Source organism: Hydractinia symbiolongicarpus, chromosome 2 (assembly GCF_029227915.1).
Source record: "Hydractinia symbiolongicarpus strain clone_291-10 chromosome 2, HSymV2.1, whole genome shotgun sequence".
NCBI classification, from domain to species: Eukaryota; Metazoa; Cnidaria; class Hydrozoa; order Anthoathecata; family Hydractiniidae; genus Hydractinia; species Hydractinia symbiolongicarpus.
Window position 1 is genome coordinate 25,460,831 of NC_079876.1, and position 127,654 is coordinate 25,588,484.

At 32.8% G+C, this 127,654-nt stretch overlaps 7 protein-coding genes across 9 annotated transcripts; 3 read left to right on the forward strand and 4 right to left on the reverse strand.

Moving 5' to 3' along the window:
* Nucleotides 1-2,480: 2,480 nt before the first annotated feature.
* On the reverse strand, nt 2,481-10,647 carry LOC130630343 (uncharacterized). Its single transcript, XM_057443810.1, has 4 exons — nt 6,595-10,647; nt 4,587-5,267; nt 4,125-4,387; nt 2,481-3,685 (listed from the first exon to the last, which is right to left on the reverse strand). The coding sequence occupies exons 2-4, from the start codon at nt 4,678-4,680 to the stop codon at nt 2,696-2,698; spliced, it is 1,347 nt and encodes a 448-aa protein (XP_057299793.1). The 5' UTR covers nt 4,681-5,267; nt 6,595-10,647; the 3' UTR covers nt 2,481-2,695.
* A 7,066-nt stretch (nt 10,648-17,713) lies between these two features.
* On the reverse strand, nt 17,714-21,584 carry LOC130630344 (demethylmenaquinone methyltransferase-like). The gene is made up of 2 exons (XM_057443811.1): nt 21,213-21,584; nt 17,714-18,659 (listed from the first exon to the last, which is right to left on the reverse strand). Exon 2 carries the CDS (start codon nt 18,638-18,640, stop codon nt 17,873-17,875), a length of 768 nt encoding a protein of 255 aa, XP_057299794.1. The 5' UTR covers nt 18,641-18,659; nt 21,213-21,584; the 3' UTR covers nt 17,714-17,872.
* Nucleotides 21,585-33,788: 12,204 nt separating this feature from the next.
* LOC130630345 (ubiquitin carboxyl-terminal hydrolase 24-like) lies at nt 33,789-66,056 on the forward strand. Of its 3 annotated transcripts, none has more exons than XM_057443812.1 (41): nt 33,789-34,175; nt 35,786-35,941; nt 36,062-36,723; nt 38,041-38,286; nt 38,565-38,835; nt 39,237-39,448; nt 39,630-39,725; nt 41,204-41,449; nt 41,551-41,832; nt 42,265-42,376; nt 42,811-43,028; nt 43,411-43,571; nt 44,330-44,606; nt 45,233-45,361; nt 46,304-46,516; nt 46,623-46,748; nt 47,110-47,300; nt 47,530-47,926; nt 48,327-48,518; nt 48,876-49,016; nt 49,913-50,542; nt 50,802-50,921; nt 51,352-51,918; nt 52,380-52,588; nt 52,932-53,062; nt 53,551-53,701; nt 56,263-56,416; nt 56,828-56,920; nt 57,651-57,772; nt 58,776-58,889; nt 58,967-59,063; nt 59,913-60,032; nt 60,408-60,494; nt 61,228-61,339; nt 61,502-61,623; nt 62,024-62,137; nt 62,429-62,494; nt 62,705-62,786; nt 62,946-63,100; nt 63,784-63,867; nt 64,856-66,056. In XM_057443812.1, exons 2-41 carry the CDS (start codon nt 35,791-35,793, stop codon nt 65,006-65,008), a joined length of 7,806 nt encoding a protein of 2,601 aa, XP_057299795.1. In that variant the 5' UTR covers nt 33,789-34,175; nt 35,786-35,790; the 3' UTR covers nt 65,009-66,056. The 3 variants fall into 3 exon arrangements, with proteins under 3 accessions (XP_057299795.1, XP_057299796.1, XP_057299797.1); XM_057443813.1 differs by having other exon boundaries at nt 35,789-35,941; XM_057443814.1 differs by having other exon boundaries at nt 33,791-34,175; nt 53,551-53,692.
* A 2,658-nt stretch (nt 66,057-68,714) lies between these two features.
* On the forward strand, nt 68,715-70,857 carry LOC130630019 (uncharacterized). The gene is made up of 3 exons (XM_057443416.1): nt 68,715-68,763; nt 68,887-69,600; nt 69,764-70,857. Exons 1-3 carry the CDS (start codon nt 68,715-68,717, stop codon nt 70,855-70,857), a joined length of 1,857 nt encoding a protein of 618 aa, XP_057299399.1.
* Nucleotides 70,858-78,800: 7,943 nt separating this feature from the next.
* On the forward strand, nt 78,801-100,995 carry LOC130630346 (protein sidekick-2-like). Its single transcript, XM_057443815.1, has 24 exons — nt 78,801-78,997; nt 79,262-79,343; nt 80,260-80,529; nt 84,098-84,367; nt 84,848-85,102; nt 86,198-86,461; nt 87,804-88,085; nt 89,225-89,434; nt 89,536-89,631; nt 90,074-90,286; nt 90,384-90,479; nt 90,718-90,821; nt 93,448-93,628; nt 93,896-94,108; nt 94,206-94,301; nt 94,543-94,646; nt 96,444-96,624; nt 96,706-97,026; nt 97,327-97,353; nt 97,448-97,578; nt 98,201-98,262; nt 98,740-98,909; nt 99,381-99,530; nt 99,688-100,995. Exons 2-24 carry the CDS (start codon nt 79,301-79,303, stop codon nt 99,954-99,956), a joined length of 4,008 nt encoding a protein of 1,335 aa, XP_057299798.1. The 5' UTR covers nt 78,801-78,997; nt 79,262-79,300; the 3' UTR covers nt 99,957-100,995.
* Nucleotides 100,996-103,578: 2,583 nt separating this feature from the next.
* On the reverse strand, nt 103,579-111,967 carry LOC130630347 (uncharacterized). Its single transcript, XM_057443816.1, has 9 exons — nt 110,526-111,967; nt 108,352-108,642; nt 106,628-106,948; nt 106,277-106,303; nt 106,072-106,202; nt 105,817-105,878; nt 105,352-105,521; nt 104,503-104,652; nt 103,579-104,418 (listed from the first exon to the last, which is right to left on the reverse strand). The coding sequence occupies exons 1-9, from the start codon at nt 110,734-110,736 to the stop codon at nt 104,147-104,149; spliced, it is 1,635 nt and encodes a 544-aa protein (XP_057299799.1). The 5' UTR covers nt 110,737-111,967; the 3' UTR covers nt 103,579-104,146.
* A 2,244-nt stretch (nt 111,968-114,211) lies between these two features.
* LOC130630348 (platelet endothelial cell adhesion molecule-like) lies at nt 114,212-123,955 on the reverse strand. Its single transcript, XM_057443817.1, has 5 exons — nt 123,765-123,955; nt 120,282-120,551; nt 117,322-117,591; nt 116,694-116,950; nt 114,212-114,532 (listed from the first exon to the last, which is right to left on the reverse strand). The coding sequence occupies exons 1-4, from the start codon at nt 123,805-123,807 to the stop codon at nt 116,721-116,723; spliced, it is 813 nt and encodes a 270-aa protein (XP_057299800.1). The 5' UTR covers nt 123,808-123,955; the 3' UTR covers nt 114,212-114,532; nt 116,694-116,720.
* Between the last annotated feature and the right edge of the window lie 3,699 nt (nt 123,956-127,654).

Sequence of the window (127,654 nt, forward strand, 5' to 3'; positions counted from 1 at the left end):
TTTTAAGTGCACTGCAACGGCTTCATTAATTTAATATAGGATATTGACGTTAAAGTGGTGTTATTGACGTCGCGCCGTACCGTCAGAAAATTTAGCATATTAGACATGCATTTTTCGGTTACTTCAAAGAAAGAGGCAAGAGAAGACAAATGCTTAAAAAGGACAGCCATCTTTTTTGCAAACACAATTTCCGTTACTTTGTGCTAGAACTTCATTTAACAAACCACACAAAACTCGCGGTTTTTCACGACAAAGAAGACATATTTTTTTCGGCAACATCACTGATTTTTTTCGGCAACATCAAGGAAAAATGAAGACATCCACTTTGCCTGTCACAGACACACAGACACACCTAGCGTATTATTATATAGATTCAAAGAGTATATATATTCAGCATGACATGAAAAATTTAACAAATCACTGTAGAAATGCATTTGATACAGGATGCCCTGTTCCTTGAAACAGCACTACTTAATAATCAATCAATCTCTAAATCTAGCATCACTTTGCATGTATGCTTTAGGTATTTAGCTGTCAATTTTTTTGAAACTAACAACCGATGCATAGGATTTAAAATTTTTTTGCACTGCTTTAAACCTTATGCAAGCATGTCTCACATGTTGGTCGAAACATTTTATTAATTACTGGTAATTCCAACAAATAATCATGTTTATGAGTAAGATTGTTTTCTATGTCTAATTCTTTGAAATCTTGCAGATGCATCACAATTAGTTCTTAAAGTACATTGCACGAAGCTGTAATCAGTATATGAATGTTCAAGTAGAAATCGATAGAACACATCATCATTATCAACAATTTTTTCTATAATGGAGGACAATCCTTTCAAAAATATACAACATGACAAAAACGCTAGGCTTTAACGGGTCTGGTCACCTTTGACATCAATATATGTATAATTAAATATATTTAGTAAATGGTTAAATTCATGAAATGTTATTGAACCCTATTGAACCCTGGTCAAATAATGCACTCAAAGCAAGTTTGCATTCATATGGTGCAACTTGTTTAAACAATTTGCATATGTCATGGGTCAGTTGTTTCGTGATATTAAAGTAATTAAGGTTCAATAAGCATGACTTCGAGACAATACCATATGTAGTTTGCAGTTGCTGATGTAGCATCTAACTAGATGCATTGTCAATATGATAGCAGTGTTGGATATATGAGATTGAAATAGTCTTGGAGTATTTGACATCAAAATTACATCTTACCTATTCCTGAGTGACTAAGCAATTCCAACATTTACGAAGTGCCAAGCCAACTCTAACTTTAAATCCTTCAACTTGATGTTGGCCTTCAGTATCTCCTAATCATGACACAAGTTTCCCAAAGCATGTTTTTCAGCTATCCAAAAAATCAGTACCCTAATTTAACATTTCCATTTCCTTGAAAAAAGATAAAAGGTTCTTACATTGCCTTGAATCCTTATATATCGAGAAATACTTTTTTAACTCTTGCAAACAGTGTCACTAAAGTGAGTCTAAAGCAATAATGTTCAAACCTAGCTAACTGCAATCCCATAACATTTTCTTTCTTCTGCGTTAAACTTCCGGATTTATCAGGCTTTTTCCGATCCCACTTTTGCATAGCATCCTGGCTCTGCCTTTTAATACATCATGCGATGAGTTAAACTCCCTGGCTTTTAAAATTGACAAATGATAGCCTTTCGCTTTCAAGTACCTCTCTCTAGCAGTCTGTATCACTGCCAAGGAAGATGGTTCGTATTCAGAACCATTCTGCTTTTTTATCTTTGTAAATAAATGTTGGAGGAACTCTTTTGATGGTACATTTTCAATATCTTTATCTCTTCTACCTGTGGTTAACCAAGGTTTAGCTCCCAGTAGCGTTGATTGTGTTGTTAATTCTTTCGTTTTTAATAAAGGAATCGATTTTGTTACATGATACCGATGCAAGTCGTGCCATATCGTTTAATTTTGACCCTTCCTTTCATTTGTATACGTTTTCGATTTTATACAATTTGAAAAGGCGTTTGATGCTATTCTACCATTTCGTTTATTTACAGTGGTTTTGTTTCTTTTATTACACTGTTTTTCGAAAAAAAGGAAATGTTAGCCAATCAGATTTCGCAAATATTTAAAAGTAAAGACAAGGATATTTAAATATGAAACAGTAATTTCTGTCCTGATATAGTAGTTATTTTAATAGATTTTGAGATTTAAAAGTTACCAAAAAAAGTTTTGTTCGCCTCTTCTTTAACTCCCTTCGCCATTTTCACAATCTGTTGTAATTGATCACGTAACAAATTTGAGCTAAAATACGCATTTTTATTTTATCAGCTTCCCAGAAATTTTTGCGGAGGCTCAATTTTACTTTCGTGTTGATTTCGAACAATTTATTTCGGAAGACCAAATTCCACTTGTACTAGTGGTGAACATTTGCAGGTGGGGCATCCAGGCTAGAGATGCATTCAAACGAATGCAATCAATACAAAGTTTTAATAAAGAGTGTTCTCTAACTATATGAAATATAAAAATATACAAATTTATACATTTCCGCTTGACTTTACAGAAAACTTAGGTAAAAAATGTTATTTATAAATACACTTTCGGTATACGAATGCTTATATATACAATTTCTAGACATATGTTTTTTTATACATACATTTAATATAAAAACCCTTTGATCTTTGCAATTACATAATATACTTATGTATTTACGAATTAAAATTGGTGGGAACACCAACTCGGGCATTTAATAACAGTTCATCTTGTTTTTGTTTTAATTCTAGAAATCTCTTGTTAATCTCATTGTTAATACTTTCTATGTCGTCAAGTGAATCATAATATGGGATTTCTTCAATACATTTGTTGTCCTGTACCAGACAAAAATCACTTGAACTTCCTGAGACTGTTTCAGAAACTGGACTGGCATAGAATTTGCTTTGAGGAACAAAATTGCTGTAAATTAATTCCTCAGTAGGCGTCATACAAGTAAAATCAGGTAAGCTCTGGTCTTCCTCCATGCTTTGACTAGCAAATTTGTCTCCTTGTGATAGGGAATTGTTCTGCGTATTGTACTGCGGTTGTAGGTTATCATGCAAGATCATCGACTCATTCTGAAGTTGTAACACATCACCACATTGATATATCAAGTCATTTGCATCCATATATGGAATGTCAACAGGAATATTAACAAACATGTCACGCTCACAACTCAGATCGTTTTCCATTTCTGTGACTTGATTATAACTTGCTAAAAATGACAAATCGCTGCATGACGATTGACTGCTTGCATTGTCTAAAAGTACCTCACTACGTTTTTCTGCATTGGTAGGTGTATCAAGCAAGTTATTTACATAGGCAGCAAGATTTTCATTTTTATTTTTGGAGAAATTGCCATCATTTCCTTTGCAATGCGGCGGATTTACAAGTTTATGAAAATAACTTAAATTGTCTTTAACTTGTGCAGTTGTTGGGAAGTCCATGGTATCTGCCTTGTTGGTTAATGCTTGTACGAAATTAGATGTCGTATTTCCAAAACAGTTAAGCTTATCATTCCAATTAAACAACTTGTTTTTATTACTAGCCGTGCAACTTTCACCGCTATTAATTGGATCATTAGCATCTGACTTCAGTACTTTGGCCATTGCGAATTTCGTCTTTACTGATTTTATGAATCTGTAGCAGAATCTACGATTTGGAATCTAAAGTAGAAGAAAAAATTATCAAAAATATATCCAAAAAATTTAATATATAATAAACGGCATAAATCTTTTCTAGACAAGTTAGAAAAGGTCAAAAATTGCACTGTAGACGGCACCTTGTCCTGTGTTAAAATTCCTTCGTCATCAAAGTAAGAAAATTGTTATCATTAGAATACGCTTCTTCACGGTGTTTAAAAGTAAAACTTCAGTAAGTGCAGTTGTCATATACGGAATTTTATTCCATTATAGCTATTATGACGTCTTTATTACCACGCTTTTGATTTCAATTAAGTTAATTACGTTGCCCACATCCGCAGCTCATAGGCATATTGACATTATGACGTTAAGGAAAAGTTATGTCTTTGCTTACGTATTAGCTGTAAACGTAGCACAATGCTAAAACATCGTGATATCAAGAAACTAAGCTTAAAATTTTTACCTTCTCAATAACACCTTTGCCATAATAATATCGAATAGCCCTGGAAAACTTTGCGTAGGTCATATTCTCTTTTCCATTTAAATGACCCCACAAGTATGAAACATCGTGAGCGTTCACAAGTCGAAACTCTAACTTTTCCCGGTCTGTCCATGTAATCATATGCTCCGTGTCCTTCATGCCAAGCAAGTCCAGCAAAAAATACCACAATAATAAACGAGAAGACTTTTGTGCTTTCTTCTCGAGATTCTTTACTAAAGTTTCACCTAAGAAATAAACATGGGAAGATTAAGCAAACACAAAAATAATGTAGGACCGTAATTAGCGTTCGTGTCAGGGCAATAGGCGATCACAGAGTCCAGCAGGTAAATCAAATCAAAATAGAGGTTGAAATACTGTTTCATATTTTAATATCCTTATCTTTACTTTAAAATATTTGCGAGTGTAATAAATAAGTTATCTTACCTGCTTCAGTAGAATTTAAAAAGGGGCGAATTCTTTTCTCTCGATTGGTATCAAATGATGATTGATGACTTGATTTGTTATAAAAGGTACTCATCTTTACAGTTGATGTTGCTTTCTTAAATGTTGGCTGTAATATGAACTAAAGTTACATGTCATTTGGTCTTATAAACAAATCTCTGCCAATTAGTTACTTAATTGATTTTCCCTGAACTGATTGATGTGAAATTAAAATTATATAATAAAGATGGCTCTCCATCGTAAATGTTTTTTAATTATATCAACACCGGTCGATGCGTGATATCTGTAGTAAGAATCATAGGAGATTTTTGCAGCCAATGGTAACTATTATATGTATTGAAAACGGAACTTAAAGTTTACTTTCAGATCCCACGGTGCATATACACATTATCGTGAACACATTTAATTAATTGAACTTACCATTACAGACGACTTACTTTCGCGCCAAGAGAAAATAAAAATATAAGGATAGCACAGGGTGTAAACGCTTTGTATTTTTTAAAGATCTTCATTTTGCCAGGATGACAAAAAAAATGATTAATCGCGTAGGTATCAGCACTTTTTACCCAGAAATCTTACTGGAACGTCGCCTGGTTTTGCAGGAAAATTCCGCACGCGTAGAAAGAATATACAATATGCATGCTTTGTTTGTCTTCGTATTTTCTGAAAAAAAAACTGTGAAGCTTTTTCATGTAAATACTATTTATGAGAAATTAAAGGGTTTTTTTATTCGCTAAAAGCTTTATTAATTTGTATATGGAGCTAGTCAACACATCTTGGCAAGCCTTTTCCTGCGTCCTTACAAATTTCAGGCTTACATATTGTTTACCTTTCAAAGAACTTAAGGCAATCAAACGAGCTTCCATCGCATTACATTTGAGACATAACCTGCTACATAGGTGGGTCAGGAAGGTTTGGTGACTTAACGGTGAGTTATTCGGAACAGTATCATGTAAAATCTTATATTACCTATTGGAAATAAAGACTAGATCTGTGCATGTTTAAACGTTTATAATTTGAATTCTTGGTTTAAGGCAACACCCGATTTATACTACCTCTAATTACAAGGTTTTAAACTGTAACACGACGGTGACATTTGAAACCGCTAAATATCAAATGTCATGTAGCATAAAATTGGATAAGTTTGCGTCTTTAAAATCAATACTTACAAGACGTATCAGCATTATTTCTTATTGATTCTCAGTTTAAAGATTGGCTAGAAAGATTCTGCGTGATGACTTTTAGTTAAATTTGATGGTTTTGAAGACTAGTCGTGGAAAGTCCGTGAAAACCCACGGTTATTATTATCATTCCAAATATTTACACAGAATAGCAACTTCAGTGTTGGAAACACTGCTATCAATGTGGGTCCAGTGTTCTAAATGCATACATTAGGTTTACACCAGCATTGTGCAATTTCCCTCGCATGACATAGATTAACCCGTAGCTGTGTAGAAGACACTTGCAAAGCATACAAGCGCTGTGGACCAAACCACGGATCTTGTGATTATGAAACGAACTCTACAACCACAAGACCACACGCTACGGGAATTTGCTTGCTACTACTCGCAGCAACAATGTCTGGCTCACAGACGGAAAGTTAGGTTTTATATAATAGGCCGTACTTTATATACCGCATTTTATGTTTTCATAGCACTACCTTTTCCTCGCGGGCAGGTACACAGAATACGATTGTTATTCTTATGCAGATATTAAAAACCTCTTGATCGGAAAATAGATTTCTTTAGTGTGTGCACAATACCGAGTGTACAATCTACATTTTGGTAACGAACTGGATAGAGTTTTTGACGTTAGTTTCAATGAATGATGAAGCGAAGATAAGAAAAACCCCAAATAAGGCTTGGACACTTGACTATTTGATCCGTGTATAAACAACAGCACTTTCTTTATGCCTTAAATTTTTACGCAGCTAATATCATTGTAGCGTTAAGACAAAAAACGTTTTTTTTTTCTGATTTTTATGTCTCACCTGGAATTTTTCTTCTTCTGAGCGTTTCCATTTTCCTCTTTTCGAATGATAGAATGAGTATTGTTCACAAAAGTTTTCTAATTCAGTTTGTTTCACTTCAATGGAATTTTTTTGCCAACAACAGGCTTGGAGAGCACAACAGGAATAAGAAACTATCAGATTTAGTTGTTGATTCCAATTGATTAACTTAATTGCACCAATTCAATTCAAACAAGAACGCAATGTCATTCTGTTTTTTTAAATATGAGATTTAAACCTTAAGAAAATAATTCTTTAAACTCCTCTTTTATTCAAAAAAGAAAAAAAAAAAAGAAATCCCTGGCAAGTAGATTCGAACTTAATAAACGTAGTGAATGAAAAACTGCAGAATATGGTTTTCTTTTTTCTCACAACAACAAACTAGTTTTGTGACGCCATTAATTACTACACGAACAAGACCACATCATAAAACATCGTCGGCTGTGACAAGAGTATAGGGCATATTACTAGGAATGCAATTATTGTTCGCGGGGTGAGAAGGTCGTTAGAATCCATTCCCATTATTGCGACATATATAATATATGCCTCGAAAATTCTTTCTAACCTTTTGGCCTGATCAACGTTCAAAGTCGTCTAAAGTTAAATATAGCCTCGTTTCCGGAAACACGTACATTTTTAAATAGTATATTATCAACTGCATCAAGTATGCTAGTGTCGAGCCATAAATAGCGCGTTAGTTTTTTGTCTCTTCTTGCTAAAGCGCTAAAAGGACACGATTCTTTTTTGTAAGCGCATGCCCACTTTAAAGAAATTAGAGCTTTTAACTAAATGCGCGCGTGCTAATGAGAAATTTCGTGAGCTTTCTGTGCTATAGCAAAAAATGCCGTCCAACAAAACCGACGCTTAAGGTTCCATTTGACTTCTATATTCTGTACAAAAAAGTAGTGCTTATATGAGCGAAGAAAACTGCAAATTTCCACGTTTTTAATATGCAGCCTACCTATTTTGATTAAACTGGTCTTTAGAAAGCATGGGAAAAGCATGGGAAACTCGCTAGTTTTTTTTCCTACTAAATGCAGCGGTTTCTGTAGTTATTGATCTCGACAAGAATGAAACTGTGACAACGCAAACCACACAATTACCTATTACTTCTATTAAATACTATCCATAACTTGTTATTACTAAAACATTACTGTATGGTCAGGCTAGTTACATTTACTAAGGCTAGCCAGTAGACGTAACGTTGGTAGAAAGGAACAACATTCGAAAAAAGGCTTTAATTTTTACTCATCTTGCAATGCTAAGCAATCTTCAGTTAAATCCACCCTGAAAGCTCGCCTTCCCTTGATCCAAATTCACTGCATTGTCGTACTGCAAAACGAAAGTGGACCACATTATTCGTCTGCCTTATAAGGTCCTTTTTTCATGGTGAATTTCGCATTATGCGTCATATATTATGAGAGAACTTTGCGTTGTTAATGTCTTTGATAAAAAAAAGTTTTCGTTCCTTTGAAATTAACAACATGGTTAACGTTAATATGTAGATAAAAACGCCTATGCAAATTTCAGTATGCATATTGCCATGGATACAAAACATAATAAGATGACCCGCCAGCGTAATCTGTTAACATGTCTAATCTGATAATACTGACTACTACTTTTTCATAGCTCCTTGACGATGGATTACGAAGACATAATTTAATTTTTTAAGACATTATTGATCACAAAGGAGCTACGTAAGATAGATCGTGTAGTGCAAACGTTTAGAAACATGAATCAGCTTGTTCCGGACACTCACCAGTAAAGCAGTTTTTTGTCGGGCATCTTTTGTGCAAAGGTTCATGACGGTGATCCTAAAATAACCGACGTTATACTTCCCTATCTGTAGAACTAGAAAATTTGGTTATAAACTGAGGTGTTTGCCAGTACGAAATCAGTTTTACTCTTTAGGTAAGCATTGTTATTGAACAGTTTGTTTATTTATGTCAAAGTGAATAGTCCACTGGTCATGAAAATTGCAATGATCTTTTGTTTGTTGTTGTATTTTTCCAGAAAAGAGAAAAAACACAGCAAAATTTCATGCTTGCCGATGTTTCTATGCTGTTCCTATTTATTAGCTATTTAAATCCCTTTTTTTAATATCTTTCTTTAAGAATGTACGATAGCAAAGTTGCATTTAATGTGCGGTGAATCTTGAACCTGCATACAAAAAAACGAAAACCTGACATAACGTGGCATTTCTGCAACCTTGCTGACGAAAAAATGCCTAATCCCAGTTAACTCTTTTATTATTCCTCGTTAAAACCGACATACGAGATTCTCCTTATAAGGTTATGCTACTGCCGGAGATGAAACGTCATTGCATAATTAATTTATTGCGAGGATTGATAACTTAATTAATTAGAGATTATAATTAATAGGAAGAAAGTTTCGGTTTTGGTATATAAGCAATTAACAGCTTGTTAATAGGTCGAAAGTAAAAGCAAATAAAAGCGTAATTAAATATCCGCCATGTTGGTGACATTTTACCATTGACTAACATGGCGCATACTGCTGCGACCATACGTTGCGCACGCTTCAGAATGCGCTGAATAGCATATCAATTTATGTCAAATCTTTCTGAATGCAGAAAGAAAAAGAAAATTTCATCATAAAGTTAATCATTTTTTAAGTTTTTTTTAACAAACTTTCTTGTAACTTTCTGTTGCAGACTACAACCCAGGAAAATATTAAGCTACAATCCAGGAGAATATTAGGCTACAACACTGGAAAATATTAGGCTACAACCCCAAGAAACATTAGGCTACAGCCCTGGACAATTTTAGGCTACAACCTGAAACAATATTAGGCTACAACCCTGGACAATATTAGGCTACAATCCAGGAGAATATTAGGCTACAACCCTGGTCAATATTAGGCTACAACCCTGGACAATATTAGGCTACAGCCCTGGACAATTTTAGGCTACAACACTGAACATAATGTTTTTGCAAAAGGTTGTATTCTATTTCAAGAAATTGTAAAACGATATTACTTGAATAATACTCTGATGCTGATAGGCCGTTTGTGGTAAGAATTACTTATGCTTATAAAAAGCACTTTTAACAAAAAGTGGAAATTATATGTAACAAATTGTAATCGCATCGCCGACGTCATAAAATATGGCCGTTGTCCAAAATAATTGTAATCAAGTTTAATAACTTAATGACATAATACGGATAATTAAACGCTTAACGAGCTATCGTCTTTGGTTAGTGACATGTTGGTTATAAAAGTCGTTGTAATGACATTATACGGATGTTGAGTTGACGTATGATATTGACGACAGATTGTTAAAAGTTGGCGCAGTTTTTTCGGCACGATCTTACTTACGAAAATACGATGAGCACGTGCTGAAAGAAAGTAACATCGTTTTTTTAATCATACGTTTTGTTTGCATTATTTTGCTTTTATAGATTGTAATCTTTACTAGCTATTTTTGAACAACTCCCCCCTTTTTATGTATCTTTGCGGTGGCGCATTTGGCTGGTAACCACAAAGTCTCAGGTTTGAGTCTCCACTGCGATACATTTTCAATGTCAGCCGATTTGGTGCCGTCTACTCCCAGCGAATCGACTTGTGTGGCAGCCAAGAAAGTGAGAATAATGCTATACGTATCTCTGGTGGAAGATAACACGGTTTAATGGTCTCACAACCAAGGCCTTTTATTAATTTGCGACTTATTTCTAGCAGAAGTCAATATGACACTTTGAAAGAAATCATTCTGACGTGTCTTTTTTAATAGTATTCTTAAAAAAATAAGTATTAAAAAAAACAAATCTTGGATTGCGTGTCCTTCCTCTCCGGTGGAGTATTCAGAGTATCGGGTATAGGATAGGATGTTGTGTGGGCAAAAGAATGACCTAGAGACAAGGGCTTCATCAGACGCACAGGCCTTGTTTTTTGTGAAACTACTTGACCTGGTTTTAGCAGTAGGTCATTGGACCTAGAAAAAATAAATCATCTTCAGACCTTGTTTTTTGTGAAACTACTTGACCTGACTTTAGCGGTAGGTCATGGGACCTAGAAAAAATACATCATCTTTAAAAAATTATCTCTCAAACTAAGAGTAGGCGATTTTTAACAGATAAGTTAATTAAGGAAGGAAAAGCACGGATGCACCTAGAAGCACACACGTACGTAGAAGCACACACGTACCTTGAAGCACACACGTACCTAGAAGCACACACGCACCTAGAAGACATTTGGGATGAACCTAAACTACAGTATCCTTTCTCTAGCTACATATGGTACTCGCCCCCAATCTAAAAATATAAAAAATATTCGCCAAGGATCTAGCAGACTGTGTTTTTATTATAATGTCATGAAAGCAAATAATAGAAATGATGAAGATCCATCCATTTATATGTCCACCCAAGGTGCTTTAAGAAGGCTTTGTCATATTTTCAAGATTATTTGTTGTCTTTTTAACACAATTTGGTATATTGCATTGCAGTAACTATTATTATTACCGCAAGCTTTGTACTTGGAGGTAATAGAGTTCGTCCGAAGCTATAAAAGAAATAACCCGAAAAATTTAATACATAAATTTTTGCAGTGCACCTAGTACAGCTGAATGTCGTCCCCGAACGTTTTTTCCTTTGTAGCATCACTTGTTACTTTACAGTTTCTGTTCCCTCTTAACAATTTACACCGCCAATATGTCTACTGATTATATTTGGAGTTTTACGGATTAGCAGCCTTTAGACTTTGTCTGTGTCTTTTTAGTATTAACCCTTGGACACAAAAGACAGTTTAATAAATAAATTTGTAAAATATTCATTTAATTTGTGTCCTTGCTTTCTACTACTTTTTTAATTTTTTTTATAATCTCAACAGATAACAAAAATCCTTGCTGTTGATTTAAAAGATTACATAGAGTATAATCACACCGTTTTTACTTTGAAGGAATAGGCGATTTCAACATCGTGCAAAAGTAGAAAATTAATTAGATGACAACAAATTATTTATTACTAATTGTACTATTATTCGACACTTATTCGCCCAAAGCAAATTGTTTTAAAAGCACCAAGTAAATGTTTGTAATAATTTAAAAGTTTATTCTTTTTTCTTTTATGATTTTATCCATATTTCTAACTTATCTATTAAATTTTTCCACAGGGTTTTTATTCTTTCACCAGATGCTTATACATCCTTGCAGCAATGCAAGGCGACATACTACGAAGTATGTCGCCTCTTATACTACATGTTCTAGGAAGATAGCATGGGATTGTTAGGGAGATAGCATGGGAGCGATAGCCCAGTCGGTAGAACAATCGTCTAGCAAGTGAGAGGTCGCGGAATTAGGTCCCACACTCGATCGACCATATTTGCAGCACTTGGGAAGATGATATCTAGGCTTAGTGGTTGAGATATCAATAAATTAATAAGATATGAAACGTAGGAGACAAATTTAACTATATCCAAACTTTTTATGATGCGTATATTAAGTTACATTCCAAAAGATTTTCCTCTTTTTCTAATCTCAAGTACTAACAAAAATTCCTGCTGTTGATTTAAAAGATAACATAGATATTAAGGCTACATTTTACTCTAATGGATTAGGGGATGACGACACTATGCGAAAGTATAAAATTCTTTTTGATAAGCCACAAAGAAAAAAAGATGAAACACGATAAAAAATTCTATTTTAAAACATCTATTTGTTGCGCAATAAATTTGTGCGTAGAAAGATAGAAAGTAGAAAGACAAAAAAAGAATGGTTACGTTAAAGGTATGTCTTTCCATACATTCCGAATAAAGCATTCTATTTCTCCAGTAATTCTTTTAAGTCTACTTGTGTATAGAAATCATTATTAATATTAACCATATAATCAATTTGGATATACCTATGGATTGATTGGAATCAGAAAACAGGAAAATCCTAGAGGTAATCCTTGCATTTGGTTTAAAGGATAACATATGATGACAAGTTTTTACTTAAAAGTATTATGATTGCGACATCTATCGTGCCAAAGTAGAAAATTACCGCAGCTCGAAAGGAAGTATAACGGAAAACCTAAATATTTATAGAGCCTAACTAGAGCCTAGTCTTAATTAAGGGGAATTAAATACTAAATAAATAATTTTTATTTTTGATACTCAGTTACTACAACCATATAAGTAATTAAATTTATGTGGTCTTACTGTTTTGTACGACTCCAAGTGCGTACGCCTAAAAATATGGCTAGAAATCTCGACCCATTCCACTAAGTTCGTAAAAAGACTGAAATAAACGCGGTCTATGTTGATGCATAGTGCAAAAAAATGCAAGTGTGTGTAGCAACTAACCAAATTCAGCTACCAATCATCGTCAGTGTTGATCATTTTGATTTAATTTATATATTTAGTTAATAAATTTATACATTAAAATATGTTATCACTTTCGGTTGCACAACTCGTGATTTATGTGATTGACTTCTTGCTGCTTACTTGTTGCATGATAGCATGCACGTAATGCTCTCTTCAAGCTGTTCTTGTCACAGATCATGTGGCATTTTTTAAGGGGCTGTTCACATAAAGGCAAGCTGGACCGGTTTAACGGGCTTCCTCGCTTAGCCGAGTTTTCGCCATGGTTTAAAAAATCTTCTGAAAAAACTTTAAATTCATTCTCCTAAATGTATATGTGAGGTGAACCAAAATGAATTTAAATTGCAAAAATCCTTCCACAAATTGGAATCCACAAAAATGCTAAGAAATAATACTTATATTTTGCACAACAACGCCAAAAACAATGTTATTTATCCTTGCCGATATCTCAGCGGAATGGAACTTTTTTATGTATAAGCACACCAGTCCAGATAACCAGGCTGGATTATTTTTTTAAAAAAATTTGTTTTTGCAAACAAATATTTTCCTAAGGAATAACTTGTTTTGCCAATAAAATTATGTAACTTTATAAACTAGATGGACATCATATTATATCCACGAAAAACAAATTAATTTGTGAAAACCTTCCAGATGAATAACATTGTTTTCAGATGAATAACGTTGTTTTTAGCGCTGTAGTCTAAAATAAAATCATTATTTGGAAGCATTTTTGTGGATTCCATTTTGTTAAAGAGTCTTTGTAACTTAAATTCATTTTGGAGCGCGCTGTAAAATATATAAACAAACTTGCGTGACTTTTCTCAGCCCGCCTAACCGAGCCAACTTATCTCATATGTACAGCTAAGTTAACAATGCTACCAGGAGTTGACCAAAATAATAAAGGAAAATAGTATTTTTAAGAAGATTTCAGGATCAATGTTGAACTTAAATATGGAACCTCTTATACCACGGGTGAAAATGTTTTACAATGACTTTTAAACAATTTTTTTTTTTGCAAGCTCATAAGATTTTGAAGAACATGATGCGAAGGAAGCATAGAATTCTCGCCCAACCTGCTTTAGCGTTTTCATTCACATATCAGAAAGATTCACTTTTCTCTTGGGAGATATTCTCTTGTTGAACCCTTGAACCTTCATTCAACATTATGCTCTTTATTTGTGCTGTCAAAATGAAACCAACCTCGTTCCCAGGGCATTTTGCCTTGTTGATGAAGCTGTCCGTTATAACGGCTCAGGGGCCACAAGACCATGAGGACGAGGTTGAAAATGTAACAAATCTTGTAGGCCCTAAATAATTTTAGAATTGGTGGAGGTAAATAATTTAGTATCTGGTAAGGCCCAACTATGGTTGGAGCCGACCTGTCAGATTTTTCTTTTCAAATTTGAGCTGTCTAGAATTCACTCTAATTTCTATACTTTCGGTTTCAGGTTTTCCACAAAAAATAACTCTAATATTAAAGGGAAAAAACGTTGGTGATGTGTAACAGCTGTGTTACGCTTTAAACTCAAGAAAGGATGATGAACTATCACACAAAGTACAAAATGGTTGACTGCAACCAACACGGAACATTATTATGTGCGCTTTGTCCGTCGGTCGTGTTAAGGTGACAATCTGTCTCCAAATTGCTCCCTAGCAGACCTCTTGCTGTGAATTTTTGTTACCAGGACTAGTCTTATTGATTTTACACAGCCAGTTACAAACAACATTCTGCTTACAGAATATTGCTGTTAGTCAGGTAAGAGATATAGTTAAGACGCATTTCTTCAATTTTTTAAATATCCCACCCATTTTTGACAACATATTAAAAATATTTTTTTCCTAGGCCATCTTTGTAGGGACTATGGTTGTTAGGCTTTTGTTTGAACACTCTGGCAAATATATATAACGATATTTCAGTTAAAGACTCAAGATATGATATTTTCTTAATGACAAGAACATTAGCTATTGTCAGAGAATACTATTCCCCTTTTTACCCCATCCCTCAGCATCAACTGCATCTGCTTTATTGAAGCATGCAACCTCCCAGCAAAAAATTATGCCTAATTTTTAGTTCCTGCCACATTTTCCAAAATATCTTTTCCAGGTTTGTAGCTAGCTTGCTGTACAGTTCAGTTAAAGGATCACATAGATAATTTATCTCGGTTAGTTTGAACTGTATCGAGGTTTGTAATGCATGATTTTTTATGGCTAGTTGGATAAGTCCATATTTTCTTACCGTTTTTACTGTTAACTACAGAAGCGTTTCTATAGGCGTAGCGCAATGTTATGATTTTGAATTCTGCACTGAAATCAATGGACATGCGCGAGCATACACAGGGGTAAATATTATAAATAACGAAGGATAAGGAAAAGTAATAAAAAAATCCTACAATGAAATTCTCGCAACTTGTTCTTGAAAAGAGAAGAGGCAATGAAATTATTATCAGTGCCTGTTTGTATTTCATGAAAAAGATAAAAGCTAATTAACTAATGTTGTCCTTTGTGACCGTAATTTTCATCCTTATGCACACTCAATTCTTTATAGTTCTGCTTGTTTTGCCTCATGTGCGTATCTTGCGGAAATTTGTAAATACCTGAAAGGCATTAATTTTCCTCCTAACATTCCACGAGAATTAAATTTCGCAAATTTCGCGAGCAAAGAATTTGATGACATTTCGTTTCCAAATTATATCGTTTTTCTAGTTCTTTTATGTAGGAGACATAACAAAATAACTGCTAGAGTTGATATTCATGTAATATATGATATGCAGTAGCGAATCAGACGAAAAGGATTAGTGTCAATCATTTTTTACTTATGATTTTCGCGGAAACTATTTTTTTACCAAATAGGCAATAACTAGCAGGTATTTGAAATCTCGACTTTAGGATTTTAAAATACTTACCCATCTTTTTTTTCTTTTAGTTCCAAATTTTTATTAAGCTTTTATTCGCCCAATCATTTTTGTCCAAAATCCTTTGCTTCAAACGCTGCAAACATCCGCTTTTCCATTATTTCTGTGCCTCTCAGATAAAATGCTCAACACTCGAACTTGCTTTGATTCTTCCTCTTTTCCTTCTTCTTTGATCACCTTCAACGCAGTACTATAAAATAAAGAGTCTCATTTCAATAATACAAATTGAAATTTAATTTCCAGTAAAGATTTAGTGAATTGATATGTTTTTTATAAAAGTCTCGTCCCCAGGGTCTTGTGGTCCCTGAGCCGTTATTACCGAGTGGCCAAGTGGCCGGTATCAACTTCAACAAGGCAAAATATCGTGGAAAGGAGGTTGGCAGCATAACATATTCGCTCAGGCTTTAAGTTTCGTACTTTTCAGACTTAACTGTTGATCAATCGTGGCTTGTTGACTATCTGGTTTGAAAAAGAAGACCAAATTGAGTGTTTGATTTTTTGTATGAACATGACGTTTTGTACCTTGAAACTAAGGGAACTTCTAACTCCCTCACTATTGGCAAAATGAGAAAGCTATCAAGTGATAGATTGAAGAGGATCTTGCTGAAAAAAGGTTTAAGGGTCTAGCTTTACATATTTTAAGAAAACTCCTTTAAAATTAACCTTGGAAATGTTGTTATAATCTGTTTTCACACTTTTTTATTTATTTATCCACTTCACGCTGGACTGAAGTTCTTTTGTTCTTTGCTTATAAAAACATGTATTTTGACGTATTTTCGAATCGTGTTGTTGGAAGTAATTTGCTCAAGGGAGTCTAAAAATGCACCAATCTTGTATAGTTGGTACGCGCAAAAGAAACATACGCTAAAACTGATATGAGAATGGAGGTTATTATAAATGACGAAAATTAAGGGAAGGCTACATCGCATCGGCTTGAGTTTTTTTTAATTGCTAAAATAAGGAGAAAAATAATTCCTGCAAAGTAACCCCTCCAATATTTTAGTGATAAAAAAGTCGGTATGAAGTTTTTTTGTTAAACTTTTTCAATTTTTTTGCAGGGGTTTTTACCACCTTGGTTCTTTCGCATATCTTTCCTATTCTACTGCATTAAAAAGTTGGATATTTTTAAATTTAAATTTTCAGTTAAATTTTTTAACAAAATTTTGCTAAATACCTTTGCATGTATTTTTTGTTAAAAAAGTGTGGCTAAAACAAAGAGCAATAAACATTATCAGCAGGCGCTTAGTCACTGACTGCTGGCTAAATTATACCAACACAGTCACTTTTACAGACTATATTTTATCAACTGTCACTTTTTGCTTACAAAATTTTACCAATATATTTTTAATAAATATATCTAACCAATTTTACAGACTAAATTTTATCAACTGTCACTTTTTGCTTACAAAATTTTGCCAACATAGCCACTTTTACGGACAAACTTTTTTAAGTAATAATGGGAACAAACTTTTCTTTTAAAGCAAGCAATATTTGAAATAAAAAATAGATAAACAATGCAAACGAAATTTACAAATTCTCATTTTATAATAATTAATCATGTTGCTGCCGAAAAAGGTCAAGGGAGAAGAATTTACTAAAACAAGCAGTTTAAATAATGGGAGGCATGAATTACAAATTAATTTTTCAGGAAGTGTGCTAATTCAAGGTTAGCCTGTAATCAATATTAAGTTTAGGTGGAACCATTTTGGATAGCTTTTCATAAAATTGCAGAAGAGCGTGTGGTGTACTGAACATAGAACTGCTCAAAGAAAAGCTGCTTTGACATTAAGTCTATATCATGTCATGTGCTTGTATCACTTTATACTTTCCGAAATATCTTAGCTAAAGATAGAACCTCTACACCAGAAACGATTACCATATTACAAAGCAACTGGCTATGACGCTAAAAAACGACTGCCGTGAAAATTTATTTGAATTGCTGTAGAAATATTTGTTTGTAAATAACATGTGCTAGTCGGTTTCAAAATTGTGTATAAATACAGGTTATCTGTATTAAAAAAATTCTCTCAAATATAATATTAGTCTAATTTGTTAGGCTTTTTCACCAAAGCATACACACGAGTGTATGTTAGCAAATATTCCCCATTTTTGTTTCTTTCAAACTCCAATTTACCTTCATTTTCACGACACAGCTCAATAATGTCAATTTCAGAATATACTGTGGCACTCAACCATATCAAAAACTGGTTTAGTGCCGAAAAAACAAATGTATGTTCTGTAGTGTATATTTTCACAATCTCAAAACCGCATTCTTTCAATCTTTCTTCATATATTTCATCGGTTGGCATTTCTGTTTTTCGCACACAAGGAGCGCCACCTTTCTCCTCTACAAGTCTATATATCTCTTTAATAACATCAGGTATTTTTACCATGCAACCAAATCTGAACATCCCATCAGGTTTAAGTAAAGCAAAAACGTTTTGAAAGGTTTTCCATTTCTCTTCATCTACCATCCAATGCAGAACCGCACTTGAACAGACCACATCAAAATTCGGAAGATCAGTTGGCATATCACCAGCATTCACACACAAAAATTCCATATTTGAAATACGAGAATATGTTTCTCTTGCAATGTCAATCCTGTCTTTATCAGGATCAATACCAAGAACATATCCATCCTTTCCTACAAGATCAGTTAAAAGTGAAGTAAAATTTCCAGTTCCACATCCAATGTCTAGACATCTAAAACCTGTTTTTATATCCAATTCTGATATTAAATTAATAAACAATTCTTTTTGGACAAGATGGTTTTGGTTCTTGTAACTTTCAGCGTTATTTTGCGACATCTTTTTTTAAATCAAAAACCTAAATTATAAAATATAATAATGCATTTTATTCATATATAAATAATCTTATATAAAGTCAGAAATCGCATCTTTCTACAAGTGACAAAATTCGTAAACTGATGCTTAAATCCTAAAGCTAATCAGGTAAAAATACAACTTTATTAGCCCAAACAAACCATTTCCCCTATTATAAACACCTTCTTAAGGATACGGTAACCCCCCTTAGACACATACTCAGTATATTTAAAATATCCCCTCTGCTCGCTATATTAACCCTAGCAAATATATATTCTGAAAGCCAAATAAATTATCTCTAGAATGATGATAAAATATTTTCATAAAAAAAAAATACAAAAAGTAGAAAAAAAATTATATACAAAAATTCCCCCTTCCAGTTCATTTTGTCAAACACTCCCTTCAGTAAAATTTTTGTTCGTTGAAAAAAATATCTTGCAAAGCTCTTATTCAACTCTAAAAAACTTTGCTTTTTTTACTTAAAACAACACGTGGTTCCAAAAACATAGCATATTTTGTGTTACAATAGCTGTTTTATGACAGATTTATCTATTTTTAAGCATGATAGATCAATAACTCGATATTTCCTCATTTTCTGCGTTAGAAAAAGCAAAGTTTTGTAGCCAAAGATATAATTGTCGCAACAAACTTGTTTTCGTACAATTTCGAAAGATGGAGGGGAGTGTTCGACAAAAATATATACCGTTACGAATGAAAATTTTATTTCGAGAAAAAGCAAATCAAAGACCTCTGTGTTTTACCTGCAACAATCATGGTTACACCCACTTAAACGTTATGAATAATTAACTCATGAATATTTTATTTAAAAGTGTTTTCACAGAACTTTGGGTCTAGTTATTGTTAAACAGACAACATGATAACATAACATAATAGGATAAAAACGAAAAAAATAAAGAAATAAATTAAAAAAGGTATAGATGATAAATATAATATATGTTTGTATAGATTATTAAAGCGTAAATGTTTCCTATCTTATATGTAGTGATGCAATTTTTTATTTGTTCTACATAACTCTCTTTAATTATTATACAGATTAAATATATTTGAGGAATTTTAAACTTTGAGCACACTATTGAAAACACTAAAAGCCCCCTTAACAATAAATATTTGGCCTTGTGGCCTTGTGGAGTTTGCAGGAAAGGGGTTGGTAGTAACTCTTGCAGACTTGCAAGCATTGGGTTTATATGCAAGCGTTGCAAAGGTGAGATTATAGAGAATGAAGTACTTCCAGCTTTAATGATGTACAATAATGGCTCGTTAGAGATAGGTGAGAACTTCTGTTACTTAGGTGATATGTTGGGCAGTGAAGGGGGTGTTGGAAGAAGTGTTACTTGCAGGATAGGTTCTGCTTAGAAAAAGTTCAGAGAGTTACTTCCTTTGTTGACTAGCAGAGTCTTGTCAATTGAGGTAAAAGGTAGGTTGTATGAGGCCTGTGTAAGAAGTGTTATGTTGCACAGTAGTGAGACATGGGCAGTGAAGCAGGAAGATCTTAACCGTTTAGAAAGGAATGATATGAGAAATTATGCCAAACCAAGCCGGCACAAAGAGCTCTAAAAGACGTCTTTTAGACATCTTCCGCAATCTATAAGACTTCTTTTTTAGCGCTAATTTGTCTGTCTATAATGCATCTTTTTAAGTGTCTAAAAGATGCCCTTTTAAAGATGCATTTCAAAAGATCTCTTTTAGACATCTTTTAAAAGACGTTTTTCCAAAGACGTCTTTTAGACGTTTTTAAGAAATTTTTTACGACGCGTCTTTTTAAAGACGGCTTTTAGACTTTTTACAGATGTAGCAGCGACTAAAATGCATCTTTAATGCAACTTTTTAAATGCATGTTTAGAAAGACATCTTTTATATATCTATAAGACGTCTTCCTTGGTTTTTATTGTGTTTATTTTTTTTTTCTTAACTTTTTAGAAAAAATAGGCAATTTATAAAATAAATTTAAGACGTTTTAGTACGTTAACGTTGTTGGAACGCACATTTTTAATAAATTGCAGAAATAACGATATCAAAGACGATAAATATTTTGCAATAAAAATATTTTGAACTTTTTATATCAAATTCGTATTGACACTTTAAAAAATAAATATATTTTAGAATTACAGTAAGCAAATATAACCGGTAGTAAGTAAATAAAATATTATTTATAATAAACACTATACAATTAAATCATTCATATTCATATTTATAAATTCTAATTATTAAAATATTCTGTATTACGAATTCTACCTATGAACTTATCCATGCGTAGAAATGTACACTAATCTCTACGTCAGTTTTTAAATAAAGCATGCTATGTAAAGCATAAATTGGAACTCTAATCGAAAAAATCTTAAGCATATTAAGCTGAGCCCATGGGAAAGAATCACCTTAAAAATTCTGTGAAAATTGCTAGTAGTTGCAAGGCCAAAATAAACAAAATAGATATTTGAATGTCATTCATAAATGAGGAAAGGGCTTTTCCTTTGTTTATACATTTAATTTACCCCTTATACCCCTTAATTTGCCGAGAATCACAAACAAAAGCACTTACTTTTTAAACAACAGGTGTCCTGCAGATGTTTTCATTAAAATACCACCAATTTTCATTGAATGTTCCGATGATCAATTGTCAAAGAATATCCGCCAGGGGGTGCAGGAAAACAAAATTACGACATATTAAAATGAAAACAAATTATGAAGGCTCGCGAAAATACATTAGTATTTAAAAATAATAAAAAGTGACGGTTACCACTTTCAATTTCGTGAAAAATTGATTTTCGAAAAAAATAAACATGCTAACTAAGTTTCGGAACACCCCCGTCTTTTTAAAGCGAATTTTGCATATAAAAAATGAACGTCTTTTGAAAGACGCATTTTAGACCACTTTTAGAAATAGGAGAAGAAGTCTTTTCAAAGACGCGTTTTAGATGCATTATAGCAAGAAGGGAAAGATGTCTTTTAAAAGATATATTTTAGATAACTTTTAAATGTCTTTTAAAAGAACTCTTTTAAAGATCTTCTAAAAGACATCTAAAATGCGTATACTACAAGACTCAAATTTATTTACCTTCAAGAGACATTTAAAAGATGTCTTTTGAAAGACGTTCTTAAGAAGATGCATTAAAGACATCTTAATAGCGCTTTCTAACAGAATATTTAAAAAAGACATCTTAAGACGTCTTAAAGACGTCTTGTGCCGGCTGGGAAGAATCAAAATTAAAAAAATTTTTTTTTTAAAAAAAAATGACCCTGAAATGACCTGTATCCTTAATTCTGCCTCAAGTTAATTTAAACTCTACAGATTTAAAGCTATATTATACACTTAAAGAGAAAGTTCAAGTTTTCACATTATTCAGATTTAGAATAAGCTGGTAAAAACACCTGCATAGGTATTATGCTTTTGAGAATTCTAACAAACACTGTATATACTGCTATAAAATTCCTATTAAACAAATCAGTTTTTTGAACTTTTAAGCTGTTACCACTCCTATATATACATTATTATTTCTGTTTTATAAATTTTGTCTAAGCTTTAGGGGAAAAGTTCCAGCGGTCTTATTGGCCGCCTTTATATGGATCTTTTCATCCAAACTATTAATTTAATACAGAAGTTTAGTTTTACGACGTTTTTTGCCTAAGAAGAAGGCGGAATTAAAAGAGCAGAAATCAAGAAAAGTGGAGATTGGGTGTGGTGTGGGAATTTGGTGACTGAATATATAACTTACCAACCGTCATATATAAGAATAAGTAAAACAACCCTTTCCTGTTATGACATTGTCTCTTACTGGAGGAGACCATAGTCTGATTAATTAGGCTATTCCTGGAAATATCTTCAGCTTAACGATCTTAAAATGAGTTAGTTGGTCAGTCATTTAGTGTTGGACAAGTGGGACATATAGCTAGCTACTTTGGATTTTTACTAATCACAATTTCCCTTAAATAAAAGATGTTGGGGAAAATGTCTCGATATTGGATAGTGGACATTTCTCCAAATTTTTCTTCTCTGTATTTAGTTTAACTCGCAAACAAATTCCTTCATGTCACAATCAGAGACAAACCGAGCTCCAGCGATCTAAAGAAATAACCAACAATCCTCAAAATACTTTCGCAAATCGCTGTCATGTTGTTGATGTAAGCTGCCATTTTGAGTTTAATAAATGCTGACATCAGCAATTATGCCTGCCCAAAACATGTTGCTAATCATCGCTTTGACCCACATTGCGCAACGCATGCGCAATAAATAGAAATTGCGTTTGACTTGGTGTGGACTTTATTCTGCCCTTTCTGGACGCTACACTAACAAAGAACTAAGTTACAAACTTATCATATAAAACAACAGAAAACAAAACTAAGTTTGCAAAAAGGAAGTTTTATGCCGAACACGGCAAGTACATTACACACACAGAAAACAACATACACTAAAAGCACAAGACTACCAACAATACTAACAACATATAGACTAATATCGCACATAGAAAGAAGCTAAGGTACTGTACACACTTAAACAAATGACAAATGAATAAACAAACTGACATTATATCACATGTACGCCAACAAAACATTGGGAAGAATAAAACCTCTACAAAATCCTAAAGGTCGGTTTTCACACAGCGGCGTTTTGCGCGCAGTTGTAACAAACGCCGTGACTTTTGATCTTGACCTCGCGCTTTTGCATGTGCTTAGGCGATTGAAAAATTGGTAAACAGACTCGTAGAAGTCTACTTAAAATATATAACAATTTTCTACTTAGATTTTCATTTCAAGATTGCTAGCAACAACGTAAATGGCTCCGCTTTTATCTTATAACTAGCCGGTGGTTCGTGGAAAACCTACATGTACGTCCATCCTTTTTATACCGCGCATTGCGTGTGTCTCGCTACTTGCGATACTATTTTGCGTGACAGACGCATAAGTGTTTTATGATATAGACTCTACCCAAAATTGAATAAAAGCATAATGCCAAATAAATAAAAATTATGTATTAAGATAAGTATTCATAAGCCACATAATTGTTTCTTCAAGATGATAAATCAAAATATGTGTATCGATCAAGTGATCTGTGTAAGGTACAAAATAAACAGTGTAGGTACAAAGCAATAACCTTTTCTTCCTTTAAGGCATTTAGACAGGACTATGCATCCTCATCCCCAGGGCTCTTCTACGCCTATGCCATTCTCATGTAGGCGAGGTCGAGGACTATGTTGTACGATGCTTTCGCATGTTTATCATATCTCGCATTGCTGTAAATATTGGCAGATTTCAAATTTTGCAGGAATAAATATCTTTAATTTACAGCCTTTTTTGTCAGCAGCAAGTAAACAAAAACATAGCAGCGCTTTCTACGAGACTGGGCGCACAATGCTGCTGTGTAAGGCCGGTTTTAACTCTTGCAGCGTGGTTGATGTTTCTCATCAATGCAAAGCAACTAGACACTTCAATATAATGGTAGATTCTGGAATTTTACAAGAAAAGAATTAGTTTTCCTTTGATTAATTTAAAATAAACTGGAACTTCGTTAAAGTGAACCTCTCTGAAGCGAACAACTCTTTAAGACGGACGAAAATTTTTTCCCATTTCCAGTTTTACCAGGTTCTTAAAATCCAGCTTACTTCCTGCCTAGCAAAATTTTATTGTCTACGCCATATTTTCTTTTCAAATTTTTCTTTGCTTAACTAGGGAGGGAAAAAGAGTAGTATAGGCATGCCTATTGAATTTTAGACTTTGGAGTGGAATTTTTTCTGCGTTTTATGCCCCCCCCCCCCCCCCCAAAAAAAAAAAAAAAAAACTCTCTAAACCGCTTCCACTGTATATATTAGAATAGGCAACATTTCGCAACAACCTAGAGACGTACATACTATGACGTACTACTTTTCTTCTTTTCTAGGTTGATAAAGAAGAGAAAAAATAAAAGTTCAAAACAATTTCATTATCGATTTTCTTTGCGAAAGTATTGTAATCAAATTCCATGTGATCAAAATCGCGTTTGATTTTTAATTTGGCGCAGATTTGACAAAGATTGCATAAATCTTCTTTTATACAACATTCCTTAATCTTTATAATAATTCAATTTTTGATATTCCCGAGTGACAAATTTTATTTTATTAAAATGATTCGTCCTCCCCCTCGTTTATTTAAACAGGAGTGGTAAAATTATCACTCTCTCTCCCCAATAAGATTAAAATCTTTTAGCAAACCTTTTCTATAATTTTCCAAGTTGCACCAATTTTTTGGTTAAGCAACCGTTAAGCCACTTTTTATCTATTTAGGGCAACGATATACAAGTTTGATTGGTTTAGTGGATTCTGATCTCTGTGCTAGTTTTGCAATCTTGCTCCATTGTAGCTCTTTAAGTACGTTGATGGACACTGCTTGGCTGAATTTTATCGACAGGCACACCTTTGCTAAGTTTTTTTCACGAAACACTTCGCTCTTGTCTGTCAGTCCAGGTTAGTTGACGTAAACATTGAATTTGCGGCCTGTGCAACGAAAATAGTTCGCCGCTAAATAGAATAAAACTTTTTTTTTTAAAAAAAAAACAAAACTGCGCATGCTTAGATTAATTTCGCCGTGTGCGTTGGCCGAGTTATATATTTTAGTGGAAATCAAGTAAACCACTTTCCGTCTGACTTAGTTGTTTTCATTTTGCTTTGAGAACACGCTTTTTGGCACTAGATAAGTCAAAAAGAACATTTGCTTAAGAAGTACATCTAGTTAAGAGATCTGAAAATCCTAACTGATGGCCATTTTTTTAAGAAAGTTACATACGATTTCCTCTATTTGTTATCCAGCGAAGTCCCAACCTCGTCCCCAGGGCATCTTGTATCTTTTCTAAGATGTTCGTATCGCCGTCCCGGGGTCAGAAAAGATACAAGATGCCCTGGGGACAAGGTTGGCGAAGTCCCTATCCGGCACAGGACTACGGGGATTCGCGCGGAAATGCCAAAAATGTTACCCAGGGCTTAGCCGCCCCATTGATCAAAACAATAATGGGGCTGCAAGTGTAGAGTAGATATAGTAGGTGGTGTGGCTAGACTGGCAGGATTGAGTTTTCTTTGTTTTGCTCTGAATACCTTATACCTAATAGCTAACAATGTGCTGGTTTGTTCTGGAATTTATATCTTTTTTACAGAGTTAACGATCTTTTTAATTTACTAAGTTTTGCACATTATTTATTTCAATACTTCTGCAGATAGAGGGGCATTCCTAAAAGAGGGTCCACATTTAATGATATGACCAGCATTATATAGCTATGATTTCAGTCTCTTGTTGTAAAAAGATTTCCTTTTTTGCTGTTTTTTTTTCTTTCTATTGTCTATAGTTAGCATTTATGCCATCCTTATAAATCAGGCCTTGCCATCATGGCAAGGCCTGATTTATAAGGATTCATGGCGCCATGAATCATGAGTTTCCTGAGATAAATGTTTGTTGCCTGAGCATTAATTGCTCGGTTAAGTATTTATTGATAAAAAATTGCAACATTTCTTTGGTTCTATGCTAAAAGTACTTTCAATGCTTTGTGGCAGCACACAAAGCTTAGCTATATATTTTAAGGTTTGGGGGGACGTTCACAAAGCAAGCAACATGAGCAGTACACCTATCAATAAGAAAAAAGCACCAAGAATAAATTCTGCCCCAAGATTAAATAGTTATGTTTGTGCAAGCGATTTCGAAGTAAATTATGAGAAATTCAAAAATGCTGTTGTTGATAGGCCTGGAGCAGTGAATCCCAAACATTGCAAATGTTTTAAATCATTATCAAGCATTAACTCGTACCTCGGTTTAATATTCTTCTTTTAGTTTTACTACTTTCTATCTGCTTGTAGCTTTAAAAATTAGGTTTGAATAGACCTTTCCTGAATTTCCTAATTATGCCAAACTCATTTAAAGAGGTCAATACTAAAAATCATTCTTATCCCTAAGTTCCTTAGCAAAATGTGGAACAAATTACATAATTTCGTAAATATTTTTATTTCTTAAGTGCCTCAAATCCGAGCTGAAAGTTACGGCCAATAACCGTGCTTCCTAAAGAATAACCTTGTTTTTAAAATAGTTTTTTTCTTCAAATCTAAAAAAAAGGCAAACCAAAATATTATATTGCTCTAAAAACTTCATTTTTGTCATGATAGTTTAATATTCTATCTGAATATCCTTATTTGAGGAGCACAAAACCAATATAAAATTTTGGTTGACGTCATTATTATAATTTATGAAATTCGGAAAGGTGTATTATATATTTTTTCAGTTTTTACTAATGTTTGAAAATCTTTTTCGTCTATTTATTCAGATAATACACCCTGCCAAGGTGAAAATCAAAACTAAATTCATCCAAAGAAAGTGAAAGTACAATAAAAAATTCACACTCAAAATCTATTTAATATAAATGGTTTTCTATGCAGTTAGTATACTATTTTACAATGTTAAATTGTATTTTCATAACGGTGGAGGGTGTTTCTAAACTTCTATGCTTACTGTAAAGAAGCATAAAATTTAGAATTTAGCAGGAAACAGCAGCCGTATTGAGGAAATATATCAAAGTATGAATTGACTAGCTACCCTAAGTTTTACTCATGTGTTGACACAAGTACATGCAATCGCATGCCTCTTATGGGAAAGCCTGTCTAGTCGTGTAGTTTACTTTTTAATTCTCTGATGTGTTTATTCTAATTTCAGACCTGAAATTATTTCTAAACCCTGTTATGATTAAAATGGTTTATTTTTTGTTCTCAAATTTTTTTTCAGCCTGTGTCGTTTTACAATAGGCTTGTTTTGTATTTGATGAATAATTGTAAAGATGCAATAGATAAAAATTTCATGCTCCAACTTATCGCAAGTTTTCTCATTGGTGACTTACCTCAATGATGCTTAAACTACTCGGTATTGGTAAAATTGGTAGAGAGTTTCTGGCCAGGAGGATTCAGGCTTGTACACATTTTTGTTCTAAAGTATTATGAAATTTGTGGGACAATATCAGGGACCTTGCACAGTCTTCTTATGCATGATAATATATAATAGTCAATTGCTATGTAACTAGTACCAAAATTTAGAACAAGGGTTCTCAGTCTTTTTCAGGAATATTTGAGTAGGTGTGCAATGATTCGATGATCAAGTAACGCATGCTATATAAAACGCATGTGCAAAGAATGTTACGCATGCTATACGCCCCCCTGAGGTTATTTTTGTTGTGCATTCATTTTGCAGTAGAAAAGTGGGGGACGTTTTAAATCTTGAACCTCAAACACGATGATCGAGCGTCTACTGGTATAGCGACTCTCTTAATCTTAACTTCCTTTTCTACATATCCGAAATAGTATGCATGATTATACTGTCATTTTTATATTTATTTTTTTTATTTTTCAGGTCATCAAAAGCAAATAGGCAAAAATATGCTTTGTTTTCAAATTAAAAAATCTTTATCCATGTGGCTTAAATAAAACTTCAAAATTATTTCAGAAAGTTCAGCTACACTTATACAAAATTTTTACAGAAAAAAAATTATACCGCTCATTTCGTTTTTACAGGCATAAAGAAAAAATCCATTAAATTCGGACCTGTTATGGTTTCCAGTTGTTTTGTCAAATAAAGAAATTATGTACAATTAAATCCATGATAAAATGTCTATTCTGCCTGTAGGTGCATATTTACAGACTTCCTTCATCCGTGCTCCGTCGGCGTTCACCTCCGCATTAGTTAAGAACCGCATGGCTGGATTTCTTGGTAAGACCTGGTTACCAACGACGAAGCGTCAGGCAAACGAGATATGTGTCTACATAGTTCTTTTAACTAGGGTCAGGGCTCGATGAATTAGCTAGGATGGTCAGGTTAGCTATGAATAGGCTTGCTCGTGGATTAAAAGGACCAGGACTATTCAATAATTTCTGAGATCTAAAAGTCTCCGACACCAAGACGGAAATCTATCGGACGTTTTCTCTGACGAGGTTCCAAAAATTATTTTAAGGGCTGCCATCACATGCTACAAAATGGATTTTATAAGTTTATTTTGAAAACTCAATATTTAAAAAAGACTGTGTTCTTTAATTTTTTATACCTTGTTGTAGTGAATTATGTTTCTAACCATTTAAGGGTTTCTCAGTATTTTTTTACCATGGTTACCATATCTTTCTAAGTATTCTATTATTGATGGTATAAGTTAAAAAAAATCTTGTGTTAGTTACCCTGCCAATCCTATTTTTTGATCACGTTTTTAGATTTTATGTATGAGTCAGTAAGCTAAAGCTTTTCTGGCACCATAGGTAGTGGTTATAACTCTCGCACTTCGTGTGCGAGAGCAGGGTTCGAATCCCCTTGGCGGTAATTTAATACGGGCGAATGTTTACATAGCCACGCAAGCCATGTGAGAGAAATTGGGGAGATGACACACTGTGTGGGCTGTTGTATGTTGCACAAAGTTGTCTGGTAGAGTGTGACCCTAATTGAGTTTATGTGGCTCAAAATGAGCATTAAATACTCTAGGACTCTCCCATCCAACGCAAGAAATTGAAAAGATCAGGGAAACTTATTTTATAAATAATGATAACCTGCATAATAAAATTTTTTGTAAAAGTTAATTTGCGTCAATAATCGTGATCTTAAAAGACCCGAGAAAAAAAACAAGATACATGTTATTGTTGTAACTCTCTCCTTTGATTATCATAATATATCATATATTATACAATAGTGAAATACGTTTGCTAGCTAAAATGTAATACTTCTGACTATTGCTTGAATAGTCCATTTTATAGCAAAAACTATAAATCCCTCCTCCGTTATGGTATAACATAATTTTTGCCTATACTATATTCCTTAAAAAGTTTTGCACATGTGGGGCAAAGATTTTTTAAGACTGCACGAAAAACATTATAACAACGATAAAATTCTGTATAACTTTTGAAACAGCAAAGAATAATTCTTGTTGCATAATTTGCAAAACAGCACAAGAAGACTTTTCTTGCTGCATATAACTACTTATTTTGCTAATTCAAAAGAATAGAACAAATTTATCCATTTTTGGGGGGGAGGCGAATTAATAAATTTTTTTTGTAAGAAAAAAATATCTAAATATTTAAATACCCTATGGTTTGCTGTTATGTGTTGTTTTATACGTCCTCTGTGTATGTTGTACAGTTGTTGAAATTATATTTAAAAAACTTGTAAGAAGATTGTAACAATTTACGTTGAAAATGTCTTGTAGTAATAAGACGAAATATCCGTTAAAATAAAATAAAAACAATGTCATCATCAATCAAACTTCTCGTACTAATTTTTATTTTGAAGTCATATGCCCGAATTAATTTATTTAAAAAAATATCTGCGTGCATTGTAGAGACTGTGATTGAAGAATTGAGAATTGCACGCCTTTAGATTGGGCATGCAAAGTGTTGCACGCCTAGCTTCTTCATTGATTAGACTGACAAACAGCACTGTCTATCACATTTTTAAGTTGTGGTAGAACGAGATGGAAGAGCGTCAGAGTAAATGGAAAATTATTTTCATGCACAATGCTTGTATTTTAAAGTTACGCTGCTAAAGTTATTCCGAAAGTTTTGTTAAGAAAAGAGGTTGCAATAAAATTTTCAATAAAAAAAAACATTTTTTTTGAAGTCTTTTTTTCACTCAGTGAAATTGCTTTAACTTTCTATTGCTTGCCAGTGATAATATTACGAGCTCTCTCTGAAACACTATTCTGGAGATCTATTTTCTTTTGTGTTGAATATAATTCTAATCTATTTATATTTTTGCAATCACATTGAGCACATTGAAATGATTTGCTTCTGGTAATAGAGCAATATAAGAGGTATCATTTTTAGGTTTAATTGACAGGTAGTGCCCAGCACAACCTAGTGCCCAGGACTAAATTATTAATTCCTGTTAAAAATATTGAAAAATGTTAAAATTAAAGTATAGATAATAATTTTCTTTTTTATCTTCGCTACCTTCGAGCAACAGGTGGCTACTAAAAGCATCAAAAATAAATAAAAAATACAATTAATAAGACACACACAGCTATCTCCTCCTCATTGCCGCCATTCTTGCACACTGTGATTGCTGAGATATGAATCATGCACACTGTGATTGCTGAGATATAAATAGATAACAAAATTCTATAAACATTAGAAAAGAATGTTCCGTACATCGCTGTTACAGACAATCCGTGTAATTATTATGTTTATTTTTATGCCAGAACAACTTAAATATACATAAAACACAGAGATTTTACTTTAGGTTTATAACCTGATAGAATGGTTTTTGTTTGTTTGTTTGTTTAATCGCAGGGACCAAGAGCTATTATTGCCTGAAACTAATGTCTACAAATTAAAAGAAAACAGCGTAGATTTAGTACTGTCGGCATTAGCAGAAGGTCGACTTGTCAAATTAATATTAATTCATTATTATTTTGGCAATCAGAGACAAAGAAGTTACAGAGAGAGTCGCTAGTTCAGACACTCGGTTCTCGTGTTTGGGGTTCACGATTTTAAACGTCCCCCACTTGTCCCCAGCATGAAAAAGTTGAATTTTTTTCTTAACAAGATCCGGGTTATGCAAAGGTGCGGGTAAGTAAAACACATTGATTGAAATTTTATGCGGGTTATACGAAAGTGCAGGGTATCTGATAACGTCTAGTTTATAACTCCCTAAAAAAGCTGAGCTGCAGGTTATACGATGTGCAGGTTATATACCGGAAAATAAGGTATTGATTATTGATGCTTATTTATAGCTGAAAACTTACACAACAAAATGTTAAGAAATATATTTTTTAAAACGGACAAGTTTGAAAGATATAAAAAAACATGCACAATATCATTTTTATAAAAACCATATTTTTTGCACGATTTATTTTAATCTTTCTCATATAGTTAACAAATCATTCAATTTCATTACTTACGCTAATACTTAAAAGGTAATTTTATTTTTAATAGGTTTTAATAATAAAACTCGCAGTTTTGACAAAATAGTTACAGTGCAGGGATAAAATTAACGTGAAATGAATGGTTCGCAAATTTTCTGTGCGCAAGCAAGGAAAAAAATTTGCATTGTTTTTCATCAATTTGCGAATCAATTTTGTTATAAATTGAAGCAAACAGTGAATCAAAATATCCTTTCTTTGAAACCACCTTCGTGTGATTATGACTTCAATCTACCATATTTAAAAGTAAAATTTTTATGTGCTGAATACTTTGCAGAACGACTGAAAAAAAATTTGCATTTACTTATTTGCTTGGCTGTTCGAATAATAATCAAAAACAAACATGGTGCATTAAAGTTGTGGCATGCACACAATGTCTTGACTTCTCACTAATCGTTGCTGTTGTTGTTGTTTTTATTTTTTTAGAAATATATTGAAATTTTGATTCGCATTTTTGATAATAATTATTGGTGTAAATTGGGTCGCAGTATTAAAAAAAACGATTCGCATTTAGCGAACTGCGAACCCTTATTTCAATCGTGGTTATTGTTCTATCGCGAAGCTTTTGTTATATACTCGCAACATTAGCTCTCACAAAGATAATTAAAGTAATTACGATATGTAAAATATACACATTTATCTATCTAAGCCACATACGCTCTAAATAGTAATGCAGGGTGGCACCACAATTTCCAAAGTGGGAGGGCTTAGGCATGGTGGTAGATTTTTGAGATTTTAGTGACAATCAAAGAGCGAATCGAGTTCTAAATCACTTAAAACAGTTATATTTATTAAGATAGCGTGCAGGTTCTCTGGTTGGATAACATCAATTTTCAGGCAGTGGTAGAGACACTTATTGGCAAAAAATAAAATTATTACCTAGCAAAACAGTAGCTCTAGTGGCACGGCCCTTGATATGGTTGGTTGTGGACCAGTTTTGCACTTTGGAAAATTCTCAGCAATTGCGTCAATAAATCCTGAAAAAACACTGGGAATTTTCATGAAACTTTTTTGATGGTTGGGATGACTGTAACTTCCTCGTGATGTCTGCCAAAGCTATAGCGATGAATGATAAAAAAACACAACAGTGACTTTGTGTCATAAAATTATTAAAAATTGACATGTCACTGTAGTTCACAAAATGAATAGATACAGTCTATGTGTTAATGATGACCTTTCTGTAATGACCCCTTGCTTATAATGACCACTTTAAAATACACCCCCTAAGATTTAAGTAGTAGTTGAATCTGCCTATAGCATCTTTTCTAACGGGACCAACGACCACAAAAGTTGGCTCCCTATTTGCATAATGGCCAAAAATAATCTTTCTTGCTGCTGCAGTATTTTATTTTTGCTTTTGTGGTCTTTTGTGGCAAGCTTCGTATAGCCTGCAATGTATAATAACATAAACTTGGTTGCTACTTACATGCTACATGATTTGCATCAAACAATGAAAATGTACACATACAAACAAAATATATAAACAACATACCATAATGATTTGAAAAATCAAGTTAAAAAAGATAATTATAACTAAACTTACTAACTAACTTTGATTTTTAAGAAAATGATATTCACAAAAACCGATTATAGCTCTTATTTAAACTTTTATTCCTTAAGTTCTATAAATCAAAGTTATTAGCTGATTTGCCTTTCGTGGTCCCTTTTTATCTGTCTGTGTGTTTGTATGGAGTTTTAAACATTTGCAACCTATACGATGGAGGAGTGACAGGTAGTTATACGCCATGTTGTTAGAAGATAGGTTTATCAATTAAATGGAGTATTGTAGCTTCTCCAAATTTATCCTTATTCCTTTATTTTATATATCTTGCCTTTAAACATTCTGTTAACTTCACTATGTTGCAACGTTTTTCTTTCAGTAAATTAGCTATTTTCCAATTGGATCCAATTTATCGTAAATTTCACAATTTAGTAGAATAATATAGCTAGCTAACCGGCTCCAGATCATGACAAACCTATTTTTAAAAATTAGTAAAGATTAGATTTAAATAATATATACATTATACCACCATAGTAAGATATTGTATAATATTTTTAAAGACTAATGGAAGCATCACCATCATGGCTATTTCCAAATTAGGACAATAGAGACTAGTTATTAAAATTTCAGTTACGGGGGAGGTAATAAGGGGGAGAGGGGAGACTGCTAATGGTAATGAATATAAATAAAACATGCAAAACTTTCAGACATGGAAATGACTTGCTGTATTCAGTATTACATGAAATTTATTTTAAAGGGGATTTGAACAATGAAATGATATCCTGGGAACGTCCTAAAAGACAAACTTGCTGTATTCAGTATGACATGAAATTTATTTTAAAGGGGATTTGAACAATGAAATGATATCCCGGGAACGTCCTAAAAGACAAACTTCCTAATGAAATTCCTAATTGAGATCTAACTGCTACTTCTGGATTATACATCCTGTGGGACACCTCTATTTTAGGGCAATAATCTTGATCATTCTCACTTGTTTATTGAACAGCTGACTTTTTTTATTTTAGGTTTAAGAGGTAAATTTATCATGTAAATTCATGGATGCCAGAGACAATTTAGAAAATAAATGCCATAATTGCAGAGATAAATCAGAGGTATAATGTTTTTCTTTTTCAAATAAACCAGGAAGGAATAAAATAAAATTTTATTTAAAATAAGATTTTTTGTAATTTAAAACATCCCAGAGGGATTACAATGCAAGTGATTAAAAACTATTAGTTTTTATTACTGAGATTTGAGAATATTAAGTCCCTTAGGATTTTAAATTTTTTGTGCTTATTTATTTTGTGCATGCCTTTAATTTTGTGTGGTATGGTTCATTTGTATAGCATTTTTAACACTTGGGATATTCAGAAAAGTATTTAAGATGCAATTTTTGTATATAATTTAGTGGGGCCTCTATGTCAGAGCTCACCTCAAAATTGAAATTTATGTCTTGTTCCTTCAAAACAAGTTTTATAGTATAGACTTGTCACAGAAATTAATATTGTTAATTAACATTATTTGGTTTTGGTAAGGATTTTTAAGGCTTTGAAGAAGATTTTCCGGCCACCAATTACAAAAGTGTTAGCTAGCTGTAGCTTACACTTATGGAAGAAATTTTATAGAAAAATCACTTTCTTCCATAAGATGTCCTATTAATATCCCTAATGTGAGGTAGCATGTCTAGCATCACCTCTTAGTTTTATAATCATACTGAAAAACAATATGTAGAGGTTTTCCTAGCTAGCTATATGTTTAAGACATGGAAAAAATCTTCAGAATAATTTTTTAATGTAATAAATATGGTTGTTTGGGAGTCAAAATATCATATTTTTGTGCGTTATTTATTATTATATTTAGTATTTAAATAAAGTTTTAGTTAAATTGATATAAATATTTTTTTTAAAAGCCATGTTGTTCGTTTTCTAAACTGTTCCAATAGTGCATTCTAGATTATATTATTTAAAAGTAATAAGAAAATGCTGTTTTTATAATAAAAGCTTTTGTACAGCATTTTATAACCCTTCCAAAATCAGCTTAGTGAACCCTTACCTTTAGATAGAACTCAACATTATCTAAGTTTATGTAGCAGGTGTACAAAATTTTATTTTAAGGCAAAAGTGACTGGCTTTAAGGGACGATTTATCAAAGTATCTTTTTCCAGTCAAAGCCAGTGTTCGAATTAGAAATATAAAGTCAGTTTACATAAATTTGCTGACTGTGGACGACATTATTTAGATTTTTGTATACAAAATTTTATTTTAAGGCAAAATTGACTGGTTTTAAGGGACTATTTATCAAAAGTTTCTTTTGCCAGTCGAAGCCGGTGTTCGAATTAGAAATATAAAGCCAGTTTACATAAATTTGTTGGCTGCAGAGAAGAACACTTCTTTGCAGCCATGGTTTGGGAGCAGTGTAGAGGCGACTTTTCTTTTATCTCTTCTTAATAGTTATTTTGTTTCAACAACAATTATATAGGTGATGCGATGTTGATGAAAAATAGGATTGGCAATTTGATTGTGTTTTTTAAATTGTGACCTGCTTATCCTTAAGCGTATTGGAATCTTCTGCAATTTGTTATGCTAAGATCACAAAGCCATTTTTGTGAGAGTTAATTTTGTATGCTTTTTGCATGCACTTTCCCATTTGTTGTTAGTAAAAAATTAACTTTATCACTGTTAAAGTATGTTAAACATGTTAACCCATAATATGTTGGTTTTAGCAGAGATGTTGGGTGACGTCCAACCATCCGATGAACATATTACTATGTTGCTTAACATGGGCTTCACAGATATTGATCATGTTAGAGAAGCATTAAGCTTAGCTAAAAATGATCTAAATGAAGCTGTTGCCATTCTCACTGGCGAAGTTAACAAAGGTGACTTTTTATATTTGGTCAAAGATAATAAAAAAATTAAAAATTGTTGTTATTGATGCTTTTTATGTTACCTTTATGTTCCTGAGAGAATACCCTTTATTTTATGATATGCCTTTTTAGGGGGATTTGGAACTTCAAACGATGTTGAAATGAAAGAGGCATCACAAAATACAGACACCAACAGTGGAAATAATAACATTATTGCAGCACCCCAATATGGCCCACAAACCCTTGAAGCGTCTAAGGGTGAGGAAGTGATAGATGTCACAGAAGATCCTTTTGAAAGCATAGAGATGTCAGTGGAAGAAATGCCTGAAGATTTTCCAGTCACTAATCTCTATGAGCTAGAAGACCGAATATTTACAGAAAACTGGTCTATTCCATACAAGAAAAGTGAATCTTTAGCAAAATGTTTGTACAGTGCTATTAAACTTGCATATCTAGAGAAAGCAGAAAAGAATGAACACTGTGCACGTTTTATGGACCGTGTTTTACCAGAATGTTTTCACAAGCTACTCTGCTCTGCTGCGGTAAAAAAATGGACTCCAGATGTGCACGAGGGTGTGTTTAATATGATCCAGCTTTTTGTTGATTTGGTAGCTATGCGTTTAAAGTATTCACCAATTCCTTTGAAAATGTTGACCAGTTTATCTCAAGCTTTTGACCCTGATTCCGAGTTTCATTTTAAAAATCGTGGCCACAAGTGGAACCGCAGCCATTATGAAGATTTGTTTGGTTATGGTAAATGTGCAGCAATGAGTCCAGCTTATGATACTTACAAGGTATAATTGGTTAACTTGTGATTTTGTGTGAACTTTTGTTATTTTGGCTAGATCTTGTAAAATAGAGTCTTGTATAAGTAAACACTAAAACAAGGCTGCTAGGGGCATTGCTTTTTTTCACAGAATTTTTTTTTTTCGGATTTCAAAAAAGATTTGATTTACCTGATGTTTACCAAGGTGGAATAAAATGCAGACTGAAATAAATATTGATTGAGCAATATGACGCTATTTTTGAACTCAGTAAATGTATTACAGTATATTGTTTCTTTACCTTTTTAAAGGAGAACAATGAAAAACATTCTCACATATTCACGAAAACAACAAGGCATGAAAAAAATTATTTTTTTATTTTTTTTTGTGTCAAATATTTTCCCCAAAAATCAATCATTCATTAACAGTTGTCACCATTATTAAACAAAAAGCTACTTTGTTCTTACATTTTGTTGATTTGTGCATCACACTACGTGCATAGCAATGGATGAAGTCACTTATTCGTCTCTCAGTGTCATTTATATTTATCGTGAGGTTCTAGCAAAGAAGAAGACAAGCTAAATTATAGTAGAAAAACATTCTCATAGACAAAATAATTACCAACAGTGTGACATGCAAAAACAGGTAAAGAAATAAAAACTTTAAGAAAATTTTTGTTTTGTTTTGATTTGCTTTTACAAAATCACTTCCAAATCACTTCATTGTGCATAGTCATTTGAACTGTTGTTTTCGAAGCTAGCATGTCATGGCAGGAACCATACTACTATACTTTGACCTTAAATATCTTGAGAACCAAAGCTCACAAATATAAAAAAAGATTATATTCACACTATAATCAACATTTTAAGCACAACTTGTTACCAATTGTTATTTCTCCTTTAAATGCAATTTTTTATAGACGTACCAAACTCAATGACATCAGCATTAATATTTTTCGAAAAACAGGTCTTTATAGAAAAAGTGGAATGAGTTTCCCATTACTACTGGAACTATGCAGTGTTGCACCATAATAAAAAAACTTTGGTTTTTACTATAGGGTTAAAAGCCACATAAGGCAAACAAACTTTATTTAAAATAAAGTTCTGTTCTTTTCTTCTTCTGTTGATAAAAACTGTTTTTTTTTCTATTATGCCAAAATATCTATTTTCTGGCGTCATTACAGAAAGAGTATTTTTATTGCACATCTAAAACATTTCTTTTTAAGAATCCTTCCTTATTACATAGCAAATATGGTGTATTTTTTTGTGAATTTATAATGTGAATCTGAATGGATTCACCTATAGGCTTTATATTTTATATTTGAAAATACATTTCTAATGGTTTTAGGAACCTTTTGGATGGCTCGTTGATCTGGTCAATCGTTTTGCTTACAAGGGAGGATTTGATGGCATTATAAACCATATTGATAGTGAACAAAAAGTTACTGCAAGTGTTCTTGCGAGCCTCTTGAAGCCATTCGGTTTATGTGCTGCTTATTTAAACCAAGACGTTGTTGGATATAAATTAGGTGGAGCAGCTGATAAAGTAGTGCATTATATAAAAGATTTAAAGCCAGATGACATGCGAGAGAAGGTTGTTGTTTTTGCTAGGTTGTATAATGATGTGGCAAAATTATATTATATTATATTAATTTTAATTCTAATGAAAAAGCTTGCCTTTAAAGAACAACATAAATGCATGATTGAGCTTCCATGATTCTCAGGCGTTTTTTAATGCATGAGATTTTGAGGCATACCTCATGTATCAAAGTATAACCAAAGTCTTACACAAGCAATAAGGATGGCAAATCCAAGTTTGAAATTTATGTTTTTGCTTTACCACAATGTAGGAAATGTAAAATCATTTTTTAGGAAGTTGACAAGGTTTATGATCTCCTTCGTACTCTACATTTCATCTGCGAATCTCTTTGGCCTGATAAAACTACAGCCATTGATGAATTACATCTGAACACCATATTAAAGATGTTGAACCTTCCACACTTTAATGCCAGAATGAATGCACTTAAAGAGCTAAGCAGATTGATCAAGGAGGCAGAGAAAGAACGGTGGAGTAACATCACACAGCATGATGAGATTTTAAAATGGTTGCTAGAGAATAAAGTAATATCTGTCGCCTTTAGCAGTATGTTGTTTTTTCTCTTTTTCTCTCTCCCTCTCTCTTCCTTTATTTTTTTCATGTCATAATAATAAAATAATGTAATTGTATTGTACTAAAAAGTTTTGAGAAGGGTCGAATTTTAGGCCAAGAAATGTTGACATTCTGGTTATATATTCATGGCTGCCGTTTTCCAAAAAAGAATGCTTTTTTTTGTTCTGAGACCAGGTAACAAAAGTAAAGAGGAAAACGTGGTAAAATTAGATAAGCACTCAAAAGGTAGATGCTTGTGGACACACTAACCAGAAGATTAATTTTCCTTTAGCCATCCCATCCAGTGACAAACCACTGCAATAATGAAATTTTTGTATAGTTTGTTTGTGCAGTGAGTATCCCCTAACATTTTCTTGCTTGTTAATTCCTTTTAGGCAGCTTGCACCATGATCAGTATTGTGAGAAATTAAAGAACGTTGTTGAATTTGCTTGTGCAAAAATCTCGACGGAAGAATTAACAACCATATGGCAGATGCAAACTGGAAAACATGTTACGGTTGTAGATAACATACACACTATAATATCATCTGCATCACAAAACTTCACAACAGAGCAGATGGAACATCTGATTACTTTACTAGAAAAGGTGACACACAAGACACAAGAATCGATTATGTGCAATATACTTTTATTTTTATTTTTTTCAAATGGTTTATGTTAAAGTGATCTTCCTGTTACCTTTTCAGCAAAATTATCATGCACTTTGATAAAACTCTGAACATTTTTGAAAGATATACTTGGTCATTTATAAATTCGTTTAACTTTAGAGTTGGAATGAAGAGGATGATAAATCAAAAGAACGACTGTTACTACTCATTGGAAGAATTGGACGAGAAATTAGGGACAGTAAAATTGTAATCAAGGTATGTTTGCAGGTCCATTGTCTTGCTTGAAATTGTCCATTTTGGTTTTACACAGCTTATATCCTTGTATTAACTTTTAGAGTAAATCAAAAATTGAAAACAAGAATGGAAAAGCTCTGTAAACTATATACAGTAGACTCGTATAATTCAAACTTGCAGGGGGCAAAATTGTTTGAATTGCAGAGCCTTATTATTTAGGGCTTTAATTGAAAAGGGATAATTTTTTAAACAAAACTGCTGTATTAAACTCTAAACATCTTTTCATTTGAAAAAAAGCTTATTACTTATTTAATTGTGATAATTTGATTTATCGATACATCACTGCTTTGTTACATTCGTTGCCATGATTGGCAAAATTTTCACAGAGCCTCCAAAGTAAATAAAGGAAATCTCCGATAAAGTTAAAAAACATTCTACTCGGTGTACACAATTGAATTTTCAACGTTGTTCAAATAATAGAGAGAAAAAATCCTAAGAGACAGAAAAAGTCATTCAAAATATTAAGATGTTGTTCGAATTATGGAGTTTTGAATAATATAGGAAGTGACTAATGACAGTTTGTTACACAATTTTCCCAGAGCCAAAGAAAATGTTCGAATTAGGGAGATGTTTGTATAATAGGATGTCAAATCATAGAGAACTGTAAAGGTGTTTCTCCCAATAACAGAACCCTCTTTAATCCATAAAAAGGTGGGTGGCCCTCTCTATATCTTTTTATATTTGGAAAAGTAAACTTATTGTAAACAAAAAAGAGAATAATTTTAAATGCTTAATTGTACTAAAGGTGAAAGAAAGCATAGCATAACTACTGGAATTGATTCTAAAAAAAGCCTTTGTCCATTTGGATGAAAAATGTTTGTGTTTATTTGTCTTTGTGTGGATCTTCTAAATGAGAAAGTTTGAAGAAAAGTGCATTTTTGGAAAGGACAAAAAATTAAAACAAAACTTTGACAATAAAGTTTGAAGAAATGTGCATTTTTAAAAAGGAAAAAAAAGTCAAAACAAAACATTGACCAGATCGCATATAGTTTAATTATGGATTTAATGAAACTACTGATAATCTTTGCTAAAAATTTAGTTCGTCAAATTTAATTTCACCATAGTAAGAGGCAAGTTCCTCCTTTCCATTTACTTTTCTGGTTGTGCATGGTGATGAAAATTACAATGTCAATTAAATGCAGACACCAATAGGCCAGTAGCAGAAATCGTCAGAAAAAATAAATCCGCAGAAAACTTTTATATTGTAATGAGAAGTAAAAAAAATCTTGTTTGTAAATTATATTGCAAAGTCCTCCATCAATTTTACATCCCCTGATTATTATTCCAAATTTTCAGTCACCCTCCTCCGCCCCCAGTAAGGCCACATTTAGAATCATCCAACTCTATGTTAACACAATTCGCAAAAGTCACTACCAGACACATGTCCCCTCGAGATAGATTTCTCTAATGTTTAATTATGTATTTTTACTTAATTTTAGCTACTCGACATGTTATGGGATGTTTGCCATACGGAATCGCTCCCCCTTTACTTGCTAAATCAAGCCGTCCAATCCCATCTTGACATTCTTACAGAATCTTCAATGATTCGTTCAAGTGTTAAACATGATTATGTTGTGAAGTGTGTTCAAGATATCAAACAAAATGTGTTTGTGGTTCCAGCTATCAGACACATGCTAAACAACTTGCAGTCTTTTAGTAAACAACCATTTGGGAAAAGTTCAAGGGTAGGATGTTTTTTATTGTAAGTGCAAATCTGCACTTATATATAAATTAGCATATAAATTAGCGTATTTCTATGTAAAAATGAACATATGTTTTTCTGCAGACGGGCATACAAGACTTGCAAAATCAGCATGGACTGCTAAAGCTTCTCTGTCATAGTTTAACTGTCTCTCACAAATCAGTAACAGCTAGCATTCCACCTGGCACTCTTTCTGGTGAAACAATTGTAAAGAATATGTACACCTATGCTGAAACAGTCATTACACACTTAAAGCTTGTTGAATTTCTGCTCCAAGAAGGTGGACTGTATTTAGGATGGACTCGCTGTAAAGAAATTTGGGATTGTTTGATGTTGGATGCACAAAATTGTGATGGTGATTACGAGGTACAAAACAATAAAATATTATAAATAATATATAATAAAATATGATAATGATATCTTATCTATATGTCTATATATCTTATCTATATATGATATCTTATATATCTAATTTTTAACACTTTAGCGCAGAATGAATGAGATATCCAAAAGAGTACTGGGCTCATAAGCATTCTCTTCATCCTCTGAACTTTGAATTAGAAATATTGAATTAGGATAAACAAAATGCCACAATTGAATTTTTGCGTATATGTTTTTAACTTAAATACAGGTGTACCATTTTTATTGTAAACCGCCATATGTGTGTCATTATCTTGTAATTGTTACCCTGCAATATCTGTCACTAAGGAATTGTTCTTTATAAGACAAAATTTCTAGCATTTTCTCCTTAACCTTCACCAAAATGGATGCATTCGTAAAAACTTTATAACCGTCTAGACTTGTCTTGAATGGTTTGTTAACTGCATAAACGATCTTCAAGCAGAGACTCAAAAGGAACTTTTTGTATCTAAAATTCTAAAAACTGATGTGAGCAAGATGAAGGAGATAGGTAAATCTTATGTTATGTTTTGTATCTTTGTGTTGTCATTTACTTTTCTAATTCAGTGCATTTACTGTTTATGGGTGTAATAATGGATGCATACATTTTTGTAACAACAGTGAACCGTTATTATGCCAGTGTGGAAATCTGGGTATTAGTTGAAGAAAAACACAAATACACATAAAAAGTTCACTTTGTACTTGCATGTCATATTTTGGAAATATTATTTTATTTAAAGGTTAAATTGAAACACTCGGGGATGCCTAATGTAATTTTTCTGCATGTTATGTTTTATTAGAAAATATTGAACAACTTCTGTCAAAACATGTTACAATATTTCTTTTCTGACAGGGAATTTATCGAAGCAGAACTTACCATTATCATGTAATTATCCTAAGTACTATTGCTGTCAAATTAGTTTTGAAGGTTTATTTTCTTTACAGGGTTTAAGTGTTTCAAGTCGTACTTTGAGTCAGTCAACATATGTGAACACAAAATCCGACGAAGTGGACCAACTACTATTATTGAGAAACAAGATTTGACAGGAATCTCTTACTTGTGGCAGTTGATCCTTGATACTCCGTATATAAACATTGCTGAAGATGCCACAAAATATTTGATCAATATTTCATATTCTTTTCTATCCAGCAAAGTAAAAAAGGTTAGTGTGATGAGTTTTTTTATTTATTTTTCATGTCCAACATTGTTTTTACCTTGCTGGTGCCTTATATCGCTTGTCTGTCTTTGGTGAATTACGCTTTTGTAGTTCGTCTTTAAACAGTGTTGCACAAACAGTAATGATTGTCATAGAAATGTGTATTTTAAACTTTCGTGTTACGACTTTACTAAAATAAAAAAGGATAATAGTGATAATCATTGTAATCACAAGACACTGAACTTAAACAAACATTTTTAGCAGCCTTAATATTATTAACATTTTAAAGCGTTAATAACCCTAAGGATGGACTTATTATATCCAAATATTCATTGAGTAAACTATGAAAAAGAAATTAGTTTTTCTTGTGGATTCTATTCTTTTGTAGACAGAATATGCCTCTATCCACAAAAGGTTTATAGCCGAATGCTACAAAAGGTTAGATGGACTATTGAGTCAAGTAAAAGAGATCAATGAAAGTGGAAGTAAAGGAGGAAGAAGTTCAAAAACATTCAAGAAGCCTCTCCCAGTGAAGGGTTCTACGGATAGGTATGTCAGAATATAATTACACGGTAAACCTTTCCAGATGTGTGGTCCATGGGGTGGTTTGTAAATTATGTTTTTGTAACCAACCCATGATACGAGGGGTTGATGGTGTTTTTCAATGCAAAATGTCTGTAAATAATGAAAGCTATTGTCTAATAACATATAGTGTTTTATTTCATTCACTTACTTCGAGCCTTTTTGTACTTTAAACTGCTTATAAATACCATTTTAAGAAATCAAGTTTTGACAAAATTTCTTTTATGAAAATATGAAGCAAAACAGGTTTATAATGATACGGATGAGATCTTGGATGCTATCTTTTATGAATTAGATAAAAGAAGGAGAAACTGGTATTGTTTCTGATTAGGAATATGAAAGTGATGGTCAACAATTAATTTCTGGGCCTGAGATAGTGCAACCTGTACCGCAATAACTTTCTTATCAATAACAACAAAATCCTATAAACGCCAACTGTTTCTCCAATTTTTGATAATCCTAAATCAGATGATAAACTTATGATTCTTTTGCCAAAGTTTTTTTATAAGTGTTTGGCTGTTTATATACTTACTAAGTTTGATTTCTTTCTACCTGCTGAATATCTTACCCTTTTTTGGATTTTGCACAAGCAGTCTGCAGTCCGCAGTCAAGATTTTGAGTTGATTTTTTGTTTTATATCTAATTTATCTAGTTCATCCAAAAATTCTAATATCCAGCTAGTTTGTTGTTTCTGTTGTATTTCATTACTTTTATATGTATTTTAGATCTGAAATAGTTGTATCCATTGAGAGACTTTTGCATATATGTTATTCGTACATTCTCGTTGTCGAAGAGTCCTATGCAAAGCATCGTTCGTTTCCACCACATGGTACTTGTTTTCATGGTGTACCAATCCATATACATGTTACTTTAGAATCAAATAAATCAGAGTTTGACCTAAAAAGTCATAGTAATGAAAGTTTGCTTGAGGTTCGACAACAAATTGCTGCAAAAATCAACACCCAATCGACTCATGTTCAAATTTACAAAAGCGATAAATTAGTAAGTAACTTGTATTCTTAAAGAAATTTGAATTCCTCTCCCCCCTTGTGAAAAAGATTTTGACAAGCTTCTCTCTTACTTTGGGTACTTGGAATAAAGCTGTGCATGTATACATGTATTAGGTGTACGTGTATTATCATATTAACAGTCTTGCTCAAGAAAAAGCTTCTCATTTCTCTGCAAAGAAGGAGGAAGAGTGAGTTTTTTAGTTCTAAATAAAAGAATCTTTTGCCCTTTTAAGATGGTACTTCAAAATAGCAGTGAATACTTATACTGCAGTTATTATTTTTTTTCTTTTGTAAGCTCAGACTGCACTTTTAAATTCAGGCTTTATATTTCACAGTACAACATACATTTATAATAAAAGTATAACAGTAATTTTTTATAACAGTAATTAGTTATTCTGTTTTCAAGTTAAGTTTGTTCTTGTGTTGGTAGTTTTATTGAAATCGGCATTATTTTAACTATTGTTAGCTGTACTTAAAAAAGGGCTAGGCAAAAAGATGAAAAATTTATGTTACATGCTAACTTGAATATCATATCACAGACGTAAAGTTGATTTGTTATATTTTATTTCTACAGGATGATAAATTTGAATCTTAATCTTTATTTTTATTTCCTTACAGCTAACTCCATCTAAAAATCACAAATTACTCTCACAACTCGACTTTGAAGAAAAGCAGTCTTTGAATGTCAAAATCACTGGCACGTCAAATGGAGCAACTGTCAGTGATGCAACTACCAATGATGATGAAGTAATTGTTTTATGTTACTCTCCTTATGTTGCACTCCTCCTGTGTGCTATTTTCAACATAACCAAAATAAAATAAAATAAATAAATTAATAATAAAGATTTTAAGGTAAATGTATCTATATGAAATTAAAGAGATTCCAGTGGAAAACGACATCGAACTGATAAAGCTTTTCTGGAATTTTCTAAATTTGTTTTATAAGTCTTCAGAAATTTTATATTATATTAGTTCTCAAAATATTTCTAATTACCGGTTTTAAAATTTGTTTATGCTGCATAATTATGATGTCAAGTGTGTAGCAAAATGCATTTCTCCTTTGTCTGCTGCATAATTTGTCGTGTGTAGCACAATGTATTTAAATTTGTATTGTGTAAGGTGTCCACTCAAAATGAAGAGTGTCAGAAAACAGACATTGATATCAGCAATTTCTTCACATGCTAGAAATTTTAGATTTAAGTGGCTGGCAAATAGTATTTTCGTTTTTTAAAATATTGGCAACGATTGAGTTTCAGTTAAACCTTAATTGTTGCGGACAACCCATAACTTGGGATCTGTACATCTGTTTACAATCAAATTTTGTCAGCTTATCAATAAAATTTGGCATAATTTTCATGATATTAATCAATCCGCTTCTTCAATATCTAATTGAAATAGCTAAGTTAGAATGTGTACCCCTTCACTGCTACAAGATTAGGGATGGCCAAAAATTATCCAAATTTGCTAAACGTTAAACATGACATTATAACTTATGCAGCATTGACACGTTATTACTTTGTATACTTGTATATACATTATTTTTCACCTCAATATCCCTGTAAAAGAGATATATTTCCTTTAATAATATTCATAGCAAATTAAGCTGCTTATATTTTTTCCTAAATGTCATTTTTAATTTTTTTTTATATTAAACTAATGATTATTAAAACATATTTCTTTGCCTTTTAGTTGCATTCTCCAGTACATAAACCTTCCACCATGTTGGAGCGTGAAAAAGTTTTACCTAGTTTCATAATGGCGGTTGATTATAAAATATTTGACAAACTTTATCAATTAGCTGAGATGGAAGATGCGCGTATAACCTCAGCTCTTCAGAACTTATTTCTTCAATTACCCACGGACAGTGAAATATTGGAAGCTATTGAAATATTTAGTTTTCAGGTGAGCAATATATAGTTTTTGTTGTTATGTGCAAAAGATTTATATCTGTTTATAATTCTGGCCATGCGGACACCGTTTTCTTTTTTGTTATTTTCTTTGTTTTTAGAATCCATTATCATGTTCTCCAGGAACTCGTGCTGGATACACAACCTCGTCATCCTCAGTTCTTGAAAACTATTTTAAATGTTCAGCTCCCAAAATGTCAACATTTCGTGTTTTATATAACCTTCAGGTATGATAAAAAGTAGTTTTGGTTGTGTGTTTTTGTCATAATAAATTGAAACTTATTGTTAGTCTTTGGAAAATTCCATGAGGGATTGGTTGTCAGACTTATGTATTTCCTGAATCACTATTTGATACATCCTTGTCTACCTATTACCATAAAGCAATAAAAGTAATTTACTGGAGGTTTTTACTGTGATTATAGGTAAGATTATAATGCAGTTTTTAAAAAGTACCCGAAGGATCACAGAAATATAAGCTACCATTTTTAACAGACAGTCAAAATACGCCTTGTTATATTATATCTTCACGAAATAATAATAGAAGATTGTGAAGGACTTATGTTGAAACAAACATGCCTTTCATTTCAGGTATTAAGCAGCAAGTTAATGCCTGTCATTGGAGGCGATACAGCTGCCATTACACATTCATTTCGTGAGAATTGGTTAAATGCAGGAGGATTAAGTCTCATTATGAATATTCTTTTACCCGACACTTTGCCAAGTAATGCAGATTATGAACTTCGACAGTCTTGTTATTATATTATATTGCAATTGGCAAGGTTCGGTTATATTTCAGCTAATTAATGTATTGTTAATGTTATTGTTCTTCACATAGTTTTACAAAGAGTTTTAAAAAGGGCTGCTTAGTTAGCTTATCCATCTAGAAATTCAAACTAAGAATTTAAACTTCTTAAATGTGGTGCTGTAGTTGCCTTTTACGATGGTAGTTTGTGAATGCTAACCCAGATTGTGTGTTAAATTGACAGCCATAATTTTGTATTTCTTCAGATTTCTTTTATGTGGAGAGGATCATGAATCAAATGCAGCCTATATGGTTCCAGTCATCCGTACATATGGACAGTGTACTGCAGCTGAGAATGTTGTATCTGCTAATAGTTCATATAGCATAAATTCTCAAGCAGAATGTCCATCAGCAGATATTTCAATGACTACAAGTACACCAATTAAATTTCAGGGAAGTCCAAAAAATGTGCAACAAACTGTTGCCTCATCCTGGCCAGGTGCGAAGGGTGGCCAAAATGGATCACCCGTTTCCAACAGTCAGCTGTCTTCATCACCAGGCAGTGCTGCATCCTTTACTCCTGAGAATGGTTCAATGAGAAAACGTCTACGTTCTGCTAGTGTATTAGATTCTGTATCGCCTACAGTAAAAATGGTTATTGAGGTGATTTTCTAATTTTTGTCTTTTTTATTTGAACTTGCAGTTACTACCATCTATTAGCATTATGGCAGTAGTTTGTTTTTTCTAGTATTTCTTGTCATAAGTAATTGTAGTTCTCTTAGAAGGGAACATTTAAATTTATTTGACGTCAAACATATGCATGTCTTGGTATCCCAATTCATTGTTCAGTTTTCTAACGTAACTAAAAATTTTTTTTTGAACAGTCAAGGTGTTGTTAGGTGGTAATAGATTTCTTCCAATGATTGCAAAACGATAGAGGTGAAAAAAACTTTATTCTCTTGAAGTGAACACAAAGATATAGGAAACCTTGATTTTAATAAACACAACTTCTTTCATGAAAAATTTTAGTCTGTAAATTCATTTAATATTTTCTGTCTCTTAGAATTTAAACGAAGAAGAATTTACTGAAACAATCTCCAGCTTAGTCCAGGTTGCATGGGCTGCTTCTGCTGGTCAATTGCAACTTAATGCTCGTCATAATGATGATCCAACTTCACAGAATAACATTCAAGAAAGTTCAGGTGATGAGTTAAAGGCTGGTTTATGTTTGCAGCAAGAGAACGTATCAAACATGGTAAGTCCTTTTAAATATATTTGTTGGTTATAATAAGTAGTATTTGAATCGTTGAATTTATGTAGTTTTAAGTCACAATTTTTTAACTATTTTAAATTGCCAAAGAAAACTTAATCTAACTTTCTAGTAAAAATGGTTTTAGCTTTTCCTTCCCTAGAGAAAATGCTTTTTATTCCTATTTCCTCGATTTGTACTAATACAAAAGTAATAATTTTAATTATGACAAAATAGAATAAATTTTATCATGTTTTTTTGCTTTTGTGGCTAGCTTCTAGCTTATGAAACAAATTTTTCGTTTTCGTTTGTAATAATAACAGAATTAAAATTGTTATTTTCAAAATCATAAATTATTTTTAGGATTCTGTTCTTGCTCACAACAGTTTGGAACTTCTTGTAATGTGCTTACAGCTTCGCCCAAGGCTTGTGACTGTGTTTTATAAATTACCAAATGTAACTGAATTTATTATCGACATCTTAACTGGATCTCCAAGTGAAGAGGTAATGATTTTCTTCCATTATCTTATGGCTATTTCCAATACATTAATGTCAATCTTAATAAGAGTTTGTGCAACTTAAAAATAATATCATAGTGCGCCTTTATAAGATATTATTAGAAATTTATAAGATAATGTTTGGCAAACCATTTATCGTTTCAAACTTTTAACATCTGACATTTTTTACTCAGAGTATCTGTTTAATGTTGATTGTATAAGTAAAATTATTATGTAGTAAAAGTTTAAGCTTAAATCAGAAAAATCTTGCATTGGTTCTTTTCCCCTTTTTTTGATTTTGCTTTTTTGGCTCTTTTTAATTTTGATTTTTACTCAGAAACCAGAAGCCTCTGACTTCATTTTGGCTTTAACCCACTGTAAAACTCATGTCTGCCACAGCTACTGCTTCTAGCTTGTTTCCTTTGCTGATGGTGTCGACCATGTTTTAGGACACTATAGTTCATTTCTAGAAAAAAGCAGCCACTCTTCTCGTGGGTGGCCACTGTAGTGTAGCATTTCAGTGCAGTTGTTATGGTCTTAAAGGGGAGTTGGTTGGATATTTTTTTTATGGTATGATTAGCCTTTTAAGAATAAACAGAAACAACATGCTGTCATTTACTTCAAAAAAAACCCTACTAAATCTAAAAAGCCTCCATAAAAGCTTTGTATGGCTATTAATTTCTTTGAAATATTCTTCGCATTTTTTATTAGCACTTTTTCTATAAAATAGTTCTTGCATTCCCTTACCGAGGAAAATTTAATTTTTATTTAGATCAAAAATTGTTTGCATTGCTGTGTTTTGTAGTTGTCATCATGAAGAATTTGCTTGTTTTATTTACAATTTTTTTTTGTCATTTCCTACACCTGTCACATTCTAATGAACATGTATTATTTACTTGTTAGGTTCGGAACTCTGCATCTTTGCACTTTTCCATGCTGGCAAATGCTCCTGCACTTGATTCCGCAGCTGAACACCCAAAAGCCTTTCTCTTAAATATTCTCATGAAAGCACCCTTACCGTTTTGGACAATCACAGGAACAATTCGTGGCATTACTTTTAAACTTCTTCGACAATGCTCGCAATATTTTGACTTAATGTGTAATTTGGTTTATCTTCTGTCAAGTTCGCAACAATTAGATTATGGTATCAATGCTTCCAAACTTCTAGAAGACGAGCTGATAATTTTAACAAATTCAGATAATATCAATGTTGAATTATTGTTAAGTCATTTAAAGTTAACAAATGTACTATTTACATGTGAAAATGTTGATAAACGTTTATTGGGGCAAAGTTTTATACAGTTTTTATTCGACGAATTTTTATTTCCTGCATCGAAATTATTAAATTTAAATATGTCATTAACAAACTTTAATATGATGGATATAAACGTTAACTCGTATGATCTGAATTGCCGCATGGAGGCTTTAAATCTCCTATTAACACTGTCTGATAGATGTCCTGTCAACCTGTGTGAAATATCAAACCAACTAGTAGTGCGAAACCATAGTGAAGTTACTGCAAAAGCTTGGGACGTAAGTAATTTTTAATAAGGTTTTTTACCTTGCATTGAGGGTGAGAACTGTCGGTTATTTAAAAACAATGAAAACAGTCTTTTTAAGAAGGTTGAGCATATACAATCTCTTTACATGCCCCCTGTAATTGTTAAAATTATTATTTCGGTTATGTTTGAAATTTTTTAGAATGCTCTCAAAAACACAATGTCTTTTCTAAAAGCTATTTTTTTAGTGATTTTCTGTAAAGGACCTCACTTTACTATGCATGTGTCTTTAGTTTCAACCTCCAGTATCCTCTCGTCCAATGAATGGATTTGTTGGTTTAAAGAATGCTGGTGCAACATGCTACATGAACAGTATCTTGCAGCAGCTGTACATGCAACCTGGATTAAGAGAAGTATTACACCTTCCTTTTATTAGAGCTGCACAAAATTTAAATGGTATATTTTAATTAACAACTTGTGGTTAATAAATAATAATGTGAAATAGCCTTCACCCCTTTCTTTTTTATGGGAGGATATAGGAAATTACTATTTTTAGGAGAAGTGGTCTTATTTTCAAGAATGCTTTGTTCATTTACTAATTTTTTCCATTTACTGTTAAAAAATTTAACAGGTTTTGGTGTGTCAAAGTAAATGCCATTCACTTGTTATGGCTGAACACAAAAGATTTAAAAATGTAAAATTATGGCAAGCTTGCTTTTTAGAAATATATTTTTTATATTGACACCTAAATCATTAATTAACCATCACCATTCACATTTCAGATTTTGCTACTTGAAAGAGAATTGTATGGATAACATTTTTTGTGTTTTCTTTTTCTCATAGTCATTGTTAAAGATTGATGATGTCAAATGTCCAAAAACAGACAACGTTTTTTATCAACTCCAAACAATCTTTGGACATCTCTTAGAGAGTCAGACACAATACTATACTCCTGACATGTTTTGGAAATCGTTTAAACTTTGGGGCGAGCCTGTGAACGTGCGAGAGCAACAAGACGCTTTTGAATTTTTCATCAACATTACAGATCAAATTGACGAAAATTTAAAAGGTTTGAAAAAAGATGAAATGTTTAAGAAGACGTTCAGTGGAACATTTGTAGATCAAAAAATTTGTCAGGAATGTTCCCATTGCTTTGAAAGAGATGAACCATTCTTCTCGTTACCTGTTACAGTCAAGTGCGGAAACCTTGAAACCTCGTTGGAGCAGTTTGTACATAATGAAATTATGGAAGGCGAGAATGCGTATTATTGTGAAAAGTGTTGTGAAAGACGCACAACGGTGAAACGGACCTGTATTAAGACAGTTCCTCCTGTGCTTGTGATACAGCTGAAGAGGTTTTGGTATGACTGGGAAAGAAATAGAGCAATAAAATTTGATGATTTCTTTAGTGTAAGTAGAACCATTCCATCTTTATAATAAGAGCCATATTTTGTATGTTCAAAATATCTAGCCAAATCGCTACTTCGTGATAAGGATACACTAAGACCGATTCCCGCATATCTACGATGAACTAACCAGTGGGTTTTCCAAAGGCCAAAGACTAGTTATAATTAAAATTTGTGTAATTTTTTTTTAAACTGGTAGACTTCACTACAGGCATTTTGAATCAACCCTAATCTCACTCTTATTGCATGCTTCTAATAAAAAAATCCTGCATACTAAATATAGCAGTTCGTATTTAGGGGAAGACTTGAACTAATTTTATTTTTTTTAAAGGCAAAGTATGATATTATTATATATTATATTATTTACAGTGATGTCTCATAGCACACATTGAGTAATCGAGATTAAACTATTGCGATTCTTTAATTGAATTGAATTTTACAACATACCAAGATACTTTATTTTAGTTCCCATGGGTCCTGGATATAGAACCATACACACAGAAAGGAATTTCCAAAAGGGAGAATGAAAAGGACATAAAACCTGCGGAGAATAATACAAACAGACCTATGGACATAATCACAGACAATCAGCAATACTATGAATTAGTCGGTGTAGTTGTACACAGTGGCCAGGCTAGTGCTGGACATTACTATTCATTTATTAAGAATCGACAGTGAGTTTATTTCGGTTGAAATTAGTGGGTTTTTTTCAAAAACGCCTTTATTTTCTTTAAAATAACTTGACCCTTTTTATATTGGAAAGTCTTGTGTTTTTTTGAAAAAAGGTAATTTATTAGTTTTGCTGCTTTGCCTTGATCTGCACATTTGTAGAGCCGCCCCAAAACCACTTGATCTTGTGAGAGTAGTCCACCTTTTAAAAAACGGATCTAAAGAATCCAGAATTCACTACATTTTGAGATATAACCCACCCAGCGGGTGGCAGGTAATAAAAGGGGTGATTGATTCTAGAAAAGTTTGAACTACCAGGTATAATATTTGACATCTTTTAAACTTTAGAAATACTATTGGTGAATTTAATCAGTGGTATAAGTTCAACGACATGTCTGTTGAAAGATTTGATATGACCGATGAATCAATTGCTGTAGAATGTTTTGGTGGTGAATACAAAGTGAGCCAATCTGACTCAAGTAAGATATGTCTTCATAAGAAGCCTGACTTTGTCAATATACCCTCCAACACATTTGAAATGCCTATGGAAAGTTGAAACTTTTTGTAGAAGTTAAAGGTTTTTGATTGGTCTTGAATGTTTTATAGACGTTGAAATACATTTTGATTTAACACATTGGCTTCAACGTTTCTAGCTTTATTATATTGCAAACCCAAAACTCAAAACCGTCTTAACTCTATTCGTGCTGGGTGGTCGAATCAAACCCTATTCGTGCTGGGGGGTCGAATCCAACCCTATTCGTGCTGGGGGGTCGAATCCAACATATATATAATGTATCGAATACAATTGTAGAAATTACGCAGAGGGGGGGTCAAATCAGCCCTCCTCCCTCCTCCACAGCATTGAGAAGCCCCTGAAAGGCACAACAGGAATAGGGTTGAAACCATTTCAAGTTATATGTCTGTGGTATGATGCCCCCTGATTATTGCACTAATTTTGCAATTTTAGATAGTCAATATCCAGAAAGTCGCATTCGAAATTGGAATGGTTACATGTTGTTTTATGAAACAATGGATAAAAGCAAACTGCCACCCAGTTCTACATTGCCCCTGCAAGATCCTCGTGGACAAATCATTGGTGACGCTATGAGGTTAGAAAAGTAATGTTGTAAACATTTATACATTTATTCTAACTTTATCCATGCGAAAACAAAAAGTGTCCAATCAATCCTAGGACCCTTTCTGGCTAAAGTTGCGCAGAAATAAATTACTAGTTTAATTTTATTTGGTAAAATAGAAATTGTTCCTGTAGGATGGAAAAAAACAAAAATCTCTTTCTGTGATTTTCCCAGATGGATGTAAACAGCTAATGTGTAAAAAATTATTTTGAAAGGACATTCTTTTGTGCCATTTACAGAAAACGAAGCCAACAAAATATTAAAATGTTCTCTATGCAATGCCAAAACATTAGGGATGGTTATTCTTCAGCGATCAATATTCTCAGTTACTAAATTTGCCACCGCGATCTAAGCTAATAAAAAATGTGAATAGAAGTTATGTAAGGGTTGTTTATTCAACCCCCCTTAGTTGTTTAACATACAAATGTGCAGGGGTAGCATATTATTATAGCATATTATTATGTTAGACAACATGTGATCACCATGAGAAAATGGACGTATTAACGGAACGAGTACGTAAATAGCATTTAAATAGGGGCATTTAAAAAATAACACGAAATAACTTCTCACCACGTTTCACATAATTTGTTCGTATTTTTTTATGATAGCACAGTTTGTTGATAATTTCATTCGAAAGGCAATTACCAGACATAAAGGCAGGAGCCATAAAGTTTTATTTATGGAGACTGCGTTTATTTTATGGCATGGTTTGTTTCAGAAATATGTAAAGATAATAAAAAAAAACGAAAAAAAAAATTATTACTTAAAGGCCCTTTTGGACGCGTAAAGTTACTTAATATGGTAACAGATTTTACGTTTAAATACACTATTAAATTATTTCTCATCTATTGAGTTTGTTACGTCAAAGAATCCTTCATTCTCACTCATTCTATCCAAAAGTGAGACTTTGCAGCATCATAATAGTACATCATAGCATTATGTACTATCGGATGTCATATTCTTTCATCTTCACTTAACTATTGCTGAATAAAATCAAAACGATTTGATTTTATTCAGCACTGTCATTTTATTTCAAACTAAGCTATTTTTTGCTTCTGATAATAATTTTTTAATAATTTTTGGTACAATACACTATTAACTATTCTGTTAATTATTCTAATTTTAGTAAACTTGAAGCATAATATAATGAATAGTTCACCGTCAAAAAGGGCCTTAATGTAATACTTTATCAGTTAACTTTTAAGGTCAAATTAAAACACCAACTTTTCCTGTCACACACAGACAATTGGTACATTAGCACATCAGCTGAGTTGAAAATCAATACCACTTTTACAGGCGACTTAGTGACAATAAACATATGTGGCTTATCACATACACACGCAATTAGTGTATTTGTTTACAAGCTTATAGTAGTCTCGTGAAAATGTAAAAAGGTTTTTATGGTGTCTTAAATGAACTGTTTATATACTCAAAAAGTTTGTTAACTTGTTGCCTTAAAATATTTATAAATTTGTATGTTTTTAACGAATGTTTAAAGGGGCTACGAAACGATTCAATAAGCTCAATCCCCGCAATCTCCGAAGAATGGCGTGTAATAAACGGACCACTTAAAAGGTCGGGGTGCAAGAAATTATACACACTTTCATGAATAATTAATTTTTTATGATGACTTTGCTACTTTTTTACTTTTATTTTTTAAAAAAAAAATAAAAAAGTTCCTTTAGTATTCTTTTTGGCGGTAGAATAAGCTACTGTCTGCAAAATATATTAAATATCAGTAAATCAAAAGTTTGTTTTGTCGAGTGAACAGAGACAACACGAGAAGCAGTATTTGTTAAAAAATGCTATGTTATTAACTTTAAGAAGGTAATTAATACCTCTAAAAAGATTTTACACTGATTGCTGTTGTTTAGATTGGCTTTGACAATAAACGTATGTTTCTATGCAAAATTCTGAAAGATTAGTTAGCTAGCTACTTCAAAAGGTTTAAAGTTTATTTGATTCCAAAGTTTGAGTTAAAAGCAAGGTACTTATATCGAATAAATCATGGATATCCAAATATATCGAAAACTTTTTTGTCATTTTCAGTTATATTTAAATGCCCAATATGATATTTAAGACGATATAAATTGTTGTTCTTGTTCTCAGTGATCATAAACTTTTCCACTGCCATTAATTTAATTTTCGTGTAAGTCACTAAAGTCATAAACCAACAGCTGTTTCGTAGCCCCTTTAAGGGGTCATTAATTTTTTTGATGAAATCGTGAACATGTCCATCCTGAGGTGAAATGGTCTACCCAATATTAAAGAATTGAAGCAATTTTTATCCCCAGTTACCACACTGGAGATGACTTCAGATATTTACATCCTTTTTAAGTCATTTCACCTGAAGATAATGAATTCAATGCAATGGCTTTACTAATTTTATTTGCTGAATTGGTGTCATCTTTTTAGCATAGCATCCGAATATTAACAATATAGACATTTTTTAGCTACTTAAAAAAATGGTCATATCCACTTTTCCTGTCACACACCATTATGTCGTGATGTTATATTTTATTTTTTAATTGTTTTTCACCTAGATCTTATCCCTCGTCGCCAGCCTCATCAACTAGTTCAAACCCTCCATCTCCAGGTTCAAAAGACAGTTGTCTTGTTCAATTGTCAGCATTAATACGTAAAGGTGAAAGAAAAGGCTTGTTTAACGATCTCATGCCAGCAAGTATAAAACGTTTGGTAGGATGTTTTGTTTTGTTTTTTTGTTGTCTAATTATGAAATTCAAGTTTTGAATGATTTTGAGCATTAAACAAAGACGTTTTCCAAATTAATCAAAAATTTCAATTTTGTCACCCACCATTTTAAAAATAGTTCTTTATTGGTGTGAGATGTTAAAAAAAGATTTTTAAAATATTTGCTTAGAAAGATATTAGGTACTAGTGTCTATAGCAAGTCATTAGAACGTAAAAGTTGGTATAGTTAATTTTTGAAAGATTTCAACATTGCACCCCAAAAATTATAGTGGGTGTGTTTCAATGCGTCCATTTTGTGGACTTACAAAAATTCTAAGTTAAAACCAGCTCAAAATTTTCCTACTCTTACTTGGTATTTTCAGTACGTTTTTTTTTACACATAATTTTTTGTTTTAGGTTAATGAGGAAAACGTTGCTTTTCTAAGAAACCGAGATGTTTATAATGAAGATTATTTCAAATTTATTCGTCAGTTGTGTTCATCTAATGTTGTAAGTAACTTAAATTAAATTTGTGTCATAAACGCATTATATTAGGACTGTACCTTCCTTCCTATGCACGGATGCTCGAGTACTTAAAATTTCGGAATATGCTGTATTACCACCAAAACATGTGCTTGAATATAGCCTAAAAATAGTAAAGTGTATGGTACGATTAATTTCAAGTTCTGGTATAACTACGCATAAAAATGAAAGTATAAAAATTTTCAACAAGGAAAGCTGCAATAAGTACTTCATGCTTTTTGTAAACTTGTCATCTTTTCAAAGCGTTGTTTCCATTTGACTGCATTTTCCGCTTTGGCTTGGTTTCCAATAACGTCTATAATTGCCTACAATATTAGCAGTGCAACATTTCTTGTTCATCTTTTGTTGCACAACACGTGATTCCAATACAGTTGTTACCTTGACTGTTGTGCAACCGTTGTGCAACAAAATATAGGTTATTGGAAACCAAGCTTATAGCACAAAAAGCTCACGTGGTTTTTTGTTAGCACATGCGCACTTGGACAAAATCTTTCTTTCCGTGAAATGCAAAGAAGCCTTAATACTAGTGACTACTTGCTTTTGAAGGAAAATTTTAATTTTCTTTGCATTTCAATACTTTACTAGACTATTAAGTAACTCTTTATTGCTTAGGCTGGTTAAGACAATTGCAGGATATTTGCAAGGTTGTTTATTTTTCTAAAGCGTTTCTCTGTTAAAAGTTGTTTTTTTTTACTAGTCTGGTAATTATTTGTCTTTGGAAGAGCCTGCTAAAGATAACGATGAAGCTTCATTATGTCTGATGAAATTGGCTGTTTATTTTCTCTTCAACACGTATTTGAAAACATCAAAGTCGTTCAGGTAGGCCCGTTGTTGATGACTGCCATATTTTTGTAGTGCTTCAGTATATGTCCCTAAATTTAGCTTATGTCTTCCACTGCACCATTTTTTTATTATTTTTTTTGATATTTTTGCATTATCAATTATGGCTAAAGAAAGTTAGTTTCTTTAAATATTTGTTCTTTTGCAGTGATACTAAAAACTATTCTTAAACAAATTAAACCCGCCTTTCCGGCAAGACGTTCTGCGGCCAATTTTTAAGGATAACTAATCATTTTCTCACTTTTGCATCTGCGAAAATTAGAAACAAAGTTACTGCAAACTTTTTATTTTTTAAAAAAAGCAGAATTCATGCTTCGCTATATGTTTACATATTGTTTCTTTTCCTTTGTCCTTTTGTTTTAAATTTCTTTTGCTTAGAAATTGCACAGAACAAACTGTTATTTTTGCTTAAATGCAGCGTGTGCAAAATATTCACATTATGAATAATTAAATATTTTAACTGGGGCAAAAGTAATTTTATGAACACGAGTGAAGTCTGTAAACAATGCCTGGTCACAAAGTCTACACAGGGTAAAATATGTTCATATATATTAAATAATGGATTTTAGCTAACTGGGTTTCCTAATCAATAGAACAAAAAACTATGTAAGGTCTCTTTAAAAAGCTTTAGATCACTTCACGAAACTTATGTATTGGTAACATCACTAGTTGCTTTTGGCGAAACAAACCAGACTTAATAAATGAAAATATAACTAAATAATATATTTGTTAAAAATAATTGTTTTTTTAACATTTCACAACTGAAAATCTCTCAGCTACGGCTACACTAGGCTGGTACCGCTCCATAGCCTCGCTAGTTTCATATAAAAAAACGGCGACACGAGCCCATTCTAATGTCCTCCCGGTTACAGCTGCCGAACAATAATACACAGTGGAGTAGAAACAAAATTCATCGTTCCATAATGTCTGTAAGAAATCGGGTAGAGGAGCGAAGATAAAAGAATAAATACTCTCTGTTTAGATCGGATATGGATAGCTGGTGTACTGCTATTGAAACGCTTATGTGTTCAAGTACTACCGTGTGCACATGGTTCCTCACTTTCTTCGGAACTGAACAAGGAAAAAATTACATCTTGTAAGATATTGTACAACTCAGTATTGCATTGATTCATGCTGAAAGAAATTGATATAACCAGTGATATCGTTTTTCAGGCCATACTTGGTGGAGTGTCCCGATAAAAGCAATCGAGAGTTTTTTTTGAATTTGTTATTTTTGGCATGTCATCATCACTTTAAACATGGCACCAAAGTAAGTATATTTTGTTTAAAATTGAAATTGATTTTTTTATTCATTTTAGAATAATCAATTTATCTGTTATTTCAAATTTTCATTACCATAAGGTGACATCATTTTATCAGCGAGCATTACCGCTTTTTTAATGAAGGTTTAAAGCATTTTTTCTGCTTATATAGTAAGGGCAGTCTGAAAACTTTTTTTTTCGCCGGAATGCCGTAAAATTATAAAAAATGCTTTGAATCATCCTGGAAGTTAATTAAATTATGTTTATTTTCAGTGACTTAGCCCGAGTGGGATTTTTTTGTGTATTCATTCTAGGATTTAACGGAAACCCTTTAGAATATATTTTGCTGTATCTACAACTGGAATTCGTATTCCTCCTTTTACCTACATTTTGTATTTTGATTATGAAAGCTCTGTCTGTCCGTATCATATGCCTGAAGGTGGTGTGTTTTAAATCGTTGATTAGGTTGGAGCGCAAATGATTTGCACAGAATTAAGTTAATATTAAAGCAATATTTTTTTTATTAATTCTGTTGCATTGCATCAAAAGAGAGTAAAGATAAACTCTACTTGCATTTTTAATACAACAAAATTGTGCTGCACACTTGCAAAATTGCACTATGGCTCCTCTTGTCCATGGGGGAGACTTTTCAAAAACAATGGTAAAAAGGATTTGATTCTTATGTCAGTGAAAAACTGTTCACAAATCTAAGAAAACGCCCCATTGTAAGCTAAGTGTAATTTGCCTACATAGAACTTTTTGTTTGAAAGTATACAAAATTTAACTTACGCGAGTCTACCCCAACTGGATTCGTTTTGCTATTTAGGCTTGTCATACATTGTTCCAATAATTTTTAGGATATCAGTGTAATTGACAATATGGTTACCCACATGCTTCAATTGCTGGATCGAGAATTGGTACAAAATATTAAACAATCCGCTCAGTGTTTTGAGTTCTTTTACAAATATGCATGTACGGTAAGCTGAAATTTGTTGAATTGTATGTTTTTAATCATTATTCACCGTCGTATGGATTGGCCATTTACTTTTTTTGGAAGAGATTGCCAAACGAGCACAAAAAGGATGAGAATTATTACTGCATAGATACAAAATGCTTACAATAATATTTCTTAATTAACGTCGCATTTTTCCGGCATGAGTGTTGCTTGATATCGCATGCCCAATCATGAATTAAATGGACCATGCTGCAAATTTAACATATTGTTTTTTTTTGCATGGTTTATGCAACACGTTTTATTTTGTATGGAGATTTATCTACACCAACACCAACGCTCATACTGTAAATAATCTTGTAGTAAGTTTCTTACCAATATTTTTTTTTATTTTTGTTAGTGTGACGCCGCTCTTCTACATCTGTCTGAAAAGAATTGTTTTCGCAGATTTCATAATTTCTTGCTTGGACCAGCACAACCTGCAAATGTAAGTATTTGTTGACTTATTCCGTTGCTTCGTCATTTACAGATGTCATGAATTGATAAGTTTTACAGAAAGCAATAATAATTAAATTTATTTGCCTATAGAATATAAAAACTACAAATATGAGGTATTGAATCCTTGCGTTTTCATTGTCAATATCAGCAGAAAAAATTGTTTGAGTAACCAAAAATGCTAAAAATTGGGTTTTTGTGGCTGGCTATGATTTTTGTATTAAATGCCATGTAAACATATAAAATACATTCTTTACTAGCAACAAATCGAAAGATTTTTCGAAGAAAACGGAAAACTTTTCAGTGATAAATTAGTTTTTGCCGTGTTGCTTTGCTTATTTGAATTTGCTGGATTATTCATGTGTGAAAGGCATGGATCAAATAATTATAGCATAGGCTAAAATGAAAGAAATGCAACGTTTGTAGTCGAGCTAACAACAAAACATGTTGGTTACTTAGTGGTTGGACAATTGTATCGTTTATTTATGTTGTGACATTCTACGGTGTCTGTTTGCTGTGGTCATTGAATTGTTCTAAAAATATGAGTTTTTATTGGAACTTGTTTACTTGCCTAATCCGAACTTTTGTGTGTATTTCTCTCTTTTCAAGGTAAGCAATGCTAAAAATTTGAAACGAAATGAATTTCATCAAAACGAACAAAACTACTGTCCTATGAAGTAAAATATATAGCATTGCTGATTTTTCCTTTCTTGTTACTTTATTAGAGTGGGAGAACAGTTCGTCGTTGGACAACTTTGCAAACGCAAGAATTAATCTCCCTTCATAACTTACTTGCTTTGTTGATTGTTAACACTGATGTAAAACCTCTTCAAACAGGTTGGTCCATTGTTTTACCATTATAATAACGTATCGCTATTGCAAGTCAAGATGAAATGTAGAACTCCTTACAAAACATTCAGTTAAACATTTAAATTTATTCGAGTAATTTGTTGAGCAGACACAAGGCGATAGATTTGGACCATGGTTGATTTTTTTTAGGTGCTACAGAGAATACACTTCCACCACTGCGAAATCTATTTCGCTATCCAGATAATATTCAGCTTTCTTCTGACATGTGTGAATGCCTACATGAGACAGAAGGTGATCGATTCTTGCATGAAGTAAGCTTGATTTTTTTGTATGTTTTGTTATGTGTAAGCAAGCTTAAAATTTTACAACGATTGGAAGTTATGTTGCAAATATTTTTTTCTAATAAATTATATTCAACCAGTGACAATCAATGTAATCAACGAAGAATTTCCCAGGACATATTATAAATAAAACTTATCTCTCCATTTTAATGAATCGTGAAGAATGGCTTTGAGTGCAGGAATATTTTTTTAAATATATTTATATATTTATTTTATCTTGTTCTCCTGCTCTGTTTTCTCTATAAGCATTCTGGTTTTTGGTTTTTGTAATTCGTATAGATTGCCGTCTTATTTTATGCTCTTCGAGTGGCAACTTGCAACATTTGCCCTCCATAATTCCTTGATATCCCGTAAACATTAATCTTTTTAGTGGTTGTATGCATCCATTGAACTCAGTCAATTAAATGAAACATTATCTGATGCCATGATGTATTTATGTTGGTCCAACATGAAGTTTTCCATTCAATTTATCCGACAATTACTAGTGAGTTGATTATTTTATTTGTTAATGTTTATTTACCTTTTACCTTTACTTTTTTGTCTATTTTTTGGATGTATGGGAATGATGTTTCAGTCACTTGTTATATTTTTTTTAATACAAAAGAAAAAAAATAGTTCTAAATAATTGTTTTTAGTAATACTAGCCTTAATCAATGAAAGAATCTAGAAGTACGTTCTTAATTTTGTGACAAATCTTAGTCTTAACGTTCTTAAAAACCAAGTGGCTATCATATAAACGTGTGCTTTTACTCTACACTTATTTTCAACGTTTTAGGAATTAATAACGAAAGTTCAAGTGAATGATATACAGCATTTATTTACCCATCTTACAGATATATGGGTAATTGACACTTTTTTGATAGTGATAGCCGTGGCAACCGTGGCACGGTCTTATCCGTCGTTACGTGTTACCCTACGGATTATTTCCTTTTAAACGTTCCCAAAATGATAAAAAAAGTATGTGATATTGAGAGTTGAAGTAATATATTGTTTATCTTATATCATTAATCAATTATCAACAACCACTCTTCATAAATATGCTTCTTTATAGAGCTTACAAGATGTGTACCAAGAAAAAAGGTTACAGTTTTGTATGGAAGGCTCTTCCGATAATAACATTAATGGTTTATTTAGTAAGTTTGTGTTGCAATTTCTGACTTGTTTGATAACGTATGCTCTAGATAACAGTTCCACTAATTCCATTCATCAGATGTCTTTGTTCATGTAACACTATGTGCCAATGGAACTAATATTTTTTTGTGAAATGGGATTTACAGGTACGTTCTATCTAGGTATCATACGCTCCTCACATACTGACGATGCGCGACGTGCGTACCAATGCATCAAATTTCTGGTGGGAACATCCAACAAATTGCCACTCGTTAAAGAGTACTTGATCACTCATTCACTGAAATGGCAATGGGCTGTTGATTGGTTAAAAAAGAAGGTAATTAATTGCACCAGTAATTTTTTCTCATTATACTTTATGTTGTGGTGGAGGAAAATTTTGGTGAATAATAACTTCTATTTTGTAATATTTTTTTTCTTTTACGTTACACCTTTTCAAATCGTTGTTTCCAATTTTACGATGATGTCGGATTTAATTTTGGCTCTCTCTACTCGCTATTATTTTTTATTGTAGTGTTTTCCTTCATGTTCTATGACGCTTTCACTTTAAAGTCGAGTCACTAAAACTGCTTGTCTAAATAGGACAAATACAAGGTTGCATTCTTTTCGAAACATCAAAAACGAACAAAAAGTGTGTTCAAAATAAGTAATAGGAGCAGTCTGGGATGTGTTAGTGGAACATAGAGCAGACTGTAGATCTGAAGCATTGTTTTAGTCATAGCGATAGGACCTTTGTGAATTGCGCGATTTCAAAGTAATCTTTTGTTATTGATTGTGCACTAACGACTTGAGTGTGCCAAAATTTATTGACATTTCTTCACGATGAAAGGATCTTGTGCAATCCCAGTATGCTTATTGCACATTACAACGCAGTATCAACTGGACTTTACCAACCAAAGCAGTTGAATGAAGTCAATGATATCTTAAGTCACGATATATGTATTGCATTGTCCTGTACAAATGAAATGAAGTCCATTATTGACGTGTTTTTTATTGTTTCAGATGAGTGAGTATTCTTACTGGCCTGCTCAAACTAGTATGACAAACGATAAGCATGCATCTTTTCAAAGAACATTCAGTGCTCAGGTAAGCTTTACCTATCAACAACCCAACCTACTTTTGCACTCTTGTTTTGGGGTTCTTCGCGCAAGCAAAGATTGCAAATTTATGGTAAAAAAATCGTAAATTGCGGAATTAAAGATCGCGAATCTGATATTGTGTCAAGAAATTTGACATTCCGAATTGAAGCAATGATCCATAAATTTTGTTTTCAGTACAGAGGCTTGTACTGAAAATATCATTGTATTTTTTTAACAAACCATCTAATTCACGTCGGCAATTGCTGAGCGCCGACGTAAATTAGAATTACTGAATGTATACACACAGTCCATTCTGCCATAATGAATGTATTTGAACGAAGTGGAAGTCTTTAAATTCGTCTGTTGTATGCTTTATTGAATGAGCCAGTGTGGGGTTTCAATTTTTTAAAAGGTCATTTACATGGAGTTAATTGTTGCGAGCGAAACTACCTTAAGGGAAGAAATTATTGCGCCAGAAAAGATTGCGAATTTAACCAAAATTCGTAATCTTTTCTTCCGCAATTTTTAGCCGGGAGTAGCAATTTGCAATCTTTTCTTCCGCAATTCCTAGAAAAAAATATAAAATTCGCAATCTAATTTGTTTGTTTCCAAGAAAAAGAGTTATTTCTGTCGTTGTATTGCCTCAATTCGTAATTTCTAGACATAATATCAGATTCGCAAACTTTAACTCCACGCATGATTTCGCGCAAAATGAAATTTTAATTTCGCCCAAAATCATGTCAACACGTTTAAGGTCTAGCATTAGACCCGACACGAAACGCAATGTAAACAAGATCGATCGGCTTTTGTTTCTTGTCCGCTGGATCAGAACGAAAAATATATTCAGCAATCAGATCTCGGAATCGCAACTTTTGATCTGATACGCACTATTCTTGAGTGCAAATTTTAAAGTAATATAGTTTATTGAAATGTTAAAACACCAACGATTGTGTGTGTATTTCTCAAGTTGTCATTAGCTTGTTTGTTTTATGCAGAATACATTAGCTGAAGCGACAAAACTTCTCACGGAAATTGAAACCTCGAATGAAAAGAACAAAATGGACCAATCATCAGGTAGTAAATTAAACCAATCAATGAACAGTACTATAGACACGAGTAACGTTATAATAGAAGAGGAAGTCCCGTGATGAGAATTCCGATGCAAGATTGGATATTTTAAAGGAGAGATCCAATTCGTCTGAAAAGGGTATTAACATTGGTTACATTTTCATGTATCGTATGCGAAAGATTTAAAAGACGAGTGACAAAGCGAACCAGATAAGATTGTCGTTATTAAACAAAGTAGAAGAAAATGCAATTCAATTTTATTGCGGTATTTATTAGTCTATTACTCTTTGTTTTTGCTAAAATAGGATTTAGATTTGTTTTTTTAACATCATATAAAATCTTTTATTTTTGCTCAATTTCATGTCTTTCTGTACTCAAAAAAACGCACCTCCTTAAAAATTTTCACCTGTGGTATTGATAATCTAACAATGACTAGACTTAAGTATCAATTTTTTAAAACCTCGTATAAACTATTCATGATTATTGGTTAGTTTTTAAGGCAGGATTTAACTAGATTATGCTACCTTGTATGTTTTTTAACAACACTGAAATTTAGGAACGGTTGGGATGTTGATTTTAACATTTCCAATACCTAAAAAGCCTTGTAAAACCTTAGATGTTCTCAAATTTTTTTAACGTTTTATGTTCGTATAGGGTTGGGCCATGCCTGAAAATCAAATGTTTTATTACTCTCCGTTCTGAAATATTTTTTTTGAAATTAAGGAAAATAATGTTTTTGATACAAAAAGAAACAGATTGACGTATAATCCGGCAATATTGCATTTTTTTTCTTTCTTTCAACATAACCTAGAGGTATTTGTACGCAATAAAATGTTTTCGGAGTTAAGTCAGCACAAAAAGATATGTGCAAATGCAGAACTTGTCTTTGCGTTAAAAAATACAAAGTGAACTCAAATTTGCCTTATGAGAAAAATTGTTGCAACCTGTCCATTAGGATAGGTGCATGCCAGGTATTTTTTTCACTATGAAATCCTGCATTTGCAAGTTTGATTTTTCTGCACGTCTTTTTTTCCATAACTTTACTCACACACTAAATAATTTGTATTTATAAATTTGTACAGTTTCTGTGTCATTTATTTCTACAACTATTACGGAAAATACTATAAATTTTTCTTTATCTTTTCCCCTGTTTCTAGAAAGTATAGTTTCGTTTAGCGTGGGTGTCATTGGAGTCAATGTAAATAGGATAAAGGGTCTACGAAACGGCTGTTGGTTTTCGACTTAGTGAATTACACGAAAGTCGAGCTAATGGCAGTCAAAAAGTTATAATCACTAAATATCATATTGACTATGCAAATATAACTGAAAGTGACAGTAAAGCATATATTGGATATGCAAATATAACTGAAAGTGACAGTAAAGTTCCCTACATATATTGGATATCTATGATTTATTCGATAAAACCAGTTACTTTCTTTTAACTCAAGATTTCTAATGAAATGAACTTCAAACGTTTTAAACTAGCTAGCTAGATAGCTATATCCTTCGAAATTTTGCATAGTAACATATTATTGCACATAAAGCCAGTCAAAGCAACTGCAAAGATTTTAAAATATTTTTAGAGGTATTAATTGCCTTCTTAAATCTACTAACAGCATTTTTTGACAAATACAGTTCCTCTTGTTGTTTGTTTTCACGTTTATGTGGTTCTAACGTGATAATCTCATGCCCATTGACCTTTTAAGTGGTCCGTTTAAATTCAAAAGTGCTAGTGTTGAGCTTATTTAATCGTTGTAACAAAGACGTAGGAAAATCTTCCTCATTTTCAGTATCACTGAGAGTTTTTTGTAAATTATTCTTCTTTTTTTTTTTTACGTCAGAGTAAAACATATTTATTACAACAGAACACTTTCTAAGTACAAGTTATTTTCCGGTACAGTCTCTGTAATATTTGTTCTCAGATTGTACTTTGCTATTCAAATCGCTTAGATTTACGTAGGCGATGTACTTCAATTGTTTATTTATGGGGAACAAAAGAAGTTTTTGCAGATGTAGAAGATTTTTATGCAAAGTTATGATCCTGGGTGTTGTTTCGTAGTTGCTTAAAACTTACACGATTCTCACCTGACAGTACCCAGCAGAAAATTTTCGTTCTTTTCCTGTCCATTTCTTTTCGTTAAAGGTTTTTTTGAAGTGATAAATAACCTTAGTGTTCCATCTTTACAGCAGGAGGTATTTCAATGGAACTGTTTCTAAAACAACGCTTTCCTACTCAATGTATATAACGCTGTCACAAAACAGTTGAAAAATTAATCTTTCGCCCAATTTTAAGGAAGAACTTTAGATCTAACGCTGAAATATTAGGACAAAACAATATGGTTATTTATAAAAGTGTTTAGGTGGTCAAAACAATAATCATTCGCCAAAGTAGTGTCGCAAAATTTTAATCTCTTTAATAATAGCGTCGACTGTCTGTGTGTCCGCGAAAGCCGTGTCCCGTAACGGAAACACGAAATTTTTAAAATGCGCACCAATACCAAATGCGATATATTTTACCGACTTTGTTTTGACTGCGTGCGCATAGTATTGCAATCACGACGCCTGATTCTAAAAACAATCAAAGATTTTCGCGATCAAAAAGAATCCAAGATTTTCGCTTAAAAAAACATTTCAATATATTTTCGCGGGTGAATGAATGAACAAAAGGCCATTTTGATTCTTAAAAACAATCCAAGATTTTCGCGGGTGAATGAACGAAAGCCATTTTGATTTTGAAAGTACCTGTTTGACTTTTTTATCTTCAAAAACTTTATATTTTTTTAATATTAGTTTTCTCTTTGTTTGCAATGTAAAGATAAATATATTGTCACGTTTTTTAGCTGCGTACAGATCACAGATCTTAAACGCACGAGTTTTGGATTTTTGGCTAGGAACGAAGATTTTGCTGGCTAGCTAGCCATCTACAGCCTTACTTATTACTATTCTGTATGGCATAAGAGCACTTTATCCTAGCCAATTTATATTTATGTTGAGGATGTAGCCATTTAGCTAGCTATTTGACTAAAAGTGAGAGTATAAAAATGCAGTTTGGCTACAACAATATTCTTAAGCAATAATTCTTATGCTAAATGGCTAAATGCTGTTAGCTAGCTAGGTAGCTACATCTTTTATTATTTTCCTGAAAACTTTTTCTGCACATAAAATGGATGAGCATTTGTTTTAGCTGGAGGGGTAAAGACAGGCTGTTCATTTGAACCAAAGTTGCAATGAAGTTTTTTTGGAAAAGGTTATTACAGCTGTTCAAAACTGTTTAACTGTACTAAGCAGTTAGTCCAGTGTTAACAAAAGTTGTTATGCATATAAGGGATCAGTAAACTGACAGCAAATTTTTAAACTTTCTCGGGAATCACGGCTGTACGAATGTGCAACAGTGTTTACCTGGACTAACCGCTGAGCCCGGTCTTAGCAATGAACTTTTTCTTGTGTTTTTATTTAAACAGAGTCTGCGAGAAAGTTTTTTTTAAAAGTGTATTATCCCTATACGCCTGTGCAACACCGTTAAACTGTACTAAGCGCTCAGCTCGGTGTCAAGATTCATATTTTTAACTTTCACAAAACTTATAACGCAAAATAAAATAATATTGACTGATTGTTTTGCTATGGTGGAGTACACGTGGAATCAAGTTAATACACCAAAACATTAGAGGATTATTTTATAACCGAGAAAATTTACAAGCACTTTTTTCAACCGAAAATACTATCATAACCTTATCAGAAACTCACATAAAATCCGACAGTTGTTATGACAATAAAAACTTATACGAAATGCCGGGGTACCAATTTATCTACAAAAACCGTACTAAAGGTGTAGGAGGTGGAGTAGCGATATATATTTCTGATGATTTAAAGTGAAAACGACGAGCAGATCTAGAAAAGGACAACGTAGAGTGCATATGGATTGAGGTCATCATTTTTAAAGGGAAAAATTTGCTTGTAGGGTGTATATATCGACCCCCTGATTCATCAAACTACTTACCAAAAGATTTTAACAAGTTTTTCAAGGACATGTTAATCAAAGTGAATACTCTCTCCATGGAAACGTTTCTCTTGGGTGACATAAACGCGAATTACAACGTTAAATCTTCTCATAAAGAACTAAAAGAGATAATTAAGTCTCAGGGATTTTATCAAATAGTTGAAAAAGCAACACGAATAACAGCTGAAACCAAAACGCTAATCGATGTTATATTGACCAACAAAAGATCAAATGTAAAAGTTACGGACGTCATCCCATTAAGTTTGAGCGATCACGATTGTGTTTTATGTGTCACAAAAATTAATCATAATAAAATTCCACATCGCACTATCAAATGCAGAAATTATGCGAAATACAACCACGAAGATTTTCAGGAAGACCTACGATCACGTGACTGGTCCCGTTTGTATATGATGACAAATGTTAATGCGGCTTGGCTTTACTTTAAACAGATTCTTTTTCTGATATTAGATAAACACGCTCCAACCATTGAAAAACGGGTGAAAGGTAAACGTTGCCCTTGGTTACCAAATGACATCAAGAAAGACATGAACACTCGAGACCAGCTTCTCCGTAAAGCGAGAAAATCCAACAAGGGATCTGACTGGTCTGCATATAAAACATTAAAAAATCGTTGCAACAACAGAATAAAATATGCTAGACAGAAGTATCATAGTGATTTACTTTCTGAGAATTGTAGAAATCCTGCAAAATTCTGGAAGTAAAGAAATCCTACCTCCGAAAAATTCGAAAAAATCACAACAAACTACGTCAAACGATAGTTCCAGAAACACTGCAAGAGCAAAAAGTTTTTGTTATTACTATTCTACTGTTGCAGAAAAACTCAAACAAGCTGCATTTCCATTGCAAAATTTCATCTGGAAGAAACCTAAGCAGTACGACCGCAGAACTGACAAAACCTTTAAGTTTGAATACGTTAGCAAACTGTTTGTAGAAAGAGAATTACAATCGTTGAAACGTAAAAAAGCTGCTGGATGGGATAATCTGCCACCGGGTATTTTGAAAGATGCAGCGACAGTTCTGTCAGGCCCCCTTGCGCATATCATTAATCTATCGCTACAAACTGCTACGGTCCCAACAGAATGGAAAATTGCCAAAGTAACTCCAATTTACAAAGGAGGCGACACAAAAGATTGTGGTAATTTCCGCCCAATATCTGTATTACCTGTTCTGTCCAAAATACTGGAAAAAGCTGTACACAAACAACTTATCGATTATCTGGAAAATCACAAGCTTTTATCAGAACACCAGTTTGGATACAGAAGACGCAGATCCACAGAGCTCGCAACAATGTTACTAGCTGATAGTATCCGTAAAGAAGTTGATAATGGTAACCTAGTCGGTGTGCTGTATATCGATCTTTCAAAAGCATTCGATACGCTCAACCATCCAGCTCTTCTAGAAAAGTTATCATCATGTGGTATAAATGGTACAACTCACGAATGGTTTAGTGACTACCTTTTTAATAGAAAACAAATGTGTGTAGTTGAAAATTCCAAATCTGACTTGATGAGTGTGACATGTGGAGTGCCTCAGGGGTCAATACTAGGACCGTTACTCTTTCTGGTGTATTTCAATGACCTCAATGAATGTCTAAAAAATTCAATCGACATCGAATTTGCTGACGACACAGTCATATACATAGCGGGAGCAAACAAATGTATTATTGAAAATCTATTAAACAACGACTTGAAAAATGTATCTTCGTATTTTGAAGAAAATGGTCTTGTCATCAACCTGAAAAAAGGCAAGTCAGAGTCAATGTTATTCGGCATATCTAAAAAACTGACCAAATGGGGAGATGAATTGTCATTGTACTACAACGAAACACCTATTCCAGCCACCAAAGAATACAAGTACCTAGGAACAATCCTCGACAACACCTTATCACTGAACAGCAATTTCAATTGAATATACAGAAAAACCTGTGGCAAACTACGTTTGATGAACTCCATCTCGAAGATGTTGACACCATTAGCTAAACTGAAGGCATACACGGGAATGGTGTTACCTTGCATTACGTATAATTGTACTGTAATCTGAATTTAAATCGCACGCAACTGAACAAGCTGCAAAGTATCGATAGACTTACAGCAAAAATAGTGGTAGAGAAACAACCTACGGTGATCCACGAAATACATAAACATGCAGTGATACTGGTGAAAAAATGTCTGACAAATGAAATTTGTGAAAATTATACTGATTATTTTAAGATCCACACACACGGAAGAGCAACCAGAAATAGCGGATTTCTGCTCCACGTTCCTGTTACTAAGCTGAAGTTCGCTACGTCTGGTTTTTTTTCCATGGGAGTGAAATTATACAATTCCTTGCCTATAAAAATAAGGCAAGAGGAGAGTTTTTTGGTTTTTAAGAAACTTGTTTCCGAGCACTATCATGCTTGATCAACCTCGTTTCCAGGATCCACACTATTATTCTTCGAAACGAGGTCGGTGCTTGCATTGTAATTTTTGTCTGTAATAGACATACTTTACATTACTTTCCAGGAGTCTTCTTTAAGTTGCCTATGTTCATCACGTTGGCAAATGTTTCTTGAACATATGGTACTAGGTGGCTCGTTTGTTTGCCTTACCACGCTCGTGACATCTCTTTACGTAGTGTTTTCGTCGAACCGTCTCTTTTTATTTTAAATTTATGTCATGCTCTTTACCAACGATATTTTCATTTTATTTTATTGTATAATATATTTAACTAATTTTAATTGATTATTCTTACATTTTAACTTTTAAACAGGACGCATATTAATAGCAATATTTTTATATTGAAGTGCACATCCTGTATAAATATTCTTAAATAAATAAATAAATAAATAAATAAAATAAATAACGGTTTGTAAACTCTGCTTTTATTTTAGCTATCGTTACGTTATTTTTTGAAAAATACGTTTCAGTATACCTGTAGTAAAGCGCTCCACTTGATCGTGTGGCGCAGTTTACGGCTGTTATTAGGTGCTCCACAGTGTGTTCACTGCCGGCTCACGCCTTGACTTGTGGTTTACCCGGCTAGTCTGCATAATAATAACCGTATTCCGTCTGTCTGTTCGTGCGTCAAAAGCGACTTGTGTTAACCACGCACGAAATTGCCCATAGCTCTTTAATCTTTTTGCTACGCTATTTTAAAATTTTATTTTATTTTGTCTTTTGCGTAGTTTAACAAAAGTTTAATTTAAAAATTTTCTTATACAAGATTCATGGTTAATTAACTTTTATTGTTCCTCCGATGCAGTTTCTTTGTTATAAATAACTACGGTCAAAGTTGCGGACAATTACTTTGCATTGTCTATTTCATTGAAAAAGTTTTAATTATTCGCGCCTTTCAAGGAAATTAACAGAAACAAGTGTTTAATAACAGAAGGAGAACAATAAATTTTAGAAAGATTTTGTAAGTGATTTTTTGTTTGTTCTAAACATGAATGTGAAATTTATTTTGTAAATTTTGTTTCATCTTCAAACCATTTATATTTTTAATGACAACAATAAACCTGGATGTGCTTATTTTTTTGCTGAAACTTATTGTTTTTTAAACTGAACAAAAAGTGTAAGAAAATGTCAAATTTAGTTTTTTAAAAGCTATTTGCAGGGAGGAGCCTCTTTTTTACATCAAACTCAGGCCGTGAAAATGCACAAATTATTGTTAAATATATGAATTTTACGAGAAAGCGGCGTAACACTACTTCCGATAAACTATACTATAAAAAATAAAAAGGTGTAGTTTACACTGCTTCCGTGTATATTTCCAGGGACCATGACTACTACAGAGTAATTTAATAACAGATGCGCGAAATAATTTCATAACAGATGCGTGAAATAATTTCATTATTAGATGCACGAAATATTTTCATTAACAGATGGGCTATATATTTTTATTAACAGATGCACGAAATAATTACGTCAGCTAATTCCCGTGGATTGTTCCACGGGTTAACGACTAGTCTATAGTATAATACCCGTATACGTCTGTCCGTCCGTCTGTCTGTCACGCAAAGTGGTAGCTTAGCTGCGCTAGGGAGACGCACGCAATGCGGTGTAAAAAGGACGGGCAAACCCGTGGATTTTTCCACGGGCTAACGACTAGTAAGCTTCAATTCTTTATAACTCGATTTGATTTTAATATTTTTCTGATTTAATGCACTTGATGGCGTGTCGCATATGTCGGTATACCATGTACAATAGAACTGAATTCATAAAAATAGACTTACGTTTAGTGTTTTTAAAAAGGTAATTTTTTTTCTCCAGAAAATTTCATTATGAAAAAAAAGAAATAAATACTTCTTAACAACTTCAATGACCGAAAAAGATCGATAATCCATTAGTTCAGAAACTAAGTCGTCCACGTATTACTTCCTGACTATATAGCAGATAACATTTAACATGCGTTAGTCCTATGTACTATGTCAAACCTTGTGGAGATAATGATTTCTCATTATCCATACGTCCAGTTTTCAGCTCACCATAGCCTAGACTCTACACTACAGTGCAGCATGGAGCGTATTTTTCTGTAGCAGACTGTAGTGTGAAACGCATTAATATCTGTAGTAGAGTTTAGTGGGCCCTTCTTTTCCCTGTAGTAGAATGATGTAAAATGTAATTCTGCGTAGTGATGTGTAGTAGTGCCTTATGTTGTGTAGCAGGTCTGTAGTACAGAGTAGTAGAGCAGAATTTTTTGTAGTAGAGTGCAGTAGGGTGTAATAGAGTGTAGTAGCCTGTAGTAGAGTGTAGTAGGCTTTAGTAGAGCGTAGCTCTCTGTAGTACTTCGTTGTAAAGTGTAGTAGGGCCTCTTTTTCTAGCGATGTGCAACATAGTTATCCACTTTTATAATGTGCGCAAAAAGCTAAATACAATTCATCGCTATACAAAGTCCATTCACACATAAACATAATTATTTACAGGGCCATTACTGTGGTTAAATAGTGCAGGGCCTTACAGCGTTCAAACTTCACACAAATAGGTGAACAGGTGTAAAGAGCGTTCAAATGGCTACCATTCCCCTCTATTACAGCAAAGAGTATTTTACATGACAAGCAATGCATTTCTATTATATAACATAATATACCCGTGGAGAAAAGGACAATGGAAAAATAGGTTCTTTTAGATGTTTTGCTGATGTCGGCAGTGCATATACACAAAAATTGGTGAATTTAGTTTACTCGTTGCCTCTAATATATAAAGGTTGAAGACCTGCCAAAACACAAAAAATATTTTTTAGAAATTTGTGCACCTGTTGCCTTCATCGTGTATGCATATGTAAGAAAATATATAGGCTCATGAGAAAATAATTTACGAAAAGGTGGCTAACCACCGCAATGATGAACTCAACCTGTTAGGTCTTTGGAAACAAGCTAGAGATTATACTCCTCTAGAGAAAATGCCTCTGAAAAGATGAACAGAACTTTAACCAAGGACAGGTAGGTTTCGACCCATATTTCTGAGCCTAAGTACCCTGGATGTCTAGCTGGGTCACCTCGAAAAGGTCCGCGGACGGGCATCAGCAAAAACTAGACATCCATATCTTCCTAAAGTAAACTTTAACCGTTTTCTGGTCAACTTTGTTATTCTTTGTTTTTAACTCAGGTAATAAGTGGATTCGTTACTCTCCAAAGATTAGATCAGGTGTGATCACACCCCCCCTGCTAATATATATATATTTTTTCACTAGGGTAACATGTGCAGCCGTCACTCTCCAAAGACAAGACCTAGTATGATCAAACCCCCTTGTTAACTTAATTTTTATTTGATTTTGTTTTTATTTTCGACTGGGGTAATAAGTGGAGTCGTCAATCTTCAAAGACTAACACATTCTAGTTTGATAAACGGTTGGTTTAGGGGTTTTTTGATAACGTCATAAACCCGTCCATCTGAAACGGATTCGACGACCTAAGGTTGGAAAACTTACCCAAATTGGTCCCAAGTGGTCCCTAGCTAACCACGCAATAAAAAATGACTGACGTCACCACCTCGTTTCCAAGTTATTTGGCCTCAAAATTTTAAGTACACTGAAATGGTTTCATTTAATTTGACATAATTGACGTTAAAGTAGTCTTCTTGACGTTGCAACGTTAAATTTGTCGATTTACATTTGAGACATAAGTTTTTCGGCTATATGAAAGGAAAAAACATCCACTTTGCCTGTTAAGGACAGACACACGGAAGCTCTGTATTTTTACAAGATATCAGCTATGAATAAAGCTGAGTAATCACTATTACTGTTTCACGAAATAACAGTCGAAATTTCAGTACTTTTGAGCTGGAACTCGAAGGATCGGTCTGTAATGTCATCCATAATTCATAATTCCTAACTAAAGATAATGTTAGTCCAAAAATTGACATTTGTAAAAGTAATACAACAGATTTGTCAAACTCCATGGAAAAAGTAATGAAGCGTTTTCAATGTGGTTTATATATCGAAACGCAATGCATGGACTTATACTGTATGAAACCAAACTAAATCTGGATGAATTGGCATCCTACAAAGAGCTTTCTTATTAGTAAATCAATTGAAGTTGGTAGATAAACAAGACATGAAGGGCGACTTACTAGTGTTCATTATAATATCAGGTTAAAAAAGAACTGTAACGGCTCGCTAAAATATTCCTTTTTTCACATCTTGCGTTCTTCTGCGCTCAGGGAATACCTAGAATCCTCGCCATGACGCTTTAATACATCAAAAAGTGTTTATTCATACATCTTCAGTTTGTGTGAGCGCTACAGAATACATCACAAACAATGTATTTCCTAAGGACCATGAGTAAAACTGAGTAGTTACTATTACGTAGTATTTATACACAAGTCGCCAATTCCTTACAAGATATTATGCTTGCTCTTGATTTTTGAATGTCTATTTACTGTTTCACAAAAAACTCTAAATTTCAGTACTTTTAAGCTAAAACTTGAGGATCTGTCTGTAATGTCATCCATACTTTATCATTTTGGCTTTTTAAAAAAAAGTATCACAGAATTCATAGAAAAAGTAATTAGAGGCTTTCAAACGTGGTTTGCATATCAACCAAATATTGACGATCCAATACTGTAAAAAACGAAATTTTATTTTAGCCACAGTAATGGCCCTGTAAAGAATAATGTTTATGTGTGAATAGAAAAGTGGATAACTATGTTGCATATCACTAGAAAAAGACGTTCTACTACTACAAAGCCTCTAATACGCCTTGATACAATGAAATACGCTCTACTACAGGCTACTACGTTCTACTACAAGGAAATACTACACCATACTGTAGAAAAATACACTCTACTACGGCCTGTTACAGAAAATAACGCACTGCTACATATCACTACGTAGAATTACGCTTTATTACATTCTACTATAGGGAAAGAAAGGGCCAATTAAGGGCCTATTACACTTTAAAACAGATTGATGCCCTTCACTACAGTTTGCTACGGAAAACGGGATGTTTAATATGCACGTTGGTACGGTTTGGATGGAGAGTGGAAAATCATTTTTTCCATAAAGTTTACGTTAGTATGGAGTTAGAATGGGTTTTGAATATGTTATCTACTTCTTACTCAGGAATTAATACGTGGACGACTTACCTAAATTTAGAAGTTCGTCTCACGAATAAATTTGATCTTAGGTTATTTGGTTTGATCCAAACCATCAAAATGTTCTTATTGTCGCCGAGGTCAGCATGGCCATTTTTCAAAACGGACTTAGGACCTATGTTGTCCCCGACGTGGATTTTTTGTTAATCAGACATGTTAGAAAGCGCGGCTAGTACAATTAAGTACTGATTACCCGACCTACGCACCTAAAAAGGTAACAACACTACCGCAGCCTACCGGTTGTGGAAAATTAACGAGTTCATGCTTTTTGCAACTTTGTAACATCGCTAAAAAAGAGCCATTATTTTATTATTTTGGTCAGGTGGTGGCTTTATTTTGTTCCTTGGTGATTGAAGGTTAACTCTCGTCAGAATTAAAGAATACAAGAAAAATGATTGATGAAAGATGTTTTAGTTATAGCGTGAAATATAGATATTATATCAAAAAGAGAAACAAATATACTATTACGTGCGTGTTAACAGCATTGCTGTCAGAAACAGAAATAGAGTTTTTAAATTCACAGGTCCAATTTCAATTTTGGTTCCTTTTAATCGAGTTTGAGAAAATTTCCCATGCACCAGCATACAAATGGAATAATGAAGGATTGACAATGAACTTAGATCTGCAAATCCAGCAATTATACTTTTCCTACATCGAGCGGACATACTTTAGACATTTCACTTTGCTACAATTTTGTTGAAAACTATTGAATACTTGCAATCAAAGTCTTCCCAACAATAACAAGAAAACCAGTCAATTTGAGTACACAATCCAATCTTATAAATCAACCAAAATATGGTCATGAAAATCTGTCGATGCAAGAAAAAGAACATGTGCAGGAATATGAAAAAGACTTTATAAAATAGACAATTATTAATACACTATAATAAATACAACCTTTTTTCTCATTATACCTCTGTATTATATTAGAAATAAAGCAAAAATAACTTCTGTTCATTCCATCATTTTTGCATTGGGCATTATGGCCTTAATTTTTTAAAAAATGTATCGTGAAAAGGTACAAATTGTAAAATAATCAAATGGGTTATAAAACCACGGAAGTTAATTTCTTAATTTACAATTGTAAAGTTCACACCATTTCAGCATCACTGTATAAGAACGACTCAAGCATTAATTTAATGGATTTCCACCAGACTGAAGAAATCTAGTTAAACAAAGGTGGAAACCCAATTTCAATGTTATAATAAAAAATAATCTATAAATAAGGAATTTACGTTACATGTTCCTGTTTTTACAAACTTTTTCCCGGTCGGATTGTCCTGTGGTACAATTTTCGGTTGAGAGAAAACACACACGTTTCACGGTCAAACTCTCACAAAACAAACTTTGATTAAACAAGAACTACAAGTATCTGAATTAAAGTAAAGCTAAACTAGCAAAAACTCACTTTATACTTCACAATATGACAGGTTTGAAGTTAGAAAACAAAGAATCTGTGAAAAATTCAGCCCCTACTTATGAAGAGGTGACTGGGTGAACTGTGTGTTTTCCCTAAAATCATATTGAGTACATTGAAATAATACGGACATGTAGCTGGTTTAAAAGTATCACTTGACAATTCACGCCCCAGAAAATGCCTGAGCAAGCGTAAAAAAGAAGATGTAAACCAAAACTTGTTTATAGCTATATACATTTTAAAAATATCGCAATATATACACATGTATGGTTCCATTACTTCAAAATTTAGCTAAATAAATCAGCAATATTCTCTAGTGTTATTTTAACTTCACATTATATTTCCAAATGTAAGAAGAGACAATTAATACATGTTGCAACATTATTCCTCTTGTGTATAAACAAATTGTCCGCTGAAGGATTACCTAATATATTTTGTCAAAAATCCAGTGAAATGCACATTGCGCATGGATATCAAAGGGATGTAGAAACAATAGAAATTTAAATAGAATTTTAATGTGCACTAAGATGAGTTCAATCTCCATCTTTATATCTACCTCTATTATTAAAACAAGGTTTTGTAAACATTTTTGGTACAGAGAATGTAACACACTTCATTATATACACTTCAGAATATAAAACAACTTTCATTAGACAAGTAATAAAAGAAACAAAAAAAATAAATGAAAAGATGCATCTGAAGATATTATTAAACTACATTGCAGCTTTAAAATATAATCTATTATATATCTATTAATCTTTTTAAAAAATAAAAAAGGATCTGTTTAAATCCATAATAAAAACAATAAATATGAATTTAAAGGAAATGACTTTTAATTTAGCTTTCAGTTCTCTTGCTCTTTTTACCCGTTCTAATAAAGTTGATTTTAGATTAAATATTCGTGTGGCTTAAATGTATACTAGTTAACAAGTTGTAGTAGCAGTGACAAAACTAATATGAGATGACAAAAATGCTGTATACTTCGACTTTCTTGTTTCTTTCTTCACAACAATAGGGACTGGGTCAGAATAATAAACAAATTATTTCTCTGTTACAGGTTGGTATTCTGTAGCTGTGACATAATTTTTTCTAAAATGATTAGCTGTGTCAACTAATCGTTTCGGAAGCTTTGTTGTTAAAAGGCATTTTTAAGGTCTAGGTAATGTTTAATGACAAAGAAAGGCGTCTACTTCGACTTTATCGTTGTGTTTTAGCTGACCAAAACACTGTTTAAATTGGCAATGACTTTGAAACAGCATTCATTCACATCCCTTGTTTGCAGTGCATTAATATCAGCTTTATTAATATATTTTGCTTATAGACATTGTTATCCGTTTAATGAGAAAAACCAACAGCAGAGATGAATTGGATTTTATTTTTTATGTTGGCGTACCGTGTACAAGGTTTGTTGATTGTGATTGTCGCGATTGTGTGTGTGTGTTTTTAATGTGTGTATTTTTAAGAAGAATTTTACACTTACCCTATTATTCAAAGCACTAGTATTTAGTCCCGCATAAAAAACAGCAAAATAGTGAGCGAAATTAACCATAAAATTCATTTTTCTTTTCGTCAAAACGTTTTGTTGTTAATTCCATTCAAGCGGGAATAAATAAATCCAATATGTTTTTTATATAGCATTAGACGTGCTTAAGGGAATAATAAAAATTAATTACCCGTGACTTTGTGTAATAAAGTTTACAATATTACACATAGGTTTTTATGAGAACAATAAAATAAATTAACAGTGACTTTTTTAAAACAAAAATTTTAAATCAATTTGAAAAGCACACAGTGTTATTGACGTTGCGCCGTAACGTCAGAAAATTTAACATATTAGACATGCATTTTTCGGTTACTTCAAAGAATATTTCGATATAGGAAAATAAACATATCCACTTTGCCTGTTACAGACACACGTAACTGGCGTATTATTATATAGATATCGCAGAAGCAGATGCATTGTCTATTTGTTATATGCTTGCTTGAAAAGACACATCTATTTAAGATCCCAGATGAATAATTTGACAATACATCAATTTCAAAAAAAGCCTAAATGATATTACGCCCATGGGCATGAGCTATTTAAACTATTTCAAACAGAAGAAACCATAATCGCTTTTTGAATAAAAACCCTTGTATATATTAGGAGAAATCAAAAAAAGTAAAAGAACATTTGGAAAAGAGATTGACAGAACTTTTGTTTAATCCAATATTTATTAATTCTAATTTAAGCAATACAACTAGTTCCATCCATGTCATAAAAAGGGATAAAAGTGTTTGCTATACAAGTGTACAATTTTTGCTTATACTCAAATTTAGGAGCAATACCAAAACCTACAGTTGAAATTTTAAAAGGCTCCACGACGCTAGATACAGGATCAGTACTGCAGCTCAACTGTAGCATCGACACAGATGTTCGTAATGTCACGTTTGAATGGTTAAGAGATGGCAGAATCATTTTGGGATCATTTCAATCATTGAATATCACAAACATTACAAAAGATCATGCAGGTATATATTTCTGCACTGCAGAAGATAGTACTGGTTTCAAGCAGAGGTCATCAAATCAATACAACATAATTGTCAATTGTAAGTATAACGTTTTAGAACATTCTAGTAGTATTAAGGAAACACTATCACATACCGCTATGTCTATTAAGGTATTAGTAGGAATTATATCTAAAAAATTTGTAAATTAAAGTACAACCCTGGACATATTTGTGGGGAAAGCGGTTTGTTGGTTAAACAGGTAAAACATTTCACCTAAATCATAATTACAAGCTTGGTTGCTCTAAATTTATTTACCATGTGCACAGCCTTTAATCACAACATTTTGCTAGAAAAAATCACATTTTTTTCATTAGCTGGTCAAAAGTATTATCAGTCCACTTTATACGAATCCTATATTCTGGAACCCAGGAAGTACAGCTAACACAAAAATTTACATTGCTTTATTTACATTGATTTTAAAGCACTTTAAATTTTTAAGTCAAAATGTTTTATGTACTCAGGAAGCCTGTTTATATATCCATTGCCACTCCGCAACTTACACAGACGGAATAAACATATTAAGATGATTAAAGCTTACTTTAAAGACAAATTTAATTTTCCAGTAAAATGAGTTTGTTTAACTTCATTATTTCTCAAATTAACTGTCAAATGGGCTAATTATGAACTTTCAGTAAAATAAATAGAAAATGGCATTTTTTTATATCCATTGGGCTTATTAAAGTTGTTGGTTTACATTCTTTACCGGTGTTCAGCTAGCTAAAGTTGATTTGAACTTTATATTTTAGCTACACTAGCCTTGGTTACCACTTCTAGGTGGAGCTAACCAATTTTGTTGACATTACACTTTATTCATTGTTATTGGATATCTTTTATTTTTTAAAACATCTGTAAATTACATCATGACTTGGCTATACTGAGCAGGTTGGTTTGCTGGTATTATGATGAATATTGGTTTTATTATACATTCAACAAAATTTAATAAGAGCAATGCAATTATCCAAGGTTAAAGCATGCTTATTCATAAGTACCCTTGAGCCTTGATTTTAAAAATATTATGACCTATAGGAAAGTTACAGTTGTAGCTATAGATAATTTTTGTTGTTTTTTAAATTCAAGAAAAGTACTGACAATAACTAGCTATATAATATCATTTCTATTAGTAATGCCAGATTGTTATCCTATGTCAGGTGTTATTTAACTACGGCTATTGTCAATTATTTGCACCTAACAGTAAAGTTCGAAAAATTTGTGTAAAAATAACTTCCCTATAGGGTGCTCTTGTTGGATAAATCTGATGCTTTTAACATAAAGAAAATTTGTATTGTACTTGAGTTTCCGAATTTAAATAACGCAGTAGCTAATAACTTAAATAAAACTATGTATTTTAATTAAATAGTAATAAATAGGCATTGTGATGGAAACTGATTCCTTTAAAAGATAAGAGAATTGTATATAAATAAACCAGGCATGATTTGTTTCAAGCCACATGTTGTTCCAATGCAATAACATATTTAGCCAGTTAAGCTGGGAACTCCCTAACAGATGGTTAATACTCGTTCGACTTTCTTTACAACTAATAAATTACTTAATTTTATTTTTCCGAGGATAACCCAGCCTAATCTTGCTGTGTCAGGTTAATTAATAAAAGAGAATAATAAAACTTTTGAGAACCTTGAATCTATTTTCCCGGAGAAGAGAGCTACACTACGCCTACTAAATATTGTTTCTAAATGTGTGCCCTGTGATAAGAACAGCAGCATATTAACTCAGCAACTCATTTCTTGCACCTGCAATAATAATATGTATCTGAACAGACAAACGGAAGCAACAAACAATTTGTGATTACTGAGTGAACTTGGTTGAGCCAAAATTACGCTTATTATAAATGTATACTAAATGGAAAGACAAAAGCATATTAGAAGGGAAGTGTGACAATTATAACGATAAATAGCTTGGCAGCACATTATACCTGTGTGCATAACTAGCTATAGCTAACATCCTACTTATAATATCTGGCTAAAATAAAAAGGTTTTAGAAAAATAATGACGTTTTAGTTTTAGATCTTACAATATAGAATGTAAACTTTTGGGAGTCGAGTAAGAAACAAGATATTTGTTGGCTATCAATCTAAACTAACCTCGTTAACATGCAATGTTTTGACTTTTTACCACCACAGCTGTTCATGAAAAGGCGATATTGGAAAAGGCTTCTTATCGTGTTTTTGATTTTTACGTCATCATTTGATGACGTTTTTAAAAAGTGTATCACAGGGTGGGGGTCTTATGATTTATGTATTTTATGATCGATATGAAAAACACGTGTAACATAATTAAAGGAAAAGGAGAATAAGGAAATTGAATCGCTTAAAGATAAATAGTTTCGTTTGTTTCTTCCTTTATTTTTTTGGAACATTTATACAGCATTTTTTTCAGTAATATAAAGGCTGTCATCAATAAAATAGCTGTTTAAATTAAATAAAATCAATAATATATGATACAGTGCAAAAACATTAAAAAGTAAAGCATTCCACGATACGAACGTTTAGAGAAGGAGAAAAATCATTGAAAGACACAAAGGCTACCACCATGTCAAACAATGAAATTAATGCGTGAAAGCAAAGGAGATAGAGAAAGAAAAACAACTATAAAGATGCCATTATGAAATGGTACACATTAAACATTAAAATGAAGCCTAAGGCCTTTTTTAGCAAATCAAAATCATTATCTTAGAACATTCGCTTTGCGATACCTTTCTTTGAGCTTTCAAACCCATCGAATTCCACATTTCTAAAAGCATCAATTAGTATGCAACCTTAACAAAAAACATCATGCAAAATCATTGTATTTAAACAAATTACTTTCTCCAGCCGGGCTGAAGTTCGCTCTTTAACATTGGTGTGGGATGGACAATTCAAAAATGCAATTTCTTTCAAAAAATAAATTCATGCAGTTTATATTTTTGTTGTACAATTTTTTTTCGGCGTTCTGCGTCAATTATTTCGTAATAGCTTTAAATGCTTAACATTGTCTTGCTCGGACTATTCCGCCTAGTGGAGAGGAGCCTTACAAATGCAAATTTTCTGCAATCTTGGTCAAAATATGTTGAGACAAGGCAACTAATTTCGAAGTTTGCCAACACAAGTGATTGCGTAGGCTATTTTTATGTTTTCCAAACTCTTATAATGCACTAATTGCTGCTGATGTTACCATGGTCATTTTTTTACGAATTTCCGGACTTCGTGGGTCCCGATGTGGCTTATTTCAATGTGCGTGCGTGCTAGAGAATGTGACTAACAGCTTTTCAACGCTGTCTGCTTGACTTAAGTGTGCGCAAAAGCAGAGAGTTTACAGCCTGCCGATTGCAGCACATTGACTGTTTCACACTTTTGTCCGTATTTGAAAAATGAGGGGAAAAACTGCCTTTGTCTCAATATTTTTGTCCAAGGTTGTAGAAACGATACTTTTGTTTTGTGTTATTAGACCCGTGTCAGCATCATCACCGCTAAAATAAATCACAGGGGTTAGCAAATTACCTGCCAGAAACAACACAGTACATATTCTATAATGAACAATTCAAGTTTGGTGTCAATCGTTAGCTCCAGTATAGTGGAAGATAACAGGTTAACTAACTATGCCTTCTTTTTAGATTTGGAAAATGCAACACTAGTCATTACACCATCAAACAATGTTAATGAAGGTGACAGTGTTACTTTTCATTGTTCTGTTAATTCAAATTTGAATTCCTTGGTTTATACAATGAAACGAAATAAAAGTATTTTCATTAAAAGCGCTTTACCTGTCCACAATATTACACATATTTTGAAAATTTATTCTGGATTATGGATATGCAACGTATTATCAAGAACAACTTCCCTTCCTCCAGTTACAAGTGAATCTATATTAATGACAGTGACAGGTAAATTTTACTTTTAAAATTATTACGCAAGGACACAAAAGAATATTTTATTTTTAGTTTTGCGATTCTGCGCAAATGGACAACAAAATTTGTCGGGCATTCCTTTAAAGTTACTGAATTTGTACCTCACAAAGAATAGATTCAATAGAAATTTACCATGATAGTATCTGATAGCATCTGTAGAAATTTCTTTTTTTCTTCTAACATCAATTTCTACTAATAAAAGTATAACCTAATTTTTACTTTAATACTACCAGAACGATTATGGAACATGAAATCAATTTCTTACGTTTAAGTATACTTGAATAGAAAAATGTACAAAAAAATATAAAAAAAATGTCAATAATTTTCAACAAAAGTAGCTATATTTAAAAAAGGTTTTATAAACAGCTTCAGTTGCTAGTACACCAATAATGGCAGCCGTGAGAATTACCGGGCAAATTTCTATGGATTTATTTTACCTATTTTGACTCTTTTTAGAATTGTTTCAAATACCAATCTTCCATGTCTCATCAAACAGTTTGAATTCTGGTGAATCACTGGTATTGACATGCAATGTCACTACATCTCTATCACCCGGAATTATCAAATACAGATTTCGCAGCTTGTTATTTTCTTCACCATTTCAGTCATCAGATACATACAACAAAACCGTACGAACCACAGACAAAAGTTTGTATTGGTGTGAAGCAAAACACAATTTTGTGAAGTGGTCACAAGGAATGTTTATTGAAGGTAAGTAACGCTAAATAAATGTGCACTAAATGTTTCCCACATAGTGGAAAACTAGCAAAAGAATTGCAAATACGTTGATCCATTTACTGGAGATCCCAACCAAATTTAAAAAAAAACAGAGTAAGACAACACTCAGTGACTAATTCACTTTCTCGCATTTCAGGTGTATATATAAACAAAAGCTACACTAGGCAAGTATACACGTCATTTTTTGTTAAGAAACACAATTTAAGGCAACATCAGGCTGATATAATAGGTACATTTCGAGTGCTAACTTGCAATATATTGAGAAAATCAGAAAAGTGAAATCATTGATTGAGAACTTTATTTACTTAGCGGAATAAGTTCCTGTGAAATTCCTAAAATTAGTTTTAAGCAGAAATAGTTGTGTATGACCTAGTTATAATCAAAGAATTGAACTTAATAACGCATAAATAAAAAGACCAGACACTCGATTCATCCTGGATTCGAATCAGGATAAATATGCATTTTACTATCTTTAATTCACCAATAATTCACCAACCAATTTCTCGTTGGACAGAAAGCTGATGTTGTTGGTGTCGATGGAATATTTATTAGAGGGACCTCATCATTTAGCTAGTTTTTTTCTATTATTTTTTACTAGTCGATAAGGTCCACATCGGCGGAAATACATTGGAAGAGAGAACCATAACTTGAGTTTTGATGACGTATACCAGGAACATTTTCTCGGAAATTTGTTTACATGTTGCCTTTATTGTGTAGAGAAAACGCTGATAAAGAAAATTTATAGGATCATGCGCTTTTGACAAACCGTTACGGACATATTGTGGTTTAAAAGATTTTTGATGACGCCATCAACCCGTACAACTCGAAATAGATTCGGGGACGCAGGTTTGCGAAACTTAGTTCCAGGTTGTCCCTAGTTACCTGTCACTAGTTAATTACGATGTTGACGTTACATTAGTGTTATTAGGTCGCGCCGTAACGCAGGCAGACAGACAGAAAGGCAGGCAGACAAACAGACAGACAGAAAGGCAGGCAGACAGTAGTGAAATTACTCCCCCTACTACCATTACACATCAAATTATTCCTTTTGTCTAAATGTTTATGTAGTTAAATGGAAGGTCAATATTGTGATCACACCAACAATTGAAGGAAATAATATGAGTATCACATGTAACGTGGAGGGTGAAGAAATAGCAGGGCACTTTAGTTGGAAAAGAAATGGTTTTCTCATTAATGGACAGACATCTAGTACGATTATAGTGGCGAATGTAAACCGTACTATGGTTGGAACTAGTTACAGTTGCATTGCTGGATCAGACCCCACACGAAGTAATGAAGCTGCTGCAATTGTATCATTTAGGGATTTTTATTGTAAGTACATTTTACATATGTTCTTCGGTATTTTTAAAACAGCTTGAAACAATTTGTGAAAGCGATTCCGCGAAAGGTACATTTTTTCTTGTTGTTGTTTCAGATCATGGCATGAGTGAAGGAGCCCATACCAGGTGTTTAAGTTCCATCATAAATATTAAGTCTATCTGGCAAGTTGCGACTAAATTGTTGGTACTTATGAGGAGCAAGCCCTGGCTTCCTTAAAAACCGTACTCTTACGCTTATGCTATGCGCTTATGTTGCTTTTCGATGCTTTAATTAGGCTTGTGACAATATAATAGAAATAACATCCATTTATATAATGCAACAATGTATTAATTCTTGAACCAAATTGCTATTCTTCAAATACTTTCATACTACCAGAAGGTTTCGTTGATATTGTCATAACAGCAGCACTACTAGCATTTCAATTCAGACAAAAATATAAAAATATTCGCACAACCTCTTCCTGCAAAAGTAAGCATTAAAATCTAATAAAATGTCAACAAAACGAAAAATATATATTTACGTCGTCAATAAAACAAAAATCAGTTGGATCCAAGTTTAAAGTTGCATAATATGGCTTGACAGTGTGCGTGCTGCAATGCGAAACCCTAAGTAAATTTTTAAAAAATGTTAAACTTTCGCAAGAATAAACTTTGTAACGATATCGCATTACATACGACAGCGTAATGTGTCGCTTTCTTAGAATTAGGCACTTTCAGATGTTTTAAAGGATTTTTTAAGGGTATTGGAAGATTAAGAACATAAGACCAAGTGGAATCCAAAAAGGGGTTATACGTTCTCCTACAATAAGTGATTTAAAACTTATGACTGTTTCTCTATGCTATATTGGAGGTGAATAAGAGAAAAGATAATTGCATTTATTACCGTCAATTTATGGTTCCAAAATGACTGCTTTTTAAAAGTAATTTCAAGACCTTTACAAATTTTTTAATATCTCCGTACTACATACCTACTTTTAGAAAAGAAATTACCATTTTGAGTCACAAACGTATATGGGTATTATAAAATTTTAGATTTCAAGTCTTAAAAATGTTTTACAATAAGTTTGGAAATAAGGACGTATTTCCTACCACTATTTTTTTTATGTTATGCTGCAACTATACTAACTTTGGTTCCATAAATATGTCTGAAAACATTAAACCTTCCTCTCATAAACCGCAAGTTGTTAATTATACTTTTGCCACAAACTTACTCTAGCCCTGCTTCTCTATCATTTTTATTTGCAGAGAATCTCAGCTGGGAACACGTGCGTATCTTACTTCAATCGTCTTACACCAATGAGATTACTATCATGTCTTTTTTTACCTTTATACAGACAAGCCTGACCCTCCAAGTTTACAAATCTTTTCAACATCACAAACTTCGATAAAAGTTGTGATAATTCCACCAACTGACACAGGAAACAAACCAATCATACACTACACAATGCATTTACAAGCTGGAAATGAAAGTTATACTTATACAAACATGACAAGCCTGATTTACAATATATGGAATTTGGAACCAGTGATGACATACCAATTGAGAGTAAAGGCCGTTAATGTTATTGGGGAAGGAGAATTTAGTGAATTTGTAAGCGTTGTAACTGGAGAATCACGTAAGTTTTTTTTCTGATAAGTTGTGTAGCACCAAATATCAACTGATAGCTAATTAAATCGGTTTACAGTAACCCCGCAGTGCTGATTGGCAAAAAAGTCTTGAGGACGGATTTTATACAGCACGGTCTAACTTTTAACGTTATAGCCATCATAATGGTAGCTATAAGTTTAAATAAGTAACATTACCAGAGAATAGCTACGTAAATGCTCACTCAAATATAGGGGCAGTAAATCCAAAATCTTGAATTGCTTCGTCAGAAAAACAGGCAATTCAATTCTTCTCCACAACGATATCCAATTCACCTTTCTCAATTACGTAGTCACAAAACTTTTAAAAGTTTAAATCATATCACATGGTTTCGAGTAAACAGCAAAAAAAAACATGTCGGACCCAATCAGTTTGAACAACAGTAATAAAACGTCTATTGCAAAATACCACAACACTTCACCTTAAAAAAAATGTTGACAATTTTAAATCCATATACGATGGCACACACATAAATATTCATCAGTACAATAAGCAATGTGTGATAAGCATTGTTTTAAAGACCTTTGAAAAGTTCTGTATATAGTTATTCGAATGTTTTGTTTTTTTCTTTGTATATACATGTATTTTAATAATTGAAACAACTAGTCGGTGGTCCGTGGAAAAATCCGTTATTATTTCCATACCGCATTGCATTCGTCTTGCTAATTGTGGTTTGTTTTGCATGACATACAGACGTATAAGACCATTATAACACGGAAGAACACCTCCCCCAAAAAAAAATTTTTAAAAACATGGTTTTTAACCTAACAAATAAAACAATCCTGGTTGCTGCAAACTCAAAAAAATAGATGTCGGCTTACAAATACAGTAAGTATAAACTGGTTTGTCTCTTCTGAGTAATATTACTGTTTTTTCTATTCATATTAAGACATAACCCAGGGGGGTATGTCTTAGTATGAATAGCAAAAACAGTTTATATCGTACTAGTATTATCACCCGTCCTATTGTTCTTCTCATTGAAATTAGTCATACAAGAAGAAAAACGAAACTTTAAAAATGCAGTAAGAAGTCATTGCTATAAAATGCGAAGAACACCTTCTTTATGTTGTTTTACTTTATGAAAATGATACCGTGATTTTGTCAATTTAGCTCCATCTGCGCCACTTCAATTTAGCCACACTATACTTCATCCGCAAAAAATCAGATTATCATGGTTAAAACCTGATCCATCAAATGGTGTTATAACAAATTACCGAATCTGCTACGTGCAAGATACTAACGATGGCGTCAAGGTTAAAAATTCAGTTAAGAATTGCACAGAAATTGGAAACGTCACCGCATTTACTTTAACTGGATTAGGTTAGCTGACATGTACTTTTGTATTATGTTACGTTGCTGAAACGTTTTTAGGAACTTTTCTGTCAAATGGTACTCTTGAATATCAATAACAATTACTTTAGGGTTTTACAATGGTTACAATGTGTCTGTCAGCGCGAGAAATTCCGCTGGCTATGGTTCTATTGCAACTCAAAATCAACTAGTTACGCGAGAAGGCGGTGTGTATGATTTTTTATTCTGTGTTACTTCTTAGCACATTTTTGAACTAAACATGCATTTCTATTGTGAGATACAAACACAATAAAACACAAGCACACAGAAAGATGGTTTTCTACGCGATCTTCGAGCTTATTTAATATACGGTCAGAATGAGAGACAAAATAAACTCAATTAGGATTAAATAAAGAAATGATATAATGATAGACTAAAAATAAGAACGCTTTTGACTACAATGACATAATAAGAAATCGTGATTACAAACATTCGCCAATCAAACAAGAGTTTTTTTCCAAAATATACCCGAAAAAGCCTGAACTGAGAATGATGTTGTTCCCAAACCTTTTTAGTCCCAAAATAATACACAACTTCAAATGTTAAAAAACTTTCAACAAAGAGTTCGCAGATAAATGGTCAAGTAGCTTCCCTTTGTTTTCGATTTAGCTCCAACTGCTCCACTCAAATTTAGTCATGACACTATATTTCATCCACAAGAAATCAGATTATCATGGTTAAAACCTGATCCATCAAATGGTGTTATAACAAATTACCGACTTTGCTACGTGCAAGATACTAGCGATGGTGTCAAGGTTAAAAATTCAGTTACGAATTGCACAGAAATCGGAAACGGCAACGCATTTACTTTAACTGGATTAGGTTAGCTGACATGTACTTTTGTATTATGTTACCTTGATCTTTTTTAGGAACTTTTCTGTCGAATGGTACTCTTTAAAATCAATACTAATTATTCTAGGGTTTTACAATGGTTACAATGTGTCTGTCAGCGCGAGAAATTCCGCTGGTTACGGTTCCGTTGCAATTCTGAATCAACTAGTTACACAAGAAGGCGGTTTGTATTATCGGGACATGATACCCGTTTAACGTATAGCAATTTTCTTAAACACCATATCAATTGATGCTAACACACACACACGCTTTAGTCAATACTTTGGCCATTATTTTGTGTTGTACAATAATTTATTGTCTTTTGGTTTTTAATTTTTCCTTACTCTCCAGTTCAATGTGCTTATTTCCATCAAGTTTCTTAACATATCAAAATCTGATATGTATCGTCTACTGTATTTTAGCGCCTACTCCAGTGCAAGATATATCATTAATTTCTGGAGAAACCCTCATCAAAGTCCTATGGAAAAAGCCAAAACATATATATGGCAAATTACAAGGCTATACAGTAGGTCACTTCAAATTTTACGAGTCACAATGTTAGGAAAAATCTTATTATCGATAACTTCTCTGAACGAATTAAAAAAACTAATTTGAACCGAGCTGATATAATAAACAGATAATCAGCAGGATTTGATAGAGAATCCAGCATTATTCAGTTGCGCTTGTGATAATAGTTTAATCCATGTCCAATTATAGTCATTTACTCCCGATAGTGACATTAATGCCTTGCGCTTTGTATCAAGCATAAATGACACTATTCTGCAGTAAATTAACTTCCGCGGACCTTAAATGAAAATAACACTTCTAGTACAGGTATTGATGTGTCCCAAATCCAATGGAGCGCTTACAGCGTTGATCTTTCCTACATTAAACGTTGGCTGTTCAGTGCAGGTATACCGCTACGGCATTTCAGGTGGAGTGCTTTGATACAGGTACACGGTATGTCGTGAATGCAATGAAGCGCTGACAATGTTTCCTTGGTAACCTATTTTTTAACAAATAAATTCCTTTCAATTTTAGTCGAAATAGATACACGTGTTACTTCTTAGCATATCTCTGAGCTAAACCTATTGTTACTGTGTCATATCGAAAACAGCCAGATTTTCTATTTTGCGGTATATAAGTTCCCGTGAAGTTAAAAAATTAATCAAGACTCCAGTATGGGGGCTTAGTATAGGCGTCATCATGTCACAAAGCTGTGTGGAGTGCATACAACAGTACCCCCTATTACACGTAATACCCTTTTTTGAAAAAACTGTATTGCAACGTCAGCTAACCGCAAGCTTAGGTGAAGTACAGGGAGAGGGGAGGGGGCACAAAATTCCTGCAGCCAAATTTACATAGGTTACTCCCGAACTACACATTGTCACATTTTGTGACGTAATGGAAGAGAAAGGGTAATTGATTTTTTAGGTATTAATGAAAAATGTGGTAGTTTGAGGTACGCTGTTTTAAATGTACAAAATTATGTTTATGTACAAAAATAAATTATACAAAAATTGTAATTATCACTAGGAATTAGGAGAAAATGAAGTTTGAAAAGTAAAGTAATAATTGGGTTTTACATTTCCATTCCATGAATTGACTTGTAATTTGGGTTTAATGGCATCATCGCCAAAGGATGATTGATTTTGTAGGTAATTTTGATAAATGACACGCCTGGTCCTAATTTAACCCTGCAAGTCTCATCCCATTTAAGTATTCATTAACTGAATAATTTTATATCAAAATGTTAGCATAGAACGATATACCAAAAAAAAAAAATATTTCTCACTGTTCACAAATGTTTTTAAACGGTTTATCCTTCAGCCTGCCGTTACACAATTAACTGTGGGTGAAAAAACGATTTGTTGTCTTATTATGTCAATAAGCTGTAGACATTCGCAAAAGCTTATTTTACAGGGAAAGTTGTATTTACTAAACTGTACTTATCATATGAATCGTAGAGTAATAATTTTGATAAGATAAAGACTCTTATACCAAACTCATTAAGGACATTATAGCAATAGAATAATAAATAGAGCTAGCTAGCCACTTAACTGGCTTTATGATGCTCCCTCAAAATCTAAGATTTATCTATGGCTGGAAACCGTGACAATATATTTATCTTAAAAAACAAATACAAAGGTTTTAGAAAACTGAAAGTTCATTAAAAAAGTACAAGCCTCTTTTAAAATGGCCATTATTACGTTATCGTCCAACGAATATTCTGCCATCGCCAGAACTTTAGGTCGTACTCATCAAACAAATTGATCACAAAGCGTACTGGTTCATATTTAACATGACGTAGTCGAATTGTACTTACTTTATTAAAATCATAACCATATCTACTCTCTTAATAATTAAATGAAATAAAAGCCAGAAGTCTTAAAAAGACAATCTTGGGCAAAAAATGTATGGACTTTTCCGTTTCCAAATAATGCATCGTTGTAAATACCCCATCATAATTTTTGCGACACTTTTTAACTTCTACGGAAACTTGCTAGGCAAGATAAAAAATGACGGTTGACGCGGTAACGACAGCCTGAGTTTTCTTTTTTAAAAAATAACTTCGATTAATCGAAGTTATTTTTCAAAAAGCACATTACGGCAAAACGGATGCATCGCTGTAAGCATTCAACACATATATGGGACATGATTCACCTATATAAAGTGCTAATCCTGGCGTGCTCACAGTGATGGTGTAACAACAGGTTGTAGCTGAAGATGCTGGAAAGTTCCTTTTTGAAAAATAACTGCGTGAATGTTCTGCCGAAGATGTGACGTGATGCATATGTATTAAAAGGACTTAACCTGGATTTCTTATCGCACAACCTGGCATTCAACACCAGGTCTCTGTATCGATGTGAACGCTTCAATGGATCTGCGACAAGCTGTATACACGTAGTAAAGCGTTTAACCTGGATGTAAGACACGGTTTACTGCACTTAATCGCTCAACGTGGCGTTCAATGCCCAATCACCCTGCTAGTATGTATATAATTTCTACTAAATATAAGAATAATTTTCATAAAAAAAGATATACTTTAACTAAATATTGCTACATATGGGCGACCATAGATACGAATAATCTAATATTCTTTGTTTGTTGTTTTGCATTACAGATGTGTAATACCATTAATTATTCTATAGGTTAGGTACCACTTGTCATCAGGAAATGCGTCAGGTGGACTCGTGAAATGCAGCAACGTAACGGAATTGACATGTTTGATCGACAATTTATTACCAAATAAAGAATACGTAGTCATTGTCACTGCTATGAATTCGCTATTTTCTACAAACTCGATAAGGAGCACCAGAACACGCAGTGCAGGTACTTAAAATGTATTTAGAGAATAAGGCGTTCAAAATTAAATAATTCACCTATTTAAAAACACATATTTTATATATCTAGTGCAGACAAATGACAAGAACATTTTCGTGATCGCTTAAAATATACGCAAAAAAGTCTAAACTAGGAGTAGTGAAAATGTTTTTGTTCTCAAGTGTTCAGTCCCAAAATAATGCACAACTTTAACATCTGAAAAACTTTCAACAAACAGATAAACGGTCAAGTAGCTTCCCTTTGTTTTCGATTTAGCTCCAACTGCTCCACTCAAATTTGGTCTTGACACTATATTTCATCCACAAGAAATCGAATTATCATGGTTAAAACCTGATCCATCAAATGGTGTTATAACAAATTACCGAATCTGCTACGTGCAAGATACTAACGATGGCGTCAAGGTTAAAAATTCAGTTACGAATTGCACAGAAATTGGAAACGTCACCGCATTTACTTTAACTGGATTAGGTTAGCTGACATGTACTTTTGTATTATGTTACCTTGATCTTTTTTAGGAGCTTTTCTGTCGAATGGTTCTCTTTAAAATCAATACTAATTATTCTAGGATTTTACAATGGTTACAATGTGTCTGTCAGCGCGAGAAATTCCGCTGGTTACGGTTCTGTTGCAATTCTGAATCAACTAGTTACACAAGAAGGCGGTTTGTATCATCGGGACATGATACCCGTTTAACGTATAACAATTTTCTTAAACACCATATCAATTTATGCTAACACACACACACACGCTTTAGTCAATACTTTGGCCATTTTTGTGTGTTGGACAATAATTTATTGTAATTTGGTTTTTAATTTTTTCATTTCTCTCCAGTTCAATGTGCTTATTTCCATCAAGTTTCTTAACAAATCAAAATCTGATATGTATCGTCTACTGTGTTTTAGCGCCTACTCCAGTGCAAGATATATCATTAATTTCTGGAGAAACCCTCATCAAAGTCCTATGGAAAAAGCCAAAACATATATATGGCAAATTACAAGGCTATACAGTAGGTCACTTCAAATTTTACGAGTCACAATGTTAGGAAAAATCTTATTATCGATAACTTCTCTGAACGAAATAAAATAACTAATTTAAACCAAGCTGATATAATAAACAGATAATCAGCAGGATTTGATAGAGAATCCAGCATTATTCAGTTGCGCTTGTGATAATAGTTTAATCCATGCCCAATTATAGTCATTTACGCCCGATAGTGACATTAATGCCTTGCGTTTTGTATCAAGCATAAATGACACTATTCTGCAGTAAATTAACTTCCGCGGACCTTAAATGACAATAACGCTTCTAGTACAGGTATTGATGTGTCCCAAATCCAATGGAGCGCTTACAGCGTTGATCTTTCCTACATTAAACGTTGGTTGTTCAGTGCAGGTATACCGCTACGGCATTCCAGGTGGAGTGCTTTGATACAGGTACACGGTATGTCGTGAATGCAATGAAACGCTGACAATGTTTCCATGGTAATCTATTTTTTAACAAATAAATTCCTTTCAATTTTAGCCGAAATAGATACACATGTTACTTCCTAGCATATCTCCGAGCTAAGCCTATTGTTGCTCTGTCATATAGAAAACAGCCAGATTTTTTATTTTGCGGTATATAAGTTCCCGTGAAGTTAAAAAATTAATCAAGACTCCAGTATGGGGGCTTAGTATAGGCGAAATCATGTCACAAAACTGTGTGGAGTTCATACAACAGTACCACCTATTACGCGTAATACCCTTTTTTGAAAAAACTGTATTGCAACGTCAACAAACCGCGAGCTGAGGTGAAGCACAGGAAGAGGGGAGGGTGCACAAAATGCCTGCAGCCAAATTTACATAGGTTACTCCTGAACTACACATTGTCACATTTTGTGACGTAATGGAAGAGAAAGGGTAATTGATTTTTTAGGTATTAATGAAAAATGTCGTAGTTTGAGGTACGCTGTTTTAAATGTACAAAATTATGTTTATGTACAAAAATAAATTATACAAAAATTGTAATTATCACTAGATATTAGGAGAAAATGAAGTTTGAAAAGTAAAATAATAATTGGGTTTTACATTTCCATTTCCATGAATTGACTTGTAATTTGGGTTTAATGGCGTCATCGCCAAAGGACGATTGATTGTGTAGGTAATTTTGGCAAATGACACACCTGGTCCTAATTTAACCCTGCAAGTCTCATCCCTGTTAAGTATTCATTAACTGAATAATTTTAGATCAAAATGTTAGCATAGAACGATATACCAAAAAAAAAAAATATTTTACCCCCTGTTCACTTCTACGAAAACTTGCTAGGCAAGATAAAAAATGACGGTTAACGCGGTAACGACAGCCTGTGTTTTCTTTTTTAAAAAATAACTTCGATTAATCGAAGTTGTTTCTGAAAAAGCACATTACGGCAAAACGGATGCATCGCTGTAAGCATTCAACACATATATGGGACATGATTCACCTATAAAAAGTGCTAATTCTGCCGCGCTCACAGTGATGGTGTAACAACAGGTTGTAGCTGAAGATGCTGGAAAGTTCCTTTTTGAAAAATAACCGCGTGAATGTTCTGCCGAAGATGTGACGTGATGCATACCTGTATTAAAAGGACTTAACCTGGCGTTCAATGCCGCGTCACCCTGCTAGTATATATATATAATTTCTGCTAAATATAACAATAATTTTAATAAAAAATATATTTTAACTGAATATTACTGCATATTGGCGGCCATAGATACGAAATATCTAAAATTCTTTGCTTGATGATTCGCATTACAGATGTGTAATACAATTAATTATTCTATAGGTCACGTTCCGCTTGTCATCAGGGAATGCGTCAAGTGGACTCATGAAATGCATCAAGGTAACAGAATTGACATGTTTGATCGATAATTTATTACCAAATAAAGAATATGTAGTCATTGTTACTGCTATGAATTCGCTATTTTCTACAAACTCGACAAGGAGAACCAGAACACGCAGTGCAGGTAATTGAAATGTATTTAGAGAATAAAACGTTAAAAATTAAATAGTTTACCTATTTAAAAACACACATTTTATATATCTAGTTCAGACGAATTACAAGAACATTTTCGTGATCCCTGGAAACTCTGTTACATTGAAATGGTCTATTGCTTCTGACTATTCAATTGAAATATTAAGTTGTACAAAAGGTGTAAGGAAAATTGCAGACGGTAAAAAGGGCCTGATCGCAGTTCATAACAACTTGAACGACAATCGATACACTGCCTCTGCTGATGGGAAAACATATCAAGTTTCGATACAAGACCTGACCGCATCAGATAGCGGGGTATACAAATGTCGCTTTATATTAAAGAAAAGTAACGTAGTGCGTGAAGTAATGGATAAAATACAAGTTACAGTTGACGGTAAATAAACTTTAACTCGTTCTTGTTTTCGTATAGATAAACAAACTGTTTTGATTTTCAAAATTATTAGCTCTTATTTTCTGTCTAGAATGTTTAGAAATTGAATCTATTGTACTTTTGAACTTTAAACAAACATTTCTATTTATAAATAAGAATGCCAAAAAAGTTATTTCGGCAATCTTTGTAGCATTTATAATATAGAGGAAGAAATCGTTACACTTACAATATAACATAATTAAATAAACCAACCTAACCGGGTGACACGCAGATTGTTTTGACATTATCAACTCTATATTGTAGATTTCGTTGATGGATATCAAGTACTTGGTAGGTAAATCTACCCTCTATGATTTTAAGCGTTCAGATAAAGTCCAGCTTAGTGTATTGTATTTATAACAACATTACTATGGTGATTTTTCAGGTAGTCAAACTTTATTGATTGGCATGACGATATACGAGTTGACAGCAAATATTAGCGGTGTGATGATAAAGATTGAAGACATTAATAAGAGTTTACTTCTACACACATTCATAATTGAATTTAAAAATTATGTAAGTTAATATTCCATCCTGGCAGGTTTTTTAAGCAACTTTCATGTCCCTGTTACATCTTAAAAATCAAAAGATACTAGCCCAACGCTGGATGTAGAACTACAGAATGAATGCATTCCTACCATTTTGGTTTGTTGTTTCATTTTCTATAAAATAATTTTTCTCACACATTAATCAAGTGGTTAAAAGAATATATATAAATATATATATATATAAGACGTTTAACCATAGTGGTCATATTCTTATTATTGAGCATCTCCACGTCCATTCAATAACCCGTTATAAAGCATTAACAATATTACTTCTCAGCAAATAATCAATATTTCTCATTCGACAAAAAGAGGGGCTGCAAACTGATGAAAAGCTGCCATGCCAAAAAGTTAAATGGCGGTTATTACTCTGGCTTACAAGCAGGCAGGCAGACAGAATTCTTAAAATCTCAACAAGACGTAAAAGGTAGCAAAGATAGGCTCCTGGAAACAACTAATCATACATTAGAAAAATATAAGCAAAGTATTTTTTTGGTAGCTTACAAATCATAATAACTTTACAATCCTTGCATTTCGATCAAGTAAACGAAATATACAGGAATAAAAATACTTTCTCCACGCATCTCGTTTAGCTTGAAGTAATATTTCTGTCTGTGTTTTATGCGAATGTATCGGTGAAGATAATTCAACCGCTGTAAGTCAAATTTACGTATTTTTACATCAACATTTAATGTATACAAGGCAATGTCTATTTATTTACAAGCAAGTAAGGTAAGACGTATATTACATCAACGGCGACTATTGGTATAATATTTAGATAAGATTGTAATGTATGTAATAAACTGTTTCTTTATGTTTATCCCTAATAAATAAATCAATATATATATACATTTGGATGCAAGAAAGTTGAATATGTATGAGACGAATATTTTTTATTCTATGAATGCTTAACCTTAATCTACTAAAACGGGCAATAAAAATAGGTTTAACAATTCTCCAAATTCAATCATATTTATACAAGTTTTCTTCGTTAGCTAATTTTTTTATGCCCGTATGTATTTTCAAATGCACAGAAATACTTGCCACTACAAGCGAGTTTGTTTGCAATTATATTCTGCATCACAGTCTCAATATCTACCTGCTTAATTCAATAAGCATTTTTCTATTTCAGAAAAACTACGAAAGTGAATTTTACACTTTCGTACCAAAGGAGCTTATTAATTAGTGGTGATGAAATAAAAGCTGCGTTTCGGACGTCTGTTGGCAAATATAACAACGAAATATCTTTCCCTCAAAACATATTTTATGCCAAAATACAGGCCGACTCCGCTACATTTAAGGGTATGTATGAAACATCAAAATCTTTTTTCTCTATTTATTCCAAGACCTCTTTTTATTGGACTTGTCCGAATAACTCTTCCCAAGAAAAACTAAAAAAGTATTAGAAAAGGATAATTCAAGTTATCAAGTAATCGAATAAAGCGACTGAATTAGATCTGCTTCCACTGAGAAACTCATTGCAATACCGGAGCCAATAAACAGCCACTTAACAAACCCATTTTTTCTACAACTTTGATTACATTCTCGATGATTTTTTGAAGTAACTATTGTATACATGGCAAACTTTCGCATATCCAGCTAGATTTCCGCCGAGGGTGGTTCAACTTCCACCTCGTGTACAACAGGTACTGTTGAGAAAGACCCACCCTTAACTTCGACCACCACCCTGAAATTTTCTGGCATGTTTAACATTTTTTTTTTACAAATATAAGCTAATTCAAAGGGTAAATTATTAAAGGGTGATTATTTTAGAAACAAACATTTGTTCACAACGCGAGCTCAAAAAATGTAGCGAGAATGCTGATTGTAAAAACATACCGAAGTGGTATTCACACGCTTGCAAATGTAAAGAAGGTTTTAAAGGAAATGGTAGCACTTGCTCGAAGAAAACACCTGCTCAAGGTTTGTAAACAAAATTAAAGGCAAAGTAACGCAAATAAACTTCTGTGGTTTTTTCCAAACCAAAATCAAAATTGTTCGGAAAAGGAAAATATATGTAAATTACATTTTGTAAAGCCTTTTTTTTTAAAGCAATTAATTCCAGGAACTAATCTTGTAGGGTTGTCTAAAGGAGTAATCATTGGTAGCACTGCTGGAGGACTGGCTTTCATGATTCTTATTGTCGCTATTTGTTACGTGGTGTGTAAACGCTCTAAGAAAATCAAAGAAAAACGCCAAGAAAAAGAAACTGTTGAAAATGAACCATATTATTCTGACATAAATGACACACCGGTTATAGCCGATCAAGAATATGTTGAAATGAAATCAAATTATACAGAAGTGAAACCTACGCTTGAATCATGCTACACTACGTTATCAAGAACATAGTCATTTTGGTCTTTGCGATTGCTTAGTAGGACAGCATTTACCGCAGTACAATTATTTGCGTTAACATTCTTCTAGCACAGTGTAATTTAAATTCAAAATTCCGTTTTTGTTGTATTCTAATAAATTTTTGTATATGTTTTCATTGGCAGCGCCACATCAAAAAGTTAAAATTTTACCGTTCTCTTTCAAATATTATGTTGCACTGATACATTCTGGTCGTTCACCGTCCAAAGCAAACACATATATATAAAATATTATTAATTGTTGGAAATTATTTTATAGAGATTAAATGTTGTAGATTTGGCAAAATTCTGATGCACAAAATTAAATAAAATTTTTTAGGATATTGAACTCTCATAAATTACAAAAAAGTAAAGTGTTTCTTTAATAGCTAATACCTGTAATTTGCGCATAATAAATACGCATTGTATTTGTAATGTGTTTAGATTGGATGTTCATTATTTCAATTACTTTTATGGTGTAAAACAATAAAACCTGTTAGAATCAAAGACTTATATGTTTAAAGTACGTCTACGCTAGTCAAAAATACTTTTGCTATTTGCTCAAATGATTTAAACGTATTATTTTCATATACAATTTCTTTGGTCAAAGATTTATACCATAATAGACGTCGGGAACTTTGCTTTGCTGGAACTTTGGTTTTATTGTACTTTAAATTTTTTAAATTGTATTTTCAATGTATTTTAGTGTTTTAGATCGTAAAGTATTATAAATTGTTCCTGACAACAAAGTTTGATTAGGGTAAAACTTCTTGTTATTTCTAAACCACGATTCGCCATAAACAAAACTACGTACTCCACTTCATTTTTAAAAACACTAAACAGTGTGATCAGACAAGAAGTTTTAAAAGTGTTAAAATACCGTCACCATAGAAACGTACCAATTGATCAGTATTGGTATGTCTTACTTTCAAATCTTGTAGCTGTCGGCCAAATTTAATCAGTCTAAATACCAGCAATAAATAAGGATTATTGTGCTGATGCTTCCTCTTAAAAATCTGAGTTTGTAGACAGAATCTTAAGATGATACGTGGGTATAAAAAGTAATAATTATAACATGTAAAAATATGTAAAGAGAGAGAGATAAAGATTACAAAGTGCAAGCTCATTAACAACTTGACCGGTTAAGTTTTATTTAAGAGGAGCAATCTAGAGGTTCTTCACCTCGAAAGAATATGTACACATATGAAAAAGCATTGCACTAATAAACAAAGAGTAATACAAGACTTCTGTACAAAGTACAAAAGTTTTGACCCATATTTCTGAGCCAGGGTATTTATAATGTCCAACTATAACACAAATAAAAATCTTTTAGAAGACTTAAAAGACGAAAAAAAGAGACCTACCATCTCAACGCATAAAAGATTTCAAAATTGCCGTCGTTACGTTTTATATTATTTCGTCAGCATATCGGAGCCGCGAAAACACTAATGCTGATAACTAACTTATAAAAAAGTACTCAGCAGTCACAATGTTTCTTATTTCATGTTTCTCACCTGTTCATGAGAGTTGAGCTGTGATTTATAGCCATATTTTAGATCCACTTAAGCCCCTTAGGCTTAAGTGGATAAATTCACAAGAGATCTACAAAAAAAAATTTTTTAAAACGAAAGGTCATTTTTTAATCAAGTTTAATCAAATCAAGTTTTAAGCTAAGATCTTGTGAAATTAAGTGAAATTAATAAATTAAGACGCGTTGTGAAAAAATTATTTGACTTCATCATTTGATGATAAAAAAACAACAGAATAATGTACTCTGCAATGTCTGCCATACCTTTAAATAATGAAATTAAATATTGAATATGTATCCCTTTCCGGGAAAATACCTGAGAAGCCTTAATACAATAAAAAAGTACATTCATCATTCTTAAAGCTTTTCTTTGCAATATTCTTGTACTTTTTTTCAAATTATGCTTTATAGTAAAGAGTTGGCCAACTTCCAATTTAGGTTGTTTCACACAATATAATCACAGGTTGTGAAGGAGAATTGTAAATGGTGTATCACTAATAGACAATTTTGTAGAAGCAATTGTAAAGGTATATTGCATATAAGATTTTTGCGTAGATTAAATTCAGGAATAGAATATTCGCACCAGATCCCCAGCAGAATTAAATTTCACCAATCTTTATATTTACACATTAATAGGTGTTTGTTTCAGTTCAGCCAAAATCTATTATCTTTCCGATTATCCCTGTAAAGGGGAGAATATAAAAGTTCTCTACCGGCTTCTTATTCTTTGGAGAGAAATCTCCACTTGTTTTCATTAAACGTTTCACTAAATGTTCCGATTAGTTATATCTGCATTCCGATGAAGTTATTCCTATTCTAATTCATTAGCTTTAGTATTGTTGCACAGGCTTTTAATTGCATTGCTGGGACGTTCCATTGCATTATTGGAACTCGAATAATACTCTAAGTCGTTCCTAATGTCTGGTTTGTGTAAATTAGACTAGACAAACAAACATTCATCAGCAAAAATTCGCAGACCACCGCACAGATAAAATTTTCCTGCTGCTTACTAGTACACTCTTTATTTGTCTCCATTGAACGTTTGTATCTCACGTCTTCTTTGTCTTGGAACCAAGCCTATTCATGGACCACCGAGTTCGCATTGGTCTATTAACTTTCGTCAATATTTCTGTACACGTTTAAAAAAAATTAAAAAAATTTTATAAGTAAGTTATCAGCACGTTTTTCGCGGCTTCGACATGCTGACGAAGTAATATGAAACGGGACGACGGCCATTTTGAAATCTGTTATGCGTTGAGTTGGTAGGTCTCATTTTGTTGACTTTTAAGTCTTCTAAAATCTTTTTATTTTTTGTAATATTTGGACATTGTGATTACCCTGGTTTAGTAATATAGGTCGAAACCTTTGTACTCTGTATAGAAGTCCTGTCTTTCTCTCTGTATGTTAGTGCAATGCTTTTTCATATTTGTACATATTCTTCAGAGGAAAAAAACTTCTACATTATAAATCTAGTGGATTTCCTCTTTTCAATAAAACTTAACCGGTACAGTTTTCATTGTGCTTGCACTTTGTAATTTTTTTTCTCTCTTTATATGTTTTTACATGTTGTAACTATAATGTCACTTTTTCTACCCACAAATAATCTTACACAAACAAATTTCAAAATTTTATCTACAAACGTAGATTTTGAGGAGTAAGCATCGGCTGAATAAGCCTTATTTATTGCTGGTGTTGACTTGCTTAAAGTCGGTCGACAAGTACAAGATTTGATAGTAAAAGAGATAAAAAATTATGTTACTATGGTGATTTTAGCACTATCGAAACGTCTTGTCTGACCGCACTGTTTAGTGTTTTCACAAATAAAAGTTGAGTATGTATTTTTGTGTATCAAGGGTTATGAATATCAACCTGCAGGAATGGTTAGATTTCTTCACCCTAATCAAACTTATAAAAGTCTTTGATATAAGCACGCAATTTAGTCACATAAAAAATTAAAATACATTACCATCTAAACACTAAAATACATTGAAAATACGACTTTAAATAATTTAAAATACAAAAAAAAAAGTTACTCAATTTTCCTGATGTCTATTTCTGACCAAATAAATTGTATATGGTGATAATAAATTCTAATCATTTAAGCAAATAGCAAAAGTATTTTTGACTAGCGTAGACATACTATAAACCTATAAGTCTTTGATTCTAACAGGTTTTATTGTTTTACACCATAAAAGTAATTAGAATAATGAACATTCAATCTAAAAACATTACAAATACAATGCGTATTTAATATGCGGACATCATAGGTATTAGCTATTAAAGAAATAATTCACTTTTGATTTATTAGAGTTCAACATCCTAAAAAAAATTTATTTGATTTTGTGGATCAGGATTTTGCCAAATCTGCAACATTTAATCCTTAAAATAAATTCCAAAAATAATAATACTTTTAATAAATGTGTTTGCTCTGAATGTGTGAACGGCCAGAGTGTATCAGTGCAACATAATATTTGAAAGAGAACGGTTAATATTTAACTTATTTATGTGGCACTGCCAATGGAAATATTTACAAACATTTACTAGTATGCAACAAAAAACAAATGTTAAATTCAACTTGTACAGTGCTAAGAAGGATGTTTACGCAAATAAATGTAGTGCAATAAATGCGTGCGAGTAAACAGCCATAATAATTAAAATGACTATGTTTTTGATAACGTAGTGTAGCATGATTCAGGCGTAGGTTTCAATTCTGTATAATTTGATTTCATTTCAATATCTTCTTGATTGCCTGCAGCCGCAGTGTCGTCGTATATGTCAGAATAAACTGGTTCATTTCCAACAGTTTCTTTTTCTTGGCATTTTTCTGTGATTTTCTTAGAGCGTTTACACACCACGTAACAAACAGCGACAATAAGAATCATGAAAGCCAGTCCTCCAGCAGTGCTACCAATGAGAACACCTTTAGACAACCCTACAAAATTAGTTCTTGAAATTTAATTGTAATTAAATATATTTATATATATATACTCTAAACTCTTTAATTTTTTTTACATACCTTTGCCATTTGTATTCTTCGAGCAAACTAAACCATTTCCTTCGAAGCCGTCTTTACATTTGCAGGCGTGTGAATACAATTTTAGTATGTTTTTGCAATCAGCATATTTGCTGCATTGTCTGAGCGTACTTTGTGAACATATGTCTGCTTCTATGACAACAAGAGAAGATTCTGGACAATTGAATTGCAATACACTAAAATCAAAATACTGTTGAAGCAAATTATTTATGTACATGATATCACATCCTCATTGTGACAGGCATATTTGATATTAAACTTAATAATTAAACAAGTATTGAAAACCTTCAGATTAGCTAAAACCAACTTTCTGCCCGTTCTAGGTATAAATATTAATTTATGATTATTTTCTGTTTTGCTTATTGATCAAATATAAAGAAAAAACTTGAGGATTCTAATAAGTTAGCTAAATTTCATTATTGAACAGATTTATAGCTCTCATTTAATGCTATTTGCCTAGTGAAAAAGTAATTTCCAGCTCATGCTCCTATGATAACAAAGTTACAAATTTCACAGCCCCAAGAAAAGTACCCTCATCTTGTCGTGGTTCCGTTTTAATTTATTTGAAGCGCTGCATTCTATGTGATTCTACTATGCAGCAGGCTAAAGAATCGTTGAAAGTCCCTTATACATTTAAAATTGATATTTTCCAAGCGGTTTTGGCTATAAACATCGCCGTCGGAACTATCTGCTGATTTGATTTCTTGCTATGAGAACTTTTTCAGGGAAGTGAAGTTCCCATTACCAATCTCCTACCTTTTTTGATAGATAATCCTAAATACACTCTCACATTAGTAAAGACACTTGAAGATTTTTAAGTTTTATTCATACCCTGAAATGTCGTTGAGTTGGGTATTATTTTAGCTTGAAATGTATTTTCAGGTAAAAACACATTTCCATTGAATCGAGCAACCATTTTTTCGAACGCATTCTTTACTTCATAAACTCCAATTAAAATGTTACTGTTATAGGAGAGTGTAAAACTCACTTTGCCAAAAGTTCTAAAAGTAAGAAATGTGAACATTAAGCAAAATTTAAGCTTTCTCGAAGTTTTTCAAGCACATTATTGAAAACAAAGAAAATATTCTTGTATTAAAAAGCTTTTTTCCGTTACTATGTTTTTAAAATAAAGCAACAAAAACCAATGTTTCACAATACAGATGATTGGTGATCTCAAGGATGTGAATACAAGATCTTAAATAGGCCAACCAAATAAAACTTTCCTTGTATTACATGCAATATACATGTGCATGAATGATAAATGTCACATGTGAGGACATGATTTTATCAACTTACACTGGCTGTGATATCACAATCGATGCATTGAAACCAAGCAATTCCAAAAACATGTCTTCGAGCTAATGAAAAAGAAAGAAAGTGATCAAACAAAACGCAAATAAATAAATTAAAATGAGAACCATTCTTTAAACTCAGCAATAAGCAGCTTTTAATAGATTTGAACAAATTTTATAAGCGCCAAAGAGTGGAACGTTAAAAAGAGTGGAACATTAAAACGTTTTTCTACTTTTAGAAACGAAAAATATAACTTACATTCTCTCTTAGCTCCTTCATAAATTTATTTAACAGCAGACTTTTGTTGATGTCATCTATTCTGATGATCACACCGTGAGTACGCGCCGTCAAGCCATAAATTTGCGTAACAATCAAAAAGGTTTGACCACCTAGAGAACACTCTTTAGTTATATCAATTATATCTTGTTTCACCGATAAAAATAATAACGGAAATAAACCTTACTGGTTATTTTATATTCATCTGATGTGTCTATAATGTGGAAGTAAAAGTTAAAAGTTTTTAAGATGCGGCTGATTTTTTTTAGTGATTTTTACCCAAAGTATTAAAATTACACACATTAGCTCATTATCTTGCTTAAGCATCTTTCTGGGTTAATTATAAAAAACACAGGATAGGCATTGTAAAAAAATTATAATTTGATAACAGGAAAAACAGATGTAGAAGATAATTATTTATTTTCTTAATTAATTTTTGTTTTTATTGGTTTATATTTTCCCAAATGCAAAAGCAATTTTATTTTGTGTTTGTGAAAACTAGAGCACAAAAAATGTAAGACCTTAAAAGTATTTTTACCTTCCACTATAACGTGTATTTCATCCATTATTTCCTGAACAACAGTATTTTCCCTTACTATAAAACGACACGTGTAGACTCCACCATCTGATACGTCTAAGTTTTTTATAGATATGCCATACATCTTCCCATCGACAAATACATCGTATCGATTGTCTTTCCAGTCTTTAAAAATAGCAATTGTTCCATTGTCACCATCTGCTATTTGTATCGCGTCTTTAGTGCAGTTTAGAATCACAATTGTATAGTAAGGAGCTATGGACCATTTTAATGTAACGGATTTTCCAGCAATGACAAAAATGTTTTGGTAATTTGTCTTGACTAAATACAAAAAGATGACAAAAACGCATCAGTGTTATTAAATGTTCTTTTGGTTACATAATTATTTATTACATCTATGCCGTTACAAAGGTGTTGCTAGGGGGATAAACAAGGAAAATATCAATCTAGCGCAATGACGTTATTCCTGACCCCAATGACGTCATTTCTGACCCAGATGACGTCATTGTATTGTTCTCTTTACTTCACACATCTTTAAATGCCATATTCTAAACATGTGCCAAGTTTAATGAAACAAACATAAATATTTCTGAAAAAAGTTCTTTTTTTATCTTTATCGTTACAATACGAAGCCTTCGTACGACGTTATTAATTGTTAAAAAATTAAAATTTATTTCATAATTGATCTTAATATTTTTTGCTCAACCATTACCATGTTTTTATTATTTTTGACAATTACTACCTGGTTCAATTATTTTTATGTTTTAAGAACAGTCGGTAATTTGGTATGATAGATGACTTAGGCGCTAAATAATTATATTTCCTGTGGAAAATCTCACTTAATCAAGGAAGTAAACAATTATGCAGATGCATTTAGATGGCTTTATTTAATATCCTAGAATCCAGAATATAAAAAGGTTCGTGGGTTTTTGACGAACAGTTAAGGAAATATTAGAATTATTTTTTTTTTTGATGTCATCAACCCGTATATTCTGACACAGATTGGTTGCCCAGCTTTGTTGATTTGAACCAAGTTTTGTTTCAGGTAGCCCCTACTTACCTTTGCAGGAGTTGTCGTCAATTATTTTTACCCTTGTTAAGTTATTACGCCTTAACCTTATAACTGCGATGTAGTGGCTTCAGTAATACAACAGGAAACGACACAAATGTTAGGAAATAGAAATTTCACATCGTTAGTAATAACTGATTAGCTCCGTTAAAAAATCTTTTTCAGCCAGCAGTTCTAACGTGGCGTTTCACGCACAAGTTTGTTTCCCATCACTTGAGGCTTTGTTTTTAAATGAGCGATCCATTTCCCTTAATGATTTTAATGTCGTAACATCAACTCCAAATAATTTTATTTTAGAAATTAAGTAGAGCTTGATGATTTACTGGAAGAAACCCGAACTTAGTAAAAACATCACATTATCTCCTTTAAATTAAATTTCTTATTATATTAAATCAATAACTTTCTTATAAAAACTAAAACATTTAAGAAATAAGGAATATACTTAATATGTGGTTGAACTATTACAGCATCCTTAATTACTAGTCGTTAGCCCGTGGAAAAATCCACGGGTTTGCCCGTCCTTTTTATACCGCATTGCGTGCTTCTCGCTATTGCGCAGCTAAGCTACCATTTTGCGTGAGCGGCAGACGGACGGACGGACGGAGAGACGTATACTGGCATTATGATATAGATAATCATCAGCGAAATAACTTACGTAATTCTCCCGGTATAAAATTTACAAATTCACTAAAATCTCCTTCTCCAATAACATTAACAGCTTTTGCTCTAACTTGACACATCATTTCTGGTTTTAGGTTTGCTATATTGTACTTTAAGTTCGTGATATTTATCAAGGCATTATCTCCCTTTCCTCTGTAGTGTATTCGGTAGTGTATTGTGTAGTACATTATTGGCTTATTTCCTGTGTAAGATGGTGGTGTCATCAAAATTTCAATCGAAGTTGAAGACTTTAAAACAATCTTCAAAGTTGGAGGGTCTGGTTTTTCTAAAACATGCGAAAGAGAAATAACTAAATAATATAGGTGATGGATAGAAGAAAATTGTCTACAATTGTTTTTCTATTCTAGCAGAGATTGGCGACTAAAACTTAAAAAGAGGTACCACATTTTGAACAAGCAGATGAAGCATTGCAATATTAATTGGCCTGTCTAATCTAACTTTCCTTGCATTTTCTTGTTGACTATTTTTATCACCTTATTTATTTTCGTTCCAACTAATTCTAAATATTGTCTGTAGTTCTTAGATGTATCTTTAAAATTTCCAGACAACGGTTTAACTCAATGAACTGTACACTTTCTTTGACAACATCTTATAAGGGATTATTTAATAAACTGATTGTAGCTTAGCCGATTTCTACTTGCCGAATTAAGAACGCGCGGAGCGTGTTAGAGTAAATACTTTCCCTGTTCCTGTCCCTATCGCGTTTTAATTTCTAGTTTAAAATTGAATATGCAGCATTAAAAAATTTTGAAATAAAGGTAAGATTAAATGTTGCAGAATGATATTATCTATGTTTTAATATCCGCCCTCTGTCTGTCTGTGAGCTAAAATGTAAAATATGGGGATTTTTTAATCGAAAACGCCATTAAAAATGCACATATAATCATAGTAATTTCATTACTTTGAGGTAACAGGCAGACAAGGATAGGCGAAATAGCGATAAAGGACATTTAGAAGCAATAAGGACCAATACAGCATCGTAAATCATCTTAGATATCATATTGAAGCCCAAATATAACTGAAAATGATAGAAAGATGTGACAAATATTTAACATCCATAATTTATTCCACATGAGCTTGCTTTTAAATCCCGTTCTTTTGGTAAAAGGTAACCTTGAACCTTCAACTAGCTATTTTCTTCCACATTCTGCATAGAAACATACCGAATTATTGCAAGTAGCTAAACCCATTCGAAGCAACAACAATGAATTTTAAATCTCTTATATTATTTAGGTAGGTATTATTTAGCTTCATCAGGCTATTTAGTATAGCATTTTTAACAAACACGCTCCCTTGTATTGTTTTGCTTCCTCGTTAAACAATTTTTCGATTTTATTTTTATGTATTATATTGTGCAGACTGATTCTTGTTTTTATTCGTTAGCAGGTTGTCTTTATTCAAGCAATAAAGGGAGTATCAATATCTTGTATATTGAGTGGTCTGGTTATCACACAATGTTAATAAGAATGTGCGAGAATGGAGGGAAGCAGCAATGACGAAGAAAATGGCCTTCGTAAGCGTAGCATGTTATCTCCGTCGGCTTGTTGAGGTCGCGAAGAACTTGGATTGGCTATTAGTGAAAATCGAGCCTCGTGATCAGTCAATTACGCGTTAGAGACAGACACAATACGGCTATGATTAAAGAGATGATATTATTATGCCTACGCATTTTACATTTTACATTATATATTTTTAGGGCTAAAAAGGAAATAGTTAATTGTCTTTCCAATTTTTATTTTTATTTATATTTCACAGACTGTATAGCAAACTGCAAAATTATCTTGACGCTACTTACTACTAAAAATCATATAAATAAAATCTAGGTATCACATGGTTCGTATCTGCGACAATATTACATGCTATTGCAACTTTTTGCATATTTCATCACAATTGTCAGTTAAGAGAAAAGGATTAACTACACCGGAATGCAGATAAAAAAAGCCTTTCAAGACAGAGTTTCTCTCCAAAGAATGAGAAGCCACTGGAGAACTTCTGTATTCTCACCTTTACAGGGATGATCGAAAAGCTAATGGATTTCGGCTGTACTGAAACAAACACCTATGAATGTGGAAACATGAGGATTGGTGAAATTCACCCATGCTTGGATCTGGTGCGGGCCCTTGAATTTTGTATTTAAAATTGACTTACCAGTTGCTGCAAAATGGAACGCCTTTTCTATTTCACCTGCTGTGTTATTGGCTTTACATGTATAATTACCAGTACTGTCTCTTGTTACAGGAATAATTGTATATGACACTGCTTTTCCCGGTTTGCCAGTAGAAATTGCAGCGACATTACTGCTGTTCTTCCAAGTTAAACTTGCTGGAGGGTTTCCATAATCATTTGTGTAGCAAGTCATGTTAAATGCTTCACCTACTTTCCCTTCGTCCGTACCAGATGGCACAAATATTAACCCAGATGCTTTATCTAAATAAAGAACGGCTTATCTTGATAACGTGATAAGTTATCTATAACTTAAAATTAATGTCTAAACAAATTAGCGAATATTTAAATAAGGAACAGTTTTCTTAACTTTATGAATTTGATAAAAACCTATGTTTGTGAATTATGCTCAAAACATAACTTAATATAATTTAACATAATTGTTCTTGTAAACACAAGTTAATTATCTTTCAATTGTGTATGACCAAATGTTTGTATCTTAATTTATCTTAGCTTCGCAGGAAAATTTTTCACGTGTCAACATAATAAGATATTGTGCATCACGCGCTTTTCAAAAAAATGTGAGGTTTAAAAAAAGTAAATTAGCTATTAATTTTCTTAATTGATGTGCATAAATGAAATGTTACATGCAATTTGTATTTTTTATGTATTCTTTCGATATTTTGACATACATATGTCTAACGGGATAATGGTGATACAGATGATAGTGATATTGATAGTGATGGTGATGATAAAGATAACAAGAAGCTTGAAGGCTTGAAGATTCTCTATGGCATAGACATCCAATTTTGTGCTGACAGATATGGCTATGATGAGAAGAAACCTTTTTATGCTTTATATATAAATGTCGTTTTCCAGGGCTTTTTTATTGATTTCCGATATGTCGGAAAGGCTTAACGCGAACTAAGTGTGGGAACTCAGCTAAATCTTTCACTAATGATATAAAAATGTCACTATATAGTAATTGTTTTTGTCGGAATAGCCCGAATGTCAGGCTGGCCAGGCTATTGGTGTAGGAACTCCACAGGTCCGACGCCAAGTACTGAATTTCTCGATTTCAACATTCATTAAAGGTCGAATCTTGGACGTTTGTAGTTGGTTTTTCAACTCCAAAGTCGTCCATAAGGGTTATTGCTTTTTTGATGTCAATTAAGTAGCGCCTATCCTGAAATATTGGATCTCGAGGCACCTTCCTTGCCCAGGGAATACATATATTCCACGTGTGTAGTTTTGAACCTCTTACAGTGATTCAAATTTCAAACGGACTGGCTTACCATAAACGGTTATTTGCTTCGACTGTTTCGGCTATGTAAATCGAACAAATCAATTTACGGATTACCCCGAAACTTATGCCACCAATAATGCACATCCATGTCCTTTATCTGAACTTCACGAACAATACGCATGCAAGTTAGAGGTCTCAGTTCCTTCTTTGATAATATAAGAATGTTTTCCTAAAACTTGTATCGTCAGAACATCATGAAGAGTTAATTGATTTTGAATTTCACACATACTTAAATACTGGTTATTGCTAACCGTCTAGATTTTTCAAGCAGGCAAAACGGGTTTTTAGGCATTCTGATAGGCTAAGCGCTCTTGACGACGGGCAGATAGGAGCGGCATTGCTAGTCTTCAAGAAAAATTGTAGCTTAATATGTAAACAAGCATAAAAAAGAGTTTCAAGAAGAATTGAAAATGATTATCTAGCTCCTACAATACATTTATCGATAAAAACATTTTAAAGGAAAGAAAGAACAACAATGTTCAGTTTTACTGTTAATTTAGCGTCAATACATTTGCCTGGAAAAACTTCTTCATCATGGCTAGTAAGCTTATTACCTACCTAGCTAGGTACATTGTCCACAAAAAACGATGATGAGATACCCAGTTTTATCAATAATACCAAATACAGGACGACGAATTTATAACAAATTCCTCCCCTTCATTTTCAGACTCGTTCCATCAGCTTTTAGTTACTCAATTAATATAAAATTCTCGAACCCCTTGTCATTTTTGCCTAGCTAGTCGAAAATTTTACTTCAATATTCGCTGTAACTAAACTTCACTTGCTCATTTAACTTTACACATTCTTATGTAAGTGTCGAACATTGTAATGTTTCGTTTACGAGGATTTATTCTATAAAAAGTGCGTCGAAAAGAGGTTTGAGGATTTAGTCCGGATAAGTTTCGGTGGTCAAGGGTCTAGCCTGCCACTATCTATCTCCCCGGGTGATTTTAAACATTCCGCCTTCACCGGCGGAAATCAACAAGATGCCTTTTGTCTTAATTATCTGTGCAACAAAATACTATCCTTGGTTCGCACATAGTAGAAGTTTCTATTAGTTCTACTCTGCATCTAATTAATTAATTTTTTTAATGACTGCAAAAAATATTATGTCGCCTTACCCTCTGGTCGATTTTCCTATTAAAAATTGTCAACCTCGCACCCAGTACGGTTTCTTCCTTACCTGATAATATTTCCTCGCATTTTTTTCTCGCCATCCTTATTTCAAAGCGAGCCAATTTTTTCGCAGATTAGGGTTGAAAAATCGGGGCGGATGTTGTTGTTCACAACCCACCTATGCTTTCATGAAATACACGTCTTATGGAGAATAAACATTTCCACAACTTAGAACAATAAATACAAGACATAAGTTAAGCCCAAGTGAATCGTGCGGAAACGTAGCGGGTATATAGGTAAGGTAGTCTACGTCTGATACAAGAATTTTCTTAGGTAAGTTAAAATGTTCACATAAACGTTATTGAGGCGCTGAAATTACCATAGAGTATAGGTAATTTTTTTTGTTGTTTTGTAGTAAATGGTGCCGGTCCTTTTCTTGTGATTATATTTAAGGCCAACGTACCCTCAATAATTATGGTTTGTCTTGTTGTCAATCAAGACGAAGGTCCTTAATAAAGACCACGTCTAAAGTTAAGTTAGAACTTGCTGCATGCTTCCAACTTTTTGAGTATTTTAAGCTCCCCGAAGCCTCCAGTTTTGACATTCACCATGATCTTCCTAAATAATAAACTAACCCTGCTTCTGAGAGCTCATTTCAAAAATATTCTAAGTAGAAGTTTAAATATGCTGAAGTACGGTATGCTTTGAATGAAGAAATAAAATGGTCTGAAGAATAACTTGTGAATTTATTTTTTTAAATCTTAATATGAATTTTATAACAGAACTTTTGTATTAACAAGGAAAAAAGCTAAAAAACAGCTTTATTTTTTCCAAGAACACGAAAAAGTTTACCGGGTAGCTATTAACATATTTAACCCTCTGTTGACGTAGGTGAATGTTTTTCAATGCCGAGTTGCAATAAACAGGGTAACTTATACTCCCAAAGATTGCAGTAAATGGGTGCATGATTGACAAAGTGTAGTTCAATATAATACCTCTTTGCCGAAATAAGTTTAACTAAATTAATGCCACTTTTAGCCTCTATTTCTACATTCTTCGTCCTTTTTTAGCCTGCCCTTATTTTCGCCTGCTTTCATTTTCGCCTGCCCTAACTTCGCAACCCAGAAAAAATTAAAGCAAGAAGGACTAGTGTTATAAGTGCTGATATATATACTCTATATAAGTTTTACTTCCATCATAAAGTTATTAAGTCGAACAGAGGAAGAACTGGTACTCCTCGTTCAAGATTATTGTGATTTAGTCGGACTACACGATAATAAATAAACAAGGAGATAGTACTCACAATAAATATCCCTAACTGATACATTTGCAGAAGCTTTGTCACTTTGCGTAAAAGCTTGTGACACAGCAGTGCAACTATAATTTGTTCCAACGATAGAACGATTTACATTCTCCACAACAATCATACTAGATATCTGTCCATAAATGAGAACATCATTTCTTTTCCAAATAAAATACCAAGCTATTTCTTCACCCTCCACGTTACATGTGATACTCATATTATTTCCTTCAATTGTTGGTGTGATCACAATATTGACCTTCAATGTAACTACATAAACATTTAGACAAAAAAATTAATTGATGTCTAGTTACAGGTGCATGTGTTTCAGTCCCTTATATGATATCATCTCCTGCTCAGGGCAACTGTTTTAAGTTGTCAGAAAAGAAAGTAGTTGTACTAGTGGCAGTAGTGGTAGTATTGTTCATCGTTGATATTAAAGAACTGTTATAGCTAGGTAACTAATACTTTTTTTCTAACTTCGCTCCGTTTTAAAAATTGATAATATCACAGCCCTTTTTCAGACCAAACATGTAACAATGAAATCATGTAACAATGAAAAATAACAGAAAAAAACAGCTAAATGACGAGGTCTTGTCCTCAACTTCGGTTCCAGGGGCTTTCGCCTTTTTGACATTGAGGTCCGCGGCAAAAAAAACATGGTACAAACTTGCAAATTCTGTAGTGCGATTGGCTTACATCCAACATAATTTAATTGCGCGCATAATGTATGAAACGATTTACTATAAAGATGGCGGATTTTGTTACAAAAACATAAGATAAGAGGATTCCACAGACTATGAAAAATGTTGAAAAATATTGAGTAAAGAAACGGTGAGCTAAATACTTTTATAAAAGATGCTATTTTGGCAGATTTTTATTATTGACATATTGAATGATAATAAAGGTCGTTTTTTAAGCTTTGTAAAAAACATGACTTTAGCGATTTAACTGGCTGAGAAACCACATATGGCTAGCTAGCTAGTTATCTCGCTAACATGTACATAGGTAGACTTAAAAAGCCATTACTTAATAAAAATGAATCTTATTTTTTATTGATTATTCTACTGAAAAAAACGAATGCTTTTTTAAAAGTGTAGTTTTAGTCAAATCAGCTAAATGAATCTTCCAATTTTAAACAGCTGATGTGACTACTTAACAAGTTTAAGGTTTTGTTGGTGTGTCTTGTATAGCTAGCAAGCAGACACATCACACTGATGCAAAAGTTGGCCACACCAGTCACATGTAAGCTAGGTAGAAAAATGTCATGTTTCGAAACAAAATTTGTGTAAAACATCACAAAAAGAATTTGCAGCCGAAAACGTACAAACTAAAGAAATTTTATGTTATTTTGGTGTATGATGTACATCTTGAATTTGGGTCGAGCTTTAAATTGGTAAGGCCTTTCTTAGTTACAAATTTTTTAGCTTGTTGATGTAGCATCTAGCACTTTTATTTTATCAACATAGTCCGGGAAATGTGAACAAAACCTTGACCTATCAGGCCATCAGTAGAGAATTTTTTATGCTAAAGCACATTATATTGCTGTTTAAACGCAGCATATATTGCTTCTGGGAAAACTTCAACCATAGTTCAACATATATCCCAACAAAATCAGCTTTATCTAATCACATGTTACCACACTTTGTTGACCAATAACGCTTCTTAAAAACTTTAATCACTATAAAGTATAGTTTCAGGGTGAACAAATAAATATATTTTAAATTTGGCTTTAAAAAAAAATTCTAAAGTCATTGAAAAACATAAATAAGCAAAACACATAGCCTCCCGCCATGTGTGAAGAATGAGGGCTCACTCAAGTTGCTTTTACTTGCTGCAGAAACTGTAACAGCCAGAAAAAGGGACTTGTTTAGCCGTCAAGTAAGCGCTACCGGGCTTAAAGCAGGCAACAAACCTTGAGCACAAGGATGGTCTTCTCCTCTAATAAACATTGCATCAACACCAACAACATCAGCATTCTGTGCAACAAGAAATTAAGGGTGAATTGTATCAAGTGAAATGCATATCCATCATGATTCGAATACATTATAAATCCGGTGTCTGGGTGTCAATTCACCTTTCTCTTTTTTTCAATATTTTGCGTTGAAAGTACCTATTACATCAGCCTGATGTTGCTTGAAATTGTGTTTCTTAACAAAAAACGACGGGTACACTTGTCTAATTTAGCTTTTGTTTATATATACACCGAAAATGCAGGGAAGTTACGTTGCACATTGCCGACAGCTTTTTACTGGATGTTGACACACGATAAACCTGCACTACGTTACTGAATGTTGCCTTACTCTGATTTTTACAAACGTATTTGCAACTTGTTTGCATGTATGCGGATAACATTTAGTGGATATTTATTTAGCCTTATGTGATGAATAAATAAACATAGAGCATGATACATACAAATAGCCTTACATACCTGTAATATAAATAAATTGCGACCTCTTTACAAAATTTTTTTTTGTGCTTCACACCAATACAAACTTGTGTTTGTGGTTCGTGCGGTGTTGTTGTATGTATGCGATGACTGAAACGTTGAAAAAAATAAAAAACTGCGAAATCTGTATTTGATAATTCCGGATGATAAGGATGTAGTGACATTGCATGTCAATACCATTGATTCACCAGAAGTCAAACTGTTTGATGAGACATGTAAGGTTGGTGTTTGAAACAATTCTAAAAAGAGACAAATATGTAAAATAAATATTATTTCTCACGGCTACCATTTTCGGCTTACTTACAGGTATAGTAATCAGGATTCCAATTGGTAACCGAAGCTCTTCTTTAGTTCTTTTTTAAATATTGTTACACTTGTTAAATTTTTTTTTATTCGTATAGACTTAAACGAAAGTAAGTGCTTTCATTTACCACAATCCTAGTAGTAGAGTACGTAGAAAAATTGAAATTTTTACAGATAATATCAGATAATATCATGGTACAAATTCAGTAACGTTAAAGGAATGCCTGGTATATGTTATAGCCTATATGCGCAGAGAAATATAATATTCTGTTGTGACCTTACATAATAATTTAAAAGTAAAATTTACCTGTCACTGTCAGTAATATATATTCACTTGTAACTGGAGGAAGTGAAGTTGTTCTTGATGATACATTGCATACCCATAATCCAGAATAAGTTGCCCGTATATGTATAATATTGTGGACAGGTAAAATGCTTCTAGTGAAAATACTTCTATTTTGTTCCATCGTATAAACCAAAGAATTTAAATTTGAATTAACAGAACAATTAAAAGTAATACTGTCACCTTCATTAACATTGACTGATGGTGTAATGACTAGTGTTGCATTTTCCAAATCTAAAAAGAAGGCATGGTTAGTTACCTTGTTATCTTTGGCTATACTGTATTGAAAAGAGGGCTAACGATTGGTAACAAGTTTGAATTGTTCATTATGGAATATCAACTGTGTTGTTTCTGCCCGGTAATTTACTATCGCCTGTGATTTATTTTGGCGGTGATGAGGCTGACACAGATGTAAAAACACAAAACAAAATTATTGTTTCTACAATCTTGGACAAAAATATTGTGACAAAGAAAGTTTTTTCCTCGTTTTTCAAATACGGACAAAAGTGTGAAACAGTCAATACGCTGCAACCGGCAGGCTGTAAACTCGCTGCTTTTGCATACACGTAGGTCAAGCAGACGGCGTTGTAAAGCTGCTAGTCACATTCTCTAGCACGCACGCACATTGAAATAAGCTACATCGTGACTCACGAAGGCTTCAAAATTCGTTAGAAAATTGACCATGTTGACATCAACAAAAACTAGCACATTTTAAGAGTTTGGAAAAATAGCCTATCATCCTTTGACAAGTTCAAAATCTAATATAGATATATCTTACAAAATAACTTGTGCTGGTGAATTTCGTAATTAATTGTCTTGTCTCAACATATTTTGACGAAGGTTGTAGAAAAGTTGCATTTTAAAGGCATTTAAAGCTATTATGAAATTGATTGACGCAAAACGTCGAAAAAAAAATTTTGAAACATAAATATTAACTCCGTGAATCTATTCCAACATATCAAAAGTTTCTAAACATATTATTAAAGCATGGTAATTGACAGGGTTTACTTGAATATTGAGGGTAGAACTACAAAACTTGTTTTTTATGGTCTCATGGACGATGATCAGTTACAGGTGTCAGCTATCTCAAACTTGTCGATATTTAGTTACTTGGATATTGGTATTTGGACCTTCATGAAACACAAGCGCATTGGAAGCAATTAAAATATTCTTTCTGCGTGGACTTTTAAGTTCCCAGGTGTTTTCCTTGTGTTGTTTTTAAACGGTGACCAGTTAAAATTAACAGAAGTATACGTTTTGACATTTTACTTGATAAAGCATCAATCGCTATCTCTCATTGCACTTTTTCATAAAATCGGTGTCACAGGCCTTGGTGATAAGCCTCTTTTGTAAAAAAAATTACACTTTTGACTTGTTCATTGCATGGAAACGAAGTTAGTTTAGATAAAGTTCGGGACGCCAACCTTAATTACCAACAAATGTTGGCTTTATATTTTATAACAGCCATTTGGAAGAATCGTAGTGAATAAAAGATTATACAAGGTAATAGTAGTGGTAGTGTGCGGAAAATAATGAATATTTACTGATATTAAATGTGTATTTATAGCAACTTTAATGTTGGCTAGCTGGTTATAGTCAACAAACATCTTGTTTCTTACTCGACTTCAAAAGTTTACATGCTATACTGTAGGATCTAATATGTTTACAAATTGTTTGTTCGTATGGTATCTGTTCCGGCATGATCAAATTTTTTCAGAAGGTGAAGACACCACTAAATATGCTGCTGTTCTTATCACAGGTCACACATTTACAGAAATAACAATACTTAGTAGATGTAGTGTAGCTCTCTTCTCCATGAAAATAGATTCAAGTTTCTTAAAAAAGTTATATCCTTTTTGGAATTAGATTAGCCTGGGCTATCCTCAGAAAAATAAAACAACAGTAATTTATTAGTTGCAAAGCCATCAATATATATTTAGCTATATATAATATTAATACAATAATATAATATTATATAACTTCCTTAGCTTCCTTAGCCCATCAGGTTAAGTTATTGTGTTAAATCGATCGAGTATCAAACCTATATTAGGGAGTGCTGCCCAGCTTAACTAGTCAAATATGTTATTGCATTGAAACGACGTGTGGCTTGAAACAAATCATGACTGATTTATTTATCTCAAATTTTCTTAGCTTTTAAAGAAATCATTTTCCCCCTAGAATGCCTATTTACTACTATTTCATTAAAATACACAGTTTTCTCTAAATTATTAGCTATTGGGCTGTTTAAATTCGAAAACTCAAGTGCAATACAAATTTTCTTCATGGTAATTCCATCAGATTGTCTAACAAGATCACTCTGTAGAAAAGTTATTTTTACATGCAGTTTTTCGAACTTTGCAGGCTTCTTGAGTAAAAAAAAGATTTTTGACTTAAAAATTTGGAGTGCTTTAAAGTCAATGCAAATGAGTTAATATAAATTTTTGTGTAAGCTGTACTGTAAGATTATGTCCAACTTCTAAAAAATGTGTGATTACTTTTAGCAAAATGTTGTGATCAAGGCTGTGCTGGTGTTAAGGTGTATTTTTGCTAGATCAGAAACAGTACTAATTTTTGCTGACCTCGGCAGGCACCAATCCTATGATTTTCTGAATTTCTTGTCGGGAACAAATTGTTTCATAATGCGGACATTGTGGAAAGTGAAGTTTTCGCATTTTTGATTTTGGTAACTTGGCTTGCACCCTTGCAAAAGTAAAATTGCGCAGCCGTCGTATTCATAGTATCGGTTAAGTGATGCTAATAGGCCATTTTGCGAATTAGCCAAAAAACGGTCCTTCCCACAAATATTATGTCCAGGGATGTACTTATATGTACAGATATAATTCCCACTAATATCCTAATAAACATAATGCTATGTGATAGTGTTTCCTTAATACTATTAGAATGTTTTTAAACGTTTGACTTACAATTGACAGTTATGTTGTATTGATTTGATGACATCTGCTTGAAACCAGTTCTATTTTCTGCAGTGCAGAAATATATACCCGCATGATCTTTTGTAATATTAGTGATATGCAATAATTGAAAGGATTCCAAGATGATTCTGCCATCTTTTAACCATTCAAATGTGACATTTCGAACATCTGTGTCGATGCTACAGTTAAGTTGCAGTTCTGATCCTGTATCTATCGTTGTGGAGCCCTTCAAAATTTCGACCGTAGGTTTTGGTATTGTTCCTAAATTAGAATGTACGCACAAATTATACACTTGTATAGCTAGCACTCACGGGACCCCCTTTTATGCCGTGGGTGGGAGTAGTAGTATTGCTAAAAATAGAACTAATAATTATTACATTGAACAAAACTAAATCTCTTTTCCAGGTTTTCTTATTACTACTTTGATTTCTCTTAATATATACAAGGGTTTTTATTAATTTAAGCAATTTACTGATGGTTTGGTTTGTTTGAAATAGTTCAAATAACTCACGTCCTATGGGCCTAAATGCGTTTGAGCTTTTTTTGTTAAGTGGTGTATTGTCAAATTATCATATACTTTGAGTTTTTCTTGCAGCTTGATCCGTTAATCTGCACGAAATATATGCTGTATTTTGTTTTTACACTGAGAAACGAGTGCAATTTTTACTTATACAATATGCAAAAAGCTTATATCCTTCCTTTGATTGGCTGATTTAGCGTGTCAAAAGCTTATATTTTCCCCTGATTGGTTAAAAATTCGTCAGGAAAAATTATGTTCTTAAAAACGAAAACTGTCGGTGAATTTATTTTAACAAATATACATAAATTATGATTCGAAAACTTTCTTTGTTTCAACAGTCATTAAATAGTAATTAATCATAGAGCACGCGCTCTCCACCGTTGATGAAAAACAATGGGATTATATCAGTCTACTTCAAAGAATTATATAATAGCGCGATGATGGAGTTCTGTGTTTTCTTCTTTCGGTGTTAAGGCTAAAGTACACGGTAAGTTTAAACGGACCGTTTAGTTGTAAGAAAAAAACTTATAACTTCAGTTGCAGGTACTACACCTGTCGACACGTTAAGTTAAAATGTATAAGTTTTTCTAAAAAATTTTTTTTTACAATAAATAACAAATAAAAAACACGTTCATCTTTCATTGCGGTTATTGCTATAGCAGCAGAAGGGGTAATCGTAGGAAAAAAAAACGGACTACTGGTTAGAAACCGAAAATATATGCTCAAATCTTTAGTTTAACAATAGCTGATTAATTATTCTGTTAATTTCAATAGAAAAAACTTAGCAAAAGTTGAACATGTCCAACTTTTAAAAAAACTTATAAAACCGAGAAAAGTTGTACATCTTTGCTGTTTACACGCTGTTTTTTTTACATTTAAACGGTCCGTTTAAACTTACCGTGTATTTTAGCCTTAATGTTTACTGAACTTACTATTTTACGTGGTTCTTATTAATTGTTGTGCACAAGTTTTTTTCACAGCAGCTAATATAAACCGATTCACTACAACAGATGAAGAAGAAATAATGTCACTACTAAATAAATCGAAAAGTGAAAATACTAATAAAGCAACTAATTATTGGTTACGTGCCTACCAATCATGAGCAAAATTCAGAAGTTTTAACGAAGATATTAGTTTGTACCCACCGGACGAGTTGTACAATGTTTTACAGAGATTTTACGCTGAGGCAAAAAAGCAAGACGGGAAAGATTATGAGCTAACATCACTGGCTAATTTGCAAGCAGCTATTGAAAGAAAATTGAAAGAAAACAATTATAAAGTTTCAACTTTGACACATGAGCTTTTAATGGATCAAGGGATGTATTGGAGGAGAAAGCGAGGTTACTACAAGAAAGAGGCATGGGTAAGAAGCCACATAACGCAGCTAGTTTGACTAGTGCCAAGGAAGAAGTACTCTGGTCTTGTGGACAATTATCCCAATCAGTTGTAAACTCACTCTGGTTTTTATTTTGGTTTGCGTGGCCGTCAAGAACACCACACCATGCGAATCGAAGGTTTTACATTTAAAATAGACAACGATGGCAATGAATATGTTACTTACGCTGAAGGAGTAACCAAAACTAGACAATCTAGCCTGCAGGAGAAAAATAGATTAACAATTCCCAAAAATATTTGCGACGAAAAGACAGAGATGCCTAGTGGGTATTTTCAAGTTTTATCTTTCAAAACGACCCGCTGAACACAAGAAGTGTGGACCATTTTACCTGGCTATCATACACAATCCATCCAACAAAAATGTTTGGTTTAAAAAATCTGTTATTGATGTAAATTCTATAAACAACATTATGAAAAACATAAAAATAAATTTTCGTTAGATAACGTGGATAAGAATTAACAAATCATTCTGCACGGAAAACTGTTGAAAAGAAATTGAAAAGTAGCACAGCACCAAGGAGCGAGATAATTGGAATTACCGATCATCGTAGTGAGGCTGGCTTGGATGACTATGACTCTGCCGACGAATTCCAACAACGTGAAATATCATTCCCTATTGATCGCTCACATGGTAAAGCTATCCAAAAAAGTCAACCAAGCAAATCTCTTTTAACCTCTGCTCAAATAGCGAAGAAGTAATTTTAAACCAAATTTTAAACTTATGCACATTCATGAACATAGATTTTTGTATAATATTCTTGTAGTTTTTAAAACTTTGAGTTTCAATTCTCTACTTTTGTGAAAAACAGTTTGAAGTTTTAAGATTAATTTTTTTTGATGACATATGGATTTGATAATGTGAGTTTAAACTAATCAAGTTTTACCCAGGTTTTGTGTTCTTGACAGAACATCTCATCTATCAATCCTTGATAAAAGAAAAGTTTGAGTAATGAAACTATTTCTGTTTGTTGTTATTTTGCTTCACAATGATAATTTATTCTTTTGAAAATTCAAGCGTGACATGAACATAATTTGTTATAATGATCTAAATCGCACGTGACTTCATAAATTCAAATAATTTATAAGTTTATGAATATAAGTGATTTGCAGTGATTTTATTGGCCCCCATAACAATGCTTGTCAATATTGTGAACACAATAAAGCAGCGTGCAACCGACTATGTGAAATTAACATGATATAAGACCGAGTATATGATAAACAAGTTATCGCACATGCCCTCAAAAATATCGGCTGATACTTTTTTTTAAATTCTCGAATATTTTACTAGCCTAAAGGCTCGTGAAATAAGGAACAAGAACATAAACACACTCAAAAAATATTGCCGATATTTTTCTCGGCAGTGTTCGATAACTAGTACTTATTCATGCATCTGCTTCAAAAGGTGTTGGTAAACTAAGGACAAATTGATAGGATAAAAGTTAACCAACCATCCCACCTTGTTCGATATGTTTTGAATAACAGTTTAAGTATAAAACTCTTCTTAAAAATACACTCTTAAAAAAACACACACACAATCCTGACAATCACAATCAACAAACCTTGTACAGGGTACGCCAGCACAAAAAATAAAATCCAATTCATCTTACTTGTTGATAAATCTCATTTAACGGATAGCAATGCCTATAAGCAAACGATATTTTTAAAACTGATATTGATGCAGTGTTTAAAATTTATTGCTAATTTAAGTAGTGTTTCCGGCCAGCTAACACGTAACAATAAAGTCGAAAGAGGCCCCATTTTGTCACTAAACATTACATACACGTTAGAAATGTGTTTTACTAACAAAACTTTTAAAACGTATAGTTAAGAAAGCTTATAATTTTATAAAAATTATGTCACTGCTACAGAATAACACAAAAATAATTTGTTTTTATTCTGACCCAGTCCCTGTTGTTGTGAAGTGAGTAGTAAGAAACAATAAAGCGCGAAGTAGCCGGTATTTTTGTCGACAAACACTACCTAGACCCTAAAAATGCAATTTAACTTTTATTTAACAACAAAACTTCCAAAGTGAATAGTTAAGACAGCTAATAGTTTTGTCACTGATACTACTGCTTGTTAACTAGCATACATCCCAGTCACACGAATATCAACTATATCAGAAATATTATTAGAGCGAAAGAACTGAAAGCTAAATTAAAAGTTATATCTCTTAAATGCATATTTAATGTTGTTATTATGTACTTTAAACAGATCCTTTTTTTAATTTTTAAAAGAAAAATACCAGATTATATTTTAAAGTTGTAATTTAGTTTAATGCCGGCTTTATATGTATAGAATATTAAAAAAGCATAGCTTCAATGCATTTGTATATAAACAAGTTATTATCATTTTTTTATCACATGTCTCACAAAAGTTGTTTTATATTTCTTTACCAAAAAACCTCAATCTTTTTGCTGGGACAGTCCCCAATTGTTAAAGTCGGAAAAACAAAACTGGGAAAAGAGTAAATGTAAAAAGAATGTTGATCATTTTTGTTGGAAAGAGTTTCATTGCCAATATACGATTATATTTAACAAAAGTGTAATTAAGTGAAATGTATAAAGTATGTCCAGTCGATTTAGGAAAGGTATAAATGTTGGATCTGTAGACAGGTGTAGAACACTTTTTGTGACAATTAAAATTTTTTTAACCCCGCGATAACGATCAGTTGTTACGTCAAAATTCGAAGGTCAAGTCCAGAGAGCACTTTAAAAAATTAACCTTGTCTCACAGAAAACGAATACAAGAAAGTTGTATCTACAAGGTTCCAGCCCTGCTCAGTTTTATGGTATCGCCAAGGTTCAGAAGATACCACCTAAATCTACAGTGACTGAGGATTTACCATTACGACCCACCCTATCAAATATTGGATCTGCTACTTATAACACATTAAAGTACCTTGCAAAATTGTTAACACAACTAACAAAGTCAAAATATACTCCTGAAAGCTCTTCAGAATTTATATCATCATTGAATAGAGAATATATACCTTATAATTACCAACTAGTATCTTTTGACGTCACTAGTTTATCCACCAACGTCCCTTTGGAACAAACGATAGACATAATATTGAAAAAGATAAATATCGTAAAATCAAGCGAGAGAAATTGAAACCTCCATTCACCTGATGTACAACACATACAGATTTCAATTACAGTTTCAACAACCAACTGTATATTCAGGTTGATGGTGTAGCAATGGGTCCGCCTCTAGGATCAGTTCTTGCAAATATCTTTATGGTTGAATTAAAGAGTGAAATAGTTCCAAAATTAAAAAAATTAGTAAAAATCTGGAAGCGATATATACACTTAATTGTGACCATTCAAGTATCCAGTTCAAATATGAATTGTTATGAGATAACAAGACAGCAAGCGTTTCCCCATACAAAGGTGATTGTGGTAAGTGCTTAGTTAAGCGTCTAAATAGTACTTTCAAACAGTTTCTACTTGCCAATATCAAGCCACGCATTGCTTATCAATGTCAAAAGTTATCTTTGGTATTTTCTGTGAAAGATAGAACCAAAGATAAATACAAACATGGTGTTGTGTACAAGTATACCTGTTCGCTGGAATCGTGTGATGCTACATATATTGGAAAAACAGCAAGGAGGCTAAATGTAAGAATGATAGATCCCCAAAAGCGCGATAAAAACTCTCACATCCTAACACATTCAGTCACTGAGAATCACCCACCTGCTGAACAAAACAACTAATGTTCACCAATTTAAAAAGGGAAAAATAGCCGAGACCATGTATATTGGTGATAGCAGCTGTTTTTAATTATATATTATTTATACTCAACAAGGGGAGGAGCGTATTTGTGCTCCGAGCGGTCTACGTTACGCTTACCGACGGTATATACAGAAACTGTACAAAAATAATACAGAAACTGTACAAATATATAAATACAAATTATTTAATGTGTGAGTTGAGAAATTGATATGCAGAAAAATCATACTTGCAAATGGAGGATTTCATAGTGCAAAAAATTAACCTTGTATGCACCTATCCTAGTAGGCAGGTTGCAATGATAACTCACAAAAGGCAAGTTTAAGGTGAGCTTTTATTTTTTAACGCAAAGATAAGTTCTACATTTGCACATATCTTTCTGTGCTAACTTAACTATGAAAACAATTTATTTCGTACAAAAACTTAACGTTGGCAACATAAGAGGAAAAAAGTGCAATACTGGCAGAGTATGCGTCAAGGTTTTCTTTTTGTACCAACAACAATATTTTTTCCTACTTTTACAAAAATATTCCAGAACGCAGAATTAATAAAACGTTTTTGATTTTCGTGCATAATTCAACCCTATACTAACATAAAACGTTAAAAAAAAAAAAAAATTTGAGATCATTCCAGGTTTAACAAGGCTTTGTAGATATTGATGTTAATATCAACGTCCCAAACGTACAAGGCAGAAAACCGTTGTGGAATCTTGTCAAAAATAACTTACAAATACTCATAAATGGTATGTGTAATCTTTTTAAGAATTTTAGAAGAAATTAAAAAAATAATATTAAGTCCCGTCTAAATTATTAACACCACAGGTGAACAATTTTAAATAGGTACGTTTCTGTAGGTACAAAAAGACATAAAAATAAAAGATTTTGTATAATGTTAAAAAACAAAACTCAAAATCCTATTTTAGCGAAAAAAGAAGGGTAATAGCCAAATAAATATCGCAATATAATTTCATTGAATTGAGTTTTCTTCTACTTTGTTTAATAACGCAGATCTTATTTTGTCCGCTTCTTGGCTTGTCTTTCAGATCTTTCGCATACAATACATGAAAATGTAACCAATGTTATTACCTTTTTCAAATCAATTGGATCTCTGCATTAAAATATTCAATCCTGCATTGGAATTCGCAACACGGGACTTCTATTCTAACGTTACTCGTGTCTATAGTACTGTCCATTGATTGGTTGAATTTACTACCTGCTGATTGGTCCATATTCTTCTTTTCATTCGAGGTTTCAATTTCTGTTGACAAGGTTGGCTCAGTTAGGCGGGCTGATATTTTATTGAAGTTCATATAAGGTGACCTGACCCGGTTAGGCGGGCTGAAAAAAGTCACGAAAGTTTGTTTATATATTACAACGCGTTCTGAAGTAAATTTAAATTAAGGGTTCTTCAAAAAAATGTAAGCCATGAGAATGCTAACAAATAACGCTTATTTTGTCTTTTTATTGTTCTCCATGAATATAATATAATTATTTTTACCAGTAGTTTATAACGTGGTATAAATTGACAAAAAAGTTAAACCTCTTCGTACATGTTTTTCTACAAATAAAATAATTCTATCATGCACAAAAATGAAGAGTCCGCCCGGTTCTTATACGAGAACATGCATTTTTTATAAGGTTTTCTAAAACATGGCGAGATCTCGCCTAAGTGAAGCTGCCTGGTCAATCAGGTCAGCTTGCCTCCATATGAAGAGCCTC

Coding starts and splice junctions, on each gene's coding strand:
- LOC130630343 (XM_057443810.1), bottom strand. CDS start 4,680: ATGAGTACCTTTTATAACAAATCAAGTCATCAATCATCATTTGATACC. Junction 4,388..4,586: donor TTTAAATTCTACTGAAGCAG/GTAAGATAACTT, acceptor TTTATTTCTTAG/GTGAAACTTTAGTAAAGAAT. Junction 3,686..4,124: donor GCAAAGGTGTTATTGAGAAG/GTAAAAATTTTA, acceptor CTTCTACTTTAG/ATTCCAAATCGTAGATTCTG.
- LOC130630344 (XM_057443811.1), bottom strand. CDS start 18,640: ATGTCGCAAAATAACGCTGAAAGTTACAAGAACCAAAACCATCTTGTC.
- LOC130630345 (XM_057443812.1), top strand. CDS start 35,791: ATGTTGGGTGACGTCCAACCATCCGATGAACATATTACTATGTTGCTT. Junction 59,064..59,912: donor ACTTTAAACATGGCACCAAA/GTAAGTATATTT, acceptor AATAATTTTTAG/GATATCAGTGTAATTGACAA. Junction 63,868..64,855: donor AAAGAACATTCAGTGCTCAG/GTAAGCTTTACC, acceptor TGTTTTATGCAG/AATACATTAGCTGAAGCGAC.
- LOC130630019 (XM_057443416.1), top strand. CDS start 68,715: ATGCCGGGGTACCAATTTATCTACAAAAACCGTACTAAAGGTGTAGGA. Junction 68,764..68,886: donor CCGTACTAAAGGTGTAGGAG/GTGGAGTAGCGA, acceptor ATTTGCTTGTAG/GGTGTATATATCGACCCCCT. Junction 69,601..69,763: donor TGCTAGACAGAAGTATCATA/GTGATTTACTTT, acceptor CTACTGTTGCAG/AAAAACTCAAACAAGCTGCA.
- LOC130630346 (XM_057443815.1), top strand. CDS start 79,301: ATGAATTGGATTTTATTTTTTATGTTGGCGTACCGTGTACAAG. Junction 89,632..90,073: donor ACTAGTTACGCGAGAAGGCG/GTGTGTATGATT, acceptor TTTTCGATTTAG/CTCCAACTGCTCCACTCAAA. Junction 90,480..90,717: donor ACTAGTTACACAAGAAGGCG/GTTTGTATTATC, acceptor ACTGTATTTTAG/CGCCTACTCCAGTGCAAGAT.
- LOC130630347 (XM_057443816.1), bottom strand. CDS start 110,736: ATGACTTGCTACACAAATGATTATGGAAACCCTCCAGCAAGTTTAACT. Junction 108,643..110,525: donor GTTCCATTTTGCAGCAACTG/GTAAGTCAATTT, acceptor CGCATGTTTTAG/AAAAACCAGACCCTCCAACT. Junction 104,653..105,351: donor CAACTCAACGACATTTCAGG/GTATGAATAAAA, acceptor TTGTTGTCATAG/AAGCAGACATATGTTCACAA.
- LOC130630348 (XM_057443817.1), bottom strand. CDS start 123,807: ATGAATTGGATTTTATTTTTTGTGCTGGCGTACCCTGTACAAG. Junction 117,592..120,281: donor ATACAACATAACTGTCAATT/GTAAGTCAAACG, acceptor CCTTCTTTTTAG/ATTTGGAAAATGCAACACTA. Junction 116,951..117,321: donor TATATTACTGACAGTGACAG/GTAAATTTTACT, acceptor GTCTCTTTTTAG/AATTGTTTCAAACACCAACC.